General features: G+C 42.0%; 1 protein-coding gene across 5 annotated transcripts; it reads right to left on the bottom strand.

Moving 5' to 3' along the window:
* Positions 1-30,027: 30,027 nt before the first annotated feature.
* LOC131235424 (uncharacterized) lies at positions 30,028-132,863 on the bottom strand. 5 transcript variants are annotated; one of them, XM_058232611.1, is made up of 15 exons: positions 131,940-132,861; positions 131,547-131,624; positions 131,368-131,423; positions 115,957-116,076; positions 115,778-115,848; positions 115,533-115,626; positions 115,090-115,302; positions 80,448-80,699; positions 79,445-79,553; positions 77,203-77,270; positions 54,858-54,927; positions 54,703-54,777; positions 50,036-50,127; positions 45,532-45,649; positions 30,028-30,257 (listed from the first exon to the last, which is right to left on the bottom strand). In XM_058232611.1, exons 1-14 carry the CDS (start codon positions 132,255-132,257, stop codon positions 45,568-45,570), a joined length of 1,698 nt encoding a protein of 565 aa, XP_058088594.1. In that variant the 5' UTR covers positions 132,258-132,861; the 3' UTR covers positions 30,028-30,257; positions 45,532-45,567. The 5 variants fall into 5 exon arrangements, with proteins under 5 accessions (XP_058088594.1, XP_058088593.1, XP_058088595.1 ...); XM_058232610.1 differs by lacking the exon at positions 30,028-30,257 and adding an exon at positions 45,293-45,440; XM_058232612.1 differs by lacking the exons at positions 30,028-30,257; positions 50,036-50,127 and adding an exon at positions 45,293-45,440 and having other exon boundaries at positions 131,940-132,863.
* Between the last annotated feature and the right edge of the window lie 11,316 nt (positions 132,864-144,179).

Here is a 144,179-nt window from a genome sequence, read left to right as displayed (position 1 = left end):
TTTTCGAAGATTGACCTGCGTTCCAATTATCATCAGATTCGAGTCCGAGAGGAGGATATCTCAAAGACAGCTTTCAGGACGCGCTATGGTCACTTTGAGTTTCAGGTCATGTCCTTCGGACCGACTAATGCGCCCGTGGTTTTCATGCAGTTGATGAACGAGGTTTTCCAGCTTTATCTCAATCAGTTTGTTGTGGTCTTCATCGACGACATTCTGATATTATTCGAGGACTCGTGAGGAGCATGAGCAAGCATTTGGAGGTTACGCTGCAGACCCTCCGCGCACACCGGCTGTATGCGAAGCTGAGAAGTGCGAGTTTTGGCAGAGGAGGTGAAGTTCCTCGGCCACGTGGTGACGAGGGAGGGTGTCGTAGTGGACCCCTCGAAGGTTGAGGCAAGGCGTCAGTGGGGCCCACGAATGCGTCCGAGATCCGTAGTTTCCTTGGTTTAGCGGGCTACTACCGGCGTTTTATTGAGGGCTTCTCTCGTATTGCAGCCCCATTGACCGGTTGACTCGGAAGGGCGCAGAGTTTATTTGGAGTGACGCCGCGAGCGAGCATTTATGGAGTTGAAGGACCGTCGACGTCCGCTCCTGTCCTCACTCTTCCCTCCGGGAGTGACGAATTTATTGTATTTACCGATGCCTCGCATATTGGTTTGGGTGTCGTCCTGACACGGCAGGGCTGTAGCCTTCGCGTCTCGCCACTCAAGGTCCATGAGCCGAACTACCCCACGCATGATTTAGAGTTGGCCGCAGTCGTCTTCGCACCGAAGGTGTGGAGACACTATCTCTACGGGTTAGGTTCGAGCTCTTTTCCGATCATAAGAGCTTGAAGTACCTCTTTTCACTCGAGTTGAATATGAGGCAGAGTTGAATGGAGCTCTGAAGGACTATGATTTCGATCTCCGGTACCACCCGGGCAAGGCGAACGTGGTGGCAGATGCCCTTAGCCGTCAGCCACAAGTCCTGGTATCGCATATGATGATTCAAGAGTGGAGGATGCTCGAGGATATAGCCGAGTATGACTTTGAGTTTAGCTTGCAGTCTTCTATTGTGCAGTTATCAGCCTGTCGATTCAACCCTCTCTTATCGCAAGGGTGATCGAAGCTCAGCAGGCAGACGAGTCGTTACAGGATTACCGAGCAGAGGCAGCATCTGATAGTCAGGCTGATTGGCAGGTTGGTACAGATGGTGGACTTTGCTTCAGAGGTCGATTATGTGTCCTGGATATTACTAACCTACGCAGAGATCATATGACTGAGGCACATCGATCGCGGTTTTCTATCCATCCTGGCTCGACAAAGATGTACCGCGATATGAGGAGACAGTACTTTGGGGGGGGATGAAGCGCCAGATCGCCAGTTTTGTGGCCGAGTGTGACACATGCCAGCGTGTCAAGGCTGATCATCAGAGACCCCTTGGTCTATTACAGCCGTTGAGTGTCCCGATGTAGAAGTGGGAGCACGTGTCGACGGATTTTATTATAGGCTTACCGAGGACTCAGCATGGTCATGACGCCATCTGGGTTGTTGTGGATCGTCTGACGAAGTCGGCACATTTTCTTGCGATGCGTGCGATTTGGTCTATAGACCAGCTTGTGAGGTTATTTATCGAGGAGATTGCAAGACTGCATGGCGTTTCAGTCTCAATCATTTCTGACAGAGACCCGAGGTTCACGTCTCAATTTTAGGAGAGCTTCCAGAGAGAGATAGGGATTGATTTGCAGCTCAGCACCGCATACCATCCGTAGACCGATGGCCAGACCGAGAGGGTCAATTAGATCATTGAGGATATGCTTCGGGCCTACGCCATTGATTTCAGGGGTAGCTGGGATGAGCATCTGCGATTAGCTGAGTTCGCATACAACAATAAATATCAGGCGACCATGGGCATGGTTCCTTTTGAGGCACTATATGGCAGACCATGCAGATCACCGAGTTGTTGGACCGAGGTTGGAGAGCGTCGTCTCTTAGGTCCCGAGCTTGTGCAGGAGACATCAGAGGCTATTGATATCATCAGGCAGAGGATGCGCACAGCTCAGAGCCGGCAGAAGAGTTTTGCTGATCGTCGGCGTCGTCCCTTGGAGTTTGATGTAGGGGACCATGTGTATCTCAAGGTCTCGCCCATGAAGGGCGTAGTTCGATTTGGAGCGAAGGGCAAGCTTGGCCCAAGATTCATAGGACCTTTCGAGATCACTGAGCATATTGGCGCCGTGGCCTATCGGCTTACCTTGCCATCTCAGTTGTCTGGCGTCCACAACGTTTTTCATGTCTCCATGTTGAGGAAGTGTGGGTCAGACATCGTTCCTGTTATCGATTGGCAGCCGTTAGAGGTTCGTGAGGACGCTTCCTATATTGAGCAGCCAGTCCGTATCCTTGATCGGAAGGAGCAGGTCCTCCGGACTAAGGTCATTCCGTTGGTGAAGATTCAGTGGGGTCACCATTCTGTTGAGGAGGCTTCTTGGGAGCGTGAGGCTGAGATTTGAGAGCGTTATCCCCATCTTTTTGATGATTGATTGTGTTGTATGTTGTATGTTATCTCTGATTTTATATAGTGATGTTATGTTTCTTCTCCCTATTGAGTTCTGCCTAGTTGCGATGATTGTGTAAATTTCGAGAACGAAATTTCTATTAGGAGGGGAGAGCTGTAAGACCCGTGTCCTAATCCGTACGGTTCCGTTAGCTTCCGCGGTCCTTCCGGTCAAATTCCGGCAACCTTCGCACCGTATTCGGTGTTTGCGCACGATCCTAAGCCAGGTCCCGCGCACCGACGTCGGCTTGGTCCGAAAGTTATATTATAGCGACCGCGTCGTCGCCGCGGTTCCAACGCCGTGACTTGCGCACCGAACCGATACCCAGGCAAGAAGATGCCGATCAGCGTTTATCCCGAAGAAACACCGCGCGTTGCGGATTTCGAGGGAATCTCTACAATTAGTCCCATCAATCAACCATTAAAGCATCCCATACCTCAAGTACAACAACCCATCTCCACCTTTTACAAAAGTCTACCCTCTTTCCACCTCACCACTCCTCTTTTTCCCATTTTCAACATCAACCATACCTCCTTTTACAATTTTCAACCCAAACCATCCCCCATCACTCCATCACCCATCTCTTTCTCTCTCTCTCTCTCTCTCTCCCTTTACAACTATCTCTCTTATTCATTTTTTCAAAAATCCAAATCCAAGAGAGAGCACCATACGTATGAGTCCCCCATGGTGAGAAAACTTCATTTGTGAGGTCCACCTTTCCTACCCCTTCATCTCTCATCTCAACCATCCATTTTTCATCTTCCTCCATCAAAGAGAAGCACAAGGAACTAAGGAAGCCAAGGGAGCAAGAAGATCAAGCGGTGGGTGTTTGGATAGGATAGTTTTTGATGTTTTTAAGATGGGCCAAGTGAGGCCAACCGATCAATGGTTCGGATCTCACTTTAGATCCTATGATGTGGCCAAAGGCCCACTTGGATCATCATGATCATTCCATGATGGGGCCATTCTCCATGGACCCCATCATGATGTTTACCTTCTTGCATATTTAGGGTCATCTAGACCGTCTGATTTAGTGGAGAAGGGATCTCTACCGTTGAATTTTAATTTAATGGGCCCGCATGTAATGGGACCCACTTGATGTATGATTTAGTACAAGGGAGGGTCCATAGTGTCGGGGTCCCTCCATCACGCGGATCTCACCCTTTATCTCTCTCTATCCCTCTCTCTTTTTATTTTATTTTATTTTTAGTCGTTTTTTTTTTTGTAATGATTATGAGGTTAGGTGGCCCACTTGAATGGACCCCACCATGTAGTATGTATTGTATTTGAATGGGGCCCACCTTATAAGTATAGTACCCTCACCATTCACCATGAGGTGGCCCACTTGAGCAAGGCTCCCATGCGTGTGCAACGTCCAGGGACGCTCGACGCCACTGGATGAAATATATATATATATGTTAGCTTGTCTCCAAGTGGGGTGGTCCATTCATGTAGGTCCCACCTTGATGCATGTATTCAATCCACGCCGTCCATTCCCTTGTCAACCCCCTTTCATGCGTTGAACCGAAAAATAAAGTCAATCCGAGGTTCTGGCGGGCCACACCATATCAAATGATGGTTTTCACCATTGAAACCTTCCCTGACTGTCTATACGGCGAAATATGTCCAATATTGGGCTTGTTCTGCTTGTCTGGGTCCATGGAGGCCCATTGGATGGAGTGGATTATCTGGATGTGGACCCCACCCGCGAAAACCGCAGGAAAACAGAAATTAAAAAAAAAAAAAAACACACAGCAGCTGCTGCTGCTGTGTCAGGCGGCAGCAGGCGCTGCCTGCGCCAGCGTCCGGGCGGACGGCTGTAGCCGTGGGCCCCACCTTGATGTTTATATACCATCTAAGCCGTTCATAGGGTGGGCCACCCCCTGACATGGGCTCACCCCAAAAATCAGCTTAATCTAAGACTCAGGTGGCCCACACCGTAGGAAACAGTTGGAATGAGCCCCTACCTTTGAAACCCTTTTCGGGCCCGCAGAAGTTTTGGATCAGGGTGAAATTTGTTTTCACCCTTCATCTGGGCCCATGGGACCTCATCAACGGGTTGGATGAAATATAAACATTATGGTGGGCCCCACATGGAGCCCACACAGATGTATGTGTTTTATCTCCACCGTCCGCCTGGACGGTGGAGCCCACTGTGTGTGCGTGCGCGTGTGTGTGTGGGTGCGTGTGTGTGCGCGTGTGTGTGTGGGTGCATGTGTGTGCTGGTGTGTGTACATATATTTATATATAATATTATATCATATATAATATATGTTATATGTATATATATATATATTATATAATATTATATGTTACATATATATATATATACACATATATATGTGTGTATATATATTATATTATATATAATTTATTGATGGTGGGAGGCCCACCTCAGTACTTGTGACCCATGGTTGAGGCCCACTTTGATGTATATATAAGGCCCATGGGTCGAGGCCCATTTAATGTGTTAGGGGCCCCTGGGTCGAGGCCCATTAAGATGTAATGGGGCCAATGAGTTGAGGCCCATTTGATGTGCACATGGGGCCCAATTGGCGAGGCCCATTTGATACATATAAGGCCCAGGTGAGTAGGCCCATTTGATGTACATATGGAGCCCAACTGTCGAGGCCCATTTGACACGTGTAAGGCCCATAAGCTTAGGCCTATTTGATACGTTCTAAAGCCCACGGGTTATAGCCCATTGCAATGTACATAAGGCCCATTGGTGCGGCCCGCTTAATGAATATAGGCCCATATGATACGGCTCATTTGATGTATTGAAGGCCCAATGGGATATACCAAAGGTCCATTACAATGTGCAAACCCGACATGATTTATGTTAGTCGTGCCTTGGGAGCAATGTTGGTTTGACGTCCACATTGCAAGTATGATGTTGGTTAAATGTCCGCATTATGCCTTTCCCTGGGGCCCATTGGCGGGCCCATGCGTGTTATGTGCAGGTCGTCTAGGCCCACCTTCGTTATGCACGCCATCCATCCTATATAGCATGTTTAACTCCATGATTCATAATCATATGCATCATACCTATGCTTGATATGAGAAATGCCTGATCATAGCATATGCCTTCGGGCAGATGGTTTAGGGGCTCCCGTACAGGGGGTGTTGCCCTACATGAGCGCACGATACGCGCAGGATTGTTGCATGACTGGACAGTGTGATTCATGCATTCGCATTATGTGATATGGTTACTGTATGCCCTAGCGACATCAGGGCCGTAGCCTCCACAGACGTATCGTGGTTGGCAGGATTGGATACCGGAAATACTGTTCTACATGGGGTGCGATAGATATCCCTGGGTGAAAGTCCCTAAACCCTTATGGTACCAGGAGGTTGCTCCAACGTCTAGACCGAATGGATGCATGAGCGCTGAGTGCCGATTACCAGACGGTTCGTCTCCCACGTGTCGTAGTCGGTTGGAAGGGGGTGCACCTTACCCGCCCGAGAGTAGGGGGCAATGCTAGGCTGAGTCTGACCAGCTCGAGGAATGGGTCCGCTATTGACGAGCCGAGCCCGATATTGGCAGGCGGATAGTGAGGTCTTTTCCACTCACCTTATTGCGCGCGATGGGGCGGCAATCTGGCTTGGAGTGTACTAGACCCCGGTGATATTCCAGATTTGAGCCGTATTGACATGTGAACTTAGATGAGGATTTGTATGCTTGACTTGCATTTCGCATTGCATGGCCTTGGTATGGCCGACATCATTCTTTGCACCGCATGGCCTTGGTACGGCTAATGGGATTCTTAGCATTCATCAGCATGTTCCGCATTACTCTGATACTACATAACTACATTATCACCTTGAGCATACACTTTCACCACCCTCTAAGCTTTCTATAAGCTTATGCACGACCGTTGCGTGCAGGTAACGTTGGATCGCAGCAGCGCTGAGGCTTGGACGCGTGGCTGATCTTTTGGAGCTCTTTTTTTTATCTATCATCATTGTATTTCCCTTATGCTCATTGTACTTGTAAAGTTTTTTATTATAGTGAAAATGTGATGGAGTTTTTTTGGTTGTTGTTTGTGGGTTATGCCTTTGGTTATGCTTATTACGAATCAAACTGATGTTGAAAATCCTCCTTATAGCATCCCAGGATCGGAACCTGGCGAATGGGCGCTGGGAGCCGAGAATGGGGTTCTACGGAGGCTGTCGGCGCCAGATTCGGCGATCGGGAATTTTGTGAGCCCGATTTCCGAGTTTGGGGCGTGACATCCGCTATCGACGTGTCGGATAGGTATTGGCAGACTATTGGTCAGTCGGATAGTGAGGTTTGTTACGCTCACTTGGACTGTGCGGCTAGGAGAGCGACAGTGCCATTTGGAGTGTATTGAACCCCGGTGATTATCCAGAAGGAGAACTGTACTGATAGATGATGAGGATTAGCATGCTTGAGTTGTATCTCGCATCGCATGGCCGTATTATGGCCGATAGCATTCATATCTTGTACCGCATAGCCTTGGTACGGCTGATTGCATTCATGTGCCCATTATCATGATTTCCGCATTACTCTGCCTTGCATTTTGAGCACGCTCATATTGCGCACATACTCACACCACCCTCTAAGCTTTCCATAAGCTTATGCACGATTGATGCGTGCAGGTGATGCCAGGACGCAGTCGCAGCCATAGTCTCGCTGTAGTTGGAGCGTGCAGCCGAGCTTCTGGAGTTTTGTTTCTTTTATTACATTGTATTTTCCCCTTTCAGTCGCATTGTACTAAAAAGTTTTCGATCATAGTGGATTTTGTGGTGGTGTTCTTATGCTTATTGTTTGTGGGTTATGCTTTTGTTATGCTCATTATGAATCAGACTAATGATTTGAAACCCTCCTGGTAGTATCCCAGGATCGGAACCTGGTGAATGGGTGCCGGGATCCGAGAATGGGGTTCTACGGAGGCTGTCGGCGCCGGATTCGGCGATCGGGAATTTTGTGAGACCGGTTTCCGAGTTCGGGGCGTGACATTCAAGGTATGATTGACCTTAGATTGTCCTTAGGGTAGGTCATTTTGAATACATAATTCAATTGAATCATTTTACATTGAATTGGACTATTCTAAAACTAGTCCTGAACCTTGTTTGACTAGTCCTAGCACTGCCTCGACCAGTCCAAGAAATTCCAACAACAGTCCTAAGTTGGTTACAATTTTTTAAAATTTTCTATTCGTCCACAACCAGTCCTGGACTCTGTTCGACCGGTCGTGTGACGACTCATCCTACGACCAGACCTGGTTTTACAACTCAAACTACAACAACCAATCTTTAAGTCCTACGACTAGTCGTGGGTATGCTACGACCAGTCGTAGAGGGCCTACGACCAATCGTAGACATCCTACGACCAGTCGTAGAACGGTTTTATCCGATCGCGCTCAAAAATTCAAAAATCCGTTTCTCCTATGACTAGTCGTAGTGTCCTCAGGACCAGCATAGCCGAGTTTCTGCGACTATAAACAGAGCATGAATTTCAGAGATTGATAACTCAATTCAAGTAAAATCAAGGGATCACTCTGAGATAAGTTTATGTTCATTTTAAGCTACTTTGTGCATAATTTATATTCTCTTTTGTTAGCTTTATTAATTTGATTTTGTTTCTACATTCTAATTTTAATTGAAAAGAGGAATTGTGAAATTCCTTCTTCTTGGAATCAAAATCAAATATAGCTAGCCCAACAGGTTTAATATAAAATCAACTAGAACCTAGAACCATTTTAAAGTGAGTGTTGGACTTTGAACTTTTACATTCGATCTTCTACTCCGATTGGTTCTTCCGGGCTGCAACAAAAGGAGAAATTCAGGTATTTTACATTTATGTAAATTTTCATTTTAGTTTTATTTGAGATTAAGCTAGAAAAATCTCATTGTGTTGGTTATCTGAGGAGGGGCAGAAAACTCAGAAGTGAGGGTTTTTGAATTGTGTAAGCCCTTTTCTAAAAAGACACAATTGTAAAGGTTTTGGGTGAACCTGTAAAAACTATTTTAATAGTGAACACTAATATCCCCTGTGTGAGGATATTAGGAGCGGAGTAATAATCTGTGTGGCTGTTTTTTAACAGTTGGTGTACACACAGGCGAACCACTATAACTCTTTGTGTTTTGTGGATGTGTGATTTATATTTTCTATCTTTAATCATTTAGATTTGTGGGATGTATATGTGAATGTGAATGTTTTAATATTTACATTTTAAGCATTGTGGGGAATGTTGTAATAATTTAGAATTTATTTCTTGCTATTTCATTTGTTTCCTTTCTGTTTGAGTTTTTGATATTCAATTTGTTATAGAAATAAGGTTGTTCTACCATAAACCTTTGGTTTTTATGGTGTAAGGTTGTCCTTAGAACAACATTGATATCAATCTCTCTTTTTGAGGTTGCTTTACATTCCAATATAGTGATTTATTAATGTGCTATCTTTTATTCATTTATATTCCGCTGTTATTGTTTAAATTTGGCATTGTCCTATCACCCCCCTCCCCCCTCTAGGACATATAGCTTGACCATTTTAAGTGGTATCACAGCCTAATAGCTCATTTTAATTCTTGTTATTTGGATTTATTTCTTGAGCTAACCAATTTAAGCTATAAATAAGATGTCAAATTTTGATAGCCTTTCAGTCACTAGGCCTCTACCTTTTGATGGCACCAATTATGCCAATTGGAAAGCTAGGATGAGGATCTTCCTTAAATCCATGGATGAAAGTGTGTGACTAGCCACAGTGAATGAATGGACCCCTCCTACCACTGAAGTAACTAGGATCGATGGTTTAAAATCAATGAGAGTAACACCTTATTTCTCATGGACCACACTTCAGAAAAGTGAGCGTAGTACAAATGCAAAAGCACTAAATGCAATCACTTGCGCACTATCACCAGATGAATTCAAAAGAATTATATCCTGTGATTCTGCAAAGCAAGCTTGAGATATTTTAGAAATGACACACGAGGGTACATCAATTGTAAAGAAATCTAAAGTCCAAATCCTCACAACCAAATTTGAGGAAATACATATGGAAGAAAATCAAATGTTTATGGACTTCTACACTAGATTAAATGATATTGTGAACTCTATGTGAGGTCTTAGAGATAAAATCCCAGAAAGTAAAGTGTGTGCAAAAATATTATGCTCACTTCCTGAACGATTTAATTTTAAGGTAACTGCGATCCAAGAACTTCGTGATACGGATACTATGAGGGTAGAAGAATTGGTTGGGCCTTAAGTCTTTTAAAAATGTTTCTCAAGAAAACAATTCTGACTTAGAAAATTCTGAAGACGATATGACCCTTTTAGCGAAAAAGTTTTACAAAATTTTCAAAAGTAAAAAGAGGGTTGATTTTTAAAAAGCAAATGATAAGAAAAGATCTAAATCTAAATCTAAGACTTGAAAATCTTTAAAAGATAGTCAATGTTACAACTGCCAAGAATATGGACATTTAACAAATAAGTGTCCTAAAAAGGATAAACCCAAAAAGAAGAGTATGTTGGCTACTTGGGATGAATCCTCTGATTATGAAGCCTCTTCTGATTCAAAAGATTTTGAAACCGAGTCGGGCAGTGAAGTTAAAGCCCTTATGACTCTAGCCAAATTCACATTTTCAGATAATGATTTAACAAGTGAAGAAAATCTGAACAGTGAATGTGAAAATGAAGATGATCTTCAAGATGCTTACAATGCCCTATACAAGGAAAGTTGTAAAATTGCTGTGAAACTTAAACTTCAAAAAGAAAAATTTTCAAAGCTTAAAGAAAATTTTGAGTCTCTTGTTTTAGAAAAATCCCATATTTCAGATTGTTTTGAAAAATGTAAATGTGATTTGGAATTCAAAACCTCCCAGATTGAAAATCTGAAATCTGAAAATGAAAAACTTAAACTTGAAGTCTCTTCTCTTTTGAGTTTAAAGGATACATGGAGATATGCCCAAGGTAATCCAAAGTTAGAAAAACTTTTATCCGGATTAAGAAAATGTGGCGACCGATCTGGTTTGGGCTACAATAAGAATATTCCTCCTAAACAGAAGAACACTCCTCCTAAGTTTGTGAGAGGAAAAACTTCAAACTCAAAAGGGAAAAGTAATCAAAATTTTTTCAAAAATTTTAAAACTTTTCAAAAACCTAAAAACAACTATATCAACTATAAAAATCAGAACCGAAACCCTTTAGTTGAGAAAATAGTTGATCTTCTTAAGGAGCCCTAAAAATCTAATTTAGTGGGTCACTCTAACAATAACTACAATCAAAAGAAGACCCACTATACTCCTAAACCCAAAACAGTTATGAAATGGGTTCCTAAGGTTACCTGCTAGGTTGCCCACACTGCTTTCAAAGCTACAAGCCATTCAAAGTGGTACCTAGACAGTGGATATTCAAGGCATATGACTGCTGATAAAGGTTTATTCACCGATCTCAAAGACATGACTAATGGTTCACTGACATTCGGCGATGGCAGTAATTGCAAGATTATTGGCCAAGGTACGGTTCAACTTTATAACCTCCTTTTATTTAAAAATGTTTTATACGTTGAAGGGTTAAAACACAATTTATTAAGCATATCTCAAATATGCGATAACAATCATAGTGTAAGATTTTCTAACCAAGGTTGTGAAATTCTAAATAATAAGGGTTCAATAATATTAACTGGTTGCAGAACTTCTGAAAACTGCTATATTGTTAGTGAATCCAGCTCATCTAGTCAAATGTGTTACATGGTCCATACCGATGAGACTGATTTGTGGCACAAACGTCTTGGACATGTACAGTACCATAATTTATATAGACTGAGCAAAAGAGAACTAATAAGAGGTCTACTTAAATTACAAAAGATAGACAAAATATGTGGTGAATGCCAAATAGGCAAGCAATCAAGGAGCTCTCATAAGAAGGTGAACTCCAATGCCACATCAAAACCACTTGAGCTTCTCCATATGGATCTTATAGGACCTACCAGGACGGAAATTCGAGGTGGCAAAAAATACATTTTGGTAATAGTGGACGATTTTACCAAATTCACTTGGGTAGCTTTCTTAAAAGATAAGTCAGAAACCTTTGATGAAATAAAAAGAGTTTTCAAACGGATTCGAACGGAAAAATGTTCTCAAGTCTGTAAGATCCATAGTGATCTTGGATCTGAATTTAAGAATAGCAGTTTTGAGAAATTTTGTAGCGATCAAGGAATATCGCATGAATTCTCTTTGCTCAAAACTCCTCAACAAAATGGAATTGTAGAAAGGAAAAATAGAGTGCTTCAAGAAATGGCTAATGTAATGTTGAATAGTATAAAGCTATCTAAAAATCTTTGGGCTGAAGCTATAAATACTGCCTGTTATATAAATAACCGGGTTTATATGAGTAAATCTAATAATAAAATGGTTTATGAAATGTGGTTTGATAAGAAGCCTATTGTCAAATACTTTCGAATTTTTGGCAGTAAGTGATATATTCTACGTGACCGTGAAAATCTGGGAAAGTTTGATACTAAAAGTGATGAAGGGATCTTTTTAGGATATTCTTTAAACAGTCGCGCATATCGAGTACTGAACGAAAGGACCAGTGTTATTCAAGAATCTATAAATGTGGTCATAGACAATCACTCGAATACACCTGCCCCAAGTTCAGATAATGATGAAGTTCTTTTAATTGACAAACTAGATACTTCATCAAATTAAACTGATTCTGAATTAAGCACTGTTAAAGATCATCCAACCACTCAGATTCTTGGAAACCTTCTCATTGGTGTGCGTACTCATAGACAACTTGAAGACATATGGAATTACGTATGTTTCACATCCCAGATAGAACCGGCTAACGTAAAAGAAGCTCTTACTGACGAAAACTGAATAGTTGCGATGCAAGAAAAGCTTAACCAATTTGTGAGAAATGATGTTTGGTACCTTGTTCCTAGACCTAAAGATAAACATATTATTGGTACTAAGTGGATTTTCAAAAATAAGTTTGATGAACTTGGTAATATAATTCGAAACAAGGCTAGACTGGTTGTACAAGGGTACGCTCAAATTGAAGGAATTGATTATGATAAAACCTTTACCCTAGTAGCTCGTCTTGAATCAATTAAACTATTCATATCCATTGCTTGTTTTAAAAAATTTAAAATTTATCAAATGGATGTAAAAAGTGCCTTCTTAAATGGCGATCTGCATGAAGAAGTGTATGTTGAACAACCAACGGGTTTTGAAGACCCTAAGAGTGTTGATCATGTCTATAGCCTAAAAAAGGCTCTCTATGGTTTAAAACAAGCTCCCAGGGCATGGTATGAAAAGTTGACTAAGATTTTAGTAAGTCATAACTTTCAAATGAGAAGTGTTGATAAAACTTTGTTTGTTAAGAAACATAACGATGATTTCTTAATGGTTCAAATCTATGTTGATGACATTATTTATGGATTTACCTGTTCTAACATGACTATTGAGTTTGCAGATTTAGTGAAATCTAAGTTCGAAATGAGCATGGTTGGGGAATTGAGCTATTTCCTTGGGTTGTAAGTAAAACAACAACTTAATGGTATTTTTATTTCTCAAACCAAATATGCTCTGAACTTAATCAAAAAGTTCGGATTTGAGAATGGTAAAAATTTTGATACTCCTATGAGTACAACCTTAAGACTCTCAAAAGACTCTACATGTTAAAATGTTGATCCTAAGTTATATCGTAGTATGATTGGCAGTTTACTTTATTTAACTGCTAGTAGACCAAATATTGCTTTAAGTGTTGGTATTTGCGCTGGATATCAGTCTAATCCTAAAGAGTCTCATTTAACTGCTGTTAAGCGGATTCTGCGATATGTCGCAAGTTCAGTTAATTTGGGTCTCTGGTATCCATATGATACTAGTGTTCAGTTGGCAGGGTACACTGATGCTGATTGGGCTGGAAATATCGACGATAGGAAATTAACCAGTGGTGGTTGTTTTTATATCAAAAATTGTTTAGTTTCTTGGTTTAGCAAGAAACAAAGTTCTATATCACTCTCTACGGCTGAGGCTGAATACATCACAGCTGAAAATGCTTGTACTCAGCTTGTTTGGATGAAACGTATGTTAAGTGATTATGGAATTACACGGGATTCAATGGTTCTATATTGTAATAATTCCAGTGCTATAAATATTTAAAAAATCCAATCCAGCATTCACGTACCAAGCACATTGATATTAGGTATCATTATATTCGTGAATTAGTGGAAAAAAAAATAATCTCTTTAGAATACATTCCGACCGAGACTCAACTTGCTGACATTTTCACTAAACCGCTCAACAAAAGTAGGTTTAATAAATTAAAATTTGAACTTGGCATGTGCATTCAAAATTGATTATTCATGCATATATGTATCATAGTGTATATATATTTGATAATTTATTTAGTTAAATTTCAAATTCTTATAAAAAATACATATTTTTATTGATACTCGACCAGTCGTGGGTGTACTCGACTGGTCCTGGTACGACCGGTCGAGGACAGCTCAAGACTGGTTGTGGAGCGTGCTGTCCTCTTTTATTTAGGGAAAATCTTCATCTTCCTCATTTCTATCTTGCTCTCCAACAAGCCGTGGCACGACTAGTCGAACCCTAAGTGTGATTTGTCAAGGTTAGTGCATTTTATCAGTCTTGCTTGTATATTTATGGTCCATTTGCTTCAATCTCATCATTAGAGTGCTTGATTTCTGATTTTGAGAAAACCCATTTCTCATCTTTTGCATCTCCTTAGTTCTTTGAATTTCTTGTTGCCAATGGATGCTAGAGGGAAAAAGAAAATAGCCCGTGGTCCATCTTCTTTTAAATCTACTCCAATAACTCGGCGCCATCTTTGGTCACCCGAAAATGATCCCTCATATGTATGAGATTTGTGTTTGTGCAAGGTTATTGTTGAAAGAGCTGTTGATCTTAACCACATTGCTCCTTTTGGTATCATTCCACTCCTCCAATCTGTAGGATGGGAGAACATCTTACATTGGGGTGGGCCTGCATACCAATCTATTGCTCAGTCCATGTTCGCATGTATCTCTGATTTTTCTGCTGAGAATTTAACATTTAAAATAGACGCTAGAGAAGGCTCTTTTGATGTAGATTGTTATCTAATATCTGGCCTTATGGTAATACTTGTTAATGATGAGGGTATTCCTATTCATATTCTAACTGAAAAATCCTCAGAATTAGAAAAACGAATGCTCACCAGAGCATCATGTAATATGAATGTGCAATGGACTCATAAAGGGAATGTGCTCCCCTCAAAATACTTGTTACCCAGATACAGAGTCCTTCATAGAATCTTTACTTCAAATCTGTATTCCCGTTCTAGTAATAAAACAGAACTTACTTCCTTTATGGTTCGTGTTTTGCACTCTGTCATCTCTGGTACTAAAGTTTGTCTTCCATCTTTAATATGTCATTCCATCATTCAGTTTCATCTCCATCCAGGTCATAGTGATATTCCATTTGTCTTATGACTGTTTTAGCTTCTCATATGTTAGCTGCTATGCCTGTTGGAGAGGCTCTCATCCATCATCTTTTTTTAACAACTCAAATATAAACAATATGAAATTGGAATTGGCTCCTGGCCAAGTGGATGTTGTTGGTGATGGAGCTGAAGCTGGGAATGAAGAAGAAGCTGATGATCTTCCTCCTGATGACATAAACATGGATGATATTTTTGATGAAATTGAGTCTGATTCTGCTAATGATCCTGATTATGAACCATCTGAGTTTAATGTGCATCCGCGTGCACTTGATGAGAAGGTAGAGAATATGAATGTTGCCCATGATTTGCGATTTAAATATATGCACAAGTATCTTAGGCGCTTAAACAAGGGCCTTCATCAACTTGATCCTACCATATCTGCTCCTTCCTCAGAATCTGATTGAGTGATTTACTCTTTGGTCTGTAATAACTTTAAGTTTATTTTTGTTGGGTTGTAAACTTTATTTGGTTTGCTGACTGTAGCTTGCTGACTTTGTTTAAACTAGTTCATGTATGTGGACTTTAATTTGCTTATATCTTGACTCCTTGATTACTCCTGTTTATTATCCTTTTCCATTTTTCTTCTTCCTTTGTCATATTGTGACAAAAAGGGGGAGAATTTATATGGTTTTGCATATGAATTAATATGTTGATGGAATATGGACTGTGGTAGAGTAGCATTTTTTTTGGATATATGTGTGCTACTCAGGGGGAGTAAGTAAGAAGGTGTTCTGCCTACTTCATCTTGATGTGTGATGACAACTGGTGCATGATTCTTTAACCAGGCTGTAACTAGTTTTTTCTTTTATAACCTGTGCATATTTTTTTGTATTCATATTAGTTATATTATTGTTGAGTGTTTTGTCACAAATTTGACAAAGAGGGAGATTGTAAGTACTATGGTTTCATGCTCCTTTAGTTGTTAAATTTTGTGGTGCCAAAACCTCAATCTATGTCTCGTGTAGTTCATTGTTATAAATGTTCAAGACATTGCATCATTGCTCTAAGCACTTTACTTCAAGTCAAGAACGAAGAACTACTTCAAGAAATGCAAGTACAAGCTACTATAGTAGAATGCAAGTACAAGCTACAATAGTAGAAGTGATCTTGTTCAAGATTTAAGTCAGTGTACAACACAAGATGAATTGTTATTCAAGCTATAGAAGATCTCATGTTTAATGCTACATCAAGTTCAAAGATCTCAAGCTTCACAATCTTCAAAGGTCATCTATCATCTGAAGATATGAAATCTCGATGTTCATACCTCACTTTCAATGTATGATTGATCTTAGATTGTCCTTAGGGTAGGTCATTTTGAATACATAATTCAATTGAATCATTTTACATGGAATTAGACTGTTTTAAGACTAATCCCGAACCTTGTTTGACTAGTCCTAGCACTGCCTCGACCAGTCCTAAGTTGGTTGCAATTTTTCAGAATTTTCTGTTCGTCCATGACCAGTCCTGGACTCTGTTCGACCAGTCGTGTGAACAGTGTCGACTCGTCCTACGACCAGTCCTGGTTCTACGACTCAAACTACAGCAACCAATCTTTGAGTCCTACGACCAGTCGTAGGTATGTTACGACCAGTCGTAGAGGGCCTACGACTAGTCGTAGACACCCTACGACCAGTCGTAGAATGGTTTTATCCGATCGCGCTCAAAAATTTAAAAATCTGTTTCTCCTACGACCAGTCGTAGTGTCCTCAGGACCAGTCATAGTCGAGTTTCTGCAACTATAAATAGAGCATGAATTTCAGAGATTAATAACTCAATTCAAGTAAAATCAAGGGATCACTCTGAGATAAGTTTGTGTTCATTTTAAGCTACTTTGTGCATAATTTATATTCTCTTTTGTTAGCTTTATTAATTTGATTTTGTTTCTACATTCCAATCTTAATTGAAAAGAGGAATTGTGATATTCCTTCTTCTTGGAATCAAAATCAAATATAGCTAGCCCAACTGGTTTAATTTAAAATCAATTAGAACCTAAAACTATTTTAAAGTGAGTAGTGGACTTTGAACTTCTACATTCGATCTTCTACTCCGATTGGTTCTTCCGGGCTACAACAAAAGGAGAAATTCAAGTATTTTGCATTTATGTAAATTTCCATTTTGGTTTTATTTGAGATTAAGCTAGAAAAATCTCATTGTGTTGGTTATCTGAGGAGAGCCAGAAAACTCAGAAGTGAGGGTTTTTGAATTGTGTAAGCCCTTTTCTAAAAAGACACAATTGTGAAGGTTTTGGGTGAACCTGTGAAAACCTATGTTGATAGTGAACGCTAATATCCCCTATGTGAGGATATTAGGAGCGGAGTAGCAATCTGTGTGGCTGTTTTTTAATAGTTGGTGTACACACAGGCGAACCACTATAACTCTTTGTGTTTTGTGGATGTGCGATTTATATTTTCTATCTTTGATCATTCAGATTTGTGGGATGTATATGTGAATGTGAATGTTGTAATATTTACATTTCAAGCATTGTGGGGAATGTTATAATAGTTTAGAATTTATTTATTGCTATTTCATTTGTTTCCTTTCTATTTGAGTTTTTGATATTCAATTTGTTCTAGAAATAAGGTTGTCTTGCCATAAACCTTTGGTTTTTATGGTGTAGGTTGTCCTTAGAACAACATTGATATCAATCTCTCTTTTCGAGGTTGCTTTACATTCCAATATAGTGATTTATTAATAGTACTATCTTTTATTCATTTATATTCCGCTGTTATTGTTTAAATTTGGCATTGTCCTATTCACCCCCCCTCTAGGACATATAGCTTGGCCATTTCATAACGTACTCCCTGAGATGGCCGCTACGGATGAGTGCTTCGATCTCTTGTTTAAGATCAATGCAATCACTCATGTTGTGTCCGTGATTCTGATGAAAGTACCAATACTTGTTCTTACTTCTATTTCTGGGATTAAACTTCATCTTATTCGGCCAATTAAGGAGATGCTTATCTTGGATCTCCATCATAACTTGTTCGGGGGTTTTGATGAGGGGAGTATAAGTTTTAAACTTACTGTCGGGGCACTTATTCGAGTGTCGATTGTCCCGCGATTGGTCGTCCTTCCTTTTTCTGCTCGTATGGCCGAGCTTGGTTTTGCCTTTGCCTACTACTCCTTGGTCGGAGGGGCTTTGTTCTGGATGACCTCTCATAGGATTCGAGATTCCTTAACATTGGCGTACTTCTGGGACCTGTTCAGTAGTTTGACCATCATTGTAGGAGGATTTTTATCCAGCGAGAAGAAGAATTGCTTATCTCACAATCCGGTAATGATGACATTGAGGGCGAGCTCTTCCGAGTGCTTACGAACCTGTAATGCTTCCAGATTAAAGCGCTTGATGTAGTCTTTTAGGAGCTCGCCTTCTTTCTGGATGATTTGAAGTACGTGGGCAGGTGCTTTGAGCCTCTTTCCTCCAATGAAGTTCATGACGAAAGCCTAACTGAGTTGAGAGAATGAACTGATGGAGCTCGGCTTCAATTACTTGAACCACAGTCAGGTAGCTCTAGCCAGAGTTAGGGAAAAGGCTCGCCACATGATCGCATCAAAGGCGTCATAGAGTTCCATGTAGACTCTGAAAGACTCCATGTGCTCCGACGGGTCGATATTCCCTGAGAAGAGAGTGATCTGGGGCAACCGAAACCTGTCCGGCAGTCGCACGTGCATGATGTTGGCAGTAAATGGGGGGCTAGATTCCTCCGCCATGGCCTGAGTTAGTGCATTTGTTCGGTAGGCTTGTTGTATGTCCTCAATCTGATCTTGCAAGTTCTTTAGTTTGGCTTCCTAGGGCTCTCCACTTTCTGCAGTAGTTTTGACTGGGGCTTTATCGCGCTTCTTCCGATCTAGCTCATGACATAGGTCGGAAGCAGGCAAAGTTGTAGTTTTCGAAACGTGGGACGGGACTGGTCTGGCCGAGCTATTTTGCTGGCCCTTTTAAGAAGGTGGTCAGCTTCTGGGAGAGGTTTCTCGCGTGAAGGAAGGTTGAAGAGGATTGTTGCCCGCTTGCTCATCGGCTCTCTGCACATGTTGGGGTTGCAGTTGCTCCAACATCTGCCTCATGTAGCCCATGTTCTCTCTGAGCATTCCGACCTCTTTTTCGAGGGAGTTCAACCGATCTCCCTTTACATGGGATCACTGACCCTGTCTCTCGGAACTGGAATTCACCTGATGTTGTGAGGATGAACCTTGATGATTTTTCAGTTGCTAAGGTTGTTTCAGGGGCGGCGGTGTATGCTCAGGTGCGACTAGAGCTACAACTAGGGAGGCTCGAGTTCTTTTCTTCCCTCTCGCTATTGTAATATGTGAAGCTTATCTGGTAAAGTAGGAACGACGTAAGACGTTGTTCCCACAGAAGACGTTAAACTATTGATGCAGTTTTTCAAGAGACCTTCCCTGGTTGACCCTTCAAAACTTGCACAAATGGAAACAAGAGATAATGGAGACCTTGGCTTGTACAGGGGACCCTCCGATGCCTAAGTCAGGACTTTGGGGTCTTTTGTAGGGTAGGATCTCTTTAGGAAAAGAGTCACCAGTCGAGTATAAGAATTTTGAATGCGTACCTTACATTAGCCGGAGATACCTCTATTTATAGGGGAGGGAAGACGATGCTGTAAGGAGTCTTCCTTGATACGCTTAAGACGAATCCGTTCAGAGATTTGTTTGGGATCTTTGCGAGATTATCGTCTTCTGAGGTTCTCGGGATTTGATCTGATCCTCTGAAGATCTTGGAAGAGATCTTCGGGTCGTTGGAAAGATTCTCAGACTATTGGTCCAGGGATAGATCATATAGATCATGTCGAGCTTTCCGTTGAATCGACAACTGTTGTGTCAGAGACAGTTTCGTGCTATTGTTGAGCTCTGGTCGAGCTATGGCTGACCTATAGGTTAGGTTGGCAATTGGCCATTTTAGTGGACTTATAGTTGTATCCTCTTTGAGTGTCCTTATAGTCACATCTGTCACGCCCCAAACTCGGAAACCAGGCTCACAAAATTCCTAATCGCCGAATCTGGCACCGACAGCCTCCGTAGTACCCCATTCTTGGCTTCCAGCACTCATACGCTAGATTTCAATCCTGGGATCCCACAAGGAGGATTTTTCAGCGTACGTTTATCTCGTAAGAAGCATAACCACAAGTTTACCCAAATCACAATGGCAAGAAGCATAACCACAAGTTTACCCAAATCACAAAGGCAACAACATCATCACATATCCACTAATATAAATAGTTGAATACAGTGTAGAAAGGGAAATACATATATCGATAATCAAGCTCCAGAAGACAGCTGCACGCTCCAAGATCAACGTTGCTATGACCTAACCCGACCTGCACGCATCTATCGTGCATAAGCTTATAGAAAGCTTAGAAGGTGGTGTAAGTGTGTGCGATGCACGTGTCAAGCATATAGATATCAGAGTAAGCTAAAATACTGAAAATCCATAAATCATACAATATCAGAGTAATGCGGAAATATATTGGTAAGTCCATAAATACCATCAACCTTATCCAGGCTATACGATGCAAAAACATAATAAGCTAATATCATATATTGAGGAAGAAATGTAGATTAGCTATGCAAATATCATATACTGATGATGCAATGCAATATACAAATTCTGACAAGTACACGAATACCGTCAGTCGTATCTAGGCCATGCATCAAACCTGCACGTATTGCGTGATCATGTGGGCCAACTCCGTCTCACAAGGAGTCCCATAAACATTTCAGCCCAATGACATATACTTTAATCAATCATCCTTTACAACATGCATACAAATGATAGGGTCCACAGAAGGATGTCGGATCTAGTCCAAATATCAAGATAAACTCTAAACAGTGGATACACCAAAACCTGATATTGCATATCCTTTCGTCTACGACAAGGGGTGATATAGATTGCTTTGCCGAAGCTCACTGATTTAAAACGCATCACGACAGTTAAGGAATGAATCCAACTTATAACCACCGTAACATTAGACGATGCTTTCAATGTGGGACAAAGTTCTATCTTCACTGTGTGCACAGTAGCCTGCCAATCACTGGTAGCTCGCACAGGCTCTCAGGCCCCGCCCACATCAGTGTCCGCCCACTTGTGCCCGCCCACGTGTGCAATAGTGACGGAGTGTCACAATATCCCCCATCTAGGGCAGAGCTAAGTCTAAGTACAATAAGTGGGCTTCCTTACCCTCTCTATCGCATAATAAACTGGAATTCCTTATGGGGCCTAATATATACACAAGGTGGGCTCCACGGTGTAGGTTTCAAGATGTTATGCTGTCATATACTTATAATTGCTATCGATAACCGACACTGATAATCGGCCTCGACATTCGGCATCGATAATCGGCCTCGACATTCGGCCTAACAAAGGGCCTAAGGGAATGTCACAATGTGGACATTTAACCATCATTGCCCATCAATGTGGACATTTAACCAACATTGCTCCCAAGGAATGGCCCTTATAGAGCCAAACATATAGTGAGGCCTATAGCCTCACATACAACATAATGAGCTTCACATATCACAATGGGCAGCATCACATAGGCCTCATATACATCGCAGTGGGCCTCTCACATGGGCTTAATATACATCACAATGGGCCTCATCACATGAGCTAAATATACATCATATCGGGTCTCAAATACATCTCGATAAGCCACATACAATCTCAATGCATCTCATACAATCATAATGGGCCCCACATATCACATTGGGCCTTATACAAGGGCCTCATATACATCGAATTGGGCCACATCTCATGGGCCTCGAATATATCACAACGGGCCTCTCATGCAGGCTCAATATACATCACATCAAGGTGGGACCCATACACTATATATTTTCATTTTATTATATCTACACCATATATATATTTTTAGAGATTATTATAGAGCATTACCCAAAAAATGAATCGTATCGAAAGATCATCTGGACCATACCACAAATAGCAATGGAGACAATGATTTCCACTGTTTAAACCTCAGAGGGCCACCATAACATTTATTTTCAATCCAATCTGTTCATAAGGTCACAAAGACCTGAATTAAGAGGAAAAACAAATTTCATACTGATCCAAAACCTCTGTGCTCCCAAAAGGGTTTCAATGGTAGGCGTTCACTCCTCCATTGTTTTCTGCAGTGTGGTCCACCTGATATATCTATCTTAATTTTAATCTCAAGCTTTAAGACGAGCTCACCAATTGGATGGACGGTTTGGATGTAACACATACATCTTGGCGTGGGTCCCATCGTCCAGCCACATGGATGGTGTGGATAAGACCCATACATTATGGTGTGGTCCACCCTCCAGACATCTAGACGGTGTGGATCATCACATACATCAGGGTTGTGGCCCACGGTCTAGCTGGAACTCATCCAGCAGTTAAACAGCTGGTTTGAGGTACTCCAGCCATTCTGCATCCACCGTTCATGGATTGGACGGTGTTGATGAAACACATAATCATAAGGTGGGCCCCACACGCTGCCATGGTGGGGTCCACGGAATTTGCTAACGTCAATGCATAACTATATAATTGGTGTGTGGAAAACCAGCCAATCCGATTCCAAATGGGTGGGTCCCACGTGGGGCCCACCACCTATACATATATGTGTATATATATATATCATATATATATATATATATATTATATTATTATATATTTTATTTATTTATTTATTTATTTTTTAAGGATCATGCCAGCGTCCAGGCCCTGGATGGCTTGGACAGCGTGCACGGGTGGACGGCTAGAAATATATCCATCTGGTGGGTCCACACGTGTGGCCCACTAGCATCTGGATCGTTCATGCATCAGGTGGGTCCACGTCAGCATGGCCCACAGCTTTTGAATAAGCTGATATTTGTGCTTTCTTTCATCCGGGCTTGTCCAGACAGACGGGCAACAATCCCGTTTGCTGGACAGTCCTACAAGGTGAGTCCAACATATGGACAACATAGATATAATACATCATGGTGGGCCACATACACACACATCATCACAGGTGGGCCATCATACATCATCACCATAAAAAGGAAAAGAGAGAGAGAGAGAGAGAGAGAGAGAGAGAGAGAGAGAGAGAGAGAGAAATGTGTGATGGAGGGACCCCGCCACTATGGGCCCCTCTAGGATTTACAACATATACATCAAAGTGGGTCCCATCATAAGTGGGCCCTAAATCAAAATCTAGAGTTACGAACACCCACCATTGGACCTACTTGGTGCTATGGAATGCCAAACTCCTTGGCTCTCTTTTTTATGGAGGATGATGAGAATTGAAGGGTTGGAGGGTGAGGATCTTGGGTTAGGAAGTGGGCTACACATAAAGGTCTCCTTGCTCTCCTTATAACTTGGACATCCACTCTTCTTGCTTGCTTGGGAGTGAAGAGAGAAATGAGAGAGAGAGAGAGAGAGAGAGAGAGAGAGAGAGAGTAATTCTAAGGGAGAGGGATGGGTGTGATGGGTGAGTGATGGGTGTGTACTTGACTTAAGAGTTGACTTTGGTTGAGAAAGGGATGGGTGAGAAATGGATGTGTGCTTGACTTGTACATTGATTGATTGATAAGATGAGTTGTAGAGATTCTCTCAGGATTGCAAATACGCGGCGTTTCTTTGAGATAAACACAGGCCCACATCTCCTGGCCTGGGTATCGCATCGGTGCGCAAGTTGCGGCTATGACGCGGTCACAAGGGTACAAGTCTCGGGCAGAGCCGACTCAAATTGACAGGATGCAACTCAGAGTCGCGCATAAATGCTATCTACACGTCGCAGGTCACCGGAATTCGACCGGGAGGACCGCAGGAGTCTATGGAACGGTACGGTCTAGGATACGGGTCTTACAACATCGACCTCCTGAAAGGTCAGCCTGTTTTTGGACATAGATGCCCCTTAGGGCCTGAAACTCAAAGGGTCCATGCTGGTAAGTAGAGTTGGTCCATTCCATAAGTCGACCTAGCGACTTAACTATTTTTTCACTCAACACTTTCTAAACAAATAAACACTTTAATTAGACTTTTATCTAGCACTATAAAAGCTTAGTTTTTTTTTAAAAAAATAAATCATTAAGCTTTTATTTATAGAGATGCCAAATGCCCCTAGCAAAGTTGACCACCCTAACGTGACACAATGTCACTAAGTTTTCTTTGATTCAACTCTAATCACAGTTAGTCAAGCAAAATTGGAGAGCCTTGCCTAACCCATCTTTCCAAGATGTGTACACTAGAAAGGTCAACTCAGAGCAAACCATGGGCAAACTCGTTGGTCCAATGTTCACATGCCAAATCCAAGCTGCTCATTAGGTGGGCTTATATACATACATATATATATATATACATATATATATATATATATATATATATATATATATATATACATACATATATATATATATATATATATGTATGTATGTATGTATGTATGTATGTATGTATGTATGTATGTAGTGTGTGTGTGTGTGTGTGTGTGTGTGTGTGGGGAAATGGTTCTATTCGGACAACCTCATGGGAACTTCCCATGAGTTGAGCTGTGTGGGTTCCACCATGATGCATGTAGAACATCTACCCCATTAGTCAGATGCAGCATTCCATGGTGGGCCTTAGGCTCAAAAATGAAGTCAATCCATTACTTGTGTGGGCCACACCACATACAAAAGTTGAGAGGGGTTACCCTCCCATTAAAACATTCATAATCATTTGTTGGGCCCATCGAGATGTGGTTTACAAATCCAGCCCATCCATTATGTGTGTCCCACTTGGATGAGGGGTCAGACCAAGTTTCAGATTCATCCAAATTTTAGGTGAGCCCCACCAAGTGCTTTTATATGTTTTAGGCATGTCTTCACGTGATTTTAGATGGTATGGCCTACATGAGTTTCGTATACTACTGATTTTTGGGATATCCCATAATTTAAAGGGGACCCATTATATATATATATATATATATATATATATATATATATATATATATATATATATATATATATATATATATATATGGAAATGGTTCTATGCGGATGAGCTCATGGGAACTTCCCATGAGGTCGAGCTGTGTGGGCCCACCGTGATGCGTGTCAAACATCTACCCCATCAGTCAGATGCACCATTCCATGGTGGGCCTAGGGCTTAAAAATCAAGTCAATCCATGACTTGTGTGAGCCACACCACATACAAAAGTTGAGAGGGGTTACTCTCCATTAAAACATTCATAATCATTTGTTGGGCCCACTGAGAACTAGTTCACAAATCCAGCCCATCCATTATGTGTGTCCCACTTGGATGAGGGGTCATACCAAGTTTCAGACACATCCAAATTTTAGGTGGGCCCCCCCAAGTGTTTTTATATGTTTTAGCCATGTCTTCACATGATTTTAGATGGTATGGTCCACCTGAGTTCCGTATACAGCTGATTTTTGGGATATCACTTAATTTAAAGGGGACCCATCAAATGCACAGTGTTGATGTTTGACATACTCCTTATATATCTTTTATATTGAAAATATAAGAGCTCCAACATAGAGCAAAGAGAGCTTGGAATCCACACACACACACACACACACATAGAGAGAGAGAGAGAGAGAGAGAGAGAGAGAGAGAGAGAGAGAGAGAGAGAGAAATGCTCACACAGCTAGTTGGACATTTCATTTTTGTCCAACTAGTTGATTAATTCAAGGACTAATTAATGCTATTTAATACCAAGACAGAAAATTTATTCTAGGAGGAAAAATACCCCGTGGTGGTGGCCCCACTATAGAGTTAAAGTGAAATCCACCCCAACCATCAGGTGAGTCACCCTATATTAGAACCATGGATTAAAAAATCAGCCTAATCTATGGTTCAAGTGGACCACATGATTGAAAACAATGTACAAGAAAAACTCACCCTCCAAACTATTTTCATTGGTTTGGCCCACATGAATCACATATGCCCCTGATTTTTTGACATTATGCCTAGATTTTTCGTGTCATCTCAACGGTTGGAGTGGATTTCACATGCTTGTCATGTTTAGCTTGGTAAAAATCAAGGGTGGACGTCTCTCCCAATGTTTCCATTGTTGTGGCTGAATTGAATCAAAGGTTAGCATGATTTTTTTGGCTCTAGGCCCATAATGGGATTACGCATCTAATGTTGGAATGAATCTTACTTACACATCATGGTGGGCTTGTAAAACTAGGAGGGTGATTGTCCGCGCTGTAGCACCACTCGATTATAGAGATGAATACCACCAGGGATGAGTGATTTCAAGTCACAAAGGTTGGTCATTCAGATGGACCTGATATGGTGTTAATTTGAAATACACTTCCACCATCAAGTGAATCACCCAATGTTAGATCAAGGGACTTAAAATCAGTCCCAACATGATTTACACGTTTTATCCATGCCATCCATACATATTTTCAAATCATTTTAGGGTATTATCCCAAAAATGAGGGAGATCCAACGCTCAAGTGGACCACACCACAAGAAAAAGTGGAGATTGAAGGCCTACCTTCAAAAACTTCTTGGGTTTCATAGAAGTTTTGGATCAAGCTAATATTTGTATTTTCCCTTATTCATCCAGGTCTTTATGACTTTATGAATAGGTTGGATGGCAAATAAACATTATGGAGGACCCTAGGAAGGTGTCAACGCCAAGCAGCATTGTTCCCACTTTTTCTTTTGGTGGGGTTCACTTGAGCTTTGGATCAGCCTCAGTTTTAGGGCCATGCATTCAAGTAATATGAGAAAATGGATGGATGGTGTGGATAAAACAAATACATCATGGTGAGGCACACAGATCTTTGCCATCTATAGACGCCCATGCCGTGTGGTACGCAACACAATCTAAGTCCGTTCCAGAAGATATCCATCTTTCCTTGGAAGTAGACTATTTTCCGAGAACCGGTGCGGGAGTGGACGCCAGCAGTGATGTATATGTGTAATCCCATGGTAAGATAGTAGCCAAAATATGAGGATGATATGTTATTAATTTGAGGCACACAAAGAAAACTAGTTGGGAGAGAGACGTCCACTCTCGATTTTTACAGGGCCCACTATAATGTGTACGTAAAATCAATTACACTCACTAGATGCGAAACCAAAATATTGGCTTAAAGGCTAAAAAATCAAGCCCACACTTGATTTAAGTGGGTCACATTCAGGGAACAGTGTAGAGGGTCAGATTTTCCTATAAAAATTTTCCAATAAGTGTGGCCCAGCTAAAATAAAGATGGCAGATTTTTTGGCCCTGGGTTAAACAGAGGGTGACTCACCTGATGGATGGGGTGGATTTCACTTTAACACCACAGTGAGGCCCACCCAAGCTGGGTACTCACATTGCAAAGTAACCTCGTGCAGCTTCTCTCCGGACGAGAGTATTTATTAACATTAGTTAATATGTAAATTAGGCTAGGGAAGTCATGAGAAAATGAAATGAATTAGGAAGTTGCACACATGTGATGTATTTGTGCTGTGCAGTAAATGTATAAGAAATCTAGTCCAGGATTATTTTTTTTTAACATGTGAAGGACAAATTATTATTTTTAATGATTAATGGTATGATATTTATTTACAAGAAAGCGGGGCTACTAGAAATTCATTTTAGCAGTACATATTCAACTTGTATATGTAGCTTCAGTGATGATGATCGTTTATTAAATTTTAGCAAATAAAATATAATTAGTAGGCCCTATTTCATGGACAGGCCAGATCTTTGACATATAATTCCTATCACACTCATGTAAAACTTGATATTTAGAATCCTCACATGTGACATATTATTTATGATAGAAAAATAATTTGTTGTTATTTAATACACAGCTAGTTGGACCAATTTGATTTGTCCAACTAGTGTGTAGCATTACTTTTGTGTATATATATATATCTTCTTCGGTTAACTCCAGCTGAAAGTTGTCACTTCATCAGTAGCCGGCAAGAGTAGGCAGACAGTTCTTCCACATACGAGCACAACAAACGGGCACATTTAGGGACGCGGTCTGCTGATGACCCCAACACCAGCCCTCTTAGCTGGTGTCAAAGCTGTGGGCCCCATCATGATATTCGTGTTTTATCCACACTGTCATCTGTTTTGCCAGCTCATTTCCGGGCACAAGAAAAAAAATGGGACGCGGATTTCCTGCGAAAGCCTTCGGCAGGAAGTTCATGCCCAAGGATTCTGAGTGGGGCCCACTGTGATGTTTGTTAGAAATCCAACCCGTCCATCCCTTTTTTCAAGATCATTTTAAAACATGAGACCTAAAATGATGAGGATCTAAAACTCAAGTGGGCCATACCAGATGAAACAGTGGGAAAGGAATTCCTACTGTTGGAACCATCCTAGGATCCACCTTGATGTTTATATTCCGTCCAGACCGTTTATAAGGTCATTTTCACTGAGATGAAGTGAAAAAAAACCAAGAAATTAAAACTGATACAAAACTTGTGGCCATATAAATGTTTCAACGGTGGTCACTAAATCCCCATTGTTTCCTCTTGTGTAGCCCACTTGAGTTTTTTATCCCTCATTTTTCATCGCATGTCCTAAAATGAACTCGAAAAACAGATGTGACTTTCTCACTAACATTGTAGTGGGCCCCACACAGAATCTTGCGTAGTAACTTCCTGCTAAAGGCTTTCGCAGAAAATCCGTCCAAAAAATGAGGCAGATCTAAATCTCAGGCGGACCACAGCACATGAAACAGTGGTGATTGAACTTTTACCGATGAAAACTTCCTGGGGGTGAATAAACGTAGCAGTAGGCCCTGAGAAGTTTTTAACTGTGGGAGTTCAAATACGGTAGTTTCCTACAGTGTGGTCCGCTGAGATTTAGACCTGCCTCGTTTTTTGGGCCAAATGAGCTGAAGAAAGGGATGAACTGCGTGATAAAACACATACATCGTAGTGGGGCCAGGGAGCTTTGACACCAGCCATTCCGCGTCACTGTTTAGAGGTGGTAAACAGGACCGCCGATTTCCTACTGAATCTGCCTGCAGCTGAACATTACCATGATGTATGCATTTTATCCATGCAGTCTATCCATTTTAATAGCTCATTTTATGACATGACCCAAAAATGAGGCAGATCCAAATATCAGGTGGACCACGCTACAGTAAACAGTGTTGATTTAATGCCCACCACTAAAACCTTCTTTGGGGCTAAGTTTTGGATCAAGCTGATATTTGTGTTTTCCCTTTGTCATGGTAAATAACATTACAGTGGGTATTTATTTATTTATTTTTTAATGGTGGGTGTTCAATCACCACTGTTTTTCTATGGTGTGGTCCACCTGAGATTTGGATCTTCCACGTTTTTGGACTCATGCCCTAAAATGAATGGACGGTGCGGATAAGACACATGCATCATGGTAGTCCACAGAGAACCAACAGTGGGCAATCCGCATCCCCTAAACAGTACTAGGGCTGAATAACCGACAGGCTTCCGGCATTGTAAACCAAGAAGGGAACCCATCACTCACTGATCCAAAACAGTTGATACTAATACAGAATCACCCAAAAGCGAGTTGATGCCTGTTAATCCTGTTTTACACGGAGCTCATATCATCCAAAGCTCCACGATCCGTATAACATCCATTACACCTGATCATGTTAGGATGTGGTCGCAAAAAAAACGAGGCAGAAACAGTGGGGATTGAAGGGCTGACCATTGAAACATTCCAGGTGGGCCCCGTGATCTTTCCATGCCATCCGACTCATTTATAAGGTAATTCTCACTGGGATGTAGGAAATACGCAAATATCATTGCTGATCCAAAACTCCTGCGGTCCCCAATAAGGTTTTAATTGGGGCAGTTCAATCCCCACTGTTTACTGTGGTGGGCCCCCTTAAGCTTTACATCTGCCTCATTTTCCCAAAGATGATCTGGCAGAACTGATGGCCTGAGTGGATGTCACACAGACATGATGGTGGGGCCCCACAGCTTTGGGTTACACGGGCTCCCGCAGCAACTCGCATCCCTATTAGCACCGGTGACCAACTTCCAGAGTGGCTGGCCAACAAGCAGACAAGAAAGAAAAATACAGCAACAGTACACATTCAAACCGCAAGGAAGGTCAAATTTTCAATACAAAATATCATCCCCATGGATTTTCGTAGATGGGCCATCGCAAGGAACACATCAACAGCTCAGATCTCCTAACAACAGCCTCCAGGGGAATGAACTGAAAACCGAAAATAACCCGACAATCTTTTGGCCCCAAGCATTGTATAATTCCTTATTATAATTGTTTGGATGCTTATTGATTTACATCCAATGCTAATTGACCTGAAATTTGTGTAGGATAGCTGAATTAAAAATCAACATCAATGGTAATATCAGTAACTAAACAATGTTGGACAAGCTACGACTGCTGAAAATTTCTGATTTTGAGACAGAAGCACACCTCCTGTTGCAAGCCATTCAACCATCGATAGAAAAAGATAACAGATTAAATTGAGAATGAGAACCTTCTTGCCATGAGAAAACATATTATTACAATGGAGGGCTTGATAGTAGAAAGTTCTTGAGCCATGAAGATGAACTAGCTTTAACATGTACGGAGTGCCGAAACTATTGCCTTTTTTACTTTGCCAAATCCATTATGTAGAAATGGCTGCTAAACAGCTACTTCTATCTGTCTAGCTGGAGGGAGGCTACAACATGGGATGATCATCTCGATGGCCTGCTAACTCTATCATGGACAATCTTGCTAAGGATGCTTCTAAGCAATCTGTTGTAACTGGAGACTTTTATATTGCCTTGATGGACAGTTATTTCTCCCTTCTTTTGAAAAGAATTGTTCGTTGCTGATAAAAATAGAAATCAAGAAGTGGGACCAATGATGACAATGAGGATGGAGATTATTCAGCACTACTATAATGTCTTATGCCCCTGTTGAATTTTAAATGTATTTTGAACATTATAACATTTCTAGTTATATAAATATACTGAGAGACCAGTAGCAAGCCCGGGAATAAAATAACAATACGGTGCCCTTCGTTTGATGTTTTCATATTCCTTGACACCAAGGATTCATTATCATGAGCCTGTGGAATCTCTTTTCCATGGAAGGTGGCTGACTTCACAGAGGAAGCAAGGGGCGTCTGTTTTGGCTGGGCCGTCTTTTGCCTGTGTGCCTAAAGAGGCCAAAGAGGAGTTAGGGTTGCTCTTGGTTTCTTCTCTTCTTCCATTCCCTACTCCAGCATCTCCTCCGTTGGCAATCTGGCAATGATCTGACATCTACGCCGGCGTCTGAATTGCTGGAGCGATTCTCAGCTGGAGCAGATTCTCAGGGAAATCCAAAACTTTGGTATGGCGGACGATTCTCAGCTGGAGCAGATCGAAGGCGAAATCGGCGATCATTTCCGAGCTCTCGCAACAAATGGAAGCAACTCGCAAGAGGCGGCAGAAGAGGTGGCGGAATCAAGGAAGAAAGGAAGAAACGCACAAGAGGCGGTGGAAGCAAGAACGATACAAGCGGAGCAGGAGAAGGGACAAGACTGGAAACACGTTTCAAGAAGAAAAAGGAAACCAAATGAGCACACAAGAAAGGAAAAGAACGTGTCTACCTACCCAACCCTGTTCGTTAAGGGCTTCCCAGAAGGGTGGCTCCCAATCAATTTCCCTAAGGTATTCGGCAGGCCTGGAATGGTGATGAATGTGGTGCGGCCCAGAAACACGGTCAATGGGACCTACAGGGATTTTGTGTTAGTGAGGATGAGTACTTAGAAGGAATTAATCCGGGCAATACAGTTACTTCATGGCAAAAGTTTTGGGGGTGTAAAGCTGCTGGTCCAGAGAGTGAGGTTCGGACCTGAACTAGATTCAACAGAAGAGGAGGATCAACACAAGCAAAGACAACCCTAGCGCAGCAGAAACCCACTAGCAGAGACAGGAGCATCCAAGGGGTGGTACGCTCGTCTCCTACCATAGGATTACCTTCTTTCAAGGAGGTGCTTCTCCAGTTGAAAAGGACACATACACCAATAGAAGATTTGCAATGTAGAGGCTAAAACTCTGAGACAGTGGGGCCGGGAAATGGGGAAGATAGCAGGAAGGGCGGGGAGGGAATGGTGGTGCAAATTAACCAAGAAACCTTAGAATGATCGAAACGAGCCCTACAAGGGTCAATAGTGGCGATAACCAAAGAAGGAACATTGATCGCTGAAGTTAGGAGCTGTAAGACGAATGTTGCAGAATCCCACAAGAGAAATACAATATTGAACCAATCGGCTACAATGAATTATGGATTTGGACAAGCCCAGGAGTCAATCCAAATTTACTGATTATGGCAGGAGCATTACATAGAGATGGCCCTATTATCAGAATCCAAAAATGGGATGAATTTTTGGTTTTTGGGATGGAAGATGCGTGGATGGTGATCTGGTCGGTGCCACTGGAGCTCTGGAACGAAGATTTCTTCATAGCAGCTGCTTCACGTCTAGGGAATTTCATCAAATTGGATCCTAAAACAAAGTTAGGAGAAGAGATGGGGGTGATTAGGGCAAGGGTCAAAAGAAAGAAGGGAGGACTCTTCCATCCCATATCTAGGTTCTAGCCGACGATAGGACGATCTTTCTTCCGGTCCAGATGGAGGCTAAGGACGATCCAATCCCTAGATGGGGCGATCTATGGAGCCAAAGAGGGCCTCCTCCAGAGTCGGGAGAAGTCCGGGGAGACATGGCGAGGGCGGACGACTCACATATTCAGTGCGCCTTAGGAGTATTGAAACCCAAAAGTTGTATCGGGCCAATAGGAGGCAGGACTGAGGTCATCAGAGGAGGCCTGGAGAGTGAGGCACGTGGCATTGTTTCTGCAGAAGCTATCAAGTGCCCCGTCTCGAGGGGAGCGATCGAATCCCCTCCCCTCCACGTGGAAGGAAGATAGGGCGTCGTATCGTCTCCGTATCTCTGTTGATTCAAGAAATATCGTCTCTTGTCAGCCTTTTGGGGTGCTTGGTACACGTGGTCGCTCCAGAGTACCCGGCAATTTCGAACGAGAGGCTTAGTTCCCAATTTGCCTTTCGAGCAAGTGTGGTTGGGCATTGTCGAACCACTTAATCCGCAAGCCTTAAATCTTGACCCCTCCTTTAGTGCGGACCCTACCATCGACCGTTGTCTCGTGCCTATCAACGGAGACTCGGATATGATCACCAATCCACATGTCAGGGATCCCTCTAATTCGCGCCTTCGGACACCCTGGAGGCTTTCCTCACTTGTGCGAGATACGCTCCTTGTTCTTCCTATTCGTTTGGTTACCTATCTACCCCCAAGGATAGATAGTCCACCTGGTCTGCTAGAAATGGGGGACGATTCGCCCGATCCTGAGAAAGACCTTTCCTCCTGGGCCTTCGAAGGTGTGGACTCTTTCAACGCATCGTCGCCCCGCTCCTCGTCATCCAGAACCATGATGCTAGATTAAGCTCTATCTACTCTATTCCACGAAGGCGTTGGAGAAGGAACTATAGAGGTGGAACCTTTGCAGGTCAGAGTGGGAAGTCAAACTATAGCTTGGGGGGGGGGGGGGGGGGTGGATTTTGTGGCGAAGGTGGACGATGAAGAAAAGAGGGCAAAAATGATTGATATTATTCAAAAAACAGAAATGGATCAGGGATGTTATGGGCCATGTAGGTAGATCCATAGGGGTTTTGTTCGGGGATCACCTAGAAAGATTATGTAGCTCTATTCCACTGTGTTGAGGAATGTGGCCAACGAATGCTTAGGACAAGGACTCTCAGGAAATATCCCAACAAGACATACAACAACAGGGAGCTGCAAAGTCTAAGTTCGAGCCCAAACCTTAACAGATGCTCAAATAAGGAGAATGACACTCAAGGACTTCGGGCCAGCTTAGTCCCTATATGAAGATCCTATCTTGGAATGTTAGTGTGGGGTCAAAACAGAAGAGAAGACTCCTCAAAGATATCTGCGAAAGGAGTAAAGCTGATGTAATCTGCTTACAGGAAACCAAGGTTCAACAATTCAATGACAAGTTACCAGGTTACTCTTTGGAAGGAAAAGGATAATAATTAGGTTGCCCTGAATGCTATAGGAAGTGCGGGAGGAATCCTGGTGGCATGGAAATCCTCATCCTGGATGCTGGAGAATAGCTGGTCTGGAACCTTCTTAGTTTCAGTAATTCTGAAAGAGATCCTCCAATCTCCTGTCTGATTACTTCGGTCTATGGCCCAAATCAAGAAGACAGAAGAAAGGATTTCTGGGAAGAATAAAATGATACCAGGAAGAAATTCAATGCCCCATGGTGCATAGGGGGCGATTTCAACATAACTTGTTATGCGGAAGAAAGATCCCATGGTAGCAAGGTCACCGCTGGGATGCGCATCTTCTCTCAATAGATTGAAGATCAAGAACAAGTGGATCTCCCTCTGCTTGGAGTGAGATTTACTTGGTCTAATGGTAGGACGAATCCAATATTGTCTAGGTTGGACAGATTTATGGTATCGACTGACTGGCTGGATCTCTCTCCCCTTCTATCGCAATCTCTCCTCCCGAATCCTACATCCAACCACAGCCCGTTGATCCTTGCAGATGACAATCAGAACTGGGGCCCAAAGCCATTCGGATTCGAGATTTCCTGGCTGAAAATAGAAGGCTTCCACCAGTTAATTAAAGATTGGTGGGTATGATTTAAAGTGGAAGGATATGCTGGATTCAGGCTTAGCTGCAAACTGAGATTACTGAAAGAGAATATCAAAAGATGGAAAGAAGTAGAGCTTCATTCAAGGTAGAAGGATACAATTGCGATCCTTGCTGAGTTGAAAGCGATAGACAATAAAGCGGAAAACGGCCTAAGGACAGCAGATGATACCTCTAGAAGAGTTCAGCTGATTCAAATCTATGCTGCAAGGGTGATGGAAGATGAAATCTCATGGAGACAGATCTCACAATAAATGGATCAAAGAAGGAGACAAAAATACAAAATTCTTTCACTGTATAGCCAGTGCGCGTGCAAGATCCAACAAAATTAGCAATATGGTGGTTAATGGGACCCGATTAGAAGACAAATGGAGCATTTCGGAAGAGGCCATCCGATACTTCAAGAATCTGCTTTAGGGAGAAGTTCGGATAAGGCCCAAGCTCAACCATCTCCAGGTAGACAATTTGTCTGTTGAGGAAGCCAGTGTTCTCGAAGCCCCCTTCACTCTAGAAGAGGTGAAAGGAGCGATGGATGCCTTGGGGGGGAGACAAGGCCCCTAGTCTCGACAGTTTCCCGATAATCTTCTTCTACTCTTTCTGGGAAGTATTAAAAGCAGATGTCATGGATTTCATTCCCGAATTCTATGATAGAGGGAGGATTTCAAAAGCTACTGGGGCCTCTTTCGTAGCGTTGATTCCGAAATCCGAAGATCCTGGGTGCAGAGTATTTTAAGGATTTCAAATTGATTAGCCTCCTCGGCAGTCCATATAAGATTCTAGCAAAAGTTTTGGCATCCCAATTGGAAGGGGTGATGGGTAAAATAATTTTCGACAATCAAAGTGCATTTATCCCGGGTAGACAGATTATAGACAGTGCCCTCATTGCAAATGAATGCTTAGATTCGAGTCACAAATCCAGATTGAAGGGCCTTTTATGCAAGTTAGATATAGAAAAGGCATATGATCATGTAGATAGGGGTTTCCTCCAATACATGCTACACCGAATGTGTTTTGGATGTAAGTGGAGAAGATGGATGGGGGAATGTGTGGGGTCAGCCTTCTTGTCAATCTTAATCAACGGTTCTCCAAAATGCTTTTTTAGCAGCTCGAGAGGGCTTCGTCAAGGTGATCCGCTGTCACCCTTTCTTTTTCTAATTGTAGGGGAGGCTTTTTCTAGAATGCTATCCAAAGGCCAGGATGAAGGTATCATCAGAGGGTTCAGAGTGGAAGGTGTGGACAAGCCGATATCTCATATCCAGTTTGCGAACAATATGTTACTTTTCAGTGTAGCGGACCAGGAAAAAGTGAGCAACCTGCGAACTACAATCAGATGTTTTGAGGCAGTATTAGGTCTCAGGGTTAACATGACAAAATCTAAGATGTTCGGAATGAATATGGAGAAAGAAGAGATTACAAAATTTGCAGAATTTTTCAAATGTTCAGCCGGTTGTCTTCCGACTATGTTTGTGGGCCTCCCGCTGTGTATTGGAAAACCCCTGAAGTCGCTATGGGATAGGGTCATCGACAAGTTCGAGAAGTACCTAGCTAGATGGAAATGCAAACATTTATCCCTAAGCGGCCGTCTCACCCTTATCAAGGTAGTGTTATCGAATCTCCCCTTGTATTTCAAATCCATGTTTAAATGTCCGACGCCGATAATGGTAACCTTAGAGAAGCTAAGACGGGATTTCCTATGGCATGGGAAGGAAGAGAAGAAAAAATTTCACCTTGTGGAGTGGAAGGAGGTATGCAAGCAAACCCAACATGGTGGGGCAGGAGTAAAAGACCTTAAAAGCATGAATTGGGCACTCCTAGGTAAATGGATCTGGAGGCTTGGGACCGAGAATGGAACTCTTTGGAACATGATAATCAAAAGCAAGTATGGGCGATCTGAAGGAGGATGGTGGACCAAGGACTCTACATACTACAGAGCTTCGGCCACGTGGAGGGGTGCTATCCATAAAGAAGGATGTTCTTAAAGGAATAAGAATGGATATAGGGAATAACGAATGCACTAGATTTTGGGAAGACATTTGGATGGGAGAGGTTGCTCTAAAAGAAGAATTTCCACACATTTACCGCCTTGCCCCAAACCAGTCTATATCAGTGGTTGAATGCTATTCTCTTCTAGGAGGTCAGGTTGTGTGGAGCCCAGGGTGCAGAAGAAATCTTCAAGATTGGGAGGTAGAAGAATATGTGGCGCTTCTCAAACGTATAAACAGTAGCAAACTGGATCAATTCAGAGCAGACAGACTAGTCTGGAGAATAGACAAGTCGAACATATTCTCGGTCAAGTCTCAGCAATTTTTCTTCAAGTGAAGAGACAGTGACCAACTATATCTGGAAATACCAAGTCCCGCCCAAGATAGCAGCATTCGGATGGCTGGTAGGTAAGAAGAAGGTCCTCACAATTGACAATCTGAGAAAAAGGGGTATGGTTATCACGAATATCTGCCAATGCTGCATGGCAGACAAAGAATCGGTTGAACATCTCTTTATCCACTGCGCTTTTATCAATCAGATCTGGCCAGAAATTCTCCATCACTTCAAGATCGCTTGGTCATTTCCAGATTCAGCAGGTAGTCTCCTAAAGGCATGGCATGGAGTTAGTTTGGGAAATCACAGAACTATTCTTTGGAGAATGTCTCTACTGGCCATTTGGTGGTCGGTCTGGGAAGAAAGGAACAATAGATGCTTTAGTGATACCTCAAATTCCGTGGAGTCCATAGCTTATAGGGCGAGGCAGTTAATTGTTGAGTGGGCAGCCACTGCAAAAAAGTTAAAGGGTTGTAATTTGCATTTCATTGGAGCATAGCTGTATCGCTATCTCAGCGGTCCAGCTCTCTCTCGTATCTGTAACTCTTTTTTGTTCAATGAAGTTTCCGTTACTGACGCAGGACAACCCTAATTATGATGCATGCTCATGGAGATAATTAAACAGCGGAAATAAAAGGAATAAATGATCTAAAATTCTAACAATAATCATCATAACTGAGAAAATCATAAAGGAAACATGCAATGGAGCGGGCCATCACTACAACCATGGAGTATGGAATTCAATTACTACTTAGGTTGGATCCGGCGAGGGATGAGACCTCCCGATCTTGCATGGTCACACCCAATCAATCAATGAAGATCACTAGTCCGAAGAACCAAGAAGTTTCTCGGATTAGGGATTTGAGAATTTGGGGATTTAGGGTTTAGATCGGTTCTCAAGATTTTGATCGAAGAGGGATTAGCCAAAACAAAAAAAATAGAAGAAAGAAAGTTATTACCTTGAGGAAGTTGGAGGGGCACAAGAAGAAATTAGAAGAAGAAGATCAAGGGGAGAGAAGAAGCACCATTAGAGAGAAGAGAGGAAGGAGGCAACCAAAGGGTTTGCTTTTCATTCATCAATAGTTGAAATTCGTGTTTAGGGCTTTACCCCACTTAAATAAGCACATAAAGACATAAAATTACTAAAATACTCCTAGGATAAGCAAATAAAGATATAAGATTACTAAAAGACCGCTAACTAAGTCAAAAACGTGCAAATAACATAAGTATGGGAAAGTTTGGGCGCTCGGTCCTCTTTCTCCAATCTTCCTTCACATGTGTCTTCCTAAGTGGGGTCTTCTATATGTCCAATCACATGTGAAAGGTCTTCAGCTCCTCAATATTCGCCTATCCACAAGGACGGCACTTGTGGTTGGCGCTTTCTTCGTTGGTACACCTTGAATGCACCCGTGTCCGCATCAATTCCCCTCGGGTGAGAAAAACTCGACCCCGACGAGTTGAAACTTTTGTAACGCTCAAGTAGATCTGGATCAATACCCTGCAATGCGTCGCCCGACAGCCACGTAGATTCAGACGATGGTTTGTTCTTCCACTTGACAAGATACCTTTGGAAACCCCCATCTCTCGTGGATACTATCTCGTCATCCAAGATTTCCTCAATTGCTTCTTTATGGGTAATGGGTGGAGGAAGGGGTGGAAGGGGTTGGGTAGCAAACTCAGAAAAAGGCCATGAAAGGGATGATGTATCAACAATGGGAGTATGGGCACGGACTAGATCTTCCACATTAAAAGTTGGATTAATGCTCATTTCAGATGGAAGGTCAACCCGATACGCGTTGGACCCAACCTTTTGTAATATCTTGAATGGTCCAGCACTACGCGCTTGTAATTTCTTTGCAGATCCTTGAGAGAATCGCTCTGGCCTTATTCGCACCATTACATAGTCTCCTTCTTGAAATTCTTGCACTCTACGATGAGAATCAGCTGAAACTTTATAATCATTATTGCTCTTATTTAACCGCTGTCTAATATGTGTATGCAAATCATGAATATGGCGTGCGAATGCATCGGCTGACTCAGAAGACCTTTGGGTAACAGACATAGGTAAGAGATCTATGGGCATTCTAGGTTTATAACCACTTACAATTTCAAAAGGACTCAACCCTGTAGATCTATTAACTGACCCATTATAAGCAAGTTCAGCAGTTGGTAAAATTAGGTCCCAAGTCTTAACATGTTCACCCACTAGACAACGTAGAAGATTTCCAAGGCTACGGTTTACCACTTCAATTTGACCATCTGTTTGTGGGTGGTAAGCAGTAGAAAATTGCAAACGAGTTCCCATAATGTGCCACAGTGTCTTCCAAAAATAGCTAGTAAATCGAACATCACGATCAGACACTATAGTTTTAGGTAACCCATGGAGACGCACCACACCATCAAAAAAGATACGAGCAACATGAGACGCATCTGACGTCTTCGAACATGGGAGGAAATGCGCCATTTTAGAAAAACGGTCCACAACGACAAAAACGGAATCGTGCTTTTTATAGTCTTGGGAAGCCCGAGCACGAAGTCCATACTAATGTCCTGCCACGGACATTGGCAATGGCGTGTACAACCTAGTATTTTGCTTTCTTTGCTTTGCCGGTTGATAAGTTCGACACCGCCCTAAAACTTTGGCTACGTCTCGCTTAAGGCTTGGCCAATAAAACGATCTTCCACGAGGGCAATGGTCTTATCACGACCAAAATGGCCTATCCCTCCCGAATGAAGCTCCCAGATGAGGAATTCACGAAGGGACATACGGAATACAAAGTCTGTCTCCCTTGAAAAGAAAGCCATCTTTAAGAACATATTCACCCATAATATGCTAGTCACTAGAGAGCGACGCGTAAGTACCCCCAAAATCAGGACATATGGGGTATTCGTCTTTCAGTTGCTCAAATCTGACTACCTCTACACTCAAGGAGTTGAGCAACGCCACTCTCCTACTAAGGGCATCCGCTGGTTTGTTTTCAACCCCGGTCTTGTGTTTCAAAACAAACGAATATTCCTGAAGAAACGCTACCCACTTGGCATGCCTTAGGTTGAGTTTCTTCTGAGAATGCAAATATCTCAAAGCCTCATAGTCAGAAAACAAAACGAATTCTTGCGGTAGGAGGCAGTGTCGCCAATGTCTCAGGGATTGCACTACCGCATAAAATTCTTTGTCGTAAGTGGAGTATTTTTGTTTTGCCTCATTCAGTTTCTCACTAAAATAGGCCATTGGGTGTCCTTCTTGACTCAACACTCCACCTATACAGACACCAGACGCATCGCACGCTACTACAAAGACTTTAGAAAAGTCAGGTAGACGCATGACAGGAGCTTCCACCATCTTGCCCTTAATTTCTTTAAAAGCCTTGACGGCGGCTTTAGACCACACGAACTCTCTTTTTCATGCACTCGGTAATGGAAGCCATGATCGTGCTAGAACCCCTAATGAACCGACGATAAAAAGTTGCTAAGCCGTGAAAACTTCGCACCTCATGAATGTTCCTTGGTTCTGGCCACTCAACTATGGCCCTGACTTTTTCAGGGTCTGCGCGCATCCCTTCAGATGACACTATAAATCCTAAGAACACAACTTGGCTAGACATGAATGCACATTTCTTAAGATTAACGTACAACTTTTCCTTCCTAAGGACACTACAGACCTTCTTTAAATGTTTAAGGTGTGATTCCTTAGTGGTACTATAAAGAAGAATATCGTCAAAGTACACCACTAGGAATTTTTCCATGAACGGCCTCAAAGCTTGTGTCATCACCCGCATGAAAGTACTGGGTGCGTTAGTCAAGCCGAAGGGCATGACCAACCACTCATACAACCCATCTTTCGTCTTAAACGCCGTCTTCCACTCATCTCCTGGGCGTATACGAATTTGGTGATATCCACTCTTGAGGTCTATCTTAGAGAATATAGTGGACCTGGCCATCATGTCAAGCATATCATCAAGTCTAGGTATAGGGAACCTATACTTGACAGTAATTTTGTTTATGGCACGGCTATCCACACACATGCGCCACGTGCCGTCTTTCTTTGGCGTCAACAATGCAGGCACGGCACACGGGCTCATACTCTCTTGGATGAAACCCTTTTGCAGAAGCTCATCAACTTGCTTCTTCAACTCTGCATGCGCTGCAGGGTTCATCCTGTGGTGAGGAAGGTTCGGTAGAGTAGACCCTGGGACAAGATCAATGGCATGCTGTATGTCCCTCATAGGTGGCAACTCATTCGGTAAGTCTTCAGGAAATACATCACTGTATTCCTTCAGGACTGAGATCACCTCACAGGGCAACTCTGATGGAACCTCAGGTGTAATTTCTCTAGCCACAAGGGCATACACCATAGAATCCTCCTTAGCCTCTTTTTCAAACTCTCTTGTGCTGATTATATGTAAAGACTTAGGTTTGGATTTCCCCATTTCTCTAGGCTCACTTGCCTTCTCATCCTTCTTCTTTCCTAGTGTATTCTCAGGTGGCATGGGATTAAGTTTGATCTTTTTTACCATTATACATAAAAGTACACGCATTCGAACGGCCAAAGATCGTGACATCATTATCGAATAGCCACGGTCTACCTAGGATAACATGCCCCACATCCATAGGTAAAACATCACACCACAGGGGGACTCTTTGTATGACCCAAACTCAATGAGGACTAGACATTACTGGGTGACAGGTAGGGATGTCTTGTCAACCCAAGAAACTTTATACGGGTCTGGATGAGGTGTGGATTTCAGTTTTAAGCGATCTAAGGTGCTAGTGGAAATCACATTCTGACAACTTCCACTGTCCACTATCACCTTACAATTCTTTTCACCACACTTGGCAATAGTGTAGAAGATAGTGCTTCGACGTCAGCACTACTTCTAGACTGAGCTAACACACGCCTGACTACTGCAAGCGTTGCTTCTCCATCCACTTCTTCATCAGTAAGTCCTCCTTCAGGGTGATACTCTTCAACTTCATAATCACCCTGGTCATCTCCACCCTCGTGGGATTCGCCTATAACTAAGGCTCTCCCACGGCTCTTCGTAGGACACTGATTAGACATGTGGCCAAGGTTGTCACACTCATAGCACCTCACTTGGCTCATGTTACTAGGACCGGCACCAAGAACCCCTTTGCCCTTGTCCTCCCTAGGCCTAGGCGGAATGGTCGCCTGTGCCCTAGGTTGATTACCAATATTAGGTCTAGTTCCTTGGGAACTAGATCTAGTATTGGAGTCTCAGCACTCAAAACGACGAACGACAGGAGCCTTCAGATACTGCTCTAACTCCTGCACGACTTGATATGCTTCATCTAAGTCCGTTAAGGGCCGAGTGATAAGCTCGCGCTGAAGATCCGCACAAAGGCCCGTCTTAAAACGCGAGAGCGTTACTAGAGGGTCTTCTCGGATATCACATCGCATCACATACTCTTCAAATTTAGCGATGTAGTCAGCGGCAAACATTGACCCTTGGCGTAAGGATTGCCATTGGTCAAGGAGCTTCTGACGGTATGAGAGAGGAAGGTACTTCTCCTTCAACTTCTCTTTCATCTCATACCAATGTGTGATAGGGGCTCTACCAACTCTCTCTACCCTACGCTCGGTGTTGGTCCAGAAGAGCTTGGCTTGACCCACAAGCTTCATCTTAGCAAACCGCATTTGACGGTTTTCTGACATGCCATACCACTCAAAGTAGTGATCCATGTCAGCAACCCAGTCAAGGAATGCCTTGGGATCCAAGCGTCCATCAAAACTCGGGGCCTCAACTCTCACACTCTTCATCGCACGCTCATCTGGATCATAACGGTCTTGATGACCACATGTGGTTCGTGCCTCTCGCACCACACCACGACCGTTACCACGATCTCTATCCTCACTACCACCACGTGTGGCAGCACGTTCTTCAATGATTCCTTCCACTTGGGAGTGCGCATCTTCCCCTACAGCGGGGTTTTCCTTTTGGGACGCCTCTAGTTGCTCCACCTTAGTCATGGTGGTGGTAATTTGGTTCTCAAGGCGGGCAAACTCACGCCTTTGACTCGCTTCTAGGGCGGTTATCTTTTGTATCAATTGAGCAAGTTGCTCAGATAACTGCCCATTATTCATGGTAGGTTGAAGTCCGAAACCTCTACCTCTTCTCGTGGGCATACAATGAAGACTTGAACCAAACTCTACCTAACTAGACTACTAGGTGTTATGACTTTCAAGATGAATGCGATGAATGCAAAACTATTATGAACTGACACAATTAAGTTGAAACAGGAAACAACTCAAATCTGAAAATTTTCCAGATTAGAAACTTTCTAAAATTGGAAAGTTTCGAAAATTGAAAACTTTCTAAACTTGAAACTTTCCCAAGTTAAACCTAAAAATCAAAACCCTAATTTGATAACTCGATCTAGACAAAAACCATGCAAGCCTAGGCTTTGATACCAAATTTGACGCAGGACAACCCTAATTATGATGCATGCTCATGGAGATAATTAAACAGCGGAAATAAAAGGAATAAATGATCTAAAATTCTAACAATAATCATCATAACTGAGAAAATCATAAAGGAAACATGCAATGGAGCGGGCCATCACTACAACCATGGAGTATGGAATTCAATTACTACTTAGGTTGGATCCGGCGAGGGATGAGACCTCCCGATCTTGCATGGTCACACCCAATCGATCAATGAAGATCACTAGTCCGAAGAACCAAGAAGTTTCTCGGATTAGGGATTGGAGAATTTGGGGATTTAGGGTTTAGATCGGTTCTCAAGATTTTGATCGAAGAGGGATTAGCCAAAACAAAAAAAATAGAAGAAAGAAAGTTATTACCTTGAGGAAGTTGGAGGGGCACAAGAAGAAATTAGAAGAAGAAGATCAAGGGGAAAGAAGAAGCACCATTAGAGAGAAGAGAGGAAGGAGGCAACCAAAGGGTTTGCTTTTCATTCATCAATAGTTGAAATTCGTGTTTAGGGCTTTACCCCACTTAAATAAGCACATAAAGACATAAAATTACTAAAATACCCCTAGGATAAGCAAATAAAGATATAAGATTACTAAAAGACCGCTAACTAAGTCAAAAAAACGTGCAAATAACATAAGTATGGGAAAGTTTGGGCGCTCGGTCCTCTTTCTCCAATCTTCCTTCACATGTGTCTTCCCTAAGTGGGGTCTTCTATATGTCCAATCACATGTGAAAGGTCTTCAGCTCCTCAATATTCGCCTATCCACAAGGACGGCACTTGTGGTTGGCGCTTTCTTCGTTGGTACACCTTGAATGCACCCGTGTCCGCATCAGTTACCTTTCAAAAAAAAAAAAAGAGGCCAATTCTGAAGTGGACTGTGTTGTCAAGACCGGAGATACCAGGCCCGAGCTGGTAATTTATGATAGGAGATGATTTATCGGATCCCGTGTGTGCGCGCGCGCACGTGTGTGTCTGTTCCATTGCCTTGCTGCTGGTCTTCTTCTTCTTCTTTCTCAGTTGCTGTTACCTCTCTTTCGTGTTTTTGGGGGCCTGTTGTTGCTTGGTTCCCTTTGGCGTTTCTTCCCTTTGAAATTTCATTACTCAGAGAAAGAAGTTCTTAACCTAATTAATAGTTCAGTTTAGAAATTGTTTTATTTTCACTTCTATATCATTATAACTTTGTTTGGGCTGTGTAAAATTTCTTCAATACTCATCAGTGTTTTAAAAAAACATTGATTTCAAATGACAATGAAAATACCCAATTCCAAACCCAACGAAGAAACACAAGTGGCTGGTTTTTTTCCAAATACCATTGAAAAAGGTGGAAAATAACTAATAATGACTTTTGAGGGGCGTTTGAATGAAAGAAAAATACATATATACTATTACACCTTGAAAACCACGTCCAAATGCATGAAATGGGACAGATTCAGTACTGTTAAAATCTGTGGGCCCCCCTGTGATGTACGTGTGTGATCCACACCATCCATCCATTTTTACCATCTCAATTTAGAGCATAAGCCCAAAAGCTAGGCAGATTGGAAGCTCAAGTGGACTACACCATATGAATTAGGGGGGTTAATGACGTCCACCATTCAAAATTAAAACCTTCCTAGGGTCCATAGAGATGCGGATATATCATCCAACCTGTTCATAAGATCATACTACATGAACTGTATACACAGATATCAGCTTGATCCAAAACTTCTGAGGCCATCAACAGGTTTTCAACGTCAGGTGTCCATTCCTACCATTTCCTGTGGTGTGGTCCACTCGAGCTTTGGATCTGGCTCATTTTTGGACTCATGCCCTAAAACAAGCTGGCGGAACGGATGGAGGGTGTGGATAAGATTGTCACAGTGGGCCCCACAATTTTTACATGCAGAAATTGTACGAATGGAGTCCGAAGCTTGGCAAACAAGCTCCCTGTCAACGTCAGCATCAGACCGCTGCTACAATTATGTGTAAATAATCATGACTTATTTACCATGAATTACAACCATAAATAAAAAATCAAACAGCACCTACAGATTCAGAAAGATTCCCTGTGAAAGATAAGGTGAACAATGAATCATTAACAAGGTGGCCACTTGCACAAATGAACAGACAAATCAAATAAGAACACAGACAAATTACCAAACCGGCATTGTAGATCGTGGATAGGATTGCATGTCAGGCAGAGGGTCTGTGGTATATATATTTTGTTCTTGGATCCACGATAAGACCCTTCCCTCCATTCACTTCGAGATCGTGCCTGCATAAACCACATTGTCAAAGAGCAAAAAAGCACAGTCGCAGGAAAAAAAAGAAACAGAGACAGAAACAGCGGAAGGAACAGACAGAGGTGGCATAGTTCACCAACATTATTAAAGGCGTGTTTGGAGGGAACGCCTCCAATTAGAATCAGGTAGGTAAGCCACTGTCTGTTTCAATTTGGGCAGGAGCCTACAAGATTTAGGTCCTTCTCTAATCTCACAGGGGACTTGTCAGATTCAGATTACAATCTCTTTTGGGGGGACGTGATTTGCCTGTAACCAGGGATTAACAGACCCTAATGTGGCCCAATGATAACATGCCATATGCATGCATCAGATGGGGGGTCCACAGTGAAATGGAGAGATTCCCGTGCTTGAAATGACGTTTTTGCCATTATCACTGAGAACCCCTCATCTGATATGCTCATGCGGTGTGTCATTATTGGACCCAATCAGTCATCAGGGGCTACAGGACTCCAACACCTGGTCACAAGCAATTTCCGTCCACCTCTGTGCAGCACAAAATCTGAAACAGCAGGTACTCTCACAGGTAAAATAAATGATCTGATTTGCTGATGCATCTTGGATTTCTACAGGGATCTTTATTGTCTCTCTGACTAAAGTGAAGAAAGCGCTATTTTATAAATGTTGTCGTCCACCTTTAGGAAACTTAAACTAAATATAGATGATGCTTCCAAAGGAAATTTAGGTTTTAGTGATGGCAGTGGGATTATCCACAATTCAAATGGTTGTCTTGTTTTAGCATTTGCAAAATATTATGACAGTTTATCAAATTCTGAGGCTTAGTTTTGAGCTCTTTAGAATGGTATTAATGCAGATATTATAACTGCCAAATTCATGGATCAACATGATCAGGATCATAAGGACCATTGAATCGTTAATCAGACATTCTGCCAATGGGTAATAGATATCACATCGCACGCACATCCATTTACTAGCTCATATTACTTATTTCGTTGATTGCCTATTCGTAGAGGGGCGTAGCTGTTTAATGTTCATTGGCTCGAACATTTCTCTAGATGTTGAGTTTCGCATATTAGTTGCCATCACTTATGAGAGAGAGGGATCTTGTTAGTAGTTGGGCGAGAGAATCTATACCAACTCATCTTCTATGCTCTAATATCTTTGAGCATGCTCTTAGGATTACTTTCTTTTTCTTCTATCCTCTAGTATCTTTTATCATCTCTTTAGAATTTTTATTATTTATTATTATTTTTTTAATTACCACGGATTGTTGCCATTTACTTAAAATTAGATTTATGGTTGGGTTCAATCCTTGATGTAACGGTTGGTATAAAAGCCTCTAAGACAATTGTAATCAGATAATTTTTTATATTGTTACTTCGGTTTGAAGGAGAACACATTCTCTTTGCTTAAACAATGGGCATGGACTGTTGCACAGACTCGATGGCGTTCTTTCACCGTTGTTGAGAAATATTGCAAGACAACATCCTGTAAGTGTTTGAAGAGGCTCATCGAGAGGCAAAAATATGCAGAGACAGATTCGATCTTTATCACCCTGATCCCTAAGAAGCCGCATGAGGAAAATATCAGAGATTTCAGGCCAATGTCCAGTAGGGGCTGCTATAAGATCTCATCTAGAGTTTTGGCTCCGAAGTTAAGCGGGGTACTAAACAAGATCATCATGCCTTCTCTATCTGCTTTTATTACTGATTCATCACGGACCTTAATAGCCCACAAGTAGATCAACACAAACTCCAAAATGGATAGAAGTGGTTTCCTCATCAAAGTTGATATGGAAAAAGCTTATGGCCGCATCAACTGGAATATCTTAGACCATCTGCTTGATAGGATGGGATTTGGGAACAAGGTATTCCTTAATGGCCACTGCGGTTACTGCTATGATACGAGCCGTTATAGTCCCCCCATAATGTCCATTACACACACACACACACACACACACACACACACACTCTCAAAAAAAAAAAAAAAAAAACCTATATCGGCCCTGTAATGGACCCACTATGGGGCTGTTATGACTGTTACTGGTCATTTTTTGGGTAACGGCCCTGTAACACGTAATGGTTGCCACTACTACCGCTATGTAATGGCCATTACGACACACCATGTTTGGGAGGATTGGAGAAGGCAAATGGTGCAAGTCGACTAGGGAAGTCTGTCTAGGGATTAGACATATCAGAGAAGCTAACTCTGCCATGTTGGCTAAATGGTGGTGGCGCATCAGGTGCAGGAGTCGCCTTCGTTGGGACCCATTCTGCAAGGTAAATAGAAGCTTCAAGAAAACGGACCAAGGAGTTCAAACAGTTCTGCCAAAATGTCAGATTTACAATAGGAAATGGACCAAGGACTCCATTCTGGAAAGACAGCTGGTGCATCGAATCCCTTTTTCAGGCAGCTTTTCAAAACACTATTTCGGATAGTGGTATTTCGGATAGTGGTAAATAAGGATGGACTAGCATTGTAGTTCTATCAGTGTGCTCAGAAGGGGGAATTGTGTAGGTAACAGAAGTTTAAACAACACCGTAAAAATTAGGTAATCATAGTTTTAGTCCAAATGCCCCATAAATTGGAGCAATACATCACCAGGTCTAGTGTAGATTGCAGAGTATGGTTTCTGGAACTGGACGGACATTTCTCAGTTAGGTTGTTTTGCATTTTTTGGAGAAATGGGATTGGGGACAAGGTTGAATGGGCTTCTAACGTTTTGGACAGTGGGGCGCCTATTAAGATCAAGGCTTTCTGTTGGACCGAATGACACAATAAGATACCCACTATAGATCATCTGAAGAACAGGGGCCTAATGAATACCAAACAGATGACAAATGTGCAAGGAGGAAACTGTCGACCATTGGTTGCTGAATTATGAATTTTCTGATAAGATTTGGAACACTGTGTTTGAAGTTCGGTGTCATGTGAGCGCTACCAGCAATTGTTGGTGATCATTGTGCAAGCTGGAAATCAAGGGCTTGAGACCCAAATGGCAAGGTATTATGGTGTGGCCTATAATCCTTAAGGCAGTGCTATGGATACTGTGGCTGAAAAGAAATAGCTGAATATTCCACAGGCAAAGCAGGAGGGCAGGTGACATATTCAGTAACACCATCAAGCTTTCAGTAGATTGAGGCATTCAATGCCATTGGAAAGGCCAGTACTCAGCCAAGGCTCATCCTTGCAAAATGGAAGGACAGTATAGCAAGCGGGTGGCTCCCGAAAAGGCATGAGATGGCGTTTCGCTCTAGAAGCTCACATGATCCTTCAATGCATTAAAATAGCTACATCAAAGCAGTTGAGTCCTATAATCTTCGAGGGGGACTCACAGAATGTCTGCAAGTGGGTAAATCTCAGCAATCCTCCCTCATAACTGGCTGCCATTTTTGACAAGATCAGAGATCAGATGGTGTCCATAGATGCAGAGTTTGTCCACGTCCATTGTTCCGTGAATGATAAGGCAGACAATCTGGCTAAAGATGGCATTAGTCGCAGGGATCTTTTGGTTGTTGATGGCCAGATGAATGGATAGCCAATTATTTTGCTTCAGGCCCAGCCCTATCTTGATTTCATCAGCTCTGCGTTAATTATGGGAATCTTGGAAGCCTGGTTTTGGCTGGTTTCTAATGAGTTCCTGGTCGCCTTTTTGTCTGTGTGTGGCTCACTGTCGAAGCAATTGTATTTTATCCTAGGGGTGTTTTCTAGATGGCCCCCTAGGTTCTGATGTTCTAATTTTGTTTCCTTTACTCTTTTTAATAAAATCGTCATTCATCAATAAATAAAGCAGGTACAATTGCCCTCTTCCCCAGGTTGAGGTGCCTCATCCAACATGTGTGGCATTCAAAAATAGGAACCCAGACCTGTCCAAATTGTGTTCACCAATGTAAAAAGGGCATAGGCAGAAAGTCAAAACAATCAGCTGCTGTTTTGAGAACAGTCTGGTTTCTGTGGGGAACATTGTTAGAATGTGTCTGGGGTTGTCGAGTGGGCATCTGGTTTTAGCACTATGGATGCTTGTGTTCTCATATTCCCTTTTGGGCCTGTAATCGTTTTGTTTCTTTTCTGTTTTACCTTCCAAGGCAACTTCTCATTAAAAGCCTTTCAAAAAAACAAATTAAGAGTCACACTAATCAATCTTCCATCTGTTTTGCTCATTTAATTTGGACTGACCAACAACAAGATAGTTAGAACCGATCACTCAATCAGTGAATCACGGCCTGCTCCATCGGCCCCATGATTTAAGACGGTCTAGATTGACTTGTGTGTCTGTGTCATTTGTATAGTTGGATGAGACCCCACAAGTTTTTTTTTAAAAAATTGTGGTGAACTATCATCACCTGATTGTCACAAATAAATAAATAAAAACGTTGGTGGGATAAGAAAGGGAACTCAACTGAAACACAAAATCTGGGATGGTCAACTGCTCGCGGGGGACATATCTGAACAGCTGCAGTAGTCGATCGACATATACTACTTTCCGCCACACCTGCAGCATGATTCCAAGAAATACAACCACACATGAGCTTGAAGGAATTTAACACCAATTCGGGCAATACATTTTCAAGGGTAGGAAGATGTTTCAGGGGTCGTTTGGATGCCTGTAATGTTTTAAGTTCTAAACACACTACACCTGAAAAGAGTTTCAGGTGTAAACGGTTTACATGCTATTCCGTTTGGCTTTTAAGTGGTGATCTGTTTACAGGTAAACAGATTGTGTTTGGCTAGCCTGTGAAGTGTTTATAATGGATAAAGTAGGTATTCATACCATAGAGCTTGGGCAGTGAACGTTCCAAAATCCGCAAATCACATAAGGACTTGATTTTTTTGGGGGCCCTAAGAGATCATTAAAGCATGCACACACTAAACGGATTGGATGTCTTCCACAAATCAGAGTGGGCCCCAAATGCAATATGGAAGTTTTTAATGGTGGAAGTCCCATCATTCCCTCATGTGGTCCATTTGATAATCAATGAGCTTTTTTTTAGGGCCATAGGAGAGCATCAAGGGAAGTACATGATGGATAGATTGGATGTACCATGCACATTATGATGGGCCCCATATATCATGAGTGTATATCAACCATTGTGTTCTAATATGTATAATGCTTTTTTAGCTATAAAGACTTTACCTATAATTTGAAACATGGCTTTTTGCCAGGTTTCAAATTACAGCTAAAAGTTGTAATATGTTTACAGCTTGTAAAGCCTTTATAGGCAAATACATGCATCCAAAAAGCCCCTGTAATCCTTTGACTTTACAAGTATCCAAACACCCCTCAGGTGAACAAATTGGATGGCAAGAAAATGGTGGACCCTCCACAAAATCAAGGGTGGGCATGCCCCCTCAACTTTTCCCTGTCATGTGGCCTACTTGAGTCATGAATGGTCATGATTTTTGGGCCCACAGAGAAACAAGGGAGGGTGCATCTAATGGCCAGAGTGGATGTCATACATACATCAAGATGGGGCCCACACAAAACATTACCACCATAATTATGGTGGTTATGTAACCATGGTATCATTTCCCTCCACGCACACATGCACGTAGGGCAATGATCCCATAGCGTCAAGTGTATTGTACACTTGTGTTAGTGGGGCCCACTATGATCTGCAGGACATCCAAGTTGTGCTTCAAAGCAGCCATGCGGACCACCATGAATATTGGATCTGCAAAAATCAGCAGAATCGACACGTAGGTGGGCCACACCACATGCAATAGTGCCAAATCATGCCTAAAACCTCTAAAATGAGCCTACCTATGTTTTGGAATAGCCTATTTTCTGAAATGCCCATTCATCCAGCTAGAGCACACAATGAAATAGTCAAATGGCATACAAACATAATGGTGGGCTCAACATATCCACATATGGTAGTCATCCCCTCTCCAAAAAATTCATGCCTAAAACTATGTGGTGGGGCCCACCTATGTTTTGGAATGGCCTGATTTTTTAATTGTCTCTTCATCCAGGTGAGGCAAACTCAATGAAAGAGTCAAATGGCATATAAATATCATGATGGGATCCAAATATCCACCCGTGGTGGGCGTCCCCTCTCCACTATTCCCTTTGATGTGGCACACTTGAATTATGGATAGAGTTACTTTTCAAGTCGTATATAACCTGAGGGAGCACAACTGATGGACGGGTGACGCAAGACAATTAACCACTTGCTCTAAAAGCTCGAGCTGTTAGAGCATGGTGAATCAATCCCTTTATCTGATAGCCCAGGCCCTACATCTCATGGGTTAGGACCTTGGTCGAAACCCCCCCCCCCCCCAATCGTGGGCCCCAAATCACATAGGTACCGCCCATTGTTGTCAAATGCGATCGCATATGCGCATACTGTTGATCAAATCGCATATGCCATGATGACATATGCAATCCTGGCAAGTATGCCATGGCATACTTTTATATGCGACCAATATACGATCGCATATGCGAGTATGCGATCACATGCTGCATATGCGATCACATATTTCCCAATAGCCAAGAGCGGAAGAATTTTTTTTTATTATTATTATCATTATTTTAATTTAGAGAACTTTTGCCTATAAATAGGCACTCATATCCCCTCTATTTTCACTATTCTTTACTCCAAAGCTCTAAATCTCTTACTCTTTCTCTCTTACACCTCTTTCTCTCTTACTCTAATCTCTCCACAATTATTTCAATTATGTTTATTTTTTGTATTTTATAAGTTGTACTTACTTTTTGTAAATTAAGTTGTAAGTTATACCTTGTAAGTTGTTTCACGTTATCCATTTATCAGTAAAATTTCTTTGTTCGAAGTTTATAATAATTATCTTTTAATGTAGCTTGTTGATTGTTTTGTTAAAATTCATATAATATAATATAAGTAATTAAATATATCACTTAATGAAACACGCAAACTATAATGAAATAAGTAAAATAACCCAATCCAATCATGTGTACTAATTAGACAAGTTTTTCCTCTTTTTTTTTTTCTTTTTTTCTCTTTTTTTTTAAATAGAATTTTTAGATTTTTTTTTTTCAAATTTTTATTATTAAAAAAAATGACATGGCATATGCGATTGTGCGATCGCATATGCGAACAACATATGCTGATTGCATGCGATTGAATATGTGATTTGACAACATTAGTACCGCCTCACACGGGCCGCCCACCCCGAGTGTGCCCTTGCATTCCACAGGCAACCACACTCGAGCTCGGTGTGAAAATGTTCTTGCATTAATCACCCCCGGTTAGGAGTCTTAAACACGAGACCTCCCGCTCTAATACCAATTTGACGCAAGATAATTAACCACTTGCTCTAAAAGCTCGAACTATTAGAGTATGACGAATCAATCCCTTTATCTGATAGCCTAGGCCCCATATCTAATGGGTTAGGACCTCGGCCGAACCCTCCTCATGGGTCCCAAATCACATGGGCACCGCCTCACACAGGCCGCCCACCCCGAGGGTGCCCTTGCATCCCACAGGCAACCCCACTCGAGCTCGGTGTGAAAATGCCCCTGCCTTAACGGGTTAGATGTACAAAACAAATCACAGTGAGCTGACTCTGCTTGACACTTCGAAGATCCTATAGTGTCAACTACATGGGAGACCCATAGTTATGGCAATCTCGACTTCTGTAGGCATCGACAAGATGTTTTTCGGAAATTCAACAATCCATCAAGTGTGCCCCCTTTTTATACCCTGTGCGACAAAAAAGAAAAAGAAAAAAAAATATCAACCAGATCCACTACTCAAGTGGGCCACACCACAAGAAACAATGTGGATGGGACACCCACAATTGTTTTGTCTAGGGCCGCCATGTTGTTTATATGGCATCTGAATTGTTCATTATGCGGGCCCCATGTAGATGAAGGGACAACTTAAAATTTATGCCATTCCAAAACTTAGGTGGGCCACACCACATGATTTAGTCATATATGCAGGAATTTACACTCCTTGATGGTGGTATGATCGACACTATTAGATCATTCTCCTATACATATACACATATGTAGACATACATGCATAACTGTGCGTTTATGGTAACATTAGCAACATCCTTTTAAGTGGTACATGGCATTTTTCTAACGCATGCACTCACACCCACACACTCACACCACAATGGATACTCAAACCCATGACCACGTGTTGAAAGTCTTGTGAATCTACCACTGAGGCATGAGCAAGGACCAAGTGGTACATGGCATTTCAAATCATCAAATCTATATAAGTAAACAATCACACCAATCACATGATCCTATCCCTTTCAATGTGGATTATTGTTACAAGCATCAATCTTTTATGAGCCATAACTTGGATGGTTAGCAGTTAGCATCATCAAACTGAAGTGGTTTTTTGGGAATTTATAAGCAATCCACTCTGGGATCTATTGAAAATATGTTTCAAGATGGTGATTGGACCGATTTTGTTTCTCCACTTGATCTTCATTGACCAACTATGATGCTATTGATTGGATGCTTAGGATCACTTGATTGGCATGATTTTTGCAATATGGCTTGCCCCCAATGGTATTGGTTGAATAGATTATCTGGATAGAGGTTTGGGCATGCCACGTGTCACTTGAAAGCTTTGGACGTTACTATCACGCGTGCACGCCTGCTCCCACACGCGCGCGCGCATAGTGAATGTTGGCTGCCACCAATTAATAAAAGCTGATTCGTGACTCCAGTCTGGCCCATTTCAGCATCTACCAATGGCTAATGTTCTTATGAAATATTCTACATTTAGTAACAGCTTTGCAGCAGCTAATATATTCCATGACAGTTTATCATAACTGCAAGGATTCTTCGAGGATAATTTGAGGGCATTCTGGTAACTGAAAAAGTGAGCAAAAGGGAGAGACATGTGGGACTTGAAAGCAAATCTTTTCTAAAACCTACTGTTCAGGCTGTTTGCTGGTTTTTTGCCCCTTGGCCACAATAACCATAAAAGCCTGCTTTGGTAGTTTTTCAGAAACTTTAATTCCCATAATTTTTCAAAAAGCCTAAATCAAATGCATTAGCATTCCATTGATAAAATGATAAAAGATGGTGAAGGAAAGAGCAGACAAGATAACAGCACATTACTTCGCCATCTACAAGCAACTGCAAAGCAAGGATTGCTGTCTTCACTCCAAATGTCGGATGCAGAACATAAATTGCCTGCAAAGCATGGCAATAATCGAATCAGGAAGGCAGAGATGAGAATGTGCTTGTCAAATTATTCACAGTCAAGTGCATACATGCAGATTACGCTGGTGTTTCCGACCAAGTATTTGTTGTAAGCGCTTCATCCATCCTAAATCCGGTTGCCTGTGTTGCCTCACATTGCAAACAACCAAATGACAAGTTAGACAAAATCCAAGAGCAAGATAAAGGGAATGCGTGGACTTACAAAGCTGAACTTTGCTACCATATTAAATACACAAAATCTTCAATTCTTTCATTGGTAAATGTTAACACATGAGAAATATACTGTACAGATGTATGGCCCACCTAGCACTTTCTCGTATATTCTTTAGTTAAATTGAATTGTGACTCTTGGTTAGGACTGAAAAGGAATTTTTGGTGTTGTTACTTAATAGTGATTTTGTCTTTTTCACTTGATTATTATTAATATAAATAGGAGGAGAGGGGATGTTCACACCAACTCCAATCACAGGAGGTTTTCTTTGCTCAAAGCAAAATAGAGAATTTTAGTTCGATGCATAATCACCCCCAGGGCTTCACACGTCCACCCTTAATAGTCTCTTGGGGTGTTTTTTTTAACAAAAGTACCCTTACTGCTAAAAAAACGTCCAATATCCCTTATTTTTATTAAAACATAAAATAATAGCCCAAAAGAAACAAAATAAACTAGAAAGAAAAGCTATAAAGTAGAAAGAAAAGCTGTCCATTAATGTCCAATGTCCAAAAGAGTCCACAATGCATCCATCGTCCCACAGTCCAAAGTGATCCAACGGTCCACGTCCAAGATCCAACGGTCTGATAAGTGTATCCAATGAATCCAACAGTTTAGATGTGTCTATAAGCTCCTATATGCAGCCCGCATGCATCTTCCCAGTATGGGGCCTTTAAAGATGCATAAACATGCATGTGGGGTCTTCCAACATGGCTACGGACTCAATCCGGGCCCCATATAATAATCATCCAACCATAGAGATGTTGGAACAGGGGCCAAAAATCTCGTCTGGTATATTCTGCATGGTGCACAAATGTCCTCATGACTTCTCTCCTCTTATTTCTTCTATTATACAAATCTACATGGTATCAATCTTGTTTCTAATCTAAACCATCTTTTTCCCATGTACCATATCCTTTTGTGTGTGTGCTTGTGATGAAAATCTTTTAAGAAACTTATGGTGGTTCCTTTTCTTTCTGTCGTGTCGGGCCTTCGTAATGATTCATTTGGGAAAAGGGGATAAAAGTATTCTTGATCATCACAAAAAGTCAGCCCGTGTTCGTATGAACTTGTGGCATATATTCTAGTCCCTTGTTCTAGATGGAAGTGAGAAATGATTCGAGAACTAGATTCATAAATCTATCTAATTTTTATTTTATTTTTTTGCGGGCTCAAATAACCTCTATTAAATAAAATGGAACAAACTACTGCCAGTGGTCCAAGTCATCCAAGTATTTTTAATGGCAAAGGGAAAATTGAAATACTAAACCACAGAAAAATCTGATGAGAATTCTAATACATATGAATAAAAGATCCGGGAGAATGCTCAAATTATGACATGGTTGTAAAATAATATGGAAACATCCATCAATACTAACATGATGTTTTTCGATATTGCAAAGAAAGTGTGGGATGCATTGCAAGTAATGTATTCATCTAATAAAAACATCTCTTGTATGTACCAATTATTTAAAGAGAGATTTTGATTTCACCAAGGAGATAAATCCTTGGGTAAATAATATTCCAAACGTAAAGGAATGTGAGAGGAACTGAATGTGTAGCAACCTCCCACCATGGTGTGTCGTAAAGGCCATTACGTACAGGTATCGGTAGCAACCGTTACATGTTACGAGGTCATAAAGGCCGTTACGGAAAAAAGGACCCATAAAGGCCGTTACAACCCTCGAAATGGCCCACTACACCACCTGTAGAGGCCGTAACGGTCCAATACGGGGTCGCTACATGTTCTTCGTTTTTTTTTTTTTTTAATATTTTATTTTTAAATAAGAAAAAAAAAAAGAGACCGTAACTGTCACGCCCCAGACTCGGTAATCGGAGTCACAAGGAACCCGATAGTCGGTTCTGGCTGCAATAGCTTCGGTAGTACCCCATTCTCGGCTCCTCAAGCAGGTTCCGATCCTGTGATCCTACAAGGAGAATTTTCATAATAGTATAACCGTTTCCAATACGAGCATACCCAAGATCACAGCAAGTATATCTGAGAATAACAAGGCACACATCACAAAATCCACTAAGAATTTGAACTTTTACAAGCTTTCAAAAGGTCCAAAAGGACATAAATAAGGTAATAGAAAAATGAGAGAAAAGTCTGCAACACTGGGATCCTCAAGCTCGACTCTACTCCAAGCTCTGCCGTTACGATGCCTGCCTAGGATCTCCTGCACGCATCAATCGTGCATAAGCTTATAGAAGCTTAGAGGGTGGTGAATGTGCGTGACAATGGTGCACAGAAGAATAGTAGGAGGTACAGGAAGAGAAATATGCTCAATGACAATATCACTAGCCTAACCAAGGCTTATCATGAATACGATGCAATGAGTACTGGGCGTCATACAAAGGCAATGCATGAAGGGGCTTATGTAGCCGATGCGAATGCGATGCAAAGTAATGTCAGTGCTCTTAACCAATCCACATATCAAGTACATTTCCAATCATAAGGAAATCACCGGGGTCCATTACACTGCTGGATGACTGTCGCTCTACAGACCCGCATAGTCAAACGAGCATAAGAGACCTCACTACCCTGCCTGCGGACAGCCAATCACCAGCAAGGCCTTAAGGTAGTGGACCCATTTACAAGCTGGTCAGACTCAGCCTAGCAATGCCTCCTTACATCAGGCGAGTAAGGCCACACCACTACCCAACCGACTACACGATAGTGGGAGTCGCGGCCTAACGGTATAAGGCCTTCATGCGTTCATAGTTTCCACTCGGTCACGGCGTTGGGGCAGATCCTTGGTACCATGAAAGTTTTGGAAATTTCACCCATGGGCATCCTATGCACCCGGTATGCTCAAGTATCATTTCCGGAGTTCACACATACGGCCATCCATGAATATCCTTGTAGAGGCGAGGCCCTGATAAAGCAAGGGGCGGTATCATCATGAAATGTGATGCCAATGCATGAGTCACACATACAGGTCATGCACAAGCTTCAGGCACTCAATGTGCACGAGGGGAGAAACTGCATCCCTCTATGACCACCATACAATGCAATCAATTCACACAGATGATGTATATGGATGAGTGCGCTACCTGTAGAATATACATTCCTCCTTCCCAAGGAGGGACATGGTCTAGATACATAGACAGGTGCTCTAAGGAGAAGTGAAGTCCTCTAGTGGGGGCCCAACACTTTGGGGTGACCCACAAGCTAAGAGAGTCATAAGGTCTTAATGGAGAAAACGGTCTTAACGAGGTCCAAGGTGGGCCTTCAACCACCTATAAGGGCCCTATGGACCTACCTTAGGGCCACCAAGGAGGACATCCAACCTCAACTAGGTCCCAAAAGGTAGCCCGTTACGCAGATAGAATGAGGTCCAAGGCCCAAGCAATCCATGGCCTAATGGGCTATACACAAAGTCCAACTCATAGGCAATATGGTGGGCCCTCAAGCAAGGTTTGGGCCCAACCATAAAGGTTATAACCCACATATTGTGGTGGGCCTCATGGGCAGCCCAGTAGTTCAATCATGTGGGCAATTTCACACTTAGTACAAGTGAGTTGGGCCTCGTATCATAGCCCAAGTACAGGGTTAATTTGGTGGGCAGCCATGGGCCCAACTACTTGCATATTATAGCCCATAAACCCATCACAACATGTAGAAGAGTATAGGCCCAAAGGTCAATGGGCCTACTCAGAAGGTTTAGTCCAAAAGGCCTAAGGGCGTGTTTGGACAGGCCCATCCCACGGGATTAGATTGTAATAGGGTGGATTGCATTCAATGATGACTGTGTCAGTGGATTGCAGGCAATCCCATGGGATTGCTAAATCCAGGGCATCTACCACCAAGTATGTTTGGCCCGCCTGGTCAATCCCGGGATTACGCCCAGCCAATCCCTTCCAATTTGTTTATCCAAACATGTCTCAGGCAAAAATCATGGGATTAGGTGGGATTAGGAGGGATTGGGTGGATTTCAAGGTAATGATGGTGATGTCAGTGGATTGCTGGCCATCCCGTGGGATTGCTCCAATCCAGGCAGAATTTCATCGTGCTTGTTTGGCACGCCCGGCCAATCCCGGGATTACTCCTTCCAATCCCTTCTAATACAAGCTAATCCAATCCAGCCTGCCCGGCCAAACAGGCCCTAAGGAACTAGCACTTAACCACATATAATAATCCAATAAAAGCCCAATCTTGGTTGGGCCTCAGATGAGTTCTAATTACACCAAAAAAATACTGAAGGAAAGAGGGAAGATAACTGATTAAATCACCCTCAAATCTGGTGGGCCATGCTGCCCCAAGACAAACATTTATGAGCAGCAACATTGGGCCCACTGCTGAATTTCCAGCCCACCCGCTTCCTGGGTTTGTTGGAGTCCAGCAAAGAAATTAATTTATAGTGTATTTAAATCCTAATGGCCCACACACATCACTGTGGGTCCCACCAGATGAGAGGGAGGGATGTACAACACGTATTTCAAGTGGGCCATGCCGCCGGAATGCAGGCCCAACAGCCCAAGGCAAGGACGTCCCAAGGGTGGGACGACCCAAGCTATGGACGGCCTGGCCTTTTCACTAAGGTGGGCTCCTCATCCCAAGTGGGCCCCACATGGGATGTCCACCAAGGGTGGACCATACACATATGGGCCCCACAAAAATGGGAGGACGGCATGGGGGAACAACATACATCATGGTGGGCTTGACCATGGGCGGTCAACCCATGATGGGCGTCCACCAGCTGGACGTCCATCATGGCCCGTGGGTCCAGCCAAATGAGCCCACAATCTAGGCCTCATGGCCCTCTGGAACATCATGAGATGGGCCCCACAAACATGCATAAAGGCTCTAATGGGCTGGGCCCAATAAGTTCCATAGTTGCAAAGAAGACAGCAAGGTTAGAGTAAAAAAACAGCAACATACATGTTGTTGTACTGAATTTAGGCCATCCAAATGGGTGGGTTCTGGGCCTCCAAAATACCTGAAATTTAGACCCAAGGTCCCTCATCAAGCCTATAACAAGGTGGGACCCAGAAAAATGGCCCACCATCTGAGAAAGTATTTTTTAATTTTAGTTTTTGAGGGACTATGCTGCTGGACTGCACAGCAGAAATTTCTGGCAGTCCACTATGTTGGCCCATCCTTTTGGATTCCCAAATGGGGTCCGTGGGGGCTGAAATTTGGTATAATCGTAGGTGGGTCATGCAGCTACAAGAATCACATATTAATTAGTATCAGTCTTCCCACCAAATTACCAGAAATCAGGCCCCAAGGTGGCCCAAAAATCTGTCCAGATAGTTTCTGGACAGCAACAATAGATTGGAAAAAAATAATTATAAACAGTAATTAAAGTGGGATTTAACCCCAGGAAATTAGAGGATGGACCACCCTAGTGGGCCCCATAATTATCCAGACCATCCCACCATCCAAAATACCTTTGCATGTGCCCCAATTAGTTGGATTTTGGGGCCACATGTCATAGGGTGGAATGCCGTGGGCGTCCTCCCTCTTTTGGGTAGCTGGATTTTTGTTGGCCCACAAGGTGGGCCACACACCATGATCAGGAATAAAAATAAGGGAGAAGGAGAGAAAAAAGGGAAATCCGGCCATAGGGGATGGGCTCCGCTACTATTGAGCCCTCCCAAGAGTAATCCCACCACACATCATACATAGATTTACATCTACAACATGGATCTTACACATGCATGGCTTATGATCAAAATGTATGGGTTATAAGGTCTAGATGACCCAAACATGATGTGATATGAAAGAAAATTACCATGATGGGGCCCATAGAGAAAGGCCCCATGCATGGATCATGCATGCATAGTGGACCATTAGGCCACAACCATGGGATTGTGTGGGATCTCCACCATGGATTGGTGGGTCCCACACTTCCCTCATGAAAGAAGGAGAACATCTAAGCCAAGAAAATCAGATTTCTTCATCTAGAGGAACACCCACCTCTTGGATCTTCAAGCTTCTACCACCACTAAGAACCCCTAGATCTAAGGGTTATGATTCTGATTCTATGGCCAAGATGGGATTACAAGGGTGGGATGGAAGGGAAATGAGGAAGAAAATGGGCTGGAAAGAAGGGAAGAAGGGGCTAGACGTCCCAAGCTAGGAAGGAGGAAAGAAGAGAAAATGAGAACGAAGGGAGAGAGAAGAGTTGTAGGGAGGAAATGATGGTTTATAAGGTGTTGGGAAGAAAAATCATAATGAGTTTTCTTGTTTAGAGAAAGAAATGATGGCCATGCAAGGGATTGGGAAGAAAAACAAATGATGACTTCTTGATTAAAGGAGGTAATGATGAGTTTTGGAAGAAATCTCATCATGGATTTGCTAGGCCTAGATAGGCTAGTAGCTAGGTAGGGTAGCTTTATGGGAGAAAGTGCTCATAGGGTGGGCCCCACCTTGAAAAATGTGTACGCCCTACAAGTGGGGTCCACAATCATGATCAAAGGTCAAGAATGCTCGGGTTGATATCACAAGATGTGCATGTCGGAATCATGCATGAGACGCGGCGTTAGAACCGCGGTGACGATGCGAACGAAATGGCATAGGTCTCGGGTCGATCCGAGTTGGGTCTACATAACCGAACTCAAGGATGACCGCAAACACTACCCGAAGCTCGCGGGTCACCGGAATTTGACCGGTAAGACCGGGAGACCAAAATGGACGAGATACATACTCACACACAGACACATGCGAACTCGGGTCCAGTATCACAATCCTCCCCACCAACAAAGAAATTTCATCCTCGAAATTGAAAAAACCGAAACAACAAAAATGCATAAACATCATCATACATATATATATATCTCAATCATTAATCACAAGAGAATGCAATACAAGCAATCAATCATCAAACAAATGGGGATAACACTCTAATCTCGGCCTCGCGTTCCAAAGATGCCTTGGCCTCCGAATGATGACCACATTGCACCTTCACCAATGGAATAACCTTGGTCCTGAGGACCTACTCCTTCCGATGAAGAATACGAATCGGCTGCTCAATGTAGGAAGCGTGGTGGGGAGGATTGTGAGACCATGTTGCGCACTTGCAGATTGTGTTAGAGACCCTCCGTGCCCACCAGCTATATGCGAAGCTGGAGAAGTGAGAGTTTTGGCAGAAGGAGGTGAAGTTCCTTGGTCACGTCGTGACGAGGGAGTCGTTGTGGACCCCTCGAACGTCGATGCAGTGCGTCAGTGGGGCCAGCCCACGAACGCACCCGAGATCCGTAGTTTCCTTGGCCTAGCGGAGTATTATCAAGAGTTTCTCCCGTATTGCAGCACCGCTGACCCGGTTGACGTGGAAGGGCGTCAAGTTCGTCTGGAGTGACACCTACGACGAGGCATTTACAAAGTTGAAGGACTGCCTCACGTCCGTTCCTGTTCTCACTCTCCCTGATGAGAGTGAGGGTTTTGTTGTTTTCACTGATGCCTCTAGAGTTGGCTTGGGTGCTGTCCTGATGTAGCACGGGAAGCCAGTGGCGTATGCCTCGCGCCAGCTCAAGGTCAATGAGCTGAACTACCTCACCTATGATTTGGAGCTTGCAGCGGTTGTCTTCGCACTAAAGGTGTGGAGGCATTATCTATATGAGGTCAGGTTCGAGCTCTTCTCGGATCATAAGAGCTTAAAGTATCTATTTTCGCAGTCCGAGTTGAACTTGCGTCAGAGGCGATGGATGGAGTTGTTGAAGGACTATAATTTTGATATTCAGTACCACCCGGGCAAGGCAAACGTGGTGGCGGACGTATACTCACACATACACACACATGCACATACGCGAACTCGGGTCGGGTCTCACAATCCTCCCCACCAACAAAGAAATTTCGTCCTCGAAATTGACAAAACTGGAACAACAAAAATGTATAAACATCATATAAATATATATATATATATATATATATCAATCATTAATCACAAGAAAAGGCAAAACAAGCAATAAATCATCAAACAAATGGGGATAACGCTCTCTAATTTTGGCCTTGCGTTCCCAAGACGCATCGGCCTTCAAATGATGACCTCATTGCACCTTCACCAAGGGAATGACCTTGGTCCTAAGGACCTGCTCCTTCCGATCAAGAATACGAATCAGTTGCTCAATGTAGGAAGCATTCTCACGGACCTCGAGTGGCTGCCAATCAATCACAGGAATAGTGTCCGACCCACATTTCCGCAACATAGAAACATGGAACACGTCGTGGATCGCGGACAACTTAGGAGGTAAGGCAGGCCTATAGGCCACAACACCCACGCGCTCGGTAATCTCAAAAGGCCCAATAAATCTCGGTGCGAGCTTGCCCTTCACACCAAAGCGAACCACGCCTTTCATAGGCAAAACCTTGAGATATACCATGTCCCCGACTGCGAACTCGAGGGGTCGACGCCGATCATCAGCAAAACTCTTCTGCCGGCTATGAGCTGTGTGCATCCTCTGCCTAATAACATCAATAGCATCTGACGTCTGCTGCACAAGCTCGGGACTTATGAGACGACGTTCTCCTACCTTAGTCCAACAACTAGGAGATCTACACGGTCTGCCATAAAGTGTCTCAAAAGGAGTCATGCCGATAGTCGCCTGGTAGCTGTTATTGTATGCGAACTAGGCGAGGCGCATATGCTCATCCCAACTACCCGCAAAGTTGATCACACAAGCTCTGAACATATCCTCAAGGATCTGGTTGATGCTGAGATGCAAAGTGACCCCCAGCGCCTGCTGGAAACTCCTCCAAAACTGAGACAAATCTGGAGTCTCGGTCTGAAACGATCGAAACTGGGACGCCGTGCAATCTCACTATCTCCTCAATGAACACCTTTGCAAGTCGGTCCATAGACCAGGAAGCACGTACTGGAATGAAATGAGCCACCTTCGTCAGACGATCGACGATAATCCAGATGGTATCATGACCACGCTGAGTTCTCAGCAAACCTGCGATGAAGTCCATCGATACGTGCTCCCACTTCCACTCTGGAATGCTCAACGGCTGCAAGGGACCAGGGGGTCTCTAGTGATCGGCCTTGACACGCTGGCATGTGTCACACTCGGCCACAAAACTAGCAATCTAGTGCTTCATCCCCTGCCAAAAATACTGCCTCCTCATATCACAATACATCTTTGTGGAGCCCAGGTGAATAGTAAGTCTCGATCGGTGTGCCTCGGTCATCAGATTACAACGCAACTCTAGCACGTCCATGACACACAATCGGCCTCTGAAGCGTAATCCACCATCGGAACCAATCTGTCATGCGGCCTCTGCTCGGTACTCCTGAAGTGACTCATCCGTCTGCTGAGCCTCGATCACCCTAGCCACCAGAGAGGGTTGAATCGACAAGTTCAAAAGCTGAACAATGGAAGACTGCAGACCGAACTCAAAGTCAAACTCTGAAACACCCTCGAGCATCTGCCACTCTTGCACCATCATCAGAGCCACCAGGCCGCGTGGCTGACGGCTGACCGCGTCCGCCACCACGTTTGCCTTGCCCGGGTGGTACTGAAGATCAAAATCAGTCCTTTAACAGCTCTATCCATTGCCTCTGACACGGGTTCAACTCGAACTGCGAAAATAGATACTTCAAGCTCTTATGATCTGAGAAGAGCTCGAACCTGACCCCATATAAATAATGCATCCACACCTTCAGTGCGAAGACAACCGCTGCAAGCTCCAAATCATGGGTGAGTTAGTTCAACCCATGGACCTTGAGCTGGCGCGAGGCATACGCCACTGGCTTCCCGTGCTGCATCAGGACAGCACCCAAGCCAACTCTGGAGGCATCAGTGAAAACAACAAACCCTTACTCCCATTAAGAAGAGTGAGAACAGGAGCAGACGTGAGGCAGTCCTTCAACTCCGTAAATGCTTCCTCGCAAGCGTCACTCCAGACAAACTCGACGCCCTTCCACGTCAACTGGTTCAGCAGTGCTGCAATACAGGAGAAACCCTCAATAAACCGTTCGTGGGCTGGCCCCACTGATGCACTGCATCGACCTTCGAGGGGTCCACAGCAACACCCTCCCTCGTCACCACGTGACTGAGGAGCTTCACCTCCTCCTGCCAAAACTCGCACTTCTCCAGCTTCGCATATATCTGGTGGGCACAGAGGGTCTCCAGCACAATCTGCAAGTGCTCAACATGGTCTCACAATCCTCCCCACCACGCTTCCTACATTGAGCAGTCGATTCGTATTCTTGATCGAAAAGAGCAGGTCCTCAGGATCAAGGTCATTCCATTGGTGAAGGTGCAATGGGGACATCATTCGAAGGCCGAGACAACTTGGGAACTCGAGGCCCTGATTAGAGTGTTATTCCCATTTGTTTGATGATTGATTGCTTGTATTGCCTTCTCTTGTGATTGATGATTGAGATATATATATATATATATACATATATATATATATGTTTACGCATTTTTGTTGTTTCGGTTTTGTCAATTTCGAGGACGAAATTTCTTTGTTGGTGGGGAGGATTGTGAGACCCGACCAGAGTTCGCATGTGTGCATGTGTGTGTGTATGCACCTCGTCCATTTTGGTCCCGCGGTCCTGCCGGTCAAATTTCGGCGACCTGCAAGCTTCGGGTAGTGTTTGCAGTCATCCTTGAGTTCGATCATATAAACCCGACTTGGATCGACCCGAGACATGCCATTTCTTCCGCATCGTTGCCGCGGTTCCAACGCCGCATCTCATGTATGATTCCGACATGCGCATCTTGTGATATCGACCCGAGCATTCTTGACCTTTGATCATGATTGTGGACCCCACTTGTAGGGTGTACACATTTTTCAAGGTGGAGCCCACCCTATGAGCACTTTCTCCCATAAAGCTACCCTACCTAGCTACTAGCCTATCTAGGCCTAGCAAATCCAATGTGAGATTTCTTCCAAAACTCATCATTACCTCCTTTAACCAAGAAGTTATCATTTATTTTTCTTCTCAATCCCTTACATGGCCATCATTTCTTTCTCTAAACAAGAAAACTCATTATGGTTTTTCTTCTCAACACCTTACAAACCATCATTTCCTCCCTACAACTCCTCTCTCTCCCTTCTTTCTCATTTTCTCTTCTTTCCTCCTTCCTAGCTTGGGACGTCCAGCCCCTTCTTCCCTTCTTTCCAGCCCATTTTCTTCCCCATTTCCCCTCCCCACCCTTGTAATCCCATCTTGGCCATAGAATCATAACCCTTAGAGCTTGGAGTTCTTAGTGGTGGTAGAAGCTTGAAGATCCAAGAGGTGGGTGCTCCTCTAGATGAAGAAATCTGATTTTCTTGGCTTAGATGTTCTCCTTCTTTCATGAGGGAAGTGTGGGACCCACCAATCCATGATGGAGATCCCACACAATCCCATGGTTGTGGCCTAATAGTCCACTTTATGCATGCATGATCCATGCATGGGGCCTTTCTCTATGGGCCCCATCATGGTAATTTTCTTTCATATCATATCATGTTTGGGTCATCTAAACCTTATAACCATAGTGGGGATGGCATCCCCACCATACATTTTGATCATAAGCCATGCATGTGTAAGATCCATGTTGTAGATGTAAATCTATGTATGATGTGTGGTGAGATTACTCTTGGGAGGGCTCAATAGTGGCGGAGCCCATCCCCTATGGCCGGATTTCCCTTCTCTCCTTCTCCCTTATTTTCATTCCTGATTATGGTGTGTGGCCCACCTTGTGGGCCAACAAAAATCCAGCCACCCAAAAGAGGGAGGACGCCCATGGCATCCTACCCTATGACATGTGGCCCCAAAATCCAACTAATTGGGGCACATGCAAAGGTATTTTGGATGGAGGGATGGTCTGGATAATTGTGGGGCCCACTAGGGTGGTCCATCCTCAAATTTCCTGGGATTAAATCCCATTTTTATTACTGTTTATAATTATTTTGATTCCAATCTATTGTTGCTGTCCAGAAACTGTCTGGACGGATTTTTGGGCCACCTTGGGGCCTGATTTCTGGTTATTTGGTGGGGAGAATGATACTATTAAATATGTGATTCCTGTAGTTGCATGACCCACCTACCATCATACCAAATTTCAGCCCCATTGGACCCCATTTGGGCAACCAAAGGGTGGGCCAACTTAGTGGACTGCCAGAAATTTCTGCTGTGCAGTCCAGCAGCATATTCCTAATATAAAAATACTTTCTCAGATGATGGGCCATTTTTCTGGGTCCCACCTTGTTATAGGCCTGATGAGGGACCTTGGGTCCACATTTCAGGAATTTTGGAGGCCCAGAACCCACCCATTTGGATGGCCTAAATTCAGTACAGCAACATGTATGTTGCTGATTTTTACTCTAACCTTGCTGCATTCTTTGCAACTATGGAACTTATTGGGCCCAGCCCATTGGAGCCTTTATGCATGTCTATAGGGCCCATCTCATGATGTTCCAAAGGGCCATGGGGCCTAGATTGTGGGCCCATGTGGCTGGACCAACGGGCCATGATGGACGTCCAGCTGGTGGACGCCCATCATGGGTTGACCGCCCATGGTCAAGCCCACCATGCTGTATGTTGTTCCTCCATGCTGTCCTCCCATTTTGTGGGGCCCATATGTGTATGGTCCACCCTTGGTGGACGTCCCATGTGGGGCCCACTTGGGATGAGGAGCCCACCTTAGTGAAAAGGCCAGGCCGTCCATAGCTTGGGTCGTCCCACCCTTGGGACGTCCTTGCCTTGGGCTGTTGGGCCTGCATTCTGGCGGCATGGCCCACTTGAAATACGTGTTGTACATCCCTCCCTCTCATCTGGTGGGACCCACAGTGATGTGTGTGGGCAATCAGGAATTAAATACACTATAAATTAATTTCTTTGCTGGACTCCAACAAACCCAGGAAACGGGTGGGCTGGAAATTCAGCAGTGGGCCCAATGTTGCTGCCCATAAATGTTTGTCTTGGGGCAGCATGGCCCACCAGATTTGAGGGTGATTTAATCAGTTACTTCCCTCTTTCCTTTAATATTTTTTGGGTGTAATTAGAACTCATCTAAGGCCCACCCAAGATTGGGCCTTTATTGGATTACAGTATGTGGTGAAGTGCTAGTTCCTTGGGCCTTTTAGACTAAACCTTCTGAGTAGGCCCATTGACCTTTGGGCGTATACTCTTCTACCTATTGTGATGGGTTTATGGGATATAATATGCAAGTAGTTGGGCCCATGGCTGCCCACCAAATTAACCCTGTACTTGGGCTATGATGCGAGGCCCAACTCACTTGTACTAAGTGTGAAATTGCCCACATGATTGAACTATTGGGTTGCCCATGAGGTCCATCACAATATGTGGGTTATGACCTTTATGGTTGGGCCCAAACCTTACTTGAGGGCCCACCATATTGCCTATGAGTTGGGCTTTGTGTAAAGCCCATTAGGCTATGGATTGCTTGGGCATTGGACCTCACTCTATCTGGGTAGCGGGCTACCTTCTGGGACCCAGTTGAGGTTGGATGTCCTCCTTGATGGCCCTAAGGTAGACTCATAGGGCCCTTATAGGTGGTTGAAGGCCCACCTTGGACTTCGTTAGGACCGTTTCCTCCATTAAGACCTTATGACTCTCTTAGCTTGTGGGTCACCCTAAAGTGTTAGGCCCCCACTAGAGGACTTCACTTCTATCTAGACCATGTCCCTCCTTGGGAAGGAGGAATGTATATTCTACAGGTAGCGCACCCACCCATATGCATCATCTGTGTGAATTGATTGCATTGTATGGTGGTTATAGAGGGATGGAGTTTCTCCCCTCGTGCACATTGAGTGCCTGAAGCTTGTGCATGAACTGTATGTGTGACTCATGCATTGGCATCGCATTTCATGATGATACCACCACTTGCTTTATCAGGGCCTCGCCTCCGCAGGGATATTCGTGGATGGCCATGTGTGGACACCAGAAATGATACTTCAGCATACCGGGTGCATAGGATGCCCATGGGTGAAATTTTCAAAACTTTCATGGTACAAAGGATCTTTCCCAACGCCGTGACCGAGTGGATACTATGAGCGCATGAGGGCCTTATACCATTAGGCCACAACTCCCACTGTCGTGTAGTAGGTTGGGTAGGGGTGTGGCCTTACTCGCCTGATGTAAGGAGGCATTGCTAGGTTGAGTCTGACCAGCTCGTAAATGGGTCCGCTACCTTAAGGCCTTACTGGTGATTGGCTGTCCGCAGGCAGGGTAGTAAGGTCTCTTACGCTTGTTTGACTGTGCAGGGTCTATAGAGCGGCAGTCATCCAGCAGTGTAATGGACCCCGGTGATTTCCTTATGATTGGAAATGTACTTGATATGTGGATTGGTTAGGAGCACTGGCATTACTTTGCATCGCATTCGCATCGGCTACATAAGCCCCTTCATGCATTGCCTTGGTATGGCGCCCAGTAGTCATTGCATCGTATTCATGATAAGCCTTAGTAAGGCTAGTGATATTGTCATTGAGCATGTTTCTCTTCCTGTACCTTCTACTATTCTTCTGTGCACCATTCTCACACACTTTCACCACCCTCTAAGCTTCTATAAGCTTATGCACGATTGATGCGTGCAGGAGATCCTAGGTAGGCGTCGTAACGGCAGAGCTTGGAGTAGAGTCGAGCTTGAGGATCCCAATGTTGCAGACTTTTCTCTCCTTTTTCTATTACCTTATGTATGTCCTTCTGGACCTTTTGAAAGCTTGTAAAAGTTTAAATTCTTAGTGGATTTTGTGATGTGTGCTTTGTTATTCTCAGATATACTTGCTATGATCTTGGGGTATGCTCGTATTGGAAACGGTTATACTATTATGGAAATCCTCCTTGTAGGATCTTAGGATCGGAACCTGCCTCAGGAGCCGAGAATGGGGTACTACGGAGGCTGTTGCGGCCAGAACCGGCTATCGGGTTCCTTGTGAGTCCGATTACCGAGTCTGGGGCGTTACAATAACGGCCGTTACGGGAGCTATAACAACCGTTACAACCCGAAACGTAGAAGTAACGATGGTGGCCATTATGGCCACCATTACCATTACGGAATACCTTGCCTCCCACTACATATTTGGAAAAGCAACCAACAACATGAGGAGTTTCAAGTGAATAAAATTTTGTTGGGTTTGAAGCCTACATATGAGTCGGTTCTTGAATAGATCTTGGGTGGCAAGAATGTGTCATCTTTAAACAAGGTATACGCACACCTCCACCATATATTCCTAGGGACTACAATCAAAGTCAACAATAGCTCTGTAATTGCATCATTAACTGGATAAGACAGGAGTGGTCGCGGTAGTAAAGGTAATTAAGGTAGCTATGGTGAAGTAGGAGGAGACAGTAGTAAAGGTCGTGGACTTGGGAAACCCATTTTAGGCTTGCAAATCATTCAATAGAAAAATATTGGAATTTTGATGGAAAGCCAACATAGGCTGATCAAGCATCTCACATTAGAAAGAGTAGTGGGTTTCATCCGGCTAGCTCCACTTCTGCAATACAACTACCAAGCAATATTCCAAGTTGTTGAAAAAACTCCAGAATTAACCTATTCTTGCTACTTCTTTTACTCCTTCCGCTCCTACGACTACAATAGTGTCCTTGGGTGTGGCCTGTTTAGAATCCAAGTTCCTTGCTCTATTGGTTAATGACTTTGGAGCATCTAATCATATGACAAGTGAATCTAGTGCATTTTCCTCCACTAATACAATATTAACGAGATTATCTGTCACATTAGCAGATGATACCCAATCCAAAGTATGTGGTATGGGTATTGTCCATCAATGTTCTTTCCTTTCAATGTCTTTTGTTCAGTGTTCCTAAATTCCCTTTAAGTCTTCTATCCGTTAGCAAACTCACCAAATCTCTTAACTACTTTGTGACTTTTTACCTTTCACATTGCCTTTTTTTTAGGATTTAAAGACAACAAAGAAGATTGACGGAGGGCATAAAAGAATGTCTCCCCTTATCAATGGCACTGTCGTTTCAATCATCCATCCTTGAAGACTCTCGAAGGCGTTATCCCTTCCTTGTCGTCTATCTCAGTTTTACTGTGCAAAGTGTGTGAATTGAATAACATCATCATGTTACTCTTCCACCATAAATGGGAAAAACATAGTTCACTCCCTTTTCTTTAGCCCATTGAAATATTTAAGGATTGTCAAATTTTCTAGTAGGTTAAAGTACAAGTATTTTGTTACATTTGTTGATGATTTTTCACAAATTACCTAGATTTACTTAACGAAAGATAGATCTAAATTATTCTCTATTTTAAAGAAATTTCACATGGAAGTACAACAACCAATTTAACACGAAAGTATCTTCATTTCGTTCAAATAATACCAAGGAATATATGTCCCAATCCTTTAATATGTATTTTTTAAAACAAGTATATTGCATCAAACATCGTGTGCCCACACCCTACAACAACAAAAAACTGTTGCAAAATGGAAAAATCATCACCTGCTTGAGGTGACTCGTGCTTTATTTTATTCACACAAATGTTCACAAAAGTTAATAAAGTGATGCAGTACTCACGACACGCTTGTTGATAAACCAAGTGCCTTCAACTATTTTAATGGGTAAATCACCTCATGAAGTTTTACTTTCAGATAGTCCGTTGTTTTCTCCGTCTCCCAAAGTTTTTGAATGTGTATGTTTTGTTTACTAGTTGGAGTTGAGCCTAGATAAATTCGAATATAGAGCCATTAAATGCATTTTCCTTGGGTACTCACGGACACAAAAAGGTCAACGTTGTTACAGTCTTTCACTTTGAAGATAATATGTGCATAAAGATGTTACATATTTTTACTTCACTCTATTCTTCTCACAAGACAATAAATCTCTTGTTGTGGAAGCTGTGCATGTATCTGTTGTAGTTGAAGAAGATATAATCCAATCTCCTACCTCCGTCAACTCCTCTATTCCCATTTCTCCTCAACTAAAAGTCTGCTCACGATGAAAACGGACAGATGGTGGGACCAATCATGATGTTTCATTAGCCAAATCTTCTTCCGAACATAGTAATCTAGTGACTTCCCCAAATAGGTATGATGTTCCTATTGCCTTGAGAAAAGGTAAGCTTGCATGAACCGATCATCCTATCTCCAAATAATTCTCCTTTCAATGCTTGTCTTCCACTTGTCGCAAATTTGCTCTATCATTGTCCTCTCATTCTATTCCTAAGTTATATCAAGAAGCACTGTTACATAAGGAATAGAAGCAAGCAATGAAGGAGGAATTGCTTGTTCTCTATCAAAATAGCACTTGAGAGCTTACCGGTCTACTTGTCGGTAAAAGTGTCGTTAGTTGCAGGTGGGTATACAGCATGAAGTTTTACATTGATGGTAATATTGAACGTTTGAAGACTTGCATGGTTGCCAAGGGGTATACTCGACCCCTTAGTGTTGATTATACCGAAACTTTCTCTCATGTTACCAAGTTGAACTTTACTCGTGTTATCCTCTTCATGGTTGTTAATAATGGATGGCTCCTCTTCCAACCAGATGTTAAAAATGCATTTCTTCATGGCGATCTCATAGAGGTCTATATGGAGCAGCAAGCTGGATTCGTAGCTAAGGGGGAGTCAAACAAGGTGTGTGAACTGAGAAAGACGACCTATGGGTTGGAGAAATCACCACGTTCATGGTTTGACAAATTCAACAAAGTTGTGATGAACTATGGCTTTGTTCAATGCAGATCATTTCGTCTTTGTACGGACATGCACCTTAGGTCTTATTGTGTTACGGAACAATTGTCTTCAGGTCATTGGGTATTCTAATACGAACTAGGCAGGTTCTTTGACAGATAGGCGGTCGTTTACTAGGCACTGTACGTTTTTAGGAGAAAATCTAATTATGTGGAAGAGTAAGAAGCAGAGTGTTGTGGCTCAATCAAGCGCTAAAGCAAAATATAGAGCAATGCCTTGCATTATATGTGAGCTAATGTGAATCAAGAAACTATTGAAAGAAAGGGATTTGTGATTAATCTACGTATGTAGTTGTTTAATGATAATCAGACAATATCCAACATTGCAAACAATCCAGTCTATCATAAAAGAACCAAATATATTAAACTGTGTTGTCACTTCATATGTAATGTCTCCAATGTTCGGTCTTAGGATCAACTTGTTGATGTATTCACCAAGGCTCTACCTCAAAGTCAGTCTACACGCATGTTCTCCAAGCTTGGCATCAATAATATTTATGCTCCAGCTTATAGCTGACGCAAGATAGATGATCTAACCTAGAATGATGTAAAGAACTTAAATAACATATTAATTAGAGCAATAAAACACAAAGTAAAGCTGATCTATCACAAATCTTAAAGAAATTCAGTTACATAACATGTTCGAATTCAAGCTATCCGACAGTCCCACAATGTAGCATAAAATATCACTTAATCAGGATCTATGGAAGGTAGAACTTCTATCTAAGCATAGGTACTAATCATCATTCAAGGGAAGTACTTGACTTTATTAGGGTTGGTAAGCTTGGGTTGATTTTGAGGTTTAAGGAATAGGCAAAGAGGTTCAGATTTTCAGATTTCGGGAAAACAAGGTTTGCGGACTTGGGGGTTTTGGATTTGGGAATTAGGGTTTGAGGTTTTAGGAATTTAGGGTTAGAATTTTAAGAAACGAGAGTTGGGATTTGAGGTTTTAGGGATTAGGGTTTGAATAGGGGAAACAATGGATAAATGGGAGGGGGAGGCTGACCCTACGGACAACCATACAAATCTGTCCGTACAGTTGTATGGATAGGAGGGAATGGATAGGGATGACCGTACGGTTGTACGGTCGGTGGAAGTATTGGTCAGGTAGATTGAAGGTGTAAGGGTTGGAAGAAGGAAGAACAAGAATGGAGGTGGGCATTGTTTGTTGATGGAGAAAGAAGAAAAGAAAACTAGAAAGAATGAGAAAGAGAAAAGTGAAGAAATACCATTTGATTGAAAAGAATAAGAGAGAAGGATAACTTGGAATCAATCCATGGCATCACACCAAATCACTCCAATCACAGGAGATTTTACTTCATCAAAAAGCAAAGAGACAAAATAATAATAATAAACATATAAAAAACTAAATAAACTAAACTATTTTATGGCCCATGATCGAGTTGTCCAATGACGATGATCCAATGGTCAGAATGATCAAACTAAGTAGCCCACATGCATCTTCCCAATGTGGGGCCTTCAAAGATGCATAATCATGCATGTGGGGTCTTTAACGGGATAGGCACTCGAATTGAGCCCACAGGGCCCCATGTATGCATCACCTAGCCATAAAGAAACGGGAGCTCTCCTACTCTGGTATAGTCAGATCGGTGCTCAGATGTCCTAATCAATAACTATATGGCCCACCTAGCACCTTCTCTTGTCTATTCTTTAATTACATTGGATTGAGACTCTTGGTTAGGGCTTAAGGGGAATTATTGCTTTTGTTAGTCAAGGGGGCTTTTGGTGCAAGGTATTAGATGGAATTAGGTGGGATGGAATTGCATCTGGGACCGTGCAAATTCCATCCAGCGTTTGGAGAGGATGGAAAGGGTTGGGATTAGGGGGGATGGAATTGCATTTGGTCCCATGCGGGATTTCCATGGATTTTGAAATCCACTACACGTGCAGGCCCCACACTGATACATATGTTTTATCCATTTTGCCCATCCAAATACGCCCTTTACATGTGACATTATGGTTATATACGTGTCAATGTTTTAAATAGCAGTAGCATGATGCGTAGCACTCAACCCTCTATAGTGTGTAGTGTAAATACGTAGCATGTAGCGTAAGCTACACGATACTTCTATTTTTTAATTTAAAAATAGGACAAATATAATAAATAGTGAATATATATATATATATATATATATATATATATATATATATATATATAAATGCCTAAAAGATGATTCATTTTATCAATTATAAGCATGTTCAAAAAAGTTATTAGTTATCATTTATCAAAAGCCAATCCACATATATAAGCCAAATCAAATAATTATCACATCAACAACTTTCTAAGCAAACCGCTTTAATTAATAATGTCTAATTGAAACCACAAGTCACAATCATGAAAAGAAATAAAAATCCCATAGGTTAAAAGTATCAAGTACAATACAAGTGTCACATTCCTCGACATTAGAAACAAAGAAAACGTGAAAAAAATAAAAATAAATAAAAAATAGTAAAAAAATACATTGTAGCTTACGCTACAGACGCTACGCGCTACATAGTTGTAGCATACGCTACAACCCTTGTAGCGTATGCTACAGGGGATTTATGCTATTTGGGGCGCTACATAGTGCTACGGCCACGCTACGCTACGTAGCTTACACTACGGGCACTATTTGAAACACTGATATGTGCACAAGTGACTGACATCTGTTGTGAATTTGGTTTGTTGATTACAATTCCATGGTCCACCAAATGGGATTTTGCTTAATCCTACGTTTTTCCCATGGCAAAAATTGTATCCCAAACATGAGAATTAGATGGCCAAAATACCATGGTATTTCTAGACATGCAATCATTGTGCAATAATGGTGTTAATCCCATCTAATACAATTCCATACCATTTAATCCCAAGGACCAAACAGGCCCCAAGGGTGTTTCCATCTTTCTCACTTGCTTATTATTAATATAAATAGGAGAGGAGAGGACGTCCAGCCCTATAATCCTCTTTTCCTTTCCTTTCACAATTCTCTCCCCTCTTATCTCTTCTTCTTTCTTCTACTTCCACTTTACAAATCTACAGTAACAAAAGCAAAAGTAGGTACAGACTCTACAAATAGTACAGCAGATGGAGCACGGTTTTTTTAAAAGGCAGATGGAGCACAGTGTCATGGACAGTTCAATCTTAAGAGGCTATTCCACGTACTTAGCCAATCTTGACTCTTCTTGTACACCAGAGGCTATGTGCATGATGTAGAGAATTGAAGAGAAAAGTAGAGAATGGTATAAGCATATAGTGTGGAGATTTGTAGAAGTTTCTGGATTTTTTTTAGTAGGATCTAGTAAAGAGGGTTCATGTAGAGTCATCTACAAGGTTTTTAGAGAAGTCTTGGCCATTAGATGATCGCCACATGTTTTCCTCCTGGCCATTCATGTAGGATAGCTAGAAGATTCTGGGATCTTTGTAAGGAGGGCTCCTCATTTGTAAGAATTCTTAGAGTTCTAGTGTAATACAAGTTCTGTTGCCTTCATACCTCTGTTGTGTGTTCTCTCCTCTTCTAAGTAGCTTGGCTACACTTTGGTCACAAGCTGAATCATTTACAAAGGGTGTAAACGAGTGCCATGTGGTCTACATGCTTGGGAAGCACTTAGGCCATGACAGTAGCCAGATCAAGAAGCCACTCTAGAATCCCATGGTTGTTTTGTCACCTAAACATTCCCTCATGCATACCAACAACTATTGCTCCCATGGTTCCACAAAAGCGACAACTAAATCACCCAATTTCGTACTGTATGTATTCTCCTCATTCTAAATGTACATATCTTAGTTTCTGCAGAGATGATCACTTTAGTTCTAAATAGGAATGCTTATATATGCCACAAGGTACTATAATTTACCATCCACCAACAGAAAAATGTGCCAAGGTGTCAACTGTCTACAACATCCTAGCCTTCAAAAGCGTGGGCCTCACCATAAAGATTACCTCACACAAAAATAGGCACTCAGTCATGTGATGGCCCGCTCATCCAGATGGTTTGGATGCCGTACACCCATTATGGTTGGCGCTTATGCCCCAGGTGAACAGTTACTCAACTTCCATTGTGAACATTCTCCATTTCTATATTACAACAAATATAAACGGTTATGAAAACTTTTTTTTTTTTTTTTGAACAAACATTACTAAAACTTTTATATTATTTTATTCCAACAATTCATAGACACTTCTATTTCCTATTTCTTAAGAAGAACTGATTCCCAGTTCCCACAGACAAAAGCTCCCTCTCTCAGCAATCAGCATGCAACTCTAGGCAGCTGAACAACTTTTTTGCACCAATCGGGTTTCATCTCATAATGGTAAGCTCCCTGATTGACGGAAGGATACAACAGAGACATTCCGGAACAAGGTTAATGCTAGATTTTTCATTAAAATAAGAAGCATGCATTGAAGAAGATGCATATAACTCAAAACAGTAACACATACCATCTGCCAAGAGTTGTGCAGCTTAGACAACAAAATCAAAGAATTGAGAGAGAAAAGAATGCAAAGCTTAGAGAATGGAACACCCAGCCAAAAGCAAAAGATCTGAAATTTGAGTCAGTGATACCGCACTTACGGCTGTAAAGATGCAGCAGAATGAAAGTATACAATTGTATAAGGCTTCTGTATCAAAGGCTCAAACTCCTGCAAAATTGATTATTAAGACCACAGTCTCAGTAACACAAGCACCCAATAACTTGTGCATAAAGCATCAAAGCAAAAGCACAAGTGAATCAGGATCAGAAACATGAAGGAATGACTCATACATTTTCTGTAAAAGAAAACAAACAGTATCAAGTATGACCATGTAGCTATATAGACTCTTAGGAATCAAGTAGCCATTATTACCAGATAACCAACCATTCAAGAAAACCAGAATATGCAAGATGGTATCCTCTTCACTTATGAATTGTGTTGTTTCTTTGTTGACATAATGCAACTCTGACATAGTGACATCCATTTCCAATATTAGAATATTGACATTTTGTCGTTACACAAGAAGGTAGCAGCTCTTAACAAAGGCAGCACATATGATGCAAGAAACTGTCCTCTTCACTCATAAAGAAAAGGGATACCATATCCATCACAGTCAGTGACATTCAGACTTCCAGTTCCATCGTTAGCTCAAAGCATGATGTTATTAACAGAGAGTTCCTAAAGTAACCAGAGAAAGAGCACTCTTATTATCGATAAATTCAGGAAGGTCAAGTGAGATACTAATGTAGTTGGGTTTCGCAGAAAAAAGGTTTCATGCAAACATCAGAACTAAGCATACAGTCAAAAACTTCTTCAAACTGTTGGATGAAAAAATTTTAAAAAAGAAGAAAAGAAAACAGAGAAACATGAAGATCTTAACATCATAATTCTTTGCGGGCAATTTGCCACTTTTGTCAAAGAAAACTAATTAAGATACACTGCTGATGATTCTAAATGTAGTAGTTTAATAACGCATCAGCCTTGTGTATATGAAGGTGTTAATGGGCCAGATTTGGGATGGTCCCAGCCCAATACTATGAGACTCAAGCCCAGGATGGGCCCAACATAGCAAGCCCAAGCCTGAAAAAAAATTGGTTGGCCCTAGACCAAACCCGGCCCAACCCGGATAAAAGGGCATCTTCTCCCCAATCAAGAAAGAGGGAGAGAGAGAGAGAGAGAGAGAGAGAGAGAGAGAGAGAGAAGGGCGGGGAGGCTTATGGATTTCTTGAGGGAGTTTTTAAGGAAGAGAAGGCACTTGGGAATAAAGACAGTAAAAAGAGAAGAAGGGAGGCCAGATAATGCGGGGGCATTTTCACACCGGGCTCGAGTGGGGTGGCCTGTGGAATGCGGGGGCACACTCGGGGCGGGCGGCCAGCAAAACCCATATGATTTGGGGCCTGTGTGAGGCGGGTGGCTCGTTTAAAGCAAAACCCATGCGATAATTTGCCAAACTCTATCTACGCCCACACTTTGAAATTTTTATTCTCAATGTTCTCTAATTTTTCCACTTATTTCTTCCTTTCAACTTTCAAGCATGGAGGCTAAGAAAATAATTATAAATCAGATCTAGGCCCATTTTGGGGATCAAAACATAAGATTTGTGTTTGTGGTCGTTGCTTTCAGAACGAAAGAATGCAGGTTGATGAGGCTATTTGTAAAATCAAAGGTCTTGTATCGGGCTGGGCTAGTTATGTAAACGTCAATTTTTATTGGGCATTGTATTCTTTACCCCATTTGCAGGCTTCTTAATAAATTGTATTATCTCTCAAAAAAATAAATAAATGTGTTTGTGGGTGTAGGTTGGCTTCTGCATGTGTGCATGTGTGCATTCATGTGGGTGTGTTTGTCTGCACATGCGTGTGGGTGTGAGTGTAGCCAAACTTAGGAAAGAAAAGCAACATTATTATGATATTTTGATTGAATGGAGTTCTCCTATTAGTATCCTTTCACAAATGGACTTCTAGAAGAATGATTCCTGTTTCTTTTGTTCTAATTTTATACTACAAGCTGTTGTGATTATCCCAGAGTCCATATTTTGGGCTAACTATCAATTTTGCAGAGCCAATTGCAGGATATGATCAACTAAAAGGGGTACATATTGATTCCTTTCAATTTAAGTTCAATGTGTCAATTGCGCAACATCAGATTGTTATGGTAATACTTGGTAATGACAGAGAAATTTTACGTAAGTTGAGTGTTGGACTGTTGATACAACAAATGAACTGTGATTAAGAGTTAGGAAAACCAGGTAACTGAAATGAATAATTACAAAGTAAATGACATGACGCATCACAAAATAAATTAATCCAGACTGCAATGGTCAATATTATAGAATATGATACCTTTACTACATAAAGCACAAACCGCTCCAAATCAAGACATCGCAGCAGGAAATGAGCTCCCACCACAACCATTACAGGGCGGCCCTCACTGTCAACCCCACCACGATAACTGAAATACAAAAGTAAAGCGAAAAACTCAGGAGGCATAAAGTGCAAGCCAAGGCCTAAAATGACGACATACTTACAGGTATACAATAGACTGGAGGCAATCATCAAGTATTTTATACTTAACAGACCTCAAGTCAAATCATTGAAAATGGCAACAACATAACAACTGTCTTTCTTTATTGCATAATAAGATGTTATATTGAGGCAGCTCAAAAACAGTGTGCTTAGATGTTACTGTCTTCACATTGAGCTCAAAGGCATTGGCTGAAATTAGGTCCAGAAGTATCATTTTGTGGGCTTGTAATGGTCAGGCCAACCTGTGGAAGCTCGTGTTCATGGTTTGATGAAATTCACAATTTTCTTGTGGGTTAAACATTTCGTTTGAACATCTTGACTTGGGGGCCAATGATTTCGCAGACTCCTTGCCAAGGGAGTAATACGGTCTTCCATTCATATTGGGACTAGTTCCTTTATTCTCGTGTTTCTGCTTCCTTTGAGTGAAATATTTTCTTCTAAAAAAAGACTCTTTTTAATTTATTTTTTAAAAAAAAAAAAAAAACAGAGAAAATTTTCCAGCCAAATTGCACACACTTGAGAGAGGCCACCTTGAGAGACAATCTCAGGGAGAGAGATTCAGAATGGAGTTTCCACACTTCCCCAAACAAAATGCAATTTGGACCCGAAGTTGGTGCCATGCATCACATCTCAGCTGTGTGTAAAAGATGTGAAGACCATTACATTCATTACCTAAAGAAGCTGCAATTGCTGACAAGAATTAGTGCATTCATTATGTGGCAAATGGAAGTGACAGCTCAAAGCAATATCAAAACCAACACAATTATAAATTTATGGAAATGCCCAAAAACAAATAAACTAAAACTGCATAAGAACTCACACAATTTTCATTTCTGCAATTTCTGAAAGATTGAGTGAATTTGCTTTGGCAAGATATCTGGCATGAAGTGAGTATTCTTCAGCTGCAGATAATGGAGGACCGCCAAGATCACCAAGTCCAAGCAATTTAGCGCAATTCCAACCACTTTGTGTCTGAGCTTTCTTTTCCAATTGCTCCTTACGCCGTTGATCTGGATCCTTGGTTAAAGACATAAATGCAGGATCCAGATATGAATCCAGAGAGGAAGAATTTCTGATAAAACAAAAGTCATCTGTCAAAGCTAGAGAAAAAAAAAAAGAAAAAAGAAAATGCTAACGAAAAACAGCAAGATAGCATGGATTTCATTGCAGAAGGAACCATGGAAGAAAGGAGTATCTTGAAACAGATCCAATTCAGAAATCAGTTTTCACTTTTATGTTGAATCAATAAAATACTTGACAACTTCATAAAAACATGTGTCGATGATGAGAGTTCCAACTTGGTACAAAGCAGACTGAGTCATATGGGATGAGCTCCAAGCAAAGCATCAAGATTTGAATATTGAAATGGCTGTCTACATTTTTTCTTGATGAAAAATATAAGATATATATGAGAACACAGAACCCAACAAAGGAATAGAATCGTCAACTTGCACAACCGCATTGACATAGCTACAAACATAAAGTAGGTTTTTGTCTATCCATGTAATCCACAATTTCAGGATGTTGACAGCCAAACTTTTCAAAATAATTTATTCAATGAGCAAGAAACAGGGAGGGCTTCAAATAATGAGAGATGAGAGGCCAGAGACAACTAGAGGTGTTTGAGATAGATCGTTTCAAATGGGGAAGATCAACTGGGCGAGGAAAATCGACAGAGAGAAGAAGGCAGCGAGAGAATTGTAGTGTTTCCAAAATCTTGCGTCAAGATCTGAGGGGTAGGAATAGCTCAAGGAGGTGAGGAGAAGTTAGAAAACTCGTTCCAAGGGGGATTCTGGGGGTGGAGGGCTTTATACTGCCGGAGAGTGCTCGGAAGAAAATGAGGCAGGTAGGGGAAAACAGGTTCAGGTAGGTAGGAAGAAAGCTGGGAGAGCCCTTCGAAAGGATGGGGTCAAATCATATCTGGTGGAGCTGCCGATCCTATTTGTTACAAGGTTCCTGAAGGGATGGATGCTGGTAAATTTCTCTCGAGTCTTTGGATGGGCAGGAGATGTCATGGAGGTGGTGATTCCACGCCACCAAGCCTCTGCAACTCCTTGTGGCTTTACTTTCAAGTTTCGTCCGAATGGGAATGAAAGAGGAGCTGCGGAAAGTGGTGGAGCCGCTGAATGGAGAGAGATTTGAAGGGTAGGAACTGTTGGTGCAAAAAGCAAGATTCATTCCTGAAGTGGTTAATCAAGAGGAAGAATTGAAAAGGGGTGGGTGAACAGGGAGATACGAAGAGTGAGAGGGTTGGGGTTGGGAGAGCAGGAAGGTCAAACAGAGGATCACTAACCTTTAATCCTAGTAGAGGGAGTGTGGCAGGTGGATCGATGCCAAGATCTTTCATGGAGGCGGTGATAGGAATGGGGCCTGAGCAGTTCCAACCGGAGATGAATAGAGAAGGACAGAATGATACCAAAATCTCGAATCAGGGGAGATGGCTATGGAGAAATACCACTGTGGCTGGATCGAAGGTCTGCTTGGATCCAGAAGTGGTAGATAACGCACAGCCTTTGTTTCAGTGGTCATTGGTGGCGGAGATGAAGGACGACACTCTGCTTTCTCAGATCAGATTTTGGCTAACATCTTGCTGCAGATTGGAGGAGGGAGACTTCAAGATCAAACCCCTTAAAGCTAATGAGGTGTGGATCTCAATCAAATCAGGTTCTAATCTCGATCAAATGGTGATGGTAAGGAGCAAGATTTGGGAGCTCACTGTGACTCGTCTTGTGGCTATAGGGACTTAACCCCCCTAGAGCTCTAAGGGAGTGCCACATTGTTTCCTCAAGCAGCACTTAGCCCTGATAAGTGCGAGGTCAGAGACGCATGGCAAGCAAAAGATTTGACACCCATCCCTCTCAGCATAGATGATGATTCGTCTCGACCTCAAAATCGCTCGCCCAGCGCTCAACAGAGCTCGACACGTGTCACCACATGTCAGCTACTGACACTCTTGGCCATCCAATCGAGGTAAAAGTTGTTTCATGCAAGATGATCGTCTCTCCTTTGCCGCTCGTGTCATGGTCAGCAAGTGCGGCCCAGTTGTGCTCGGACCTTGTATCTTTTAAGGAGAGGCCTGTTATCTCCTATTCTATAACTGGACTGCAAGCAACATCTTCGTCAACTCCAAAGGGACTTTCACTGCTGAAGGTCGGTTATACTGCAGAGCGTGAAGCTTCATCGCTCCCTGTGGACGTCATGGAAGGCCAATCCATACCCATAGATGAAGTCATCTCAATTCAAAACAAGCAACAAGGAGAGGTTAAGGAAAGTGATGAAGCTTGGAGTGATGCTGAGCAGAATGGAAAAGCCCTAACGCTAGCTAATCTCGAATCCCAGTCAAAGCACAGTAGCAAAGCTCAATTAAAGGAGGTTTCTGGCTTTCCGGGAGAAGATCTGTCCGAGACCTTGGATGTCACCCCGCTTCAAATAACAGATGAGAGAGCGAAGTTCCCAACAGAGATGATCTTCTGCAACAAGTTGCTACCAAGATCCCTGATTTGATGATGACTGATAGGCCTTTTTTAGAAGAAGATCTGAATTGGACAAAGGACATGTTAGGCATGGTGGGAAGACTGCTCAGTCCATTGAAGCATGAGAAAAGGACGCAGTGGCGCTATTCCACTTCGTTGAACTAAGGAGCCAATGCCAGGAGTCACTAAACAAGAGGGCTCTGAAGTGCAGTCCCAAGGGTCAAAGAGAGTTGTTGTGTTTGGAGAGCACTGTAAACTATGAAGTCAGCAGTAAATATTGCGGCATTCACAAGGCTAGAAAGGCAAGTTCAGTTTCCCAATGATTATCTTATGTTGGAACATCAGGGGATTGGGCTATAAATCCAAAAGATATTTTATAAAGGAAACAGGCAGGAAGTCGAAACCTCAAATTATTTCTTTTCAAGAAATGAAGTTTCAGTCCTTCCACAGGAAGGTGCCGGACCTGGTTTTGGGGGGGTGAGGAACAGGGACTGGGTTTCCCTGGATGCAGATGGTTCTTCACAGGGCATCATGGTGGCCTGGAACACTACTGTTTGGAGGGAAGAGGATACCTGGTCTGGGAAATACTCGGTGTCTATGATTTTTTTTTTCAGACATTTCTTCAGGATTCATATGGCTATTCTCTGCCATTTACAGACCCTATAAGGCAGACAAGATCTCTCTTTTCAGAGGGATTATAGGCAATTCCTGAAAGATTGGCGCTTCTTGGTGCATCGGTGGGGACTACAATATGATCCGCTTCCGGCACTAAAATTCTAATGGTTCCCGGTTAACTAGAAGCATGAAAGATTTTTCCAATTGGATCCAAAAGTTCAATATGGTGGATATTCTTATGCTCAAGGCTAAGTTCACATGATCTAACGGTCAGAATGAGGCTATTTTATCTCGGCCAAACAAGTTCCTAGTCATGCCGGATTGGATAGATAAGTTTCCTCTTGTCCGGCTTAAGGGGCTTCTAAGCCCAGTTTTCGACCACCATCCAATTGTTCTCGAGGTGGACGATGAAAGTATGGGTCCAAAACTGTTCGAATTCGAGCTCATGTGGTTGGAGGTCGATGGTTTCAGAAGGCTTGTGGAAGAATGGTAGCAATTGTTTCAAGTTGAAGGTGCTCTTGGCATTAGGTTGCACCAAAACTCTGATACCTGAAAGAAAAGTAATGTAGGGGCATTTTCACACCGGGCTCGAGTGGGGTCGCCTGTGGGATGCAAGGGCACACTCGAGGTGGGCGGGGCCCACGAGGGAGGTCTCATGTTTGAGACTTCTCACAGGGGGTGATTAATGTGCATTTCACACCAGGCTCGAGTGGGGTAGCCTATGGGATGCGGGGACACACTTGGGGTGAGCGGCCCTTGTGAGGCGGCACCCATGTGATTTGGGGCCCAAGAGGGGGGTTCGGCTGAGGTCCTAACCCATGAGATGTGGGGCCTGGGCTACGAGATAAAGGGATTAATTCGTCATACTCTAACCGTTCGAGCTTTTAGAGCAAGTGGTTAATTGTCCTGCATCAAAAAGTTAAAAGTAGGGATGTCAATGTATCGTGCTAGGGGTTGGCTTCAGCTCAGATTTTGAACTATTCAGGCCGAGCCTATTCAAAATTTTGATTCTGCTAGGCCCAAGCCTGGCCCATTGACAACCCTAGTTAAAAGTGTGGAAAAGAGAGATGTATGGAGCTAGAGAGGCAGAGGCTTTTGCTATCCTCGAAGAGATCCACTCTCTTGATATTAAAGAGGGGGAAGAGCTATCTCAAGAAAGGAAGGTGATCAAAGATATCCATGGTGTATTCGCAGTGCTTGCATGAGGAGGAAATTAGATGGAGACGGCAATCAAGGGCAATTTGGCTTAAAGAAGGAGACAAGTATGTGTTTCTTCCATAACATAGCTTTTGTTAGAGCAAGGAACAACAAAATCAGCTCTTTAGATGTGGATGGCATCTGCATAGAGGGGAAATCAAATGTCTGCGAGGCGATAATGCAATTCTATATGCAGCTGTTGAACTCGATCATGGCGGAAACTAAGGATGGTGCCCTTATATCCCAGGTCAAACTATGGCTGAAGGTATGTGGAAAACTAGAGGAATGGGCTACAAGATTAGGCCCCTTGAAAGAAAATGAGTTGTAGATTTCGTTGAAACCAGGATCGAATCTAGATGAGTTGATTCTGGCAAGAGCTCTCTTTAGTGGCAGTCCTATTAAATCCATCAGAATGTGGGAAAACAACTCTTATCTTTAGGATGGAGGATGGTTGGTTCCTTATTTGGGGTATCCCATTAGAATTGTGGAATAGGGATGTTCTCTGCATTATCGAGGGCTACCTTGGGGAGATTTTGGCCATCGATGAGAGCTCCGAGACGGGGGAGGATATCATCTCCGCAAGACATTGGATCGGGGTCAAGAAAGCTTTCTTGGTGCCTGAGAACGTAATGTTGCAGGTAGGAGAGGTTAGTCTTCAGCTTAAAGTTGAGAAGGATATGTCATGGGGAGTCCCCTGCCGCTAAGGGGGGAATGGAAGAGGAGAGGAGCTCGTCCAATCGCTCTCCATCAGAAAAGTGCCTCGAGAAGGAGTACAACTCTGTCCATCCGGCAAAGTACTGAACGCATGCGTAACAAAGTGTGTAGCCAAGACTAGTCCACAGGAGGTAGGTGGAAAAGTGGCTCTCTCTAATAAGCTTCCTAGAGTAGCATACTCCGCAAGACTTCCTAGCGGTAGTAGTAAGTCTCATGTGGGGTACATGGCGAGAATGGAAGGCTCGCATGAGCGTTCTTCTGGTCCTCATGCTTTGGATATTTTTTCTCCAACTATGTATGGAGAGGCTCAACCTAAACATAGGAAAGAGGAGCAAGATGGGATTGAGGCTCAAATATTTGTGTCAGGGTCGGCAGACATATCACCCTCTCTCGAGGGACATGTGGTGGCTTCTTTCGAGGAATGGTGCAAGGATCAGATGCAGATTCCTCTCCAAAGCTCTAATATGATAACACAATGTGCTCTCCAACCTCTTTCTTAAGATGAAGAGGAGGAGACACCTACACGTGGCTTTTCTTTAACCATGTCTCTAGCACGAGGGTCGATTTTTCGACTCGTAGCGCTTTAGCTTTCGCTTTAACAAGCGTCGGAGAGGGGGACATGTGTTCTGCTCTAGCAGAGGATGGTGATTTAAGGCAAATGACAGGTTCGACCATTTTATCTCGGGGGAAGGTCATCCCCTTTCACCTGTTAATGTTTTCCCCGATACATGCAAAGGATTCGGCCCATTTTCAGCTCTAGTCGAAGGCTTTAGTTCCATATAACAAGTCCAAGAGCTATCCTCCTTAAAGATAATGACCACTCCTCTCCTTCTCAAGTACTTCCAAACAAGCGAAGAGGAGAACCACTTGCATTTGAAGGAAGATCGGACATCCAGGGTGACCCGCAAGCTCAATCGGCAAAGTTGATAATGGAAAAGGAACAAAATCCAGTCTAGGTAGTGATTGAGGACCATGATTGATAGAGTGGTAAGAAAATTGTGTCTGTCCTTCCAGGTTCGAGATGAGGGCGTTGTTGCCTAAATCCAATTTATCGAAGAACAGCGTAGCATGGTTATCAAGAGAACTCTTCGGTGCACTCCAAAAGTTCAGAGAGAGTTGCTACAACTTGAAACTTCGATCAACTTTGTTTTAGGAAACAAATCGGGAGGATCCCAAAGGGGCAAAAGGGCAAGGTTAGTTTTCCAATGAAAGTTCTACGATGGAATGTTAGGGGGCTGGGGAGTAAAGCAAAGCAACTACAAGTTAAGGAGATGTGTTGGAAGTCAAAAACCCGGATTGTCACCTTGCGAGAAACCAAGGCATTTTCTATTGACAACAACTCGCTAGATGAGATTTGGGGATTGAATTGGAAGGAGTTCATCTCTCTAGATGTAATGGGATCATCTGGTGGTATTCTAGTCGCTTGGATATCTGGAGAAAAGAATATAGTTAGTGTGGAGAGTTTTCGATATCTGTGGTGTTGGTTAATATTTCTTATGGGTTAAAGTAGCTCTTCACAACAGTATACGGTCCATGCAAAGTAATGATAAGATCCAAGTTTTGGGGCGAGCTGCAGGTAATTCCTTTGAAGTGGTCTCTTCCGTGGTGTGGAGGTCATTTTAATGTCACCCGCTTCACGTATGAGAAATAAACTGGAAACCGCATCACTAGAAGTATGAAAGCATTCGTTGAGTGGACTCAAGAGGTATGACCGATTTGATGCTCCTATGCTGGGGGCTTAATATACTTGGACCAACAGGCAGAATATCCTAATCATGTCTCACCTCGATAGATGGTTTCGCCAGAATGGTTAAATAGTTTTCCTTTGGTCCAGTTAAAAGGTCTTCCCAAACCCACTTCGGAACACAAACCTCTTCTCCTCGAAGTAGAATCTGAAAGGTGGGGTGATGCAAGACATGAAATTCAAATATGTTGTGCAAGAATTTAAGCTTAAGATCACATTAGTTCAGAAACAACTACACAAATTCCATATCCCACGTGAAAGTCCAAACATTCAATCAAGGGGAATCTATGCGGGTCCATGCCTACACAGGCTAGGGCTGGAACAATAAAAATTATAAGTCAAACGATACTCAAAAGGAAATAAAATTCAGCCACACATGCATAGTAATCAGCCTCTAATCCAAGGGATTCCCCAATTTCAATTCAAGGAACCCTAGGATGAGAAAAAAGGGGAAACAAATTATGGATAATGCAAACTAAGGTTAGGGTTATTAAACTAGGTAAGAAAAAGGAAAAGAGAAGGAAATCTTGAACCTGTAACAGATCCCGCGTGCGGGCAGCGGGGCAGGGTACTAGCACACGTGCACAGTAGGGGGCTGCACGTGTGGAGGAGGCCTGAATCCCAAAAGGGACTTCTTGGCCTTGGTCGGCCAGGGGGATCTCCAAACCCTCCAAATTTAATGGTGATCCGACAAACGGTTGAGGCGCGGTGATCCGTTGAAGTTTCAGCAAATTCTAGAAACTAGCTGTAGAAAGACAAACGGCCGTAAAACAAGTAGATTTGAGGCGAAGATGATTGAAGGATAGATGAAATAAGATGGAGGGGCAGATTGGGGTAAACATAGCTTCGCACCACGGTAGTTAGCCCTTCGAAAAGGGAGGGCTTCGCACCCACTTGAATTTAGCCCTTCGAAAAGGGAGGGCTTTCGCACCCGCTTGAATTTTTCCACAACTCAGAAACTCAAAGAGTAGAAAAAAACTTGCAGGAGTTTTTATTAAACTTGAATGAATCCAAAAGAACTACAAGGGGTGCCTATTTATAGGGAAAACCCTATAGCCCAAAACTCGCACCATATGCGCAACCTATTACTTGGCGATGAAGTAAACTAAAATAAAAACCAATCAAAGAAATATAAAGCTTTCATGATGTTCTAAATAACATAAATAAGCAAAACCTAAAATATGAAATCAATCCAACTAGTGGGCCACGATCATGAGATTCCATGATGGGTTTTTCTTGACTATCGGGCCCACTTTTTTGAATCAAAACTTCGCCTTCTAACTAGGAAGCCCTCCCTGGACGTCGTCATCGAGCCAGATCGACGGTAGGGCCCTCCTTCGTACGTATGTGCATAGGGGGGTGGTGGGCGTGCGTGCGCACGATGTCCTCATCAACTCTCCCCGGCTGCAAAGACTTCGCCACTGGCAAAATAAAACCTCTGAACCGCTCCAGGATGTCAGGATCAAGTCTCTAAAGCTCCTCCTCAGTGAGCCACGTGCTATCTGAAGCTAGGCGTGACTTCCATTAAACCAGGTACTTCTGAAACTCGTCGTCCGACGTTGAAACTATCTCATGGTCCAGGATATCCTCTATTTCCTCTCTGGGTGTGTGAAGATCAGGTATGGGAGGTAAAGGCTGGGAAGAAAGGTCGGGAAGAGGCCATGGATCAAGTGGTAAATCTGAGGAATCAGGATGGGTGGGCGAAGGGTCGGACAAAGTATCAGCGAGTCCCTGAAAAGCAACTAGTTGAATCTTGAGTATGTGTGCTTGGCACTTGAGAGTTGAGACTTGACTTGACTCTTGAGTTGTTGAGTCTCTTGAGTTGAGTCTTGACTCTTGATAAATGATTATTCAAGTGAAAGAAATCAAGAATAGATCACACAACACAAGTTAGAATGGAGATTAGAAATTTAAAATTTTAAATAAGAGATTAGAATGGAGATTAGAATAAGAGAATAGAAGAGAGAAAGAGATAGAGTGAATCTATAAAATGATTCTTCTACTTGCTTCTTGATCTTGAATCATTGATTCTTGTCTTCAACTTCAAGTGAAAATAAATAGTAAAGAATAAAGATAAGAGAAATTATGAAAAAGATTAAGAGAGAATAAGGGCTTCAGAATGATGTATGAGAGCAAGAGTGTATATTGAGAGTTTTAGTGGGTAGATGTTGCAAATGGAGGGGGAAGTGCCTTTTTATAAGTAAAACTTCCGAAAATAAGTAAAAATAAATAAATAAAGTTCCAATGATCAGATTTCTGACCGTTGGAATGTATGCAATCGCATTATGCAATATTCCACATGTTCCATATGCGATGACATATGCGACCATCGCATATGCCATATGCATGGTTCTATGCATATGACAACATTGACATCCACTTATCTAGCTCTTCCATTATGCATTAGGAAACCCCCTAAACACTTGTGGGATCGCAATTCAAAGGTTTGAGAGGAAGTTGTCATCCTAGAGGCGACGCCACCTGTTGTTGGGAGGGAGGTTGGCTGTTGATTAACGCTGCTCTTGCAAACCTTCCACTCTATTTCTTCTCCCTCTTTAAATGCCCATCGGGTGTGTTGAAGAAACTGGCGAAACTTAGAAGAGATTTTCTTTGGAAAGGTGCAAAGGAAAGGAGGAAATTTCATTTGATGAATTGGGATGTTGTCTGCCGACTGAAAGAAAGAGGCAAAGTGAGAACTAGAAATTTGGTTCCCATGATTTAGGCATTGTTAGGCAAATGGCTATGGAGGTTTGGAACCAAAAATGACTCCTTATGGAAGGAGATTATCATCAAGAAGTATGGGACAGATAGATTGGGGTGGTGACATCAAAAAGATTCATTATACAAGGCTACAGGACTTTGGAAGGCGATCATGAAGGAAGAAGAAAGCTTTAAGGCCAGTGTGAACTTCTTAGTAGTAAATGGGAAACGTGTGATGCAGGACATGAAATTCAAATATGTTGTGCAAGAATTCAAGCTTAAGATCACATTAGTTCAGAAACAACTACACAAATTCCATATCCCACATGAAAGTCCAAACATTCAATTAAGGGGAATCTATGCGGGTCCAGGCCTACACAGGCTAGGGCTGGAACAATAAAATTTATAAGTCAAACGATACTCAAAGGGAAATAGAATTCAGCCACACATGCCTAGTAATCAGCCCCTAATCCAAGGGATTCCCCAATTCAATTCAAGGAATCCTGGAACAGATCCCGCGTGCGGGCAACGGGGCAGGGTACTGGCGCACGTGCACAGTAAGGGGCCGCACGTGTGGAGGCGGCCCGAACCCCGAAAGGGACCTCTTTGCCTTGGTCGGCCAGGGGGGTCTCCAAACCCTCCAAATTTGATGGCGATCCAATGTACGGTTGAGGCACAGTGCTCCGTCGAAGTTTCAGCCCTCCTGTTGGGCCAGATTCTAGAAACTGGCTGTAAAAAGACAAACAGTTGCAAAACAAGTGGATTTGCGGCGAAGATGATCTAAGGATGGATGAAATAAGATGGAGGGGTGAATTGGGATAAACGTGGCTTCGCACCACGATAGTTAGCCCTTCGAAAAGGGAGGGCTTTGCACCACTTAAATTTTTTCACAACTTAGAAACTCAGAGAGTAGAAAAAAAAAACTTGCAGGAATTTTTATTAAACTTGAATAAATTAAAAGAACTACAAGGGGTACCTATTTATATGGAAAACCCTATACCCCAAAACTCGTGCCATGTGCGCAACCTATTACTTGGCGATGAAGTGAATTAAAATAAAAACCAATCATAAAAATCTAAAGTGTTCATGATATTCTAAATAATATAAATAAGCAAAACCTAAAGTATGAACTTAATCTGACTAGTGGGCCACGATCATGAGATCCCATGATGGGCTTTTCGTGACTATCGGGCCCACTCTTGTAAATCAAAACTTCGTCTTCTAACTAGGAAGCCCTCCCTGGACGTCGTCATCGAGCTAGATCGACGGTGGGGCCCTCCTTCGTACGTACGTGCGTAGGGGGCGACGTGCTTGCGCGTACGCGTGATGTCCCCATCAATTCTCCCCGACTGCGAAGATTTCGCCAGTGGAGAAATAAAACTCCTGAACCGCTCCAGGATGTCAGGATCAAGTCTCTGAAGCTCCTCCTCAATGAGCCACGTGCTCTCTGAAGCTGGGCGTGACTTCCATTTAACCAGGTACTTTTGAATCCTGCCGTCCGACGTTGAAACTATCTATTGGTCCATGATATCCTCTATTTCCTCTTTGGGTGTGTGAAGGTTAAGTATGGGAGGCAGAGGCTGGGAAGAAAGGTCAGAAAGAGTAGGTATGGGATGTAGAGGCTGAGAAAATAGGTTGGGACGGGTAGATATGGGACGTAGAGTCTGGAAAAATGGAACGAGAAGGATGGGTATGGGAGATAGAGGCTGGGAAAATGGGTTGGGATGGGTAGGTATGGGACGTAGAGGCTGGAAAAATGGGTCGAGAAAGGTAGGTATAGGAGTTAGAAGCTAGGAAGTGGGTCGGGAGGGGGCCATGGATCAAGGGATAAATCTGGGGAATCAGGATGGGTTGGCGAAGGGCCGGACAAAGTATTAATGGTCCCCTGAAAAGTAACTAGATTTTCCACATTGAATGCGGAACTAATTCCCATGGAAGGTGGAAGATCTGCCTCATACGCATTAAGACCATTTCGTTTTGTAATTTTGAAGGGTCCAGCGCTATGCGCGTGTAACTTACGAATGGCCCCCGGAGGATACCGCTCGGGCCTAATGCGAACCATCACAGAGTCCCCAATATTGAATTCTTTGAAACGTTTATACTGGTCTGCAGAAAATTTGTAATGTTCATTACTAGTTGTGATCTTTCGCCTAATTTCTTGATGTAATGAATGGATGTGATGCGCAAAAGATTCTGTAGACTCTAATAGCCTATGGGACAATGACATAGGGACTAGATCAATAGGCTGCCTAGGCTTATAACCAGTAACGACTTCAAAAAGACTTGACCCGTGGACCTATTGACTGAACTATTGAATGCAAACTCGGCTATGAGTAGTACGGTGTCCCATGTCTTGGTATGCTCCCCCACTAAATATCTAAGTAAACTCCTTAGGCTCCTATTAACCACTTCAGTCTAGCCATCGGTCTGAGGGTGGTAGGCAGAAGAAAATTTGAGCCTAGTATTCATCATGTGCTATAGTGTCTTCCAAAAGTAACTCATAAATCGTACGTCACGGTCAGACACTATAGTTTTTGGTAACCCATGCAGTTTGACGACCTCACTAAAGAATAGCTTGGCAACATGAGATGCATCGGAGGTCTTAGAACAAGGAATGAAGTAGGCCATTTTAGAGAAACGGTCCACGACAACAAATATGGAATCATGCTTCCGAATAGTCTTGGGAAGTCCAAGCACGAAGTCCATACTGATGTCCTACTAAGGGATAAATGGGACTGGCAAAGGTGTGTATAATCCTATATTTTGTTTCCTTTGCTTTGCCAGTTGACAAGTACGGCATTGCCCTATAATTTTGGCCACGTCTCGCTTGAGGCTTGGCCAATGAAATCTATCCTCCACTAGGGCAACGGTCTTGTCTCGACCGAAATGACCCACGACCCCTCCTGAATGTAACTCCCAGACAAGAAAATCGCAGAGAGAGGTGCATGGTATGCACAAGCGGTCACTCCTGAACAAATATCCGTCCAAAATCAAATATTCACTGTTAGCTCCTGATGGACTCTCTAACAACAACGCGTACACAACTTCGAAATCTGGACACTCAGAATACTCTTCTTTAATGGGCTCAAGGCCCGTAACTTTAACGCTCATGGAGTTGAGTAATGTGACTCGACGACTCAACGCGTCGGCAGGCTTATTCTCTACACCGGCCTTGTGCTTAAGCACAAAAGTGTACTCTTGAAGGAATTGAACCCACTTAGCATGCATGGGGCTTAATTTCTTCTAAGAGTCCAAGTATCTCAAGGCCTCGTGATCTGAGAACAAGACGACTTCTTGCGGCAATAGGTAATGACACCAATGGCGAAGTGATTGCACTACCGCGTAGAACTCTTTGTCATAGGTGGAATATCTTTGTTTCGCCTCATTCAGTTTCTCACTAAAAAAGATGATAGGGTGCCCTCCCTAAGTACTCCTATGCCGACACCTAATGCGTCACATGCAACTTCAAAAGCTTTTGAAAAATCTAAAAGTCGCGTGACTGGAGCTCTGGTCATATTGACCTTTATCTCCTTGAAGACCTTTGAAGCTGCCTTTGTCCATTAAAACTCTCCCTTTTTTATGCAATCCATGATGGGAGCCATAATGGAACTGAAGCCTCGAATGAACCGCCGATAGAAGGTGGCTAAGTCGTGAAAGCTGCACACCTCATGAATATTGCGGGGTTCAAGCCAATTGACGATGGCTTTGACCTTCTCGGGATCCGCAGATACGCCCTCAGCTGACACAATAAAACCTAAGAAGATCACACTACTAGACAAAAACGCACACTTCTTTAGGTTGGCATATAACTTTTCGGCCCTAAGGATCCTATAAACCTGCCTCAAGTGGTTGAGGTGCTGCTCCTTGGTCATGCTATAACTCAAGATATCATCAAAGTAAATGACCATGAACTTCCCCATGAAGGGCCTCAACACTCAGGTCATCACACGCATGAAAGTGCTTGGGGGCGTTAGTTAACCCAAAGGGCATAACTAGCCATTCGTATAGCCCATCCTTTGTTTTGAAGGCCGTCTTCCACTCATCACCAAGGCATATACGGATTTGGTGATAACCACTCTTGAGGTCAATTTTTGAGAAGATAGTAGCATTGGCCATCATATCCAACATGTCATCAAGACGCGGTATGGGAAATCGGTACTTGGCTGTGATTTTGTTGATGGCCCTACTATCTACACACATCCTCCGTGTCATCCTTCTTAAGTGTAAGAAGGACGGGCACAGCACACAGACTCATGCTCTCTCAAATAAAACCCTTCTCTAAGAGTTCATCAATCTGTCTCTTCAACTTAACGTGCTCCTTTAGGTTCATTCTGTAATGCGGGAGGTTTAATAGAGTCGCCACAGGGATTAAATCAATGGCATGTTGTATATCCCTCATAGGGGGAAGCTCATTCGATAGATTATCAGGAAAGACATCACGAAACTCATGTACTACCTAAATGGCCTCAGTGGGTAACTCTACGCTAGTCTCTGGTACACTCTCCCTAGCCACAAGGGCGTATACTATCGAATCCGCCTCCGTTTCTCGCTCAAAGTCTTTGGCATTCAAAATATGGAGCGGTTTGGACTTGAACTTCGACTCCTCCACTTCTTTTGGGCCGCTCACACCACTCTGTGTGGTGGACTCCTTTCCAGTAGTATTCTTGGGTGGTAGAGGATTTAGCTTAACCTTGTTGCCCTCAAACTAGAACGTACATACATTTGAATGACCAAATATAGTGACATCCCTGTCATAGAGCCACAGCCTACCCAAAATGATATGGCCCACATCCATAGGAACAACATTACACTAAATTGTCTTTATATGATCCAAACTGAATAGGGACAAGACAGTGGTGCGAGACTGGAATGGATGTTTCATCAACCTAGGAGACTCTGTAGGGCTAAGGATGGACTTCCAGCTTCAAGCTCAAACGACTCACAGTGCTAATCGATGCCACGTTGGCACAACTACCACTATCCACGATCATCTTACAGCTCTTTTCTCCACATTTTGCATAAGGGTAAAAGATCATGTTGCGGCGCCAGTCATCAGTGTTATTGGCTTGAGCCAAAGCGCAACGCACAATTGCGAGGGTCGCAGACTCTTGCGTTCCCTCTTCCTCATCACTAGGGGTTTCGAGTGGCTCATATTCCTCCTCACCATCACTCTCTAAGGGCACTACTACTTGCCCATCGATAAGGAGCACTTTGGTGCCCTCTTTCGTGCCGCACTGGTGAGCAAAATGACCAAACCCCTGACACCTAAAACACCTACTAGCCCCACTTCCACGTGAACTAGACCCGACAATCTCTTTACCCTTATCATCCTTGGGCCTGGACTGAGCATTATTGGAAGGTTTATTTTGGAATCCCGTGTTAGGTCTAGTCCTAGAGGGGTTGGCCTTAGCACCGGACTCGTGAAAGTCAAACCGCCCTCCCACAGATGCTTTAAGGTATTGCTCGACGTCTAACACTACCTGGTACAACTGTTCAATAGTGTCTGTCTTTGGCGAGTAATTCTCTCTTGATGTCAGGACGGAGGCCCGTTTTAAAACGAGCAAGGGTGAGTACTGGGTCCTCATCAACCTCACAGCGGGTTCAGTACTCTTCAAACTTCTCAATATAGTCTGCCACGCTCATGGAACCCTGTCGAAGAGACTGTCATTTCTCAATCAACCGTATGCAATAAGAGAAAGGGAGCTACTTCTCTTTAAGTGTTTCTTTCATTTCTCCCTAATGGACTATTGGGAGTTCCCTCACTCTTTCCTTTACTCAATCGTCGCCCAAAACCTCTTTGCTTGGCTCACAAGCTTCATCTTGGCGAATCGGACTCGTCGAGCATCCGACATGTCATACCACTCAAAATAGTGGTCCGTACCCGCCAAACAATCTAAAAAGGCTTTAGGGTCCAAGTGGTCATCAAATATAAGGGCATCCACTCTAACTCCCTTGAGGAGTTGCGCATCTAAGTCATATTGATCATGATGTCCCTCTCGGGATGGGTGCACAGGTGCGCGCCCATGACCAACTCCTTGGCCACCTTCATTCCTTGGCCTAACCTCCTGACCAACTGCCTGAGATTGGGCATCTTCCCCAGTGGTGGGGTTTACCCCGAAGGAGGCCTCTATTTGGTCAAGGCGTTTATCTATGCGTTGTTCCGAGTGTTTACTGAAGGAATCAACCTGTTGGGTTAACTTGGCCACTGCTTCTTGCAATTGCTCCATGTTTAGTGTGGGGTGTAAACCGAAACCACAACTCGTACGTGTGAGCATACACTGACTCGTTAAACCTAAGGACCTTCTATGGCGACTATATGCGTCTAAAAGAACTAAATGACACTATGAGACTCTATATGAAGGAGACTACATACCATTACTAAAATTCAGCAATATATATCAGGGACTACAGTCTCCTAGCAACTATATGTGATGAACTGGATGCATGAAGAACTCAAACAAACTAAACCCTAAATATGTGATGTATTCCCCTATAAGAACCCTAAGCTCTGATACCAAATTTGATGCAGGACATGAAATTCAAATATGTTGTGCAAGAATTTAGGCTTAAGATCACATTAGTTCAGAAACAACTACACAAATTCCATATCCTACATTAAAGTCCAAACATTCAATTAAGAGGAATCTATGCGGGTCCAGGCCTACACAGGCTAGGGCTGGAACAATAAAAATTATAAGTCAAACGATACTCAAAGGAAAATAGAATTCAACCACACATGCATAGTAATCAGCCCATAAGCCAAGGGATTCCCTAATTTCAATTCGAGGAACCTTGGGATGAGAAAAAAGGGGAAACAAATTATAGATAATGCAAACTAGGACTAGGGTTATGAAACTAGGTAAGAAAAAGGAAAAGAGAAAGAAATCCTGAACCTGGAACAGATCCCGGGTGCGGGCAACGGGGCAGGGTATCGGCGCACGTGCACAGTAGGGGGCCGCACATGTGGAGGCTCGAATCCCAAAAGGGACTTCTTGGCCTTGGTTGGCCAGGGGGGTCTCCAAACCCTCCAAATTTGATGGCGATCCGACATACGGTTGAGGCACGGTGCTCCATTGAAGTTTCAGCAGAATCTGGAAACTGGCTGTAGAAAGACAAACAGCTGCAAAACAAGTGGATTTGAGGGGAAGATGATCGAAGGATGGATGAAATCAGTGTTCGAAATATCGGTATCGCACAATGTATCGCACCCTTAGGATACAGATACGTATCGGTTATCGCACGAGATATATCGTTTGTATCGCGTAATTTATCGCAATTTTTGGGAAACATGGGAAAACATTGGAAAATTTGTTGATTTTTTCAATGAAACTTCAGGGATTATTAAAAAAGAAAAAAGTCTAATCCATACTTTTAAATCATAAAATCTCAAAAAAGACGTGAATATAATAGGTTTTCTTTGTATAGGGTCCTAAGCTATGCATTGTTCGATTGAACTAAGGCAACTATATTCAATATCCACTCCGTCCATCCTTTTTTTCTTATTATTTTAGGACATTATCCAAAAAATGAAGCAGATCCAATAATCAGGTGGACCATACCATAGGAAACAATGGTGATTAACCATTAGTGGGCCACAAAAGTTTGGATCAAGCTGATAGTTGTTTTTTCTCTTCATTCAAACTTATGTGAAGTTATCAACATATTAGGTGCATAATAAAATATAGGGAAAATCAAGGTACACCCTAAGAAGCTTTTAAAGGTATCGTGTTCAACCACCACTGTTTCCTTGAGTATAGTCCACCTAGTAATTTGATCTTCTTAATTGTTGGGATAGTGCTATAAGATGATCTGAAAAAATGGATGGACGAAGTGGATATAGAATACACACATCAAGTTGGGCCCCACGGTAGGGGTTGTACATTCATAGGTGAGGATGGGTCTCACCTAATCTGCTCCCGGCACCACACTGGATCTTATCATACTGAGTAAACTCTGTGGCCCACCGTAAATGTACGTGGTTTATACACGCTGTCCATCTGTTTTTTCAGCTCATTTTAAGTGCTGAGCACAAATTTGAAACATATCCAAAGTTCAAATGGACCATACAAACAGTAGGAATACTAATTTCCATCGTTGAAACCTTCCTAAGGCCTAAAGTGATGTTTATTTTTCATCCAACCTCTTCATAAATTCACAAAGACATGGATGAAAGAAAAGAACAAATATCAGATTAATCTAAAACTTCTTTGGTCCCCAGAGATTTTTCAACGTAGACGTTCTGGTGTGGTCCACTTGAGCTTTGGATACGCTTCATCTTATATATTTATATGCTATCCAAACCATTTATAAGGTCTTTACAAATGTGATGAAGTGAAAACACCCAAAAGATAGCCTGATACAAAACTTTTTTGGCCATAAGAATGCTTCAACGGTGCTCACTAAATGCCCACTTTTTCCTCTCATGTGGCCCACTTGAATGTTGAATACGCCTCATTTTTTGTCGCATGTCCTAAAATGAGCTCGCAAAACTTATTGATGGGGTGGATTTCTTATAAACATCTCATTGGGCCCCACCCAGCATCCTTGACATCCAGAGACTAGCGCTGACACTCCCGAGCTTGAGTTGCATGGACGGTTCAAAGTTATATGGGCCCCACAATAATGTATTTATTATATCCACACCGTTTAACCATTTGGAGAGATCATTTTAGATCATGATCCCAAAAATGAGTCATATCCAAAGCTCAGGTGGACCACACCACAAATAACAGTGGGTCAGTGATTCTCACCATTAAAACATTCGTAGGGCCCACCATAACTTTTATTTTCCATCCAATCTGTTCATGAGGTCACACAAACTTGGATGAAGAGGAAAAACAAATATCATATTGATCCAAAACTTCTGTGACCTCAAAATGGTTTCAATGATAGACGTTCAATCTCTGACTGTTGTTTGCAGCGTGGTCCACTTGATCATTGCATCTGTCTTATTTTTCGGGTCAAGCCTTACGACGAGCTTGACAAATGGACGAACGGCTTGGATATAACGCATACCTTATGATGGGACCCACAAAACTTGGTGACGTCAACGCGCCAGTAAGCTCGATGGTGTGCGGTACACCAGCCAACGCAAATACTAGTAAAAAAGGCTCAGACACCCTTTTTTTCAATGCAGCTAGGGTTTCGTGATTTCTCGGATCTCGGCGATGATTTCTCCGGATTTCATAGAGGATTTTTGTGGATTTCACCCAAATCCAGTCGAAAGCTACTCTCTTAGGCATATTAAATAGGTAAGTGATTTTATTTTTTCAGAATTTCTAGATGGGATGTGGATGAGATGTCACTGGATGTCGCACGGCTACAGTCCTATACAAAAATCTGCAATTTCAGGCCTTATCATGCGATATATCAGTGATATCTCACGATATTTTGTGATATATCACACGATAAATGGAAGTTTGGCATTTTTTCAGCATTTTTCAGTATTTTCTAGGGGTTTCGTATCGCTGACTGCCGATACTGATATTATCGATATTACGAACACTGGATGAAATAAGATGGAGGGGCGGATTAGGATAAACGTGGCTTCGCACCACGGTAGTTAGCCCTTTGAAAAGGAAGGGCTTCGCACCCACTTGAATTTTTCCACAACTTAGAAACTCAGAGAGTAGAAAAAAACTTGAAGGAATTTTTATTAAACTTGAATGAATCCAAAAGAACTACAAGGGATGCCTATTTATAGGGCAAACCCTATACCCCAAAGCTTGCGCCATGTGCGTACCCTATTACTTGGCAATGAAATAAACTAAAATAAAAACCAATTAAAGAAATCTTAAAGCGTTCATGATGTTCTAAATAACATAAATAAGCAAAACCTAAAATATGAAATCAATCCGACTAGTGGGTCACGATCATGAGATCCCATGATGGGCTTTTCTTGACTATCAAGCCCACTCTTTTGAATTAAAACTTCATCTTCTAACTAGGAAGCCCTCCCTGGACGTCGTCATCAAGCCAGATCGACGGTGGGGCCCTCCTTCGTACATACGTGTGTAGGGGGGTGGTGTGCGTGCGCGTGTGGGTGGCGTGCGAGCGCGCGTGCGTGCGCACGATGTCCTCATCATGGGGCCCCAAACACTTCATGTTCGAATTATCTTGGCTTGAGGTGAACGATTTCAACAAGTTGGTAGAGGAATGGTGGAAATCACTCCAAATTTCCGAGGAGGTTCGATCCAAGTTACATCCCAAATTAAAGCTCCTCAAAGGTAAGTTGAAGATTTGATGCAAAAAGGTTTTGCAGGGATAGAGAAGCCGAAATCTGAGGCATATTGGACAACCTTCACTTTATCGACATTAAGGAAGAAAGGGTTATCTTGTTGGATGAGGACAACAATCAGTGTAAAGATTTGCTTCTGGAATATTCAAAGCACCTTAAGGAGGAAGAAATCAAGTGGCGGCAATGATCGAGGGCATTGTGGTTAAAAGGAGATAATTAAAAAAAAAAAAACATAGTTCTTCGAAAACATAACCTCAGCAAGAGCAAGGAATAACAAAATTTCCTCTTTAGTGGTAAGATGGGAAAAGATTAGAAGAGAAAGTAGGTTTGTGAGGCCCTTGTGGGTTTCTACGAGAAGTTCCTCCTGAGGCATCATTAGGTTTGACCTAGATTAGACAATCTCCAATTTGATTGCCTATCAGAAGAAAAGCTGCCTTTTTGGAGAAACAGGTGACAGAATATGAAATTATGGAGGCTGTGGACAATTTGGGTAAGATAAAGCCCCAGGTCCGGACAGATTCCCCGTGGCTTTCTTTCAAGTGTTTTGGGATATTGTTAAGAGGGATGTGGTGGAGTTTGTCAAAGACTTCTTTGAGAAGGGTCATTTAGCTTCGAAATATGGTGCTTCTTTTATTGTTATTATCCCCAAGTTAGAAGGAGCAAATTGTTTGAAAGACTTTCGCCCTATCAACCTTATTGGAAGTTCGTACAAGATCTTAGCTAAGATTCTTGCATCAGATATCCATGAGGTGATTGGTGATGTCATTTTAGCAAACCAAGGAGCCTTTGTGGGTCGCCATCAGATCATGGATAGTGCCCTCATAGTTCATGAGTGCATAGTTTCCAAATATGAAGCTGGGGATAATTTGTAAGTTAGACATTAGAAAGGCATATGATCATGTTCAATGAGACTTCCTCAATTATATGACGAAATGGGATGCGGCGTTAAATGGAGAAGATGGATCCTAGCATGCGTCGATTTTACGGCCTTATCAGTCCTTGTTAATAGATCTTGGAAAGATTTTTTGAAACTTTCAAAGGGCCTTCGTCAAGGGGACCCGCTCTCCCCCTTTCTATTTTTGTTCATAGCGGAAGCCTTTGGCCAATTGTTATTTAGAGGCCAAGAGACCGGTCTTATTAGCAGTTTCAAGGTGTTCAAGTTCGAAAATCCCATCACTCATCTTCAATTCATCGACGATACCATCATATTTTGCAACACTTCTCCCCTCATAATGGATAACCTACACAAGATAGTTGTTTACTTTGAGGCGGTTTCGGATTTGAAGGTAAACATGGCTAAGAGCGAGATCCTGGGCATTCATCTTTCTAAGAAGAAGTGTTCGATTTAGCTAATCATGGTATGCCGTTCAGGCCATTACGTAAAGGTAACGATGGCAACCGTTACGGCTTACAGGGTCGTAACAGCCGTAACAACCGTTATGGAAAAAAATAACCAGAAATTGCCGTTAACGGCACGTTACATCCCCTATAAAGACCATAATAGCCCCGTAATGGTCTATTACGGGGCATATACAGGTTTTTCATACTTTTTAATCAACATTACAAGCCAGATACAGGCTTTTCGAGGGTTTTTTCAATAAATTAAAAAAAAAAAAAAAAACAGAGACTGAAACGGCCTTTACAGAGCCATAACAGTCGTTATGCCCTGTATCGTAAAGGTAACGGTGGTGGTCGTTACAGCCACCGTTACCGTTATGGAACACCTTAGCTTCGACTTTTCATTGCAAGGTTGGAACTCTTCCCTCTTTGTATTTGGGGCTCCCTCTATGTATTGGAAAACCCGCTATGCATCTATGGGATGGGGTGATTGAAAGAGTCAAGAGGAAATTGTCCACATGGAAGAGTTGCAATCTCTCGTTAGGCGGTCGCCTAACCCTTATAAAGGCGGCCCTTTCAAATATGCCACTATACTATATGTTCATCTTCAAATGCATGTCTACAGTTCAAAAAAGATTAGAAAAGCTAAGAAGAGACTTCTTGTGGAGAGGATCAGAAAATAGTAACAAATGTCATCTCTTGAATTGGGATGACGTGTGTAAACCACTAAATGAGGATGTGGCTGGTCTCAGGGATCTTTGCAGGATAAATCTTGCTCTAATTGGGAAATGATTATGGCGTTTCGAGATGAAGGAAGGGCACTAATGGAGAGATATCATTGCTAGCAAATATGAGCTTCATAAACGGGGTTGGGAGGCCAAGGAGTCCTCTCATTACAGGGATTCAAATACATGGAAGTCTATCATGTCTCTCAAGTCTGATTTCAAGAAAGGAGTCTCATTTTCCATAGGCAACGGTTCTAGAGTTCGTTTTTGAGAAGATATATGGTGGGATGAATTGCCCATGTCTCAAATCTTCCCTAATTTGGCCAGATTATGCCTTCCAAAGATATCTAAGTGGCAGGCTGTTTTTCTGTTAATGGCTCCATAGCTTGTTGGACTCCTCTTTGTAGAAGGGGCTTGACGGATGTGGAGACTGACGAGCTTATTGCTCTTATGGACCGGGCTTCATGTTGTCATTCTTCCCTGTGGTTACGATGCCATGGTTTGGAAAGGTCACAGGTCCAAGAAATTTATGGTGAGATCCTTTTATAAAATGATTCGTCCTAAGGAAGTTGGTTTAGAAGGTGGTTATGAATATCACTTTTGGCATTACGGCGCCCCCCCTGAGATAACTGCCTCCACTTGGCTAGTGGATAGGAAGAAAGTCTTGAACATCAACAACTTACAAAAGCAATCTATGATACATACCGAACATGTGCTCTTTATGTAAACATGTGGCGGAGTCAATCAATTATTTATATATTTTGTCCCTTCACTTACAAGGTGCGGTCTCATTTCCTCTCCTCTTTCAAGATGTCGTGGGTCATGCCAAACAACGTTAGGGATCTCCTTTGGGCATGGCACAGGGGTCATTTCAGCTCAAAGAATGGGGATCTTTGGCTTTTGGTCCTTCCCGGCTGTTCGGTGGGCTACATGGCCTGAGAGGAATAGACGTTGCTTCCGTAACATTTCTTTCTTGGTTGAGGCGATGATAGCTAATGTCTCATCTTTTTTTATCTGAGTGGGACTCTCTTTTTTAGTTTTGTGTTTTGTTAGCTATTTTTCCTTTTTCGTCACACCTAGGGGGGCCTCCCTTTTACATCCTTTTCCTGCTGGCTTTGTTGGTGGGCCTTTAATAAAATTACATTATCCTTCAAAAAAAAAATGATACAAAGTTCTTACAAAAGCATGTTTCCGAATTAGAAATCAAAGACGTCATTTTCAGCTTGGGAAGAGATAAAGCATCAGGCCCAGATGGCTTTCCATTAGCCTTTTCCAAGTGTTTTGAAATGTGATCAAGTCCGATGAGATAGAATTTGTCAACGATTTCTTCATCAAGGGTCGATTATCTTCGAAGCTAGGGATGTCTTTTCTTTCCATTATTCCAAAAGTAGAAGGGGTTGAGTGCTTAAAAGATTTCCAGACCAAAAGTCTAATCAGCAGCCAGTATAAGAAAATTGCCTCGATCCTTGCCTCAAGATTTCAATCAGTCATCGAAAGCATAATCTCAAAAAATCAGGGTGCCTTTGTGATTGGTAGGCAGATTTTGGATCATGTATATAGATTCCAGATTCAAAGAAGCAAGGCTACAATTATTTGCAAGCTGGACATAGAAATGGAATACAACCATGTTGAATGGGAATTCCTTGATTATTTATTGGATAGAATGTGTTGTGGGATCAAATGGAGGAAATGGATCCAGACATGTGTTAGATCTCCGGTCTTCTCCGTCTTGGTGAACGGTCCCCAAAACGTTATTTCAATGTGTCAATGGGGTGACTGCACAGTGACCTGCCATCTCCTATCTCTTTCTAGTCATAGCAGAAGCTTTTAGCCGTATGATATCAAACAGACAGCAGACTAATCTCTTTAGCGGGTTCAAGGTGGCAAGTTCGGAACCAGAATATCTTGCCTTCAGTTTGCAAATGATACTATAATATTTTGTGCGGCAAATTAGGTGGAGGTGCACAATTTACATAAAAGTTGTTATTTGTTTCAAAGCAGTGCTGAGGCTGAAAGTTAATTTCAAGAAAAGTGAAATGTTGGGCATTCATCTTAATAAAGAAGAGACTTCAAGCCTTGCTTCGATGTTTGGTTGCAAAAAAGGATCCTTCCCCTCCACCTGCTTAGGCATTCCTTTGTGCATTGGGAAACACGCTAAACATTTATGGGATACACTGATCGAGCGAATAGGGAGGAAATTGTCTTCTTGGAAAAGTTGCTACCTTTCATTGGGAGGTTGACTAACCCTCATCAAGGCTGCTTTCTCTAATATGCCGATCTACTTTATGTCCCTATTCCAGTGCCCGATCTCTATGTTGGAAAAGTTAGAGAAGGAGAGATTTTCTTTGAAAGGGCTCGGAAGTCAACCTCAAATTTCACTTAATGAAATGGGATGAGATCTGTTTGCTGGTGCATCGAGAGAATGAGGGATTGAGAGAGTTACATATTATGAACCTAGCCCTCAGTAAATGGCTATGGTAGTTCGGAATAGAATGGATTTTTTTTTTGTGGGAGATCATTGCAAGTAAATATGGCATGCAAGATGAAGGATGGAAAGTGACAGAATCCACTCTCAATAGGGCTTCTAACACTTGGAAGATGATAGTATCTTTGAAATAAAAGTTCAGAAACGTCATTTCTTTTTTATCGCAGATGGTACTGAGCAGTGTTGTCATGTGCGGTCGCATATGCGCATATATGTGGGCTGATCGCATATGCGGCAGTGGCATATGCAATCCCTGCACATATGCGATCGCATATGCCACATGTGCCAGCATATGCGATGTATGCGATCGCATGATGGCCAACAGTCAGATTTCTGACCGTTTTTTGACCCTTTTTTTTTTTTTATCTGGATTTTTACTCTATAAATATGCATTCTAAGCATTCCCACTTGCAAAAAAAACTCAAACTCTCTCTCTATTCTCTATTTCTCTTACTACATCCTCTCTTACATTACATATTTCTAATTCTAACTTTTAAGCACTTTACAATCTACTTTCTACATTCCACTCCTCTCCATCCATATTCCATTTCCATATTTCTTTTCTTTTCTTTCAACTTTCAAGAATCAAGAATCAAGGAAGGGTACAAGAATCAAGAATCCAAGATCCATGACACATCATACCATTACCATCCATATTCAAGAATCAAGATTCAAGAGTCAAGAGACTCCTCCTCACTCCTCTAGTCCTCTCCAATCTCCATCCACTAAGTTTTCTAAGTTCTAACTTCTGAGTTCTAAGTTTCTAATTCTAAGTTTCTAACAACTTCTTTCTATCATTTTTTTTTTTTAATATTTTGTTTGTTAATTGGTTTGTTACTTTGTTAATTGTTAGTTGTTACAACTTACGATACAAGTTACAAGTTTGAAGTTACAACTTACAACTTACAAGTGACAAGTTACATCTTACAAGTTACGACAAGATTTCAAGATCAATACTCAAGTGAAGGGGCAAAGGTGAAGAGAAGACAAGTAGACAACTTAGAGTCGAATTTGGAAGTTGAAAGTTGGAAGTTGGGAACCTCTTTTAGATTTGTTACATTTGTAAATTGTAATTTTACTTTTATTTGTGTGTAAATCTCTCTCTCTCTCTCTCTACAAGTGTAAGTGTGTAACTCAACTCTCTCTTTTTCTCATTTTCTTTTCCCTCTTCTTCTCCCTTTGGACCCTTTTCTACAAGTGTAAGTGTGTAACTCAACTCTCTCTCTTTTTCTCATTTTCTTTTCCCTCTTCTTCTCCCTTTCTACAAGTGTAAGTGTGTAACTCAACTCTCTCTCTCCCTCTTCTTCTCCCTTTATAGTTTCTACAAGTGTAAGTGTGTGTAAGTGTAACTCTCTCTCGCTCTCTCTCTCCCAAGTCCCATCTCTTTAGGCTCTTTACTCTTTACTCTTACTTACTCTCTTCGATTTACTTCTTTCTTACTTCTTAGTTCTTCTTCTTACTTCTTAGTCTCTTACTTTAGTTTTCTTTTTATTTGTAGTTTACTTTCTAGTTTCTAGTTAGTAGCTAGCTAGTTACTTTTTAGTGCTAATACACACACCACCATCCACCATCATAATGTCTTCTTCCCAATCTTCCTCTTTGAAGCCCAAGTCGAATGACCCGGGTTGGAAGTATGGGCACTACCGTAGTGCTACCGAAAAGACTCACATAGTATGTGAGTTATGTGGGTTTGTGAGTTCCGGTGGCATTGCAAGGCACAAGCAACACCTTGCACATTTACCGGAGTCAAATACAAAAGATTGTGACAAAATTACTCCAGAAATCCAAAGGGAGATCGTGGAGTATATGGAAAAACAATCAAGAAAGAAATGCGATAGTGCCCTACGTCAGGAGGAATATATGGAACAAGATGCATATGAAGATATAAATGTAGTAAATGTAGATGAAGTTAGTCCCACTCTCCCTACTTCGACAGGCCAGTCTAGACCACAAGTACAACCATCGAAAAGAGCCCGAGGGCATGGGCCCATAGATAGATGGTGTAGACCACACCCCGAGGATGTGGTCGATCAAAGGAGTAGAGGGAAAGGGTCGGCTCAAACAACTTTAGAGAACCAGTATAAAGAAAAAGATAGGAAAACCATAATTCAATATATTGCTAAGTGGTTTTACCAAACCGGAGTTGCTTTCAACGCCGTTAAATCGAAAAGCTTCAAAGTAATGATTGAGGCTATAGGTCAATTTGGACCCGGGCTTAAACCTCCTTCATATCATGAAATGAGGGAGACATGCCTAAGAACTGAAGTTGAATATACACAATCCTTCATAGCTGAATATAGAGAATCATAAAAAAAATATATGGTTGTTCACTAATGGCCGATGGATGGACCAATAAATCCGGTCGGTCTCTCATTAACTTTTTGGTAAATTGTCCAGCTGGAACAATGTTCTTGAAGTCAGTGGATGCGTCAGGCCATTCGCACACAGGAGTATTTGTTTAACTTACTAGATAGTGTAGTTGAAGAAATAGGTGAGGACTACATTGTACAAGTAATTACAGATAACACAGCCTCTTATGTAATGGTCGGTCGTCTTCTTATGGAGAAGAGGCGACGTTTATTTTGGACCTCTTGTGTAGCCCATTGTATTGATCTTATGTTAGAAGATATAAGTAGATTATTTATAAATGCAATTGCAAGGGCTAGAAGAATCACGGTCTTTATGTACAAACACGCCCTTCTTCTCAATCGAATGAGAAAACACATTGAGGGTAATTTGCTACGTCCAGCAGTCACCCGTTTCGCTATAGCCTTTTTAACACTACAAAGGCTACATGCAAAGAAATCAGAACTTAAAAGCTTTGTAGTGTCGGCCGATTTTACAAGTGGGCCTTGGTCAAAGAAGGCTGAAGGGAAACGGGTTCAACAAACAATTCTTTCTCAAAGTTTTTGGACTCAAGTGGTAAAGGCGTTAAAATCATCCGAGCCCTTAGTCACTGCGTTGTGATTGGTGGACGGGGATAAGAAGCCCGCAATGGGCTACATCTATGATGCGATGGAGAGGGCAAAAAATAAGATCATGGACCATTTTAACTATAGAGACCGTGATTACAGGCCAATTTTATATATTATAGATAGAAGATGGGGCAGTCAAATGCCATCCCCATTGTATTCGGCTGCTTCCATCCTTAACTCAGCCTGTTTATTCGCTTCTGTTGATCCAGCAGAAGCACTAACTATGCATATGGTTGGATTTATTGATGTCTTGGAAAGAATGATTCCAGATAGAGGAGAACAGGACAAGATCTCAACTTTGCTGGACTTCTACACAAAAAAATGAAGGGATATTCTCAAGAGATCGTAATAAGACATCGGACAATGAAATTACCCGGTAAGTACTTCTATGAATGAATGTTAGTGTACTATCAACTGTGTACTTAACTCTTACAAAAAGTTTTTCTACAAAGTGTCTCTAAGAGACTAAGACTCTAACCTATATTTAAATTGTTTTTCTCCGATAACTGGTGGGCTACCTATGGAGTGGACCCAAACAGGAAGGATCCAGCTTTAAAGAAGTTGGATATGAAGATTCTTGGACTCACGTGTTCTGCCAGTGGCTGCGAGCGCAATTGGAGCACGTTTGAGACGGTAAGTTTAGACTGTTTAATAATTGTTTTGTTTTTTTGTAAACTTTAATTTTTCAGTGGCCTAAGCTAAATTAATTACCTTAATAGCTAATGCCAATTGCGCTTTCTTTCTTGCAGATTCATACCAAGAAAAGGAATCGCCTTGAGCAAAAAAAGCTCAACGACTTGGTTTTCGTTCAATACAATCAAAAATTGCGAGAACGATTCCAAAGTAGGAAAGAAAAACCCGGCTTCTTTGACCCTATCTGCTTAGATGAGTTGGATGCAGATAACGAGTGGCTCGTAGAGACGGAAGACCTAGTATTTGCTGGAGAGGATCTGACATGGGCACAAGTTGAAGATGCTGCATATGGATCGACACTTGGTGAAGGTAGTAGTACCACTCGAAGGCGAAGGACGGGGGGAGCCGGGGGGGCGAGTAGTAGCCGTCAACCCATTGATGAGATTGAGGAGATTGAAGAAGGAGAAGGTGATAATGATGAACAAATTGAAGATCATCCACCATTGGATGTTGATGAAGTATTAGTACGTATAGATGACAAAGAAACGGAAGAAGAAGAAGTATATGTGGAAGAAGGAGATGACTCAAATGATGATGATGATGGTGGTGGTGGTGGTGGTGGTGGACCTGGTGGTGATGTGCCACAATGGATGCTAAATCAATGTATATGATTAATGATTATTGATTAGATAAATAATAAATACATAATTTCTTAATTTTGTTTAATGCTTGTCTCATAAGTCTAAGTGTGTTGATGTTGATGTTGTTGATTGTTGATAACTTGATATATTATGTATTGTATGATTTGTATCATGTACATGTAGTATTGAATGTTGAATATGGATATTTGATATTTCATATTTCATATTTGTTATTGTTATTTGTTAAATGTAACTAAAATGTTAATTGTAAGATTTAAGAAGTTAACTATATTGTAATTTGTAAATTGTAAATGTATGATGTATCATTATCAATTTATCATACATTCATATGTATGTAATTGGTTAGTTTTATTTTTTTTACTTAAATTAAATGTATTTCATGTCCCACTGACATGTAATAATTTATTTTGATTTTTCTGATTTTTTTTGAATTTTTTCTGATTTTTTTTTTAATTTTTTGAAAAAATGCGATATATATATATGCGACCGCATATGCGATTGTGTGATCGCATATGCGCATACGCATATGCAATCGCACAGGATCACATATGCTATTTGACAACATTGGTACTGAGTTAAATTCTAGAAGGATATATGGTGTGGTGATAAACCTTTGCAACATGTATTTCAAAATCTGGCAATGATGATGCCTTCCAGAAATATCAAAGTAGCGGAGTGCCCCTCTTGTGGGACGTCATCTATATGGGTTTCTCCATGTAGGAGGATAGTGAATTGGAAGAGTTCATCTCCTTAGGGCCTGTTTGGAACATGGGATTAGGTGGTATGGAATTGCATTCGCTCCCATGCAAATTCCATCCGGCCTTTGGAAACGACAGGAAGGATTGGATTATTCCAGGTATTGTATCATTCAATTCCAAAAGTAGATACCGTGGGATTTCTGGTGGATTTCAAAATCCAGTACATTTGTGGGCCCCACATTGATGCATGTCTTTTATCCACGTCGTCCATCCATTTGTGCTCATCACACGTGACATTCGAGTTGCATATGCATACAGGTGACATACATCAATTGTGAATTTGATCCATTGATTACAATTCCATGGTCCACCAAACATAGGTTTCACTTAATACAATGTTTTTTTTTTCCAAAGGAACAATTTGATCCCAAATGTGGGATTGGACTGTCAAAATACCATGGTATTTCCAAATATGCAATCATTGTGCAGTAATGGTGTTAATTCCATCTAATGCAATTCCATACCATTTAATCCCATGAACCAAACAGGCCCTCAATGATTATTACAGACCACCCAAATTCCATCCGGGGAAAATGACTCGATGGTGTGAACTACTCATAATTCAGGTTGTTTCATTAGATTCTTTTACAGCTTGCTTCGACCGAGTGGGCCACCAGTTATTCAAGATCATGATTTCCACTTTTGGTTCTACGATGCACCTGCCAAGGTTGCTGCCTTTACATGGTTAGTGGGAAGGAACAAGGTTTTGACAATTACTAACCTTCAAAAGAGGTTTGTGATCATCCTAAATATTTGCTCCTTGTGCATACAAAGTGGTGGAAACCGTCAACCATATATGATTATCTATTGCCCTTTTTTCTCACAAAGCCTAGTTGTGCTTCCTAGCCATTTTCAATTCATCTTAAGTTATGTCTCATACCGCGAGGGACCTTCTTTGGGTTTGGTACGAAGGAGGTTTAGGAAAGGAAGGCAGGATCATATGGCATCTCACCCTCCCATGTGGTGGGCCATTTGGGGGAGAGGAACAATTGTTACTTTTAGAACAGTTCAAGAGAGGAAATTTTGGTGATCGGTAAGGTCCAATTATTAGTGATTGAATGGGCTTCTAATCTGAAAGATTTGGTTGATTGTAATATCTCTGTTTTTTTTTATATGTAATTTGAGGTGTTTCCTCTTGTATTCGTTTCCCATTTTGCCTCGGCACATGTTTCTTAATAAAATTTCCCTTATCCCTCAAAAAAAGGAAAAAAGAGCAAGAAACTACAAAGATCCATCAAGGCAACGCATGCAATGCCCCCATACAAAGAAATGTTGTAAGAAATCAATAGCTAAGGAATCTCCGATACTATTGGCCACTCAGAGAATTTGATGAAGGAATTGGGGCGCCTTATGCTAATTGAAATAAAAAATAAATCCCACAGGGCTCACGTCTCCCCAATGTCAAACAATTGCATTACATGCGGCATCCTTCACCATCACGAACCTCCAACCTAACTAGCAAAAACTCCACCACAAATTTGATGGCCAACAACTTCATCATATTTAAATTGCCGGACACCATCAGCCTAGAAAATAAAAACTAAATAGAACCATTTTGTCCCTTAACTTGTCTCCTACTTCGGAATTCCGAAGATTGACCATCAAAGTGTTACCAATATTATCCACCTACTTGGCAAAGACGCTCTCCAAGCTATAGCTTTAGGGGATGGCTCCTTGGAGTCATTGACGAATCGCTCTCAATGAAGTTAGCTTTAGGAACTCCTTTGAACTCTTAGGCCGTTTTTTACTTCTTCTTTTTTTCCTTTTTCTTTTTCATTTTATTTTATTTTGAAGAGGGAAATAATATCATTTTATTAAGTAAATGCTGAAAAAATAGCAAGAATACAACCCAAACAACTTTCATTACAGACAGCCCTAAAGGGACTAGAGTCCAAGGTGTTCCAAAACGGTAACGGTGGCCGTAACGGCCGTTACGGCCACCGTATCAGCCATTACGGCCATTTTTTATTTTTTGAAAAAACTGTTACAGGGCCGTTACGAGACTGTTACGGCCTATTTTTCTGTAACAGCCGTTACGGCCGTTTCGACCCTATAACGTGTAACGGCTATGACCATTACTGTTACCGTTACGTTACAGCCGTTACGTAACCAATTTTGAATTATAACTTGCAGACCCTACAATCAAAACATAGATACCACAAAATCCACATTTATATTTTGATTCCCAGTTGCCCACTCTATAATCTCCTTCTTAGATTCCTTAATAATTTGATCATCTGGACATTGTTTGTTACGGAAGCATCTCCGATTTAGTTCCCGCCAGGTGCTCCATACTACTGCTACCAAAACAAGCAACCATGTTGCTTTCTTCTCTTTCGGTAATACACTTTCATGCCATACCCAGAGTAGATCAACCACCACCTGTGTCGTCACCTATGAAACCTCGAAAAATGATAAGGAAAAAAAAAAAACCCCAAATTTGTCATACAAACGAGCAATGGATGAATAGATGATCAACCAATTCGGCATCTTTTATGCATAACAGGCATACATTTGGGAGTATCATAGATCATTTTTGGAGATTATCTATGGTTAAGATACGATTGCATCCAACTAGCCAAAGAAAGGACACCGACTTAGGAGGTGCCCCATAAAGCCAGAATGCGTGGAAGAATTCTTTCCTCCTTGTTTCCCCAAGAGCCGATAGCAGCTTATAAAACGATTTAACTGAGAATGAGCCCCTAGGTGAAGCCTTCCACACCATAGAATCCTCCAATGTCGGCATTGGATGAAAGCTACGGAGCTGATTTAATAATAGTGTAATATGCCACCACCTCATCCGTCAGAGCTCTTCTACAAGGGAGGCACCACACTCCAAATCTACCTACTAGCGAATAACATGTAGGGAGTGAAATATTCTTTCAAGGTGACAAAGATGCGAGGGGAAATCATGCTCCAAAGATCCGTCTCCACACCATGCACCCTAATAAAAACATAGGCAATTCCACCTACCTAGGGAAAAAGCTAGTCCTCACTTAATAGTGGGCCAACTGAAACTATAGCTCTCCATATTCCATATGCATGATAATATGAAAAATAAAATAAAAATTTGCCCCCCTCCCCCCAAATGCCATACTTGATGCAAAAACTTCCCTCCAAAGTCTCCCATCTTTTGTACTGAGCCTTCATTGCCATTTACCAAGAAGTACTAAGTTCATAGACTCCAACAATTTGAATCTGGCTCCCCCTGCCGCTATTGGCTTACATACCTCTTCTCATTTTAGCATAGATGAAATTTTTGTTTATTTTCCACCCCTTGCCATAAGAAGTCACACCTTATCTTTTACAACTTGTTCAACACTGACTTTGGACATTTATGTAAGGACATGAAATAGACATAAAGGTTTGGGAGGGCCGCTTTAACCGTCTTAAATCTCCCAACTAATGAGAGGTGATGAGTTTTACATCTAGATAGCTTCCTTCCGAATCACTCAATTATCATGTCACAAAGGTGTTTAGCCAATTTCCTATACACAATGGAAGACCCAAATAGGTGGAGGGCTGGCTAAACACCTTTGTAACATGATAATTGAGAGATTCGAAAGGAAGCTATCTAGATGTAAAACTCATCACCTCTCTGGAGGGGAAAGATCCAACTACACAATCAAACATAGTCACTTACGATGAAAGCTCTTCTTTAGAAATCCTGGTTCCAAGCATCTCACTTTTCCTTACATTTATCTTCAATCCTGATTCCTGAAAGCAACCCAAAATTTTCCATAGGTTATCCATCTTTGAAATCTCTGCTTCACAAAATAGAATTGTGTCATCCACGAATTGCAAGTGGGATACCCGGCTTCCTTCATGCACTTCTTTGAAACCATGGATGAGTCTCGCTTCTTGCCCTTTAGCCAGCATTCTGCTCAAAGCCTCCACAAATAAAAGCGGGGAGAGAAAATCCCCTTGCCTTATCCCTCTAGATGCTTTAAAGTAACCTTTTGGATAGTCGTTCACCAAGATCGAAAAAGAGGCATAAGAGTAACATTCTCGCATCCAGGTAATCCATTTGTTTCCACACCCTATTCTTCTCAACATTTATTCCCTTCCTTGTGTCTTAAATCTACGCATTCGTGGGCTAGAAAGAAGGGCACTATCTAGAATCTATTTGCTTGCAACAAAGGCTCATTGATTCTCCGAAATAACAGTAATTAACACCAACCAGAATCTGGATGCTAGAATCTTGGTCAAGATTTTGTGTGGGCTACCAATATGACTAATCGGTCTAACATCTTTTAGTGATTCAGCCCATCCTTTTTCAGTACTAGGGTTATGAAAGCAGCCCCCATCCCTTTAAATAATTGCCTTGACGTCGACAATTCCTCCACAAATTCCACCATCTTTTTTTACCATGTTCCAAAAAGTTTGATAGAAAGTCAAAGGGAACCCATCGGACCCTGAGGCCTTGTCTTTGCCCAAGAAGTCGACAGCCCTTTTGATTTCCTCTTGAGTTAACAGCATTTCATGGAACTCCCATTCTGAAGTTGAAAAGTGATCAAATGAGAGGTGATCTAAGAAAGGCCTTAGCCCCTCTTCTTTTGATACTAGGCTCGAATAAAAGTGCACAATAGCTGAGCATGCTTGGTTCTCCTCTTCTAGAGATAACTTAGTGTCTTTTTTTTCTTCCTTTTTTTTTTTTTGTGGCAAGGTCTAAAGATAACTTTGTTAATCACTTTAGTAAAGAAATCAATAGTCCCCTCCTCTTGAAATATCCCATGAGATGGCATCTGGAAGCATCTGCCATAGGATTGCCTCCAAGCCTCTCCTCTTTAGTGTTGTTCGTTTTTTGTCATAAATAACAACGTATTGTGTTTCCACTCTTCGTATATTACCTGTAATCAGGTCATCAGATAAGCTAATTGTATTGTCAATTCATCTGCAAAGGCTGGAATCCGTAGAAATATCCTTTGCATTGGGGACTCTTATTCATTGCCTTGTGGACTGTATCTCATTTTCTTTTTCCTTTTCCTTTTCTCTTTAATAAATTTCAAGTTATTCATCAGAGAGAGAGAGCAAGATCAAATGCAGTTATGTGGTAGAGATCTCTGTTTTGTGCCTATAGTACACCTATTGCAACATCAATGAACAAGCAAGCTTTTCTAGCACATTTCTTTATTTAAAGGGGAAAACAGAATGGACAACAAAAAATTTTACATATCCACTGGAAAGTATTCTAAAGTTCACTAACCGTCTCAGTGTCAGTCCAACATTGCTAACAGGAAGATCAACTGGAGCTGTGGGAGGCTTGGGGATGGCTGCCGACACCGCAGGCAAAGGTCTTATTCTGATTTTGCGCTCATCTATTATTGTCTCACCATTCTCATCCCCTACATCTGCAGGAAGCTTTGACAATGCCACCTCCTCTTCATGCTTATCCCTGGGGAAGTAAAGTGGAAGCAATCTGCATAAAATCAAGAAATGAAACGAGTTAAGGAAAAGAGATAAAAAGTCATATAGTAAACCATCTATATAAACAGTAGTATGCTGACTTAAAAAGAAATCTTTCAATGCTGAGACTTTTTTAAGACATGGCAAAGACAGATAAACAGAACAGGAACCATTTCCATACTTGCTAATGCTGCCACTATCCACAATATGTTCTTCAATGTTATGGAAATGTAGCAGCAGTACCTCTTATATATCTCTGTATCAGATGATGTGGTGGTGCAGAAAACAACAGCAGTGATTTTATCTTTCTGCTTTTCCAGAAACCGCCGAACAGTCCCTGGAAATATCCAAAGAGAGACCAATTGACAAAAGGCAAATGGAACAAAGAAAATGCATATACATATACCGGAGATGCATATCATGCAAAGCACTATCATGACAGAAAAAAAGACAATAAGAATCATAGTAAAAGGCTAGGACTATCTCACTTATTGCCACATGAGCGGCTGGTTCGCGAGGATAATTTTTGGCCTCTGTATATATACAACCAATTGCAATGCTGCATTTGAAAATATCAAACTAAGTTTTCAGTGTTTCTACAAGACATAGGATAAGACATGTATAAAAATCCAAGTATGCAATATATGTAGATATATAACCCAACAACCTTTGAAGTCTGTTCTCAATAAGAAGCTCAAGGCAAGAACGATAGCAGTGACTAAGAGCATTCTCTGCAGCAGTATGATACTTGACCGCATACTTGGGACCCACTGTATGAATAACCCTCCTGACAGAGCATAAGAACCAGAAATATTATGTCTACGGCATACATCTGCATCTGGCAGACTGGAACATAACACATAAAAGGGACATTTAAATAAACAGCATTAAAAAACTGGGCCCAAGTGACTGGATCTAATAAAAGATTGTCAGTGGTTCCTGACTAGGGTTGCCAACGAACCAGGCAAGGCCAAGCAAAATTATCATTTTGAATAGGGCTGGGCCCAACAATGTAAAAGGCATGGCCCTAATAAAGGAAGGCCCCATTTGTCGACTGTCCTACCCCTGCCTCATAGAGGAAGCCCATGATGAAATTTCAGAAGATTCCTCCTACAGCATCAAGGGGGCTGAGAACTCCCTCACAAAAATTCTCAATCCGCCATGAAGAGCCGTGGCCTCTGCCGCACTCAGCTCCTTTTGACTAACAAGGACAGGGACATATTTGACCACCATGCCATTGACACTGTTTCCAAGAGAGGAAACACCATAATTTAGCTTCCACACCTGGCCAGTGGACAAATCCAAGCACTGACAGATTTAGCATATGATATAATTCATGGTGAAAGGGAAAGAGGGAAAAATTGGAAGAAAAAAAAAATGGATAAAAAGGGGGGAGCTGAGTTTCGACCCTTCCCATCTCCTTTATTTATCAACTCCATATTCTATATCGTTCACAACCGAGCTTCTCTTATCTCTATGGTAACTCACAAATAACATACTCTGCAGGTGCACTTAAGAACCAAAACAGACACATGAATAAGGTACTCTGCAGGTGTATCTAAGAACACATGTACACATGCTATTTTCCCACACAGCACTCAACAATTTACCGTTAGCTACTATGATCCACTCTCCAAGAAGATCTATAGCACATCACATTTTATATGTTTGATATCTTTATGACCAAATTCTCATCGAGTTCAGAAAAATATGATTGTTCCTCGCTTTCCGAAGTTCCCAACAATGAGCCAATGGAACCAACCTACTCCAAAATACTCCCTGTTTCTCCAAAAGGGCCCAACCCAGCTTTATAAGACATCACCGAGATTCTCTAGGAAAACCCAGTGCGCACCAAAGATCTTAATCAAGCATCCCAATATACAGTTTTCCATTGAGACATGAAGGAACAGATGGTGCACTAATTCTTCATCCCTTTTGCACACAAGTCATATCGAAGAATTGAGATGTTGATGCATGAGGTGATCAGGACAGAGGATCTTGTCAACCATCACTGTCAAGATAACGGATTCCACTTTTAGAGGCACCAATGTGCCCCCGCACTAACCCGAAAGGACAGTAGACGCCCCCTTTAGTGGTTCATGGAAAAAGGATTTACAGGAGAAAGCACTCGACATCCAGCTCTGCACCTTGTAATCATCTACGTCCCCCACTGTTAGATCAATTGATAGATCCACTGATGGACCAACTGATGACTCCTAACTATTTTGGTGCCAAAAAATATCCCATAATGAGTGGCAAAATTTGAAATCACTTAGATTGATCTGAAAACATTCCCTGATTTTCTTATATGCCATCTTCTTAATGTATGCATAGTGCCAAATCCACAATCCTTCTTCACGGGATTCGGCTAATTAGAAATTTCATACTGTTGTTGGATTCAAAAACTAGTTTCAATTTGAAAGATTTTTGGTGCATGTCACATCCAATAAGTGAGCGAGTGGTATCTCCATCAAGGTGTCAATCTCGAGAAGGCTCTTCCAGATCTCGAGAGTGGTTCCCTCAACTTGAAATCGAAGCTACCCAACAGACAAGAGGTCACAGTTCTCGATCGTCCCTTCGCTCTGAGTCTTCTTCCGATTATTATTGCAATTCCAAGGGAAAGAAAAGCATACCTGGCAGCAGATCTAGAAGCTCTAGAACTTCTGAGGGATCGGGAGATCTAAATGGGGATTTCATCTCTGAATATTCAAGACTTAGAGCGAGAAGCAGCCATAGTAGATACAGTTTTGGAGGCTCCACAACGCAAGCCCTTTCGATAGAAACTCAAAGGAATGTTGGCTCTTCCTCTTCGTCTCATCATCCCAAAAGCAGAACTAGTTGTGACCCCACTGGTAAAGGTAAAGGTATTATTGCCTACTCCCTGGAGCAAATAGGCAAGGAAGATGGATGGATTCCTGCCCACAAGGTAAGAAAAAAAAATGGCCATCGCCCTAAGGTATGATCCATAAGCCACTACGAGAGCTTCCAACCTTCTTTGTTAATCAATTTCCTGAGGAATGGACGGAGATTCACTTTTTTAGGGCTTTTGGGAAATTTGGTAGGGTTCGAGAAGTTGTGATCTCGAGGAACAAACAAACCTCAGTCATTAGGGGTTTTGCGTTTGTGAGGATGGACGATGAAGAAGAGCTTTTCAAAGCAATAGAGGGTTCGAATGGCCAGACCTTCTATGGGAAGGCCATTAGAGTTCAGATTGCACACTACGGGCCCCGAGAGGTCAATAGGGAGCTAACCGGAGTTCTCTTTGGAGGATCAACTAGCAAGAAGACCCCTCCCACGCCCAACTCTGACTCCTTCAGCTCCCCCAAACTTGTCCTCCTGTCCCCCTTCATCCCCCATTCTGGAAAGATCGGAGTCCCTGGATCAATCCGTCTCCTCTTAAGACTTTTAAGGAAGCCCTTTTGGGAGGAAAACCACCCTCCCCTAATCCTCCTCCTTCACCAGTACCGCCTATCCTTCCTGAGAAGCCCATCATTCTGGTCAGCAATCCGGGGAGTTCTAATCCATCAATTTCTCTTCCCAAAGAGGCTATCCCAATTGTGTGGGAGTCGTATAAACATTGTATAGTGGTCTTCATCCATCTTGGATTCTCTATCTAGGATCTCCATCTCCGGTTCTAGTTCTTTTGTAATATTGGCCCAAAGAATATCATTGTGCGATTCCTTAATGATACCGTTGTTTGGGGCTCTCTTCACCCATCAGTCGATTTGGATAAAATCACCTTTACTGGGCTCCTGCATCGGGTGGGACCTGTGGTTTCTATTTGTAGATGGAAAGATTGGTCCCTTTTTGGCCTTTCAGATGCTTGGTTTCGTTTTTATGGTGTACCTCTTGAATTATGGTATTGCGATTTCTTTTGTTCATTAGGTTCTTGCGTTGGGGACTTAGTTTCATTGGACCAGGCTACGGAAAGGTGGGAGGAACTTCGTTGGATGAGGCTCTGCATCCTAGTGAAGAGGTCAAAGGTGATCCAAGAGAAGATCGAGGTTCAAGTAGGAGAATATATTATTCAGATTTTGGTGTTAAAGGAAGACATTCTCCAATCGGAGGGTGAGATAGCATCATTTCTCGAGAAGGAAGGGAGGATCCCTGACTTCTCTCCGGCAGGGGGTTCAAGAATCCAGGAGAAGATCTCGGTTGCCATTGAACAAGGAACATCATTTCAGTGCTCTCCACAAATTGGTTCTCGATACGTGTGTGAAGAGACACCCGATCGTCAAGAACGTGCTGACCTATGCTTGGTTGTGAGGACGCCAAGTCGGCAATTTTCAGAAGACGCAGAGGACAGATATTTCATCCTTGACCCGGACGTTCGATCCTTCGCTAATGCAGGTTTGATAGAAGCCTCCAGAAATTATCACTCATGCACAGATAGCTCATCTAATGTCTATTCATACTCGCACGTGCCAAGAAGCGATCAAGACGGTTGCTTGCCAAGGAGGACAAGTGGAAGATCACAATTCTCTGCCACCAAAAGCGATCGGCACGCCTTCCAATTTTTTGAGTAGAGTGCCCTCCTCCAAATTTTTCACAACACAAGAACGAGACATTCCACTCGAGATATCGAGACAAAATCCATGATTCTTATAGGGATGACAAGCTCTCCTTATTTCGCGAAAATTGCGATAGCTCCATATTTTTAAAGCTTCATCTCTTAAGTCTTGAACGAGATAACATCTTAAGTGTAGCCGCGACAGATAAGCGGCCTCTGCCAGGTTCCTTGCCCACGTGTCAGGATGATATGGCGTGTCTGTCCTTCTTACAAGACGGAAATATCTCCTAGAATCAACTACTCTCAAGGCCCTCAATCCTCTCTCAGAAAGGGTGTTAATCCCAAATCCAAGAAGTTATTCCTTCCTCCCTAATCTCGGATCCTAGGGGGCCCCAGCAGAGGGAAGTCGAATCATCAACATAGGAATAGGATTCATGTTGTGCTCAAGCTCATTCTTCTGCTTCTGGATCTCCATAAGATATTCCTCCATGCTCTCCTCGAAGGAGAGAATCAAAGGAGAGAATATCCATGTTGAAGGATACATGGAGAGGCTACATGATAAGGGTTGGTTTAATCTGCTAGATCCCTCCTCCGCCTTAGCCGATATCGATCTTAGGGGTAGAGGCAGCGTAGAACCTTTTGCTAATAGAGGAGATGATTTCTGGACGCCACCTAGATATGACCATCCCTCCTCGCTTGGATCTAGAGTTGTTTGTCACCTCATCCAGTGCATAGATCCTTCTTCCCTCTCCCCAGCCTCTAAATATTTTCCCTCTTTCCTTTAAGATGGCTTCCAGGAACTTAATGCAGGATTGGCCTCTCAGGCAGAGGACCATGTATCCCAGGTCAGATGGAGATAGATTGGTGAAGCCGTTGCTAGTGCCTCCTATTAGGATCTCTCAAGGACAAACGGATGTTAATTTCCACCCTTGTTTCCTAATTTCCCTATCCCAAGGACAGTTGGACTTATTGGTGGAAACGGTTAAAAAGAAGAGGTGGGTGAAGGATGTTGTTTGCCATGTGGGCAGACTTCTGGGAGTCTATGTTTGGAAATAGAGATGACGATTACTATGATTTGTTTCATTTGATGGCGGAGAAAGGAATTTGAATCCAACAAGGAGACAACCAAAGGACTCCTTCAAGAATGACAAAAAGAAACATGGAATTGATTAGTCTGGGAGTGAAGCATCAAGGGATGAAGCAATCCATTCCTAGAGCTGAGAGGAGGTGAAGGGGTAATTCAACCAGTTTTAAACGAAGATCCTAACCTAGAATGTCGGGGGTCTCAGCTGTCCCATAAGAGCGCAATTGTCAAGAAGTGTTGTAACAATTCTAAGGCAAAAATTATAGTTCTACAGGAAACTAAACTCCCACAAGTCAATAATTCTATCATTAGATCGATTTGGGGCAATCATAGGGTGGACTGGGTTGCATTGGACTCTCAGGGTTCTGCTGGTGTAGTCCTGGTGATGTGGGACTCAAGTTTTTGGAAGAAGGAAGATAACTAGGTAAGAGAGTTTACAGTTAATGTCGTTATTAAAGATATCTCATCGGGTTTTAAATGGCTTTTTTCAGGTGTTTATGGTCCTAGTCGTGCTTCATCGAGGAATGGGTCATGGAATGACCTCTCTCATCCGTGATAGATCTTCCATCCCCTGGTGTATAGGAGGAGACTTCAACGTTACTAGATTTTTGCATGAAAAATCCTCTGGTAACAAGGTCACTTCTAGCATGCGCAAATTTGCAAATTGGGTGTCTAAGCATGATCTGATAGACCTTCCCTTAAGCGCCCCCCCCCCCCGCGACTCTAGCTCTGCTTGACAAATTTCTTGTCACTTCATATTGGTTTGAGCAATTTCCTTATGCTCGGCAGAGGCCACCCAAACTTGTTTTGGATCATAGCCCAATCCTTTGGGAGGTTGACGAGATTAATTGGCGGCCCAAACCTTTTAGATTTGAGAGGGCTTGGTTACAAGTCGAAAACTTTCATTCTATGGTCCAGGACTGTTGGGCTTCTTTCATCGTTACAGGAAGACCTAGTTTGTTTTATTTAAGAAGTTGCAATTGCTTAGAGCTAAACTAAAATCTTGGCACATGACTTCTTTGGTTATAAGGAAAAGGAGATGCACAATATTCTTTCAACTTTACAGAGTTTGGACATTAAGGAGGAATACCAACCCCTGTATGTGGATGATAAAGCCCTTAGAGATAAGTTATCTGTGGATTACAATGCTCAGATTAAGGAGAAAGAGATAAAGTGGTGCCAACTCTCCAAAGCATTATGGCTAAAAGAGGGGGATAAAAACACAAAATATTTCCACGAGATTGCCAGCACAAGAGCTAGGGTTAACTCTATATCCTCAATTGTCGTCAACGATAAAATTATTTCGGATAAAGATGGTATATCCAAGGAAGTAGTTAATTTTTTTACCTCCTTAATAAAGATCATGTTGTTCGTCCTCGGCCTGATAATCTGGAATTTTCTATCCTCTCGAATGGGAATGCGGCCTTCTTGGAATCAGATATCTCCAAGAAGAAATTAGAGAGGTCGCTCTCTCTGGAAAAGGAGAAGTCCCCTAGACCCAATGGTTTTCCGATTTTTTTTATTTCAATCATTCTAGTCCATGGTTAGCGACGACTTATTCTTATTTATTGATGACTTCTTCTGATGGGGACATCAGAAGACCTACTCGGGTGTATCAGAAATAGATACGACCACTCACATCAACGCAACTTTCTCTGTGGATGGGAGACGAATTCCAAATGGGGCCCACTGGGCCATTTCGAAGACCCCACATGCATTGGACGTGCATCAGGAAAACCCCACCTTGAGATGATGCATGTGGGTTGCTTAAGAGATCATTTTAGTCGTACGATTTATATTTCATGTTGATCCGATCATTAGATCTTGTCGATCAGGCCATTGGGTCACCAGATCTGTCAAATTTGGGCCCCTTGGACTATGATATTGCTTTCTTTATGTTTTTTGTTATTTTTAGGAGTTATTTGATGGTTCAGATTGATAATAAATGTTTTAGTTTTCTTATTTTGGATTATGGGCCACTTCGCTTAAGTGAGTGGCATAGTTGTAATTATGCTAGATTTTAATTCCGAAATTTTAATTATAAAAGCATAGGAGGGTAGAGTTTCAACAATAGTGGTGTTATTGAGAAGAAAGAAAAAAGAGAAGCTCTCTTATGTGAAGGAAAATTTCCTCTTATTTTTCTAAGTTTTTTATTTTTTTTTTTTAAAAAAAAAACCCTCCCTTCCAATTAAACTGTGGAAGGGTAGAAGCTTGTTTGGTAGTGGATTCCAAGGTACATCCTTCCTCTTCCTCTTCTTCAAAAGGAATTCTTCGTCTTACATTCTTCCTCTCTCTTCTTCAAAAGGTATTCTTCTTCTTCTCTTGTCTTCTTCTTTTCATTTTCCATTACAATATTCTAAACCTTATATCTTTAATTTACTTTTTTTTTTCAATTTCTAAAACCCTAATTCCAAAATCCCCAATTCTCATGAACCGTAATTTTACTAATTGCAGAATTTCCCCTTCCTAACCCTAATCATAAAACCTACAAATTTGTCCATTGAGTGTGGAACGTGCCTATGCTCAATTGGAAGTTCTATCCTTCTATCAGTCCTAGTTTTAATTTATTTATGTGATTTCTTAGCATGTGAGCATGTAATTTAAGTTAAATCAGATTTTATTTCCAATTGTTTACTCTTAATTACTTGGTAGGTTAGCATCTTTTATTAATTGAATTATTTTATGGACTCTTCCATAATCTCCACATTGCATGTTAGCATTAAATCATGTGTCCTGCATCATCTTTAGGACGAGATATATTCCAAAGGAGCTTGAGAACATGTTTATTGTTCTTATTCCTAAAGTTGTAGGAGCGGTTGATGAGGACATCACTTCATATACACATTTGCGTACGTATCAGAGGAGGCGAGCCACACTGATTTCCCTGTGGCTAGGCGAGTACCCGTGATCGTGTTGAAGACCCCACGTGCATGTGCGAGCATCTGGAAGCAGTGTTTAAATTATCGGCGATATTATCGAATTATCGCCGATAATTTCGGTATCGCTAGAGTTGCGACACCGAAACTCCCTTTTTTCGTTTCTCTTCCTAATATCGCCGATTTTTCGGCGATTTTATCGATTTTTTGCGAAAAGTCCAGTTATCACTCAGTGTTCGCAATATCGGCCGATAATGTCGGTATCGCAGTCCAACGATACGAAACACGTCGGAAGAAATATTCCGAAAATTTTGGAGAGAGAGAGAGAGAGAGAGAGGGGGGGAAACTTTCAATAGGGTGGATTTCCGCACCTGTAGAATAGATTACCCTGATTGGAAGCTGTATTTGGTGGGCCATTTGAATCGAAGCTCGCCATTCGTAGGTTACCGTAAAGAAAATCTCGATTCCTTTTCTTCTTTCTTCTATTAGATTGTTAACGGAATTGATTTAGGAAGAAAATGAGAAAAAAAATAAAAAAATCCAGAGAAATCCGGAGATTTGGGGAAGAATCCAGGGTTTCAGGGTCTCTCGGATGAAAAATGGGTTCGGAGCCCTTTTTTATCGGGTGCGGATGTGCTACTGACGGGTTGAGTAGCGAACTCGCTACTGAAGTGACGTCACCAAGTTCTGTGGGTCCCACCATGATGTATGTTTTGTATCCACACCGTCCATCCATTTTGAGAGACCATTTTAGGTCATGAGCCAAAGAATGATTCAGATCCAAATCTCTAGTGGACCCCACCACAGAAAAAGTGGAGAGAGTGACGCTCACCATTAAAAATTTCTAATGGCCATAAAAGTTTTCAATGAAGTTGATATTTGTGTTTTACCTTATTTAATGTTTATGTTAACTTATGAACAGATTAGATCTCAAATAAACATTACGGTGGACCTTAGGAAGGTTTCAATGGTAGGTGTAACTCACGCCACTGTTTTCCGTGGTGGGGTCCATTATAGTTTTGGATCGGCCTAATTCTTTTGATCATGCCTTAAAATGTTCTCTCCAAATGGATGGACGGTGTGGATACAACACATACATCATGATAGGATCCACATAACTTGGTGACGTCACTTTAGTAGCGAGTCTCGCTACTCAACCTGTCATATAGCTAATCCGCGTCCTTTTTCATCGGGCACGGCTACATGAGGCACGTATGCATCCTTTCACACGTGTAGTGGGCCTCCAATCTGAACTGTTCATGTGATGTGGCATCCCATGAAACTCCCAGGAACCAAATTTTACCCTGATCTAAAACTCTGGTGGGCCATAACAAAGAATGATGCAAATCAAGGGAGAAAATTGTTTTCTTTTATAATGGCCCACTGAAGTCTTAGATGAAAGCAAAAGTTGAACCATAGAAGTTTCATGGAGTGCTGCATCACGTAAACCGTTCAGATTTTGGACTCGCATCACATTTGATGAGTTCTCAGAAAGTTCTCAAGTAACTCTGCTGCTGGGAAAATCTGCGTTGGCGCGGATCAGGAGCGTAGAGATGGATGGTCTGTCAGGGCTCTGTAAGGCCCACCATGATATATTTGTTTTATCTACACCGTCCATCCATTTTGATATGTTATTCTAGGGAATGAGCCCAAAATGTAGCCAGATACGAGGCTCAAGTGGTCCACACCACAGGAAGTTGTGGTGAGAATGATATCCACCGTTGAAGCTTTCCTGTGGCCCATCATGATGTTTATTTTCCATCCAATTTGTTCATAAGGTCTAATAGACCTGGATGAAGGGAAAACATAAATATTTGCTTGCTCCAAAACTTATGTAGCCCCCGTAATTTTTTAAATGGTTGTCATTCAATGATCACTTTTTCATGTGGTGTGGTCCACCTAAGATTTGGATTCATTTCATTTTTTGGCCCATACCATAAAATGATTTGTCAAAATGAGTTAACGGTGTAGATACCAAATCATTTTACTTATTATCCAAAAAATAAGTACATTCAATTATCAAGTGGACCATACCAAAGGAAAAAGTGGTGATTGACAATTAATGGGCCACGCAAGTTCTAGATCAATCATATATTTGTTTTTTTCTTTGAGTTCATTTACTTTTACGTGTCTTAATTAATGTATGCCAGCTGCATTTGTAATATATAAAGTCATTTTTGTTGCTATTAAAGTGATTTTTTATGGCATCGCATGCTTTTTGGGTCCCATTAAATGAAAACTTATTATGTAATGTATTCTTTTTGCAATTTTTTATTCCTAAATATGTAAATATGTGTATTTAGCCATGTCTTGAAGTTTCACTAAAAAATTCCATCATTTTCCCCAAGTTTCCCCCCTTTTCCCTGCATTTCCGGTTATCAGCGATATTATCGGCAATAAAGATATTATATCTTTATCTCTAGCCAGCGAAACTTGTAGCGATACCGACAACTCGAACACTGGATCCATGCATCGGTCCTACATCAAGTTCAAATCAAGGACTTCCGCCCCATCAGCCTGTTAGGTACCACTTAAAAGATCTTAGCGAAAATCTCAAGTCAAAGACTCTGGAAGGTAATTCCCTCAATTATCTCCAATTTTCAAAGTGCTTTTGTAGTAAGTAGACAAATTTTGGATTCGGTTTTGATTGCTAATGAATGCCTAGATTCTTGCTTTAGGGCTAATAGAGTTGGGGTAGCATGTAAATTGGACTTGGAGAAAGCCTATGACCATGCTGATTGGTCTTTTTTAGACTACATGTTGAACTGTTTGGGATTTGGTTTGAAATGGAGGCATTAGATGTTATGTTGCATTTCATCAGCTTCCTTCTCGATTTTAATTAATGGATCGCCTTTCGGTTTCTTTAGGTCTTCAAATGGTCTTCGCCAAGGCGATCCTCTTTCCCCGCTCCTATTCATCATCTTATCAGAGGCTTTAAGTAAAATGTTGTCGCGTGATCAGGAAGCTGGTCTTTTCAAAGGATTCCAGGTGGGAAATTTACAAACCCCCATCACTCATCTCCAATTTGCAGATGATACCTTTCTCTTTTGCGAGATGGAAGATCAAATGGTTGACTTTCTTAGCATGTTTATCTGCTGATTTGAGGTAATCTCTGGTCAAAAGGTTAATAGATCTAAAAGTAAGCACATTCCCAACGATAGAGCTATCCAGTTGGCTAATTTATTCGGCTACAAATTGGGTTCTCTACCTTCTACTTACCTAGGTCTCCCTTTATGTGTGGGCAAACCCCCTCTCTCTATTTTGGACAAGATTCTGGAAAGAATCCAAGGCAGGTTGAATGCCTGGAAAGGTAAGATTGTCCCTCAGGGGGAGAATCACTATTCTCAAAGCCTATCTCTCTAATCTCCCAGTTTATTTCACGTCCCTTTTTAGTTGTCTAGTGTCGGTTCTCAATAGAAAACACAACATGAGGAGAGAATTCCTTTGGTGGGGGGGGATCTGAGGAGAGGAAATTTCATTTGTTAAATTGGAAAGAAGTATGTTCTCCCATCTCCCAGGGTGGAGCGGGTATTAAAAAGTTGGATTTGGTCAACAAATCCTTGTTGGAGAAGTGGATTTGGAGATTTATTCAGGAAAATGATAGTATTTGAAGATCTATCTTGGTGGCTAAATATGGGATTTCTACTTCTGGCTGGTGGTTGAAACAATCTTCTGTTTATCGGATGTCCTACCCTTGTAAGAATTACAATAAATTCTTGCAAGGGTAAGTGTGTGAGGTTCTGGACTGACCCTTGGGTCCTTAAGACCTCTCTTGCAGAGGCCTTTCCGGACCTTGCCGGTCTTGCTCCGGATTCGAACATCTTGGTGGCTGATTGTTTGTCTTTCCAAGGAGAGGAGGTGACCTGGATCCCTCCCTTGAGAAGGGACCTAAAGGATTTTGAATAAGAGTCTTTGACCCTTGGTCATCTGCAAGGTGTGAAGATGGATAGGGAGTAGCAAGACAACGTGATCTGGAGGGTGACCTCTTTGAATGTCTTCTCAATCTGATCGTTATATGTTGATCTTGACAAGGTTGGTTCCCCAAATGTCAAGGCTCCCACATCTGAGATCTGGAGTACGGTGCTCCTCCGAAAGTCGCGGCGTTCAGTTGGCTAGTAGGCAGGAAGAGAATTCTCATTGTTGATGATCTCCAAAAGCACGAGATGATCCTTCTGAATGCCTATCTCATGTGCTTTATGCAGGCAAAGTCCATAGATCACCTCTTCCTTCATTGCGCCTTCTCGTCCTCCATCTGGAATGAGGTGTTTTTGCTTGCGTTAGTTCAGTGGGTTATGTCGCGCTCGGTCGAAGAGTTTATGGCCTAGGACGCTAAAGATGGGGGAAAGCTTGGGAGAAAAAGTGGTGTGTTGCATTGCTTGCGGTGCTTTGGTCAATTTGGGTAGAAAGGAACGATTGATGCTTCCGAAACAAGTGAAACTCTGAGGCTGGGGTCTTCTTGAGGATTACTCAGTTTTTAAGGGTTTAGGCTCCATGATTTGGGGATGATCAGTTTCCAGTGGTGGCACTGGCTGTTGTTGTACCCTTAGCTTTCTAGGTTCTTAGGTTTTTAGGTTTTTCTGTTTGTCTTTTCTTTTTTTTGTTGTCTTTTGTTGCAGAAGTTTTAGGGGTGTCGTTTTGTTTTTTCGAGTTGTATTTCTTGTTTCTTGTTTGCGTTTTCTTACTTTCAATAATAGTTCACCTTTCAAAAAAAAAAAAAGGATCCATCTCACGACATAGTTTTGAAGTTTCAAACATCAGGCAGGGTGTTCGAAAACGGTTACGTTTCAGCCGTTACGGTAACGGTTGTGACCGTTACGCGTTACAAGGTCGTAATGGCCACCCCCTCTTTTTTGTGCCCGTAACAGTCGTTACGGTACCATAAAAGCTGTTACGGGCCTAAAGAAAATAAGAAAAAGAGGGGAAAAAAAAAAAAAAAACATACCTTTTTTTTTCCTTTCTTTACTTCTTCTTCTTCTTCTTCTCAGGCTGCGGCTGCGGCCCCGGCCCTGCTGCAGCTACCCCTCTCATTTTCTTCTTCTCCTTCTTCTTCTTCTTCTCAGACTACGACTGCGGCCCTGCTACAGCTACTCCTCTCGTTTTCTCATTCTCTTTCGTTTTCCCTTTCTTTCCCTCTCTTTTTCTTCTTCTCTCTCATTTTCCCTTTTTTTCCCTCTCATTTTTTCTTTTTCCCTCTCATTTCTCTCTCCCTCTCTCTCGGTCTGGAAAAAAAAAAATGAACGGGTGCATGGCTATAACGCAGCCAAGCACCTTTTTTTTTAAGTGGTTTGCGGCGCACACCGCTTAGTGCACTTGCACTATTTTAGTGCATGCGGCCCACCTTGAATTATGTATTATATTATATATCCATGCCACCCATCAGTTTTTCCTGATCATTTCAAGGTATGGTTTTTACAGTCACGCAACTTATTTCATCAGTAGTCTGTAGCGCATGCCGCTTAGTGCACTTGCATTGTTTTAGTGCATGTGGCCCACCTTGATTTATGTATTGTATTATATATCCATGCCACCCATCAGTTTTTCCTGATCATTTCAAGGCATGGTCCCAAAAATGAAGCAGATCCAGATCTCAAGTGGACTGCACAATAGGATTAAATGCCCACTGTGCACTTGCATTGTTTTAGTGCATGCGGCCCACCTTGATTTATGTGTTGTATGATGTATCCATGCTACCCATCAGTTTTTCCTGATCATTTCAAGGCATGGTCCCTAAAATGATGCAAATCCAGATCTCAAGTGGACCGCACAATAGGATTGAATGCCCACTATTAAAAACTTATTATGGCCCACTGTAATGTTTATTTACCATCGAAACTACTGATAAGGTTGCGTGGACCTGGATCAAGGAAAACAAAAGTCTCAGCTTAAAAATAAAAAAAATAAAATAATAATAATAATAATAAAAGTTTTAATTGTGGGTATTCAATCCCTACTGTGTAGTCCACCAAAGATTTGGATTTGCCTCATTTTTTGGACCATGCCCTAAAATGAGTTGGCAAAAAGGATTGACAACATGGATATACAACAAATGCATCAAGGATTCAAGGTGGGTCCTATGTTCAGGGTGTCATTCACTAGCGGTCCACCTAAGGTTTAAATCTGGCTATTTTTTTTTGGATCATGCTTTAAAATGAGCTGGCAAAATAGACTGACGACACAGATATACAAATACATTAAGGTGGACCCCAATTTCAAGGCCTCACCCACTAGTGGTCCACCTTAGATATGGATTTACCTCATTTTTGGACCATGCCTTAAAATGATTTGATAAAATGGATGGATGTCATTGATATACAATACATACATTGTGGTGGGCCCTATGTGCATGGCCATAAAAATTGTCCATGAGGCATACATTAACTCAAAATTAATAAATTAAATTATGGCACTATTGTTGCCATGTCACAATTCCAAAATTAAATTATTTAAATGATTTTCACTGTTAATTTGCAAACACTTGTTTTTCTGAAATAGGATCATTTAATATTTTTCATTCTTCACTGTTCAATAAATATCCACCAATCCATTAGTGAGATAAATGCCAATAGATTGCATGAACTTAACATTGATTTGGGGCATCAAATGGTCCACCAAATCAGCTCTGAATCAACAACACTATTTACTTGAATATAATTTCAAATTTTTTCTTAAGATTTATTGGGAAAAATTATATTAATTTGTTGGATATATGAATTATATAATTGGACATAAAAGTCCCTAGATTGTATGTTGAAATAAAATGCACACAAGTCACAAGGTATGCAATACACCAATACCTACGAATATGAGATATTTTGGTATTAGATTCATTCTAATTAATTCATATTGATATTATATAGTTAGATCATTAAATATAAAAGATCTATAGCCAATACTAGGTTGTCAGGTTCATAAATTCATTAGGTAGTCCGATACAACTTCTCACCAAAGAGTGGACCGTTACACCACCATAAACATGTTCCAAATTATAAATGAATGCATATTTGGAATTTTTAGAATATTCCGGATTTAATGGACATTTTTCCATAATTTTTTGACAAAAAAAAATTGCACCGTTACGGGACCCGTATCGGCCAATACGGGGTGTATCCGTATTAGGTAACGGTGGGCACCGTTACGCCCACCGATACCGATACGGAATACCTTGACATCACGCTATGCATTCAAAGAACCACAAAGGCCACCCAACCATGTTTAGAGACCACAAATGCAACTAACTTAAGAGTTCATGCACACTATAGTCATATCAACTCCAGGTTTACAATTCGGAGATACAACAAGGCATCTAAGGGGTTAATTTACTGCTAACAGAAATTACAGAGGGATTCAATTCATCATGAAGAAACAGAACAGATTTACTATTAAGATCTTGAATTAGATATCGACTTAACCTCAATGCAAAATCAATGCTCTCATATGCACATAAAAGATGACATCTGGAAATAGACAAATGTCTGGATTCAGCAAGATTTTTTAATTAGCAATGCAACCAGTAAGAAATCATAGGTAAAATTATTAGCAAAATGGTTCTTGTTCAAAAAAATTAACAAAAGTCGTTCATGTGTTGCAAAATAAGACTCAAACACCAACCGAGCCGGAAGATCATATGCATTTGTAACTTTCGCCATTCCAGTTCGACATCCACCCTGCAAAGCAATGCAACATACCAAATCGTTCAATGCAACAAAGCCAAGGTTTGCTTAACCCATAAAAGTAAAGCAACAAATAAAAACATAGCTACTGAATTACCATGACCACACCCAGCTTACCAGCATTGCACACTCTTCTGCAAGACCAGGTCCAGCAGCAGCATGCAAACCAGGGCTACTGTGTGCTTCATCCAAATTCTGTGAAGCAAGCATCAAAGGATTTAGTCCCAGATAATCATTACTCGTCTGTGTAATATAAGCTATCAAGACAAGTAAATGAAGGAGCGCAAAAGGTCTCAACATATGCTAGTAGAGTCTCAACATATGCTAGTAGAGAAGGAAACAAACATAACCACAGTATCACATATCAGTTCCAACAAGAATATCACTGTCCTGCCAATTCCCAGCTGTTTATAACAAGATTAGCATTTCCCTGCCAATTCCCTGCTATTTCCAAACAACAGACGAACATTCCATTAGTTTCAAACACCCTATTTGGAAGAGATGGCTCACCTCATTTGTGGAGTTAACCACAGCATCAACCTCAAGATTCCAAGGGTTGCCACGCCAGAGATATATCCTTGAATTGATATCATGATCAACAGGAAACCTCGACACCACCCCATCAACACCACCCTCAGCTCCAGATATAGATGTCAGAGGATCTGAGAAATATGGGTTGGGGAAGGAAGGATCCTCACCCTCGTACACGGAAGAGGACCGCTGTTCCACATCAATCCAACGAGGCACTTGATCAAGCTTCACCACATAATCTCCACTGTCTGTAGGTAAACCGCCCCGGGTGGCAGATGTAGCCACGCTCCGGTACATCTTTCCAACCCCAAAATATTTTCCTTTCTAAGAAAGCAAACCAGAAAAGATGAAATACCCTAGAATTCGTTCTATCAAAATGAACCTTGGATCAACAGTCTGATCACCAGCTGCCAAACCCAAATCAATTCCACAATTCTCCTGGTAAACTCAAAACCCTAAATAACAACTTCAGATTAAAAAATTTCATGCAATCGCCACCAAGAGAGCACCTTCCACCACCCTGCAACAAAACGATTCTCTATAGCCCTACTCTTCAGCTCCCTTCAAACATAACAATTTAATCCTCGAATTTCACTAGTCCCAAGTTACAACAAACCCATGAAACCATCAAATTCCGCTATTCCCTTAGGAATCGCTTGGATGCCTGTAAATTCTGTGAGTAGGAAGTGACTTATAGGTGGTGTTTTGGGGGAGAAATTCACGAGGCTGGGTGAGAGAGGAAGGGGAAACGCACTTTGTGCTTTCTTGTACTGTGACCGATCGAATGTGCGGCCGGCCCACCAGATGGACGATGCAGAAAGAGATGTACGTAGGTTTGGAGAACGAGAATCCGGCGATTTCAGGAGAAAATGAAGGCGTGTTTGGGGCACGGCATTGGGAATGATTAGGTGGGATGGGATTCAAAAAACATAATTATTAACCATGGCAGGGATAGGGATTGTCCCCTGTTGCATGGTATAAGCTTATTTCCATGCTTTGTTGGTAATACGGTGGTACATTGAATGGATATACCCATCATCATTTGAAATTATTGAGAATAACATACATGTGTTATATTTAAACTGTTCATTTGTTTTGTAAAACCTCATTTTATGACATGGGCTTAAAAATGAGGCAGATCCAAAACTTATGTGGCCCCAAAGAAGTTTTCAACGGTAAGTATCCAATACCTGTTGCTTTCTATGGTGGGGTCCACTTGAGCTTTAGATTTGTTTGATTTTTTGGTCCATTCTCTAAAATGATCTTAAAAAATGGGTGGACGGTGTGGATATAGCCCACACATCATGGTAGGACATACACAACTTGCTAATATCGAGTGAAATTGGCACAAAACCCAATGCAATTCCATCTTGTCTAATTGAGAAATTTATGACTGTACGACCCATTTATAGCCTATTTACCCGACGAAGCCCACCTCATTTTACCTTACCAGAATAAGCCCCAACTGTATGGATGACTTGCCAAAGGTCGAAAATGCCCCTGCTTTTTCCTTCAAGCGGATCGGCAGGTGCTCGAAGACGAGCGCTGACGCTCCTCGAACTCCAAGTTGTATGAACAGTTCAAAAGAAATCAAAGTTACATGGCCCCATAGTTATGTATTTGTTATATCCACAACGTTCATCCATATTTCGAGATCATTTCCAAGCATTATCAACAAAAAAAAAAAAAAAAAAATCATATCCAAAGATCAACTGGACCACACCACAGAGAGCAGCAGAAAATTGATTTTCACCGTTGAAACTTTTGTAGGGCCCACCATAACATTTATTTTCCATCCAATCTATTCATAAGGTCACAAAGACCTAGATAAAGAGGGAAAACAAATTTCATAATGATCCAAAACTTATGTGACCCCTAAAAGGGTTTCAATGGTAGACGTTCAAAGCGGAATGGTAAATTCATTTGCTATGGTCAGACTTATTGCCACAGATTATAACCGTAGTCATAGATACACTAATCCGTAGCCATAAAAGTCTATCCGAGGTGGGCTCGCTAAACTAGCGGCCCCCGCGCCAGTTGTTGGCCTGTCCAGCGAGGCCACGCCCACCTGGTGTAACGCCCCGTGTTTTCAAGACCCGAGTATATGACTCGTTTCCCAAAAACACGAGTGTTAACCTTAAAGGATGGTCAAATTCGAGTATTTTTTTCAACTATCAAAGTAAGCAGATGAGCGTAGAGTGGACAATCAACATAAGAGAAATTTCATTATCATTCAAATATACAAGCAGCCCATAATGACTTATACAAACCAATGTCTCAACATTAACGATTACAAGGTTTGTGTACATAAGAAATAACAGAAAGCATATAAATGTAAGTTGCATGACCACGCAGCTCGTCTTAGCAATAGGGTCGTGCGTCCATGGCACCTGCACAACTCCTCATCAAGTCTAATCATATACATCATCTAGGCCACCTGTTCTACCTATACGGTTGTATATTTAATGGATGAGTGGCCAGCTCAGTGTAAATTTCCCTCAAGATTACACACCGCCGCATTAGGTAAGCATAGGTATAAAACAACAAAGCAATCAAAACAATACATGATGCAATCTTTTTAAATGCATGGATGCACATCGGCCTAGGGATGCACATCCAGCCGGACTTGGGCTCGTCACCCATGCAAATCATCGACCTGGGAAAATCATACAGTCGAACAGGGGTCGATAGTCGGTGGTCTGGGAACTAGTAAAACGATACCCCGAAGATCCTAAGGGCACGTGCTACGGCATCCAGATTAGCCACCCGTCATCACCAACATGCTATGGATACATGATTAGCCAAATCATTATTGGTCCAGTTACAATCAGCCAATTTAGGTAAGCTCAAGGTCACTACGGGGAGCTCAGAGCCCAGCGTAGGCCGACAGCTCTGGCATAGTGTCCCATTACCATCATCCCCGGCTCATGAGGCTACCACCTTAGGATGTTTAATGGAAAACCGTCGACTAGTGGTCAATCATATTACAACATTTGGGGCTTGCCATCACATGGTTGCACAGTATAAAAACATCAAGCCCATATAGGAAAAATACCAAGACAAGGACACATACAGCGATATAAAAGTAAGACACATAAGACAATTATCAAAATAAGCCACGTAGGGCGAGTATCAAAATCATGCGATAAAAGACCATCCTTGAAAACTGTTGGACACAATGACCCTGAATGGTAAGCCCACATCACTGGTTAATTTAAACCACCATTCAATAACCACTAAGCCGAAGGTCCATTATTATCACAACCAGTCGGGTTACATCCCAAGTATGGGTGTACACATATAGGCGAAGGTTTCCCACTGGTGTACCAATTCAAGTTCCATAAGCAATCCACAAATAATCCACAAGCATGAATAAATATGCAGGATAAACATTAACCATGTAATATAGCAATTTAATTCCAACAATTAACACATGTGACCATGAAATGGATATATTAATTATAAGTTAAAATAAAAACTATAACTTAAGTTAATGGGAAAATGAAAAGCTCAAGGGGAAGAATCATCACCTTATACTTTGAACTGCCTACCAGTGTTGCTAAAGAATACGCGCTTCCTTAGAACCAATCCCTATAAATCAAGAACGTTTACGATTAGATCCAAGTTCTGCATACCATCCAGGGTTTAAGATCATCGCCTAGGGTTGGAGTTATCTATCTTAGGGTTTTGGTATAAAATTAGGATTTTACCTCAAAGTTTAGTTTGATGCTTAGATTCTAAGATTTGAATCCTAGGTTATTATAAATATTATTATCATACAATGGACCAAATAATAATCGCAATAGGAGTATTAATCCATCAAATGGTAATTCACAAGTTTATATTTAAATATATATGTAATATCTAATGTTCTTATATAGACTAATAATCTATTAACTAATAGAAGTAATAGAAATAGAATATTTACTAACAGTAAAATGATAATGACTAATGATAATAACCGTATTACGAGAATTTTACTAATCCCAAAGGGAAGATAATAATGTTTCCTAATGATACTAATCCTATCTATTGATAATGAATCTAGTCATTATAATAAGTATCATGACCACCATAAGTTATGAAATTCTATAATTAGCTCTAACGTAATACACTGTCTAGGTTTAGGGTATTGACCTAGAGTTTAGATCACTTAGAACTAGGATTTTATCCTAGAGTTTAGGCCTACGATAAATTTTAGGATTTGAATTGTAGTTAGCGTTCGATAAATTTTAATATTAATTTAACAGTTGAAAAATAACTATTAACTTTAGTGTTATAATTAATATTAGCTAATTTAGCAATAATAATTATTATGATGCTAATGAATGCTATGATCCACTATTAATGATTTTGCCTAAGAACGATAATTAAATGACTAATATTTAATAACGGTAGCTTTGTTTGCAACGACTATATAATCTATTACTGGTTAATCCTACTTAATAATCGCAATTATTATTGACACACTTATTATTAATCAATGACTTAAAACAATCTATTTTGGGGAGAGGAGTCGACTTACATTGGTTGATTCGACAACAAGTTGGGTTCTAAACCCGATCTGTTCCCAACGGCCCCTAGTCGCCATCGCTCCTATTATGCAGCTTAGCGTCAACTGGACCTGAACAAGGCCCAACCCAAATACTTCAGTCCATGCTCGACTTGGCCTAGCTGAACTTGGCCTCAACCGAGTTGACTCGGTTCCAGCCGAGTTGACTTGGCTCAACCGACCATTTCTTCTTCCTCTTTGCTTTCTCCCTTCTTTTTCTTCCATCTCTCCCTTTCTTTCCATACGGTGGAGGTCCCGCAACACCCCCAGACGACCGGCCTCCAGCTCGTCAGCGAGTCGAGCCTAAGTGATGCAATGGCCGCATCTCCCTCTTCTTCTTCTTCTTCTCTCTCTCTCTCTCTCTCTCTCTCTCTCTCTCTCTCTCTTCTTCTTCTTCTTCTTCTTCCTTTATTTTTCTTTCCTCTTCCTTATGGTCAGAAAACGTCTGGATTGGCTAGACCCATCCCTGGTTGGGAACGGACTCGAGCCAGTGGGTTTAGTGAGTCAGGCCGACTCAGCTCGAGCTGGTCATGGTGGTGCGGTGCAATAGCCACACCACCCCATCTCCTTTCCTTTCTTCTTCTATCTTCTTTCTTTCTTCCTTGTTTCTTCTTCCTCTTAGTTGAAGGTCCAGCGCCCCTGGACGACTTGATTTCACTTAGCTAAAACCAAACCCTATGCGGTTTGGACGAGGAAGATGAGACGGCCATTAATGGCAGATCTCAAGTGGAGGCTTCTTCCTTCGATCTGACAGCATGGGATGGTTCGTATGAACCCTAGGGAGCTTATGGATAAGCTCCTTCGAAGCTTTAGGACGATTTGGGTGATGGGTTCGCGGGTTTGAAGGTGGCGGTCGGTTTTTTGGTTGCAGTTGCAGGAAGCGGATGAGAAGTCTCTTTTTCTCAACCTTATCATCTTTAAAACAACCCCTAGCTCACCCTAGAGCCATTGGATTGAAAATACACGGTCTGGATTCGATCCAGCTAAAACCACCTCCAAATCCGGTGGGTGGAAAAGCCAAAATCGGATGTGGTTTTATTGTTGGTTTTCTCAGAAAACCATGATCCTTGCGAATGGAAATGGACGGCCAGGATCTTCTTCTCGTGGACGGTTGAGATCCGAGGATGAGGGCACACGCGGATCGCACAGCTGGCAATGGACAGTTTCTTTTTTTTTTGGGAAATTTGTGTTTCTCGGCCCTGTTTGCGCCGGCGTTTATGTGCACGTACACGTGTGAAATAGCATGAAACTTAGGGGTTTTGGTCTAACGCCTGTCCTCTGTCAGATGGATGGTTTGGATCGTTGAGATGGCCCCTCGTGGTGGGCCATTTCTTAATAAAACGGGGGAGGTGACAACACAATGAGCTGTGTTTTAAATGGCAGCGCAGCGGGAGAATTCCTATTTTCAGGAAATGGTGGGTCAGCGTCTGGTCTAACCACGCATGCCATTCGATGTGCTGCCGGTGCACACGTACCGTGTGCACACTCTAAATCTAGAGGTGGGGTCCACCAACTCCTTGCTAAATCTACTTCATCCGTTAAGTTCTAGAAGCTCCACCAACAGATCTTGGTCGTTGATCAGACTGATCTAAGGTCTAGGTAGGCCATACGGGTCGATTCCTAGCTCCAATGGTGGATTCTTGTCGATCTAATGGTCAGATTGTTCTGAAATTGAATGTCAACGACTAAAATAGTCCCTGAAATTTACCAAACGATTAGGTCCACATGTTGTAGGGATATGGTGGTGGAAACCACAGTCACTTCCGGTTTCTAAATATTTCTTCACGTTGCTATTCAAAATAGGTGGGGTCCACCTGTGATGATCTTTCAGAGAATCCATGCCATTCACCACTTTTGTATCGCTATGTTAGGACACAAGGTCAAATATAAGACAATTTGGTTAGTCGAATAAGTCATACGGTGTGTCCAATAGTAATTAACACTCACCGTTAAACCCCTTGCACGAGAGACGTAGCTTGCTGTGAAAATTTGAATGAATTGTGTTATTTTATGTGAAGTCCACTTTACTACTTGTAGTTGTACGATCCGCTCTGTTCATTGTGTTTAACATGCCCTGTTAGGATTAAGGTCCAAAAATGGGGCGAGATCTGTTATCCAATGCCACCTTGATGATGTGATAGCGTGTGGGGCACCCTCTCTAACAGTGTGGCCCACTTGTGGTCCCCACGACACCATGATTTTAAAAGGAAAAGAAGGAGAAAATAAAGGAAAAGAATGAGAAGCAAGGGGATCTGGCCATCGGGGTGGTCCCCCACCACTATGGGGTCCACCATACAAGTTATACATCATCAAGGTGGGTCCCACCCTTGTGGGCCCACCAAAATAGAAAAATTACAATGAAAAGGGAGGGTTTTAACCCTCCAATGCACTCACAGTGACGATGGACGGTCGAATCGGGTAGGATCGTTGATCAGACAGCTTGGATGGTCCTCCAAGCTCCTCTCCACCCTTAACCTCCTATAATCACTATTTTCTCTTTCTCTCTTGATCCTTCATAATCCTCTCACAAGTTCTCTTTCTTTTCTCTTAATTTCTCCCTAATCTTTCTTTCTTTTCTCTCTTTATCTCTTAATATCTCCCTAATCTTTCTTTCTTTTATCTCTTTCTATCTTAATCTCTCCCTAATCTTTCTTTCTTCTCTCTTTCTCTCTTAATCTCTCCCTAATCTTTCTTTCTTTTCTATCTTTCTCTCTTAATGTTTCTCTACTCTTGCTAGAAAATGGTAGAAATGAGAGGGAGTTAAGGAGTTTTTATGGTAGAGATTTTTGGGTAGATTGGGAATTATGAAAAGAGAGGGGTAAAATAGTGAGAAAAAGAAGGAAAGAACGATGGCTAGCATAGGTAGGGATATGGGTTACATGAGAAAGGCATGGGCTTGTTTGACTAATGGGGAGAAAGTGACATGAGTGATGGATGGGTTGATTGATTTGACAACATGAGAATTTGTGCAAGTGGGGCCCACATGCATTGCGCGGCCCACCTCAGATTGTGCCAAACTTTTAACTTCTAATACAGGGGTCGAAATGGAGCGTGTTGCGCGGCGTTGGAATCGTAGTGCTCGCACGGTCGTTAGGGTACAAGTATCAGAGTATTGCATTACTAAAAATGGGGTTGCGATCAAAACTTGTCGATTTGGTTCACCAGGAACATGTTGTCGAAGTAAAAGTGTACAAAAGGTCTCACGAGGTTACGAGTCTTACAGCTTTCTTCTTCAGGTGCGGTCTCATGAGTCTAACAATTATGGATATTTGTGCTCTTTTCCATCTTCTACCCTTTGGTAATGTTGTTTTTTGTAAGTTTAGCTCACGATGAAAAAAGACATTTTAGCAATAAGGCCACAAAGGCCTATTCCCATTTCATGCTTGCTTATCGTAAATATGAAAGTCGAGTCAAGTATGAAGAACACATGACTTTCGTACTGCTTTGGATTTGCCACCAGTTGCTATGCATGAACGCTCTCCAAATTACAAATGAGTACATTTAACTGGCCGAGGCACTCGCACATGGTAAAAAAATTAGCCCTTGCACCCTTTATACTCGATCACCCATATAGAGACACGTATGAGCTAACCACCAAAGGTTTATTTCTCAACGAATGACCATTGTGGCTTCTCCAAATGTAGCTCTATAAATACTTCCATTTTTTTCTTATACATTCTCCTCCTCCCTCTGATATCGTCCATACATCATATGGCCACCACAACATCTATTTTTCTTCGAATGTCCATACATTTTCTATGACTCCATTTTCTTTCCTCTCAATGCCGGTAAGCGTTATCACACTTTTACTCATTTATACTTAAAAGAGTTTGGTTAAGCCTGGTTTATAGGAGAATTTGAAGAAAATAATGAACAAACAAGCTCGTTGATGCTTAATGCTTGGGAAAGTAACTTCATCTGTAGGGATCTTCCTTACGTCGGTATGGTATAAACTGTTAAAAATGCCAAGGTTGGACTAAAGACTATATGTCTAAATTTGCTTACTTGACAATTTAGCCTCATCCAATGTATCCCCTATCCATTTACCCAAAAAAACTTACGACCAACCCCATTACTCTCGGCTGGTTGTCAATTAGGTTGATCTCTATCATTCCCTCCATTCTACTTTACAGTCTACCATGTTAAGGCATAAAAAATGAGAAGAAAGAATTGAAGAAAAGAAGATAAAAAAGAGAAAAGTAGAAGGAAATAGGAAATGAAGAAGAAGTATTTTCAAAGGGGTTTTGCGGGGGTCTGCACAAGTCATATCGATTGTGCAGGTCCGCGCAACCAATAATTCAGTTGCGCGGAGTCACGTAACTGATTTCTGGATTTGTTGTCCATGAATGTTCAAAATCAATGAAAAATGGGTCCCTTGGTACCAAGATTGAAGTTTCGCAAGTGTGGAGGCTTATAAATACCCCCCTTCCCCCCTCATTTAGGAGGATTAAAGATTTTGGAAGAAGTGCAGGGTAATAGAGAAGACTAAAGGTAGGACTGAAGAGAACGCGAGCCCGTGCAACCAGACTGCCATGCAGTCTATAAAGATGAGGGGCCGACATACTGCCGAAATGATCAGGCTCCAGTTCCTCTCTTGTCCAAGCTTCAAGAAGAGAAATTAGCTGATCGGATTCGCATGATATTCCTCTTAAAGAGATGATTAAATCCCAAGTCGAAGTGCTGCTGAATTTGACATCTAGTTTGGATATTTGAACTTTGTCAATTTCTGTATTCTAGATAATTTATCTTAGAATCAAGGGATACTCGAGGATGTAAATGAACTCAGTATTAATAATATAATGATTGTTCTTGATATATTCTTTTTCTATTATATTTGAATAAGATAATCTCCCAAATCGAATGCATTTATTTCTTGTTCGAAACAAAATAGTGACTCTGTTGGGGAATCTTTATCTTATTTAATGTTAACATTGAGATAGTTATAGAAATTTCATTATAGTTTGGCGTCTTTTTGACTCCAAAATGGTTACTCTCAGTGGAAACATCCTCCCCTTCATCTCTCAGATAAATTATATTGTCATCCAAATAATAATTACAATTTTGTGTTTCATTCTAAAGGTAAAAAGATAAAATTGCGAACTACAATCAAATGACGAATTCAGCAATGAAGATAAACTTTTGCTTCACCACAACTGCATTTATGGTGGAATATGCATTGGATCAGCCTCTGAGGTGCGGAATCCAGCCTCCCGTACGCAAAATTGACTCAACACGAATGATGGTTGGAGTCATGTCTGCTTCACCTCGAGTATCAGAAGATGACGAGAATTGGACTGTTGTGACATCTCGAAGAACCAGGGCTCGAAATGCAAGGAGCTTCAGAACAAGTCTACCTTCGCCACGAACCAGGGGACCAATAACACGGAACGCCGCCAAAAAGAATCTCGAATTGGCCCCTCCTGCCCTATATCCTGGGCAAGCAGTCCCGCAGTTAGCATCACATGACTTCCCGGCTCTGATTGCTCCAAGAGTCTGGTGGACAAAAGAATAAAAGGGGAAGGCGTTACTCGCAAGATCACCTACTTCTATATCATCTCGATCAATCAGTTGCAGTGGAAGCATGAAAAATCGAATGAGACTCCCCTCCTTGTGAGCCCTATCACATCAACGTATTCTCATCTTACTCCGACCACAGCTTCATCAAGAAGTGAGGAAGCTACGGTACACATGGCCGGGACAGATCAGGGGACTGTGCCGACCACGGAGGACCGTATAAATGAAATGGTGCAAACGCAAAGAACGTTAATGGAAGAATGCAGAAATCTCAGAGAAGCTCTGGTAACTCTCGTATACAATGTAGCCTAAATAGCAGCTCCTCCGATGATGGGTACGATGAACAGATAAGAACATTAACCTGAAGGTTTCCAACCACAAGGGGCTAAGGACTATAACTCAAGAGGAAGTACGACAAGTTGTTGAAGAAGCTGTTAGGATGGAAAAGGGAACGCGAAAATGTTGTTCGGTTTAGATATCGAACACCATACCCAGGGGAAGTAGAAGATATCTCATTCTCAGTTAACTTCAAGCACTCGAATTTTCAAAAGTTCAATGGAGAAGGGTCGTCGGAGGAGCATTTAATGCATTTTATTACCAGTATGGGGAATTTCTCCACAATAATATAGTACTGCTTACGTTTGTTTGGATCATACCTAACAAGCAAAGCGTTTCGATGGTATTCTAGTCTGGCTCTAGGATCAATACGCACATGGGAGTAGATGTAGGATGCTTTTATGTCAAACTCTTCTCTTCAGAGCCCGATGTCAGCATCACAGAGTTGGCTTCAGTACAGTAAAGAGAAGGGGAACCAATGGAGAAGTTTATAGATAGATGGAAGACATTGGGGGCCTTGTGCAAGCAGTTACCGGAAGAAAGAGAACAGGTCAAGATGTGCCTAAATTACATGAAAACAGCAATCGCGTTCGGGCTCACTAGTGCCGATATTAAAACTTTCCGTGACTTGGCCACCAAAGCCCACGCCTCAAAGCTGATGACTCGAAAAATGCCTACATTTCACTACGAAACAGCCAGAAGAGGACCCAATAGGTCAATCACGAATACTGTAACCCATGAAAAAAGAAATTAGGAAACAAAAGATTCAGGAGAAAAAAGGACAGAGCAGAAGGAAGAATCAAACCGTCCTAAAAGCAGGTTCACTGGAAAAAGACCCAGATTGCTTAATTCTCATGAGGGGTTCACATTCGATAGAGAAGACGTTGTTCCTATGATGAACCGGTTGTTAAAAGCCGGGATGATAGAATTACCTATGTCCAAGCGCCCTGAAGATGCAGGAAGATCAAGAGAAAGAGATTTTTGCTGCTACCATCATCTGGTAGGGCATCTGATAGAAAATTGCTAACATTAAAGTGCATAATACAAAGAATGATAAACGGGGATGAAATAGTGATCGGAAAAGAAAAAGGAAGGGACACAAAGGCGACGGTGAATGTATTGACAATTCGGGACAGTGTTCATGAAAGAGCAAAGAAAGAAAGTCAAGAGATGACAACGAAAGCCGCGGTAATTACGCTACGGTAGGAAAAAAGAATGGCAAGTCCCCCAAGGCAGAAAGTCAGAAGGACAAGGACTAAGGTCATCAAGGATCAGCGTGATAGTGACAGGAAAGAAGGGAAAGATGAAACAACAAAAGTGACTTATGACGTCGTGAATCATTTGAAGGGTATACCAGCTCGGTTAAGCATTTACGACGCACTAGAGTTATCAGAAGATTTCAGGAAAGTCTGATTCAAGCGCTATCCGATCACAATGTTAGAGAAACATTGCTGGTAGAAATGGGAAATGTAGAATGTAAAGAGCTGGAAGATTGTATGCCTGTAGTCTCATTCTCAGATGATGATCTAGCTTGTGATACAGGGCATAATAGGCGATTGATGGTAGTAGGTCATGTTCGCTGTAAAGAAGTAAAAAGGATTATGCTCGACAATGGATTTGCAGTAAACCTGTTATCGATAACAATGTTGAAAAAATTGGGTTATCGTCGTTCCGATTTGCACCCTAGTGGAATGATGATACAGGGCTTTAATTAAGATGGGCAGTGTGCGCTCGGCAAAATTACTTTGACATTGGAAATAAGAGATTTAACTACTGACGTTGTTTGTCACGTGATCAGTGCAGTCACAACATATAAT

Source organism: Magnolia sinica, chromosome 19, assembly GCF_029962835.1.
Source record: "Magnolia sinica isolate HGM2019 chromosome 19, MsV1, whole genome shotgun sequence".
NCBI classification, from domain to species: domain Eukaryota; kingdom Viridiplantae; phylum Streptophyta; class Magnoliopsida; order Magnoliales; family Magnoliaceae; genus Magnolia; species Magnolia sinica.
This window is presented reverse-complemented; position numbering and strand designations above follow the sequence as displayed.

Excerpts from the sequence above, each read along its gene's own strand:
- LOC131235424 (XM_058232608.1), bottom strand. The coding sequence starts at position 132,257 with ATGTACCGGAGCGTGGCTACATCTGCCACCCGGGGCGGTTTACCTACA. Across the intron at positions 131,424-131,546 it reads CAGAAGAGTGTGCAATGCTG|GGTGGATGTCGAACTGGAAT; the intron begins GTAAGCTGGGTG and ends ATTGCTTTGCAG. Across the intron at positions 54,928-77,202 it reads TCTGCTGCATCTTTACAGCC|GCAACCGGATTTAGGATGGA; the intron begins GTAAGTGCGGTA and ends GAGGCAACACAG.